The following is a 144,179-nucleotide window of genomic DNA, read 5'->3' as shown; positions in this document are numbered from 1 at the left end:
ATGCAAAATATAATCCAAAAGTAATCTTTGTTACAGCTCAATTAAATTTGTTAGATAGAATACTACTACTTAACTATATCATGTGATTAAAGTGAGCCTCTCTTTCACATGTGTTTTCCACAAATCACCAAATACATAACATTTACATTTTGACTTTCTCTTCTACTCCTGTACTCTATTAGTTTACATGGCCATATAATCTAAAATAGCACTACAATAGCTATGGGAATACTATAATATTTTAAAAGTATACAGGCAAGTCTATTTGCTTTGCTTTAGCAGTGTTTGGGCTATGTTATTAGCCCAATAGTACATATAACCAATCACAGCATTTCTTTCATAAGTGAAATATGTTAAATGGGATGTAATTGAACAATATTGTAGCCCACTACATCAACTTCTTTTGTGGTCTTCAAAGAAGATGGTTCATATGTGGATAACTGGAGACAGAAATATCTATTGCGTTAGGAGTATGCCAAAAAGCATGGAATTAAGCCTAATTTAGGCCTGGCATATGCTAAAATAAAAAGGTTGGCTCAAGCAGGTTTAAGGTAGAGTAACTTCCTACCTCTAAATCTTCATCTCTTACTACTTGTGAGCATCCCCTTTTATAATCATTCATTGTGGAGGCAATGACATCAATCACCTCACTAGTGTTCGACAGCAAATAGAGATTAAAGCTACTTTTAACTCTTTAATTTTGTATTTTCTAATATTTGCCAAAGGATAAAATGACAACACTCATTAGCAAATCCCGGAAACTATGAAGAAACCTGCAGACTAAACAACACAGTATCTGCCTTCCTAACAGATCACAGCATGCTTTCCATATATCACCTAAACATTGTGTTTTAAAAACCTTATCTAGATCACGCAGATGGTGTGCATTTGACCTCAGATGACAATCATGTGTTCATTAATAATATCTGTCAGAGTCACCAAGCATCCTTTTTGTTACTTAGTGTAAATCTAATTGCAATTCTGGAGAAATTTAAAGTAAAAAATATATGGATATCTTGGGACGGGGATCCTCCGTGGATCCAATAGTCCTCTTGCTGATATCTGATTGGCTGCCAACACTTCAACCAGGAAGTGTTGGCAGCCATTTTGGGACTCAGACTCAACCGGGTCCCAAACAAAATGTTAAAAATAAGGAAAAGGAGGCAGGGTAGGAATACCCTGACACCTTAGGCCCAGTGCTGGGATCGCCCAGGGACCCTGCCTGAAACAATTTTTTTTTTTTTTTTTTTATTTTAAATTGCGGAGGATCCATGAATCTCTGTGAAAATGTTTCATGTTAAGCTCCCAGGTGGGCCTTGTCCAGGGGCATGCTGATGGGTAATTCATGCAGAGATGGTGCACCAACCGCCCCTTCTTATGATTTTAAGAGCCCCAGGCACCACACCTTCTCGGGCATTATTTATTAATTGGAGGAGGCTGTGCGTCCTCATCACTCTTCTCAGGCTATTAGAAGCCCCTGCGACCACCACCTCCCTAGGGCTTTAATGGAAAATTGGAGGGGTGGTTACACAGTACCCCCTCTTTGGCCCTGGAGGGCCCAGGGGATCACTACCTCCCCGGGTATAGAAATAAGAAATAAAGGTGGAGAGGGGTAGCTCAGCTCCCCTCCGGACCATTTTCATCGTCGGGGGCCACCACCTCCCCGGGGCTGGTCATAAAGAATAAAGGAGTGGGGCACTCGGCCCCTCACTTGGAGCCAATGATGGCCCTCCCTATGTCCTGAGGTGCCCACGCTTTGGAAATAATAGTTTGCTGTTGTGCCGTAGCCATGCACTGCTACTTACCCTACATATTACATCAGTAATCCCATATTCTATGAAATCATTGATAATATCACTGCAACATATTGATGAGAAAACTGTGCATGACAGGGTCATGACTTATAGTTACCTTACGGCATGAGTTATAGTGTCTTGAGATCAATATCACTATAACTGTTGAATTTCTGTGGTTCTATATATGGAAAATCTGAACCTAACTATAAAGTCCCTCTAACATTTGTTATTTTAGTGAATTTCTAAGGTTTTTTTAAATTCTATTTCATAACTATAACACCCCGTAACCTTTTTCAGCGAGTTTCTACTTTTTTTACTGCTATTTCCTAACTATGCCGTTCTTGTAACCTTTCATTCTTTCAGTGAATTTCTAGTCTTTTTTTAGCATAAAGTAATATTTAATTACCATATGATATTCCAACCACTGCTGCAGCTGGGCCCCCACCCCAAGCAGGTTTGGCCCTGGAGACCCCATCCTTCGTGGTGTGCCTATTTTTAGGGGGTCATGGGCCTATCCTTCCTGGGCCAATTTCGGCCCCAGGGACCCCATTCCCCAAGGCACAGCACATTTTTAATTACTATGGCATGTACAGGTGAATGCTTGACCTATTGGCCATGTTCATCCTCTGTCAGAACTTTGCTGCATGACAATTGCATTACAGTCACAGCACTGCACATAAAGGTGGATGAGACATATGCTGTGTTCACACAGACTACCCTGTGTGTCAAAAGCTAATGTTTTTCGTAGTTTATGACTTTCTCTTTAGGGAATTTCATCAGTATTCCCCAGCATGTTTGCCTTAGTTTCAAAGGTAGATATGCTGGCTCACTTCGAGGAACCAGGGCCTCGGAAAGCATACTTTGACACCCTCAACTTATATCCATAAACTGGAAGGAGTTGGATTTAGCACAGTGCTAAAGGCACATAAAAGACATGTCTTTCTGAGCTTATGTGGCTGTCATGGGAGCCATTAGTAAAGGTTCACTAGGCACCCATTTGGTGATGTTCAGAAAGAAGGAGGCGAATACTTAACAGGCGATAAAATGTAGTCAAACAGATCCCGTCATATGAATGTTATGGGCCCTTGCTTGGTGGCGGTATGTTGATGTGAGTGCACTGATATAGTTGGGTTGGGTCTGTGGCCGACGATATGAAAGTCGTATGTGTGGTGAATGAATGGACCATAAAGTGGTTGGTGCCTTGACGTGACTTTGTGGCTAACCTTCAGAAGTCTTGGTTTCAATATTCAGATACTTTAATAAGTATTTGTGTTTTGAAGCCAACAGTGAAAGTGGTGGATTGACTTTAAAAAAAATAGTGCCAGATGTATATCTCTGGCAGTAAGATGGCTCTTACAAAAAGCTCCTTTTTTCTTACTATAGGTAGCTGTGGATTTTGGGCCCTTGCTGGCACCTATGCAAACCTGCACATTTTAGAAAAATAGACAACCAGAGGAGTCCAAGGGTGCATTACTTACATGGCTCCCACCAAGGCATATTACCCAGAAGCCCTTGCAAATGTCAAACTTCCGTATGAAACATACATTTTCATCCCATTTCTGTGACAGAAAGACATGAAATCTGTGCACACACACAGGTTTCCCACCACCCTGGACACTCACATGTCTCCTGATAAGAACGGAACCCCACTTGTGTGGCTGGCCCATGAGAAAATGGCACCAAAGGCCCTAAATTTCTATGTTAAGAGATTAGCAATAGGGGTAGGTGCAGGGTTGTGCTGTGGCACCACCTACGCAATGCTGCGAATCACAGACATTTTTTAAAAATAGTCAAGCGAGGGACTGCTGGGCGGTATGCCTTGTGTGGATCCCACACGATTTTCTTATCCTCAATGCTCTAAAAAACTTGAACTCTGACTAATATCAGACATTTACCTTCCATTTCTGTGATGGAAAGTTCCAGAATCCACAGGAATCCACAAAATTCCTATCACTCTGCATTACTCCACCTGTGCCAATACAAATGCTGCTCCACTTGTGTAGTTGGGCCTAGTGCCTGCTACAGGAACAGCTCAAACCAAGGTCAATGGGAGCCCTCGCTAGAGAACTTCCATTGACCTTGGTTTGATCCGTTTCTGTCATGGGCATTAAGCCAACCCACACAAGTAAGGCACCTTTTTTACAGGGAGACCTGAGGGAATGTGGAGTGGAAGGACGTTTGTGGCTCCCCACAGATTCCAGAAATTTCCATCACAGAAATGTGAGAAAAATGTTTTTTTTTGTAAGTCAAAACTTGAGGTTTGCAAGGGATTCTGAGTAGGAAAATCATGGTGAGGGCTATGCAAAACAACCCACCCTGGTTACGGCTAGGTGTCTAGTTTGATGTACAGCTTAGCTAGGTTTCCCTAGGTACTCGCTGAGCTTGGGTCCAAAATCTAGAGCTACCCACATTGGAAAAAAGGGTTGTTTCCTGTCCCAGCCACTAGACATAACTACACATGTGAGGCACCATTTTTATCAGAACACTTGTGGGAGCGTAGAATAATAGAACATTTGCTTTGACCAATTGGATTTCATTCCACTTGTGCCTTTCAAATTTCAGTGTCATAAAAATACCCTCTAAATCATACACTAGTACAGGTACTCACAAATATAGAGATGTACAAATAACCACTGCTCATTGACTGCATTCCTTGTTCCCATTTCAGAAATACATAGGTTTACTTGATACCCTATTTCAATATATATGATTTGGTCCATACTCGGTACTCAATGAAAAAACATTGCACATGCTGCTCAGTTGTTGGCTCCTGGTATCTTCGGTTCTCGGACAGCCAACAAGCCCTAAGTATCCCCACAGCCAGAAGGGTCTAGTGGACATAATGGTATATTGCTTTTGTAAAACGGCCATGGTGACAAAAAAGTTACAGATGAAAATGTTGTCACGACTGGCTGTTTTAACCACTCATTTTCAATATTGTTTTCAACAATTATTTTCCTTGGGAATACCTTGAGGGAGCTACACATGTGACCCATGATGAATTCAGAATTTTGTCTACTTTTCAAAAATCTATAGTTTTTCTGGATCACCCATGAGCTTCACACTGGTTTTCACCACAAATTGGAAGTAGGTTGAGAGCACAAAAAATATGGAAAATGGGCTACCTCTCAGAAAAATGCCAAAACTGCATTACAAAATTAGTTTTTTTTTATTCAGCTCTGAACGTTCCTGAAAGCGGGGAAGATGGTACCTTTAATACAGTAAACCGTTTGAGGATGCCATTTTTAGGCACAAAAACAGACACTTTTACCTTGAGGACTGCTTCCCTATTGTTCTAAAAAAAACTCTAATTTTGCTCTATTTTGCCTATTATCTTGTTCCTCTCCAGGGCAACCCACAAACCATGGGTACTTTTAGAATCCCCAGGATGTTGTAAAAGAAGGGTACAAAATTGGCGTGGATACCTTATGTGGAAAAAAGTTATGGAGCCCTAAGAGGGAACTACCCCAAATAGCCAAAATAGTGTTAATCACAGGGAGGCCTAGCAACTACAGGGGATTAGGGTCACTGTGATGGATCACACTTCTTGTAAAGCAATCAGGTTCCACTCAGTCAAAAGTTTTACCTTTCGACTTAAGGCCTCATTACGAGTTTGGTGGTCCGTGGACCCCCATGGGCGCATTGGAGGTCAGACTGCCATCTGGTTGGAGATTGGACCACCATATTAAATGTCATGTGGGCGTATGGAGCAAAAACTGCTGTGGTCCTGCTGGCACCACCAGGCCGCACAGACTGCCACGGTCAAGAGCCTACACAAACAGGCCAGCAGATTCAGCGTTTCTGTTGGGCACATTATGTGGTTTCACACCACCAATGTCGGTGTGGCGGTCTAAGCACCCCATCGCAGCAGGCAGAAACAGGGAGTATAAAGGGAAACACTCACCTGCTGTCAGCCTCAAATGTCTGGTACCATCCTGGAGCCCATCACACACATCCTGCTGCTGTTGTTGATCATCAATGGAGCACAAAATCCATGCTGCCATGGGCATGACTGACCATAAATACACCTACCTACCTGTCATCACGCACAATAATTGTTTGCCACGCCGTCAGCCACATCAAATGGGGGTCACACTATGGGCACCAAGTAAACTTGTCATTATGTCCTGCATCGGAATCAGACACAAAGAAAGTCACAATCACAGTCATAAAACACCCCCTTTCGGCAGGTAACTCACTCTGCACCGCAACTCTACACAAAAACACATGTCTGCTCACTTAAGGCTGAAAATGAAAAGAGTACACTGTTCCAAAGAATCTGTCTTACAGGGACAAAAGGTGTCAGTACTTTGATAGGAGTGCCCTGACAAGACATTTTACTGTCATTCTTTTACATGTAGTGAACTCTCCTTTAGTCTGAGATTTACACGTCCCTATGATGCCTTTTCTCCCCACGGGATGGTAAGCCTTATGTGTCATGTCCCATGTGCCAGACTATGTTTTCAGGGTGATGATGTCTACCACGTTCGTTATGGTTTTTACCTCTTACCTTTTTTCTCAGACACCAATGTATGTCTTTGTTTCTGTCTCTTTTACAGGGCGACCTACCAACCAACTGACAGTGACAATTAGTCCAGGTTTAGTAAGTGACCTTTCAGCACTTACCGTGTGTTTTTTTTAGGAGAAGTTATAATACATGGTCCTGATGAAGCGCCATTGGATCAATTTCTGACCGTGGAGGCGCGAAACATGTCGACCCCTTAGTGTTAGGATTGAGCACATCCCCTTCCTTCCCCTTTTTTTGGAGTAGAGGGGGACATTATTCCCTCCACGTACTCCCCCGCTTGATTTTTAATCTTGGCCTGATCCTCATTTTGAGTAATTAAACTAAGATTTTGGGGGTTCAGAGCTAATTTTAACACACTTTTCACTCTCCTCCTTTTTCCTTGTCAGAACGTACTACAGATCCCACTGGATCAGTAATATCATCTTTGGTTGAGTGCCATCACCACTCGTGTGGTGGCACGTCAGGCATTGCAGTGCCGGTCTGACGAGGAGTTAGCCCAATGATGATGCTCAGCATCTTAATTGATGCTTGAGGGCACTCCTATCAAAGTACTGACACCTTTTGTCCCTGTAAGACAGATTCTTTGGAACAGTGTACTCTTTTCATTTTCAGGTTTATGCTTAGGGAGAGCGTACACTGGACCATAATCCTCCCAGTCCCTCCTTCTTTTTTATGCTCACTTAAGGCACAGGAACATGAAGTGTACAAAACATTGTCTCACACAACACCAGCAACCCACCAACATCACATCTACAAATACAACTTGTACACTCATATTCCCCATGGACTGTCGTCACATTCACCACACATATGTGTGGATGTTGCATGGAACACCAACATCACTCGAAGTAACCAGCTCTGCAAAGAACACACACACACACTTAGCAACCCAATGGAAGGACAATATGATGCACTATAGACAGAGAGGCAAATATATAAGGATCACTATATACACAATACCTGCAAAATAGGTATGGAGCCATGTGGAACACTAAGGGAAGGAGGCTGCATTGAGACACATATAAATTTGCATATATTACTTTAACAACATTTGCACAGGAACTGGCCCTACATGTATCTCAGGGAAAAACAATACTTGACCCAAATGGCATGCCTATCTGCACAATGTGGAAGTGCAAGTCAACAAAGCACATACAACTCCAACTGCATGGGACATACCTCTACATCAGTGGTTCCCAACCTGTGGTCCAGGGGCCACTGGGTGTCTAAGAAACCTCCTCAGGGGGTCTGCGACTGCTTAGAAAATTCAGTAATAATAACAGATTAGGTACCTTGCTTTCAGTAATGACTTGGTGGGAGGTCCTCAGATTCCAATAATGATTCAGAGGGGGTCCAGGGGTTCCAGTATTGATAAGGGGGGGTGGGTCCACAGAGGTCAAAAGGTTGGGAACCACTTCTCTACATGAAATTGCTGCAAAGTACATACAGCAAAATGGACACATGCAAGGTCAAAATCACACAAAGGTACCACAGCCCAACATAGTCCATGTCTGCACAAACAAAACTCAAGCTGCCACACATTAGATGAATCCATAATCCATATCAGGAGGACAAGTCTAACACCATGCATGCTCACATTCGACAACACAAGATGAAATACTTACCATACCACACAGTACACAGTGCCATGACACCACAACTGCATTTGCACCCATATATCCAGAGTCAACATATACTGTTGTCTTGGTGGACACCAGCACTGCCCACAAAGCAAGATACTGAAAGCAACAGCAAATGGATCAGCAAGCAGGCTGAAACTCATACACAACCATAGGTAGACAACACAAGTCACTCAGGAACAACATAAAGATAGGAAAGGAAATGCAGGACAAATGCATACCCCCCCCAAAAAAGTTAGGTTTCATTAATTGGAAATTTTGTAAAGTCCAAGGCCATTGGCCAGTGTATATGTTTCTGCACAGGCATCATGGTGCTGTCACTTGACTTCTAACTGCCAGAGAACCTCTACAGAAAGGAGCATCAAGTGGGTACCTCACTGATCATCTTTTGGGGGTACAGATTTGGGAGGGGTGGGTTTGGTCTTGGGTTTGAGAGGGATGGACTTCTTCGTGGGAGGGGTGGGCTTCTTCTTGGGGGGAGGGATATGGGTGCTTGCAGGAGGAGCAGGTGTGACATGGTTGGACTAGGAGGTGGAATGGAGGGTTTGGGAGGTAGGTCCGGGCCTCTTGGGTTTGGGACAGGGGTGGTGGGAGCAGGGGAAAGGTCAAGGTCAAACAAAAAAACTTTCTTAGGTACCTGGGGACTGTCAGCAGAAGGGGATGTGGATTTGGAGGTTGAGGGAGTGGTTGTCTGCTGTGTCGGTGTGGATGTCATGGGTGCATGCATGTGGGAGATAAGCATGTGTTTGGGGGGTGTCTGTTGCATGGGTGAGTGTGAACATTTGTGTGTCCTGGGGGCTGAGATGTGGAGGTGCTTGGGGATGGAGTGGTGGATGTGTATGTGTCTATTGGGGTGGTGTCTGCGGGGATGGTGGTTTTGGTAGATGTCTGTGTGTTTGTTGAGGTGGTGTCTACGGGTCTGCTGGGTGCGGTAGGTATGTCACTGCTGTTGTGGTGGTACCTGTGGGTATGCTTGATATCATGGGTGGTCAGGGTGGTGGGGGTGTCTGGGGAAGTAGTGACTGATGTTGTGTCTGTTGTTTGCTTGTGTGCCGATGTGTTTTGTGGTGCTTGTGTCTGTGTGTACTGCTTGTGTGTTTTGAGGTGGGTGCGTGCAGATCTGTCTGTGTGCTTTGGTTAGGTAGGGGAATGGGGGATTTGGATTAGGAAGAGGGTGCTGGAGGGGGGCAGAAGGTCAGGGGGGACTGGCTGTGCTCAGTGTGGAGGCCTGAGCCTGAAAAGATCTCTGTAGGCCAGATATTGCCTCACAAATGCCATCCAGGAATGCATTTGTCTGCTGGAGTTGGGTTGCCAATCCCTGGATGGCATTCACAATGGCTGTGTGACCCACAGAGATACTTCTCAGGAGGTCAATAGCCTCCTCACTGAAGCCAGAAGGCATAACAGGGGCTGGAGCGGAGGTGCCTGTGGCAAAGAAGATGCCCACCCTCTTTGGTGAGCAAGCACGGCCAACTGGGTGGGGAGCAACAGGGAGGACAGTGATAGAAGGGAGGGTGGCAGACAAAGATGGTACAGGGGTATGCCACGCTACTAGGGAGCATCAACTGGAGGAATAATCTGATGATGAAGATTATGTTCTGTCTCCACTCTGGCACACCCCTTGCCTCAGGGCCACTGGGTCCCTAGGTGTCTGTGGTGTCTTGACTCAAGGTCCCTTGGGCAGATGCATCCCCACTCGGCTGTGCCCTGTCTCCTTCACTTGCCAGTGCCAATGCTGCAAATACAAAGACAAATAGGGTAATCACATGTCCAAGATCACACTCGAACAGCTTTGAGGTCAAATAGGCCCCAGCAACAATCTCCACCTACGCGGCCCATACATGTGCCATATCATATTTATGCATCCCATCTGAACTGTCAACCGTTGCCCACAGGAAAATCAGGATGTCAGACAACTACAATTCCATGGCTGAAGTTGTGCAATCACAGTAACCATTGAACTAGTAGGATACCTCATCACCCTCAAAGCTTTGCCCCACAGAGCAGACCTCAGTTACCTGTTGTCACACAATAGTAGGCCAAGGCCAACTACATTCTCACAGAACACACACAAGGCCATGCAGACATCTAATTGTCACATACATAATGAACCAACAAAAATAAATGATGCTCCAAAATCCTGCCATGTTCCTGACAAAAGTACAATAGCAATGGAGAAGGTGACATGGAAATACTCATGTCACACTGGAAGAAGTTCCACAATGCACAATTCACCAAGTGATATTTGCCCCAGTAGTGCCATAGAGGTAGTACCAATGTTGCTCAGATAGGCCACACATGTGGCATGGAAACGGAACTGTAGTCATGCAGACCCAGATGTCTGTCTGTGGATGAATACTTGTACCCAAACACATGTGACTTTAACATAACTGCAAGTCACTCCATGATGGATGTCAGCAGTCAGGTTACAAATCCTTACCCATTACACATGTGCAGTGCACTTTGTTACATGCTGACACATCAATGGCACAGGAATGCACTTTGTGGCCCAAAACTCTAGGCCTACCTGTCATGTCCCTCATTGCTACTGCACTTGTACATGGCAAATGACATGCTATGATGCATGAAGGAATGTGTCAGCTTATTAATAATGGTGACACACTCCTGTATTTGGCACAACATGAAATGTATCCCTGTTGTAAATGGCTTATTCCACACACAGGTTGCTATACACATATATGTGAGGGAATACAAACATAGGCCCTCATTACAACCCTGGCAGTCGGTGATAAAGTGTCGGTAATACCGCCAACAGGCTGGAGGTAACTACCTCCAAATTATGACCATGGCGATGAGAACTCAGATAGACAGCCACTTTACCACACTGACCGCCAGGGCGGAAACATCAGCCACCACAGCGGTGGCCTCCAACAGCCAGACAGAAGTCAATGTTCCGGCCACCGTATTATGAGACAGGAAAATGCCACCTTTTCCGGGGCGGTACCACGACATCAAAAGCCTGGTGGAAACACTGCACAGGAGGGAAAGGACTCACCTTTGGAGACACAGGGAAGAACCATGCCGCCATGGAGCCCGAACTGCAAATATTTCCAATGATTTTCTACGTCCTGCTCCACTACAAACACCAATGACGGTGAAGACGAGCACGGTGAGTACAGTCACCTAGCACGCGGGGGGGAGGAAAAAGATAGTAGCACACATACGCAACACACACACCCCCACCCCAACAGCATACACACAATCAGCTGCAGTAATAAAACATATTTACCGCATACCTCTGAGGAATAATGCAAGGACAACAGGAATGGGCAAAAGTGAGTGCAATAATAATAATGCAATGTAATAGTATACACATATGTACAGTTCAAGGAACACTGCCCGGTCCTCAGTGTGCGTGGACCACAGGGCTACAGGTCAAAGTCCAAGGCCCCACTTGTCACCTGCACCAACACGGAGAGAACACTGTAGGGGCATCATTTGAAAAATAGGCAGGCACCTCAGGGGGACGGGGAACGGGGGGGGCACCTCAGCCGGCAAATGGAACAAGACCACTGGTTCTGGATGGGGCAACATACCCTGTCCTTGGTCCTGGTGAGTGCAAGGCCACAGTCTCTCAAGTGGGTGACTTGCCCACATGTTCTGGAGGGGCAACATGCCCTGTGCTTGGTCCTTGGGAGTGCAAGGCCACAGTCTCTCAAGTTGGTGACTTCCCCACTGGTTCTGGAGGGGGCATTGTGCCCTGTGCTTCTGATCCTGGGGATGCTGGGGTTGGTGGGTGTCTTAACCACTGGTTCTGGAGGGGGCATTGTGCCCTGTGCTTCTGATCTGGGGAGGCTGGGGTTGGTGGGTGTCTTACCCATTGGTTCTGGATGGATCATCATGCCCTGTGCTTCTGATCCTGGGGAGGCTGGGTTTGGTGGGTGTTTTACCCACTGGTTCTGGAGGGGGAATCATGCCCTGTGCTTCTGATCCTGGGGATGCTGGGGTTGGTGGGTGTCTTACCCACTGGCTTTGCAGGGGGCAGGCCGCACAGCAGCCCATTGAGGCAGGACTACACACCATCCACCGGCAGTGATGGCTTCTCAGTGGTGGTAGTGGTGCTGCTGCAGCCGCTGGTGGGGGAAAGCCCTAGCCCATCCCCTGAAACCTCGGGTGGCTGCCCATTGGTGGTGGCAGTGCTACTGGTACTAATGGTAGTGGTGGGGGTAGGCTCCAGCCCATCCTCTGCAGCCTCGGATGGCTGCCCACTGGTGGTGGTGGTTGTTCTCCTGCTGGCGGGGGGAAGCTCCAGCCCATCCCTGCAGTCTCGGATGGCTGCCTACTGGTGGTGCTGCTGGTGGTGGTGGGGGAAGCTCCAGCCCATCCCCTGCAGCCTCAGGTGGCTGCCCACTGGTGGTGGTGCTGCTGCTCGGGATGGGGGAAGCTCCAGCCCATCCCCTGCAGCCTCGGATGGCTCCCCACTGGTGGTGGTGGTGCTGCTGGTGGTGGTGGGGGAAGCTCCAGCCCATCCCCTGCAGCCTCAGGTGGCTGCCCACTGGTGGTGGTGCTGCTGCTCGGGATGGGGGAAGCTCCAGCCCATCCCCTGCAGCCTCGGATGGCTCCCCACTGGTGGTGGCGGTGCTGCTGGTGGTAGTGGGGGAAGAATCCAGCCCATCCCCTGCAGCCTCGGACGGCTGCACAACCATGGTTAGCGGTGGGGGCTCTGTCTGAGTCCCTGCACCAGGCCCCTTGTCCTTCCTGCCTTCTGGTGCTGGCTCCTCGCCCTTCCTGGCAGTAGCTGGGTCTGGCTCCTTGGTTTTCCTGGCAGCAGCTGGGGCAGGCTCCTTGCTCTTCTTGGCAGAAGCTGGGGCTAGCTCCTTGGTCTTCCGGGTTGCAGCTGGGGCAGGCACCCTTTCCTTGAGGCTGCCTGGTGCAGGCTCCTCCAACCTCTGGACATGTGCCCTGGATCCTTTCCCACCACGAGTGGGTGTGGAGATTACTGGGCCCGTGGACTGGGTGACTGAGGTGCTTGCCTGGGTTTTTGCCACCCTGGCCAGGCATGAAGGATGGTGGGGGGAGCGGTAGGGAAGAGGTCAATGGTGGAGTGGAAAAACGTCTTAGGGACATGGGGCGGGAAGAGGGAGAAGGTTTGGGAGTGGAGGAAGAGGGAGTGGTTGTAGGAGGTGTCTGTCTGCTGTGTTTGTGAGCAGGTGCATGGGCTGGATGCTGTTGTGAGGTGGATGGCTGTTGGGTGTCTGAGTGCTTGCGTTTGTGTACCTTGGGAGGGGGGGGGCAGACACAGTGGGAGAGGACACAGGGGAGATGTGCATGGCTGTTGTGGAGGTGTCTGCCAGTGAGGTGTATGTTCTGCTAGGTGTGGTGGTGTAGGAAAGTACTATCTTTCTTGGCATGTTACCCCCAATTTTACATGTATGTCATTATGTTTTTACCTGTCTCACTGGGATCCTGCTAGCCAGGACCCCAGTGCTCATAGTTTGTAGTCTAAATGTGCATGCCTGTGTAGTGCCTAACTGTGTCACTGAGGCTCTGTTAATCAGAACCTCATTGCTCATGCTCTCTCTGCCTTTAAATTTGTCACTATATGCTAGTGACTACAATTACCAATTCTAATTGGCACTTTGAAACCCCCATATAAGTCCCTAGTATATGGTACCTAGGTATCCAGGGCATTGGGGTTCCAAGAGATCCTTATGGGCTGCAGGATTACTTTTGCCACCCATAAGGAGCTCAGACAAAACCTTCACAGTACTGCCACTGCAGCCTGAGTAGTGTCCACACTGTTTTACAGCCATTTTAAACCGCAATTAAGTAACTTATAAGTCACCTATATGTCCAGCTCTGGATAGGTACAAAGTTACTAAGTGTGAGGGCACCCTTGCACTAGCAGGGGTGCCCCCACATTGTTCAGGGCCATTTTTCCCAAACTTTGTGAGTGCGGGACACCATTTTACATGTGCACAACATATAGGTCACCACCATGTTAGGTCTCTAAGATCACGGAATTGTCCCCCAATTCCAGATGTAGTTTGGAGGGGCCAATCCCATGCACCCTGGGGGCTCCACTATGGACCCCCAGTACTGCCAAACCAGCTCTGTGGGGTTTTCTCTGCAGCTACAGCTGCTGCCACCCCACAGACAGGGTTCTACCCTCCTGGGGTCTGAGCAGCTCAGTCCCAGGAAGGAAGGACTATGTATTTCCTTTGGGAGGAGGGTGTTACACTCTTTCCCTTTGGAAATAGGTGTTACAGGCTTGGGAGGGGTAGCCTCCTAGAGCCTCTGGAAATGCTTAGAAGAGCACAGATGGTCCCCTCCTTGCATAAGCCAGTCTACACTGGTTTAGGGAACCCCAGTCCCTGCTCTGGTACAAAACTGGATACAGGAGAGTGACCACTCCCCTGTCCATCACCACCCCAGGGGTGGTGCCCAGAGCTCCTCCAGTGTGTCTCAGACCTCTGTCATCTTGTTTTCAGAGGTGTGGGGACACTCTGGGGGCATCTGAGTGGCCAGTGCCAGTAGGTGATGTCAGAGACCCCTCCTGATAGGTGCATACCTGGGTAGGTAGCCAATCCTCATCTCAGGGCTATTTAGGGTCTCTCCTGTGGGCTTTTCTTCAGATTTTCAACTTGAAAGAATCCACCAGGACTCCTCTGCACTTCTCTCTTCGACTTCTGCCAAGGATCGACCGCTGACTGCTCCAGGACGCCTGCAAAACTGCAACAAAGTAGCCAGAAGACCACCAGCGGCATTGTAGCGTCTAATCCTGCCGGCTTTCTCGACTGTTTCCCAGTGGTGCATGCTCTGAGGCTGTCTGCCTTCACCCTGCACTGGACGGCCCAAAGAAACCTCCCGTGGGTTGACGGAGTCTTCCCCCTGCTCCAGCAGGCACCGAACTACAGCCTCACCGGTATTCTGGGTCCCCTCTCATCCTGACGAGTGTTTGTCCCTGGAACACAGGTGGTGGACCCACGTGACACTGGCTGTCCAGAGTTTCAACTGTCTGAATTTGGAGGAGATAAGTCCTTGCCTCCCCTCCCCAGACAGTATCACAGTGCACAGTGTGATCTGCAGCTACAAGGGCTTTTATGCACATTTCCAAAAGATCTTGCATGCACAGCCGAGCCTGGGGCCCCAGCACTCCGTCCTGCGATGCTCAGCTCCCTGAGTTGACCTCCGGCGTCGTGGGACCTCTATGTGCAGTGTTGAGATGCAGTGCAGTGTTGTGCCGTGTTCAGTCTTCTTGAACCCATGTTCAAGGCCTCTTGCGGGTGCTTCCCTCTTTTCAGTGGGCTCTCTACGTTTCTGAGGGCCCCCTCTGTCTCCCCTCCTGAGTGGTTTTGGCCCTTCCTAGGCCCGGGCAGCACCCTTTTTCTTCAACTGCGAATCTTGCGTGTAGCAAGGCTTGTTTGCGGTACTTTGCCAAGGAAACCACGCTGCATCCGCCAGCACGTAGTGGGACATCTCCTGCACAAAGCAGAACCTCTTACCTCACTCCGTTGATGCAGAACCAGCATCTTCTTCCAACCGGAGGCAGACATTTTGCACCTTCATCTGGGGTTTAGTGGGCTCCTGCCCCCCACCCCGGACACTTTAGCAACTCTTGGACATGGTCCCCTTCCTTTACAGGTCTTCAGGTCCAGAAATCCGTCTTCAGTGCTTTGCAGTTATGTGTGGTCCTTGCAAAATCCTTTATCACAACTTTAGTGTGTTTTGGGGGAAACAGTAGTACTTTACTCCTTCTTTCCTGGGTCCTGGGGTGGGGTCTTCTCTATACCCTTGGTGTTTTCTGACACTCCCAGCGACCCTCTACACACTACACTTGTCTAGGTGTGCATTCGTGGTTCGCATTCCATTTACTTAGTATATGGTTTTTGTTGCCCCTAGGCCTATTGCATTCTATTGTGTTCTACAGTGTTTGCACTATTTTCTGACTGTCTTACTTACCTGATTTGGTTATTTGTGTATATTTTGAGTATGTTACTTACCTCCCAAGAGAGTATATCCACTGAGATATTTTTGGCACATTGTCACTAAGATAAAGTACCTTTATGTTTAGTTACTCTGAGTATTATCATTCTTATGATATGGTACCTATTTGATATAGTGGTAGAGCAGGAGCTTTGCATGTCTCCTAGTTCAGCCTAAGCTGCTCTTCTATAGCTATCTCTATCAGCCTAAGCTGCTAGAACACTTCTACATTTCACTAATAAGGGATAACTGGACCTGGTACAAGGTGTAAGTACCCAAGGTACCCACTACAAACCAGGCCAGCCTCCTACAGGTGGTGATGCTGGTAGTGGATGAGGACGTAGTACATGCAGGTGTGAGTGTAGACGGAACTGGGAGGGAGGTGGAGGAGGAGGGGGAGACAGTGGAAATTGTGGATGTTGGTATGTCTGCACCTGGATGGTGTTTGTGTGAGTGCCTGTGGGATGATGTGTGGTGCTTGTGTTTGCTTGTGCCACACTTGTGTGTTGTTTTGTGTGCATGCTCGTCTGCCTGTGTGCTTGGGATGGGTTGGGGTTGAGGGGAATGGGATTGGGAAGAGGAAGTTGGAGGGGGGAGGATGGAAACAGGGACAATGGCTGCCATCAGAGAGGATGCCAGAGCCTGGATTAATCTCTGTTGGGCCGACAAACCAGTGTGAATGCCCTCCAGGAATGCATTAGTCGGTTGCATCTGGGCTGCCAGCCCCTGGATGGCATTCACAATGGATGACTGCCCTACAGAGATGGATCTCAGGAGGTCAATAGCCTCCTCACTCAGAGCAGCAGGGCTAACTGGGGCAGGGCCTGAGGTGCCTGGGGTGAATTTGCCCTGTACTTACCCCCTTGTGGCTGCTGGGCTGTCCTCAAACATCCATCAAGGTCTGGGTAGGCCACTGGCAGAATGCAGACCATTAGGGGGTCATGGCCATCTGGGCACCCAACCCTTGTTGGGAGGACAGCCCCAGCTAGACCTCTGCAATTTTCTGGGCCCAGCGTTTCAGGTCCTCCCACCTTTTCCTGCAGTTGGCACGCTACCAGCTATGGACCCCCAGGATCTGCCCCTTCTTGGTGATGACTCTCCATAGTTTCTTCTTTTGATGGGCGTTAACCTCTTAGGTGCGGGCGTCGGCCAGTGGCCGACGCCCACACACCCTCCCTGGTGCGGGTCACGACCAGTGGCCGACACCAGGAAGGGTATTAATAAATCCTCGGGTGCATAATCTTCCCCCGGGAGACACAGAACCTTCCGTGTCTCTCCCCCACCCCCCACCCGCCCCTTTGTGACGTCAGCGCGCCGCGAGGCGCGCTGACGTTTCAAAGGTGTTTTCCCCATCAAAGCAGGAAGCAGCCTTGCGGCCGCTTCCTGCTTTGATGGGGAAAACGGCCTTTCCCACGTTCGTGAAGGCCTCGTAAGAAAGGGGAGAGTCTCCCCTTTCTTACGAGGCCTTCCTGAAAGTGTTTCCTGGCCCCCGGTGGGGTCACCCGTGGGCAGGGTGGCCCCCTGTGGGGGCAATTTTCTTTTTTTTAGATGTTGTAGGGTTTCCCTGGGGGCCATTTTGGCCCCCAAGGAAACCATACAACAACTAAAAAAAAACAGATGAATATATAGATCTATATATATCTATGTAGATAGATATATCTATGTACATGGATATATCTATAGATATATCTATGTAGATAGATAGATATATATATATATAGAGGTAGATCTATATCAATCAAAGAGATTTATAAAGCGCGCTACTCACCCGTGAGGGTCTCAAGGCGCTGGGGGGGGGGACGGGGGGAGGGAAAGGGGCTGGGAGGTTCACTGTTCGAAAAGCCAGGTTTTGAGGCCCTTCCTGAAAAGAAGTAGGTTTTGGGTCTTGCGAAGGTGGGTTGTGAGGGCGTTCCAGGTTTTGGGTGCAAGGTAGGAGAAGGATCTGCCCCCGGTGGTGGTGTGTTTGATGCGGGGGACAGAGGCGAGAGAGAGGTCAGCTGAGCGGACGTTTCGTGTGGGGGTGTGGAAGGTGACTCTCGTTGAGGTAGGCAGGGCCTGTGTTGTGGAGTGATTTGTGTGCGAGGATGAGGATCTTGAAGGTGATCCTTTTGTCAATGGGGAGCCAGTGGAAGGATTTGAGGTGTGGAGAGATGTGTTCGTGTCGGCGGAGGTCGAGGATGAGTCGTGCTGCTGAGTTCTGGATGCGTGTAGGTTGCGCTTGAGTTTTAGAGTGGTGCCGGCATAGAGGGCGTTTCCGTAATCACTGCTGATGAGTGCGTGAGTGACAGTTTTTCTGGTCTCTGTGGGGATCCATTTGAATGTTTTTCAGTATACGGAGTATGTTGAAGCATGAGGAGGTGAGAGCGTTGATTTGTTGGGTCATCGAGAGGGAGGAGTCTAGGATGATGCTGAGGTTGCGTGCGTGGTTGGCGGGGGTGGGTGAAGGGCCTAGCATGGTGGGCCACCATGAGGGGTCCCAGGTGTTTTTGTGTGGGCCAAAGAGGATTATTTCGGTTTTGCTTGAGTTGAGTTTTAGGTGGTTGGCTGTCATATATATATCACTTTTGTCAATATGTGTGTGGTTTCCCTGGGGGGAAAAGGGTCCGACTTGTCTAGTGGCAGTTTTAGTGCCATAAAGAAGCGCAGAAGGTTTATATGCCTACTGCAAAGAGCAAATCTGTATTTTATGTAAGTAGCTGAGTACATTAGTAAAGTCAGCCATTACCTGCGCTATAATACCAATGAAATGTATGTGCGGGGTGGAGGGCGGCTATGGAGAGATGAAGGGCACTTTTGCTGGGTGGTAATGAGGGAATCCGAGGAGGAGGGAGTGGGAGCACCAATAATGATTGTTGGACTGGGCGCAGGAGCTGCTAAAGACTGTGACGAACGGTATGTGACAAGGTGTTTTTTTTAGTGTCTTGAAAGTACGTGCTGATTGAGGGAAGAAGCGCAGGTAAGGTGGCCTCTACTGTTGCACGTATCTCACACACACCTTCGATTTTGTGACTGTCTACGTAGGCTAGTGTTTTAGAGCAACAGTTTAGCCAATAGCAGAGATGGCATCTTGATGGATGACTGCTGCCTGCACTCGGGTTATAGAGGACCGCTCTGACATAGGATCAGAGACTGAGACATCAGATACTGAGACAGCATCTGAGGGATAGGACAATGGCGCAGACTCTGGGAGTGATTTTTCAGTCAGAGGAGTCCCATTCGATAACTCCTCTTCCAGTACATTATGAGGGAGGTGATGAGGACAGTCCTGCTGTCCCTTCGCAAGCTGTTCGTGCAACTGGGTAATAGTGGGTTAGGTCAACCCAGAGAGCAGGTGAATGCGGCGGCAAGCAGAGAGAGAGAGTGCTCTCTTGGGAGCTCCCTAATTTAGTTCAGCCCCAAATTCCACCACCCAAATCATATTGTGGAGACATCAAAATTATCTATGACAAAACAAACTGGTTTTGTAAGGCAGGCACCTGTGTTTTTGGTCCTGGATTCGGCGACCATATAGAGAAACACACTAAACCCAAACATTTCTGGAAACTAGACATTCGGGGGAGTCCACAGAGGTGTGACTTGTGTGGATTCCCCAAAGTTTTCTTACCCAGAATACCCTGCAAATCTGAAATGTTGAAAAAAAACTCAATTTTTCTCGCATTTCTGTCACACAAACTACAGGAATATGCTGGGATCCACAACATTCCTACCACCCAGTGACTCCTCACCTGTCCTGATAAAAACACTACCCTACTTGAGTGCCTACACCTAGTGCCTGTGTCAGGAATGGATCACCCCAGGGTCAACAGCTGCCTCACGTAAGGACCAACATTGACCGTTGTGTGATCTATTCCTGTCGCAGGCACCAGGCCTAACCATACAAGTGAGGTATCATATTTATCGGGCGACTTGGGGGAACGCTGGGTGGAAGGATATTTGTGGCTCCTCTCAGATTCTAGAACTTTCTGTCACCGAAATGTGAGGAAAACTTGTTTTTTTAGCCACTTTTTGAGGTTTGCAAAGGATTCTGGGTAACAGAACCTGGTCCGAGCCCCGCAAGTCACCTCATCTTGGATTCCCCTGGGTTTCTAGTTTTCAAAAATGTGCTGGTTTGCTAGGTTTCCCCAGGTGCCGGCTGAGCTAGAGGCCAAAATCCACAGGTAGGCACTGTTTTCTATGAAAAAATGTGATGTGTCCACGTTGTGTTTCGGGGCATTTCCTGTCGCGGGCGCTAGGCCTACCCACACAAGTGAGGTATCATTTTTATCGGGAGACTTGGGGGAACGCTGGGTGGAAGGAAATTTGTGGCTCCTCTCAGATTCCAGAACTTTCTGTCACCGAAATGTGAGGAAAACTTGTTTTTGTAGCCACTTTTTGAGGTTTGCAAAGGATTCTGGGTAACAGAACCTGGTCCGAGCCCCGCAAGTCACCCCTCCTTGGATTCCCCTAGGTCTCTAGTTTTCATAAATGCACAGGTTTGGTAGGTTTCCCGAGGTGCCGGCTGAGCTAGAGGCCAAAATCTACAGGTAGGCACTTCGCAAAAAACACCTCTGTTTTCTTCCAAAAATTTGGATGTGTCCACGTTGCGCTTTGGGGCGTTTCCTGGCGCGGGCGCTAGGCCTACCCACACAAGTAATTATCATTTTTATCCGGAGACTTGGGGGAACACTGGGTGGAAGGAAATTTGTGGCTCCTCTCAGATTCCAGAACTTTCTGTCACCGAAATGTGAGGAAAACTTGTTTTTTTAGCCACTTTTTGAGGTTTGCAAAGGATTCTGGGTAACAGAACCTGGTCCGAGCCCCGCAAGTCACCCCTCCTTGGATTCCCCTAGGTCTCTAGTTTTCATAAATGCACAGGTTTGGTAGGTTTCCCTAGGTGCCGGCTGAGCTAGAGGCCAAAATCTACAGGTAGGCATTTCGCAAAAAACACCTCTGTTTTCTTCCAAAAATTTGGATGTGTCCACGTTGCGCTTTGGGGCATTTCCTGTCGCGGGCGCTAGGCCTACCCACACAAGTGAGGTATAATTTTTATCGGGACACTTGGGGGAACGCTGGGTGGAAGGAAATTTGTGGCTCCTCTCAGATTCCAGAACTTTCTGTCACAGAAATGTGAGGAAAACTTGTTTTTTTAGCCACTTTTTGAGGTTTGCAAAGGATTCTGGGTAACAGAACCTGGTCCGAGCCCTGCAAGTCACCCCTCCTTGGATTCCCCTAGGTCTCTAGTTTTCAGAAATGCACAGGTTTGGTAGGTTTCCCTAGGTACCGGCTGAGCTAGAGGCCAAAATCTACAGGTACGCACTTCGCAAAAAACACCTCTGTTTTCTTCCAAAAATTTGGATGTGTCCACGTTGCGCTTTGGGGCGTTTCCTGTCGCGGGCACTAGGCCTACCCACACAAGTGAGGTATCATTTTTATCGGGAGACTTGGGGAAACACTGGGTGGAAGGAAATTTGTGGCTCCTCTCAGATTCCAGAACTTTCTGTCACCGAAATGTGAGGAAAACTTGTTTTTTTAGCCACTTTTTGAGGTTTGCAAAGGATTCTAGGTAACAGAACCTGGTCCGAGCCCCGCAAGTCACCCCTCCTTGGATTCCCCTAGGTCTCTAGTTTTCAGAAATGCACAGGTTTGGTAGGTTTCCCTAGGTGCCGGCTGAGCTAGAGGCCAACATCTACAGGTAGGCATTTCGCAAAAAACACCTCTGTTTTCTTCCAAAAATGTGGATGTGTCCACGTTGCGCTTTGGGGCGTTTCCTGTCGCGGGCGCTAGGCCTACCCACACAAATGAGGTATAATTTTTATCAGGACACTTGGGGGAACACTGGGTGGAAGGAAATTTGTGGCACCTCTCAGATTCCAGAACTTTCTGCCACAGAAATGTGAGGAAAACTTGTTTTTTTAGCCACTTTTTGAGGTTTGCAAAGGATTCTGGGTAACAGAACCTGGTCCGAGCCCCGCAAGTCACCCCTCCTTGGATTCCCCTAGGTTTCTAGTTTTCAGAAATGCCCAGGTTTGGTAGGTTTCCCTAGGTGCCGGCTGAGCTAGAGGCCAAAATCTACAGGTAGGCACTTCGCAAAAAACACCTCTGTTTTCTTCCAAAAATTTGAATGTGTCCACGTTGCGCTTTGGGGCGTTTCCTGGCGCGGGCCCTAGGCCTACCCACACAAGTGAGGTATCATTTTTATCGGGAGACTTTAGGGAACGCTGGGTGGAAGGAAATTTGTGGCTCCTCTCAGATTCCAGAACTTTCTGTCATCGAAATGTGAGAAAAACTTGTTTTTTTAGCCACTTTTTGAGGTTTGCAAAGGATTCTGGGTAATAGAACCTGGTCCGAGCCCCGCAAGTCACCCCTCCTTGGATTCCCCTAGGTCTCTAGTTTTCAAAAATGCACAGGTTTGGTAGGTTTCCCTATGTGCCGGCTGAGCTAGCGGCCAAAATCTACAGGTAAGCACTTTGGAAAAACCAGCTGTGTTTTCTATCAAAAAATAGGATGTGTCCATGTTGTGATTTGGGGCATTTCCTGTCGCGGGCACTAGGCCTACCCACACATGTGAGGTATCATTTTTATCGGGAGACTTGGGGGAACATAGAATAGCAAAACAAGTGTTATTGCCCCTATCTTTCTCTACATTTTTTCCTTCCAAATATAAGAGAGTGTGTAAAAAAGACGTCTATTTGAGAAATGCCCTGCAATTCACATGCTAGTATGGGCACCTCAGAATTCAGCGATGTGCAAATAACCACTGCTCCTCAAAACCTTATCTTGATCCCATTTTGGAAATGCAAAGGTTTTCTTGATACCTCTTTTTCACTCTTCATATTTCAGCAAATGAATTGCTGTATACCCAGTATAGAATGAAAACCAACTGCAGGGTGCAGCTCATTTATTGGCTCTGGGTGCCTAGGGTTCTTGATGAACCTACAAGCCCTTTATATCCCCGCAACCAGAAGAGTCCAGCAGACAAAACGGTATATTGCTTTCAGAAATCTGACATCGCAGGAAAAAGTTACAGAGTAAAACATAAAGAAAAATGGCTGTTGTTTTCAGCTCAATTTCAATATTTTTTTATTTCAGCTGTTATTTTCTGTAGGAAAACCTTGTAGGATCTACACAAATGACCCCTTGCTGAATTCAGAATTTTGTCTAGTTTTCAGAAATGTTTAGCATTCCGGGATCCAGTATTGGTTTCACACCCATTCCTGTCACTAACTGGAAGGAGGCTGAAAGCACCAAATATAGTAAAAATGGGGTATGTCCCAGTAAAATGCCAAATTTGTGTTGAAAAATGTGGTTTTCTGATTCAAGTCTGCCCGTTCCTGAAAGGTGGGAAGATAGTGATTTCAGCACCAGAAACCCTTTGTTGATGGCATTTTCAGGGAAAAAACCACAAGCCTTCTTCGCAGCCCTTTTTTTCCATTTTTTTGGAAAAAACAAAATGTTCACTGTATTTTGGCTATTTTCTTGGTCTCCTCCAGGGGAAACCACAAACTCTGGGTACCATTAGAATCCCTAGGATGTTGGAAAAAAAGGACGCAAATTTGGCGTGGTTAGCTTATGTGGACAAAAAGTTATGAAGCCCTAAGCGCGAACTACCCCAAATAGCCAAAAAAGGGCTCAGCACTGGGGGGGAAAAGGCCCAGCAGCTAAGGGGTTAACCTGCATGGATTCAAAAGACGAATCAAGAGATTATAATCACAATTTGTATCACAAATGGTTGAGTCACATATATGTCAGTAACATCAAGCTAGGACTTTTCTATTTGTCAGTACTCCCTAAGTGTGAAACATACAAACCAACAAGTACAGGAACTTGACTACAGACATTTATATTTCCATCTGCAGACTAACCCACTACCCTGCTCATGGCCTACAATGACTAAGCAAGCTTACTGACATCAGCTAATCCATGCTTGTAGGAGGCTGGCCTGGTGTGTAGTGGGTACCTAAGGTACTTACACCTTATACCAGCTCCATTTATCCCTTAATAGTGAAATGTAGGCAGTGTCTAGAAGCCAGGCTCTTTAGAGGTAGATGTAGCTGAGCAGCCAAGGCTTATCAAGGAAACATGCAAAGCTCATGCAATACCACTGTAGTCACACAGTACTCACACACATAAAAGAATATACTCAGTGTTACAAAAATAAAGGTACTTTGTTTTAGTGACACAAATGCCAAAAATACCATAGAGACTATACTCCCTTAGGAGGTAAGTAATACACAGATTATATACACAAATATGCAGAAATATGCATGAAAACAGTTAGAAAACAGTGCAAATAGTAATATCACAATAGTTAGAAATGGGCCTGGGGGAACACAAACCATATAATAAGAAAGTGGAATGCGAATGTTGGTTTCCCACCTAGGCAAGTGTATTGTGCAGAGGGGCACTGGGAGTATTAGAAAACACCAAAGGTAAGTAATAGAACCCACCCCAGAGCCCAGGAAAGCAGGAGTAAGTCACTGTAGCTTTCCTAGAACACACAAGAACATGTGAAAGAAGATTATGCAAGAACCACAAGAGACTGCAAGACACCAACAGTGGATTCCTGGACCTGAAGACCTGTGGAAGAAGGGAACTAAGTCCAAGAAGCACAGAAGAGTACAGGAAGAACAGGAGCCCCTGCTAACCAGGATGAAGGTGCAAAAGAAGAACCACCAGTGAAGAACAACATTCAGTACTGCACCCAAGAAAACGGATGCGGGTTCCTGGTTGGTGCAGATGATATCCCACGCTGGATGAAAGATTGAAGTCTGGTTTGCATTGTTGGAGTCCACCAACAAGCCTTGGCACACGCAAAGCTCGCGGTTAGCTGAAAATGGCGCTGTCCAGGACTCTACCAAGGAGGGGAGTCAGAGGGCATCTCAGAAACTCAGAGAGCCCACAGAAGACCAAGCAGCATGCACAGGAGTCCCACATGTCCATGGGGACAAAGAGGGTGCAAAAGGAGGCTCACACAGCACTACAACAATGGATCCCACGCTGCCAGAGGACCACTCAGGAAGCTGTGCATTGCAGGATAGAGTGCTGGGGGCCAGAGTGAAAGCTGCGCAAAGAACTTCGTGGAAGGATGCCAACAAGCCTTGGCAACTGCAAAACACACGGTGCACGGGGGTACTGTCTTGCGTGGGGAGGCAAGCTCTTACCTCCACCAAGCAGGACAGCAGGATATCAGGACCATCGGGACCACTTCAGTCCACCACATGTGATGCAGGATTCACGCAACTCATCAGCAGAGGGGACCCAAGCAGCCAGTCATCGTTGCAAAGAGGTGCCTGCTGAAGCAGGGGAGTGACTCCTTCACTCCAAGGGTAATTCCTTTGTTCTTCTGGTGCAAGCTGAAGACAGGCTGTCCTCTGAGGATGCACAATCGGGAAACAGTTGCAGTTGCTTGCAGGAGCTGAAGATACAATGTTGCAGAAGTCGTATTTTCTTCTTAGTTGCAGTTTGTAGAGTTCCTGGTGGGTCCAGATGCAGTTTCATCGGTGAGAAGGTGAAGTAAAGGATCAAGAGGATTCCTGCTGGAGTCTTGCAATCTGAATCTGCAGAACTACCCAAGAGAGAGACCCTAAATAGCCCTGAAAGGAGGATTGGCCAGCTAAACAGGTAAGCACCTATCAGGGGAGGGCTCTGACGTCACCTGCTGGCACTGGCTACTCAGATGCTCCTAGAGTTCTCCCTGCTAACTTGGAATCCAAGATGGCAAAACCCAGGGACCCTCTGGAGGAGCTCTGAGCACCACCCCCTGGAGTGGTGATGGACAGGGGAGTGGTCACTCCCCTTTCCTTTGTCCAGTTTTGAACCAGAGCAGGGACTGGGGGTCCCTGGAACGGCGTAGATTGCATTATGCCAAGAGGGCACGTAATGTTCCCTTCAAAGCATTTCCAATAGGTTGGGCAGGCTACCCCTCCCATGCCTGTAACACTGATTTCCATAGGGAGAGGGTGTAACACCCCTCTCCCAAAGGAAATCCTTTGTTCTGCCTTCCAGGGCTTGAGCTGCTTGAGTAACAGGCAGAAACCTGTCTGAGAGGTGGCACCAGCTGGGGCTGCCTGAAAAGCCTCGGAAGCCTGGAATGGCAATACTGGGGGTCCTCTAAGGAGCCCCCAGAGTGCATGGAATCATACAACCAATGCTTGCAAAAGCATGGGGGCATGATTCCTACACGTTTGATACCAAACATGCCTATGTTCAGAGTTACCATTATGTAGCTGGACATAGGTAGTTCAACAGCTCAGCGTGGATTCATCATTGTCGTGCATCCAGATTTTACATGCATCGTCCCTGGGCATCAAATCTTCAACATCCCTGCACGGACCGAGGCTATCTTGTCAGGAAATCAACGCATCCCTTTCTTGCAAAGAAATAATCGACACACTGGTTACCCAGCAGGGAAATCATCAACACACAGCCTCACTTCTGAGTAAGAAATCAACGCATTGCTTGCTTTTCTGACACACCCTTACCCCAAGGCTTTTTTCCGATGCAAATCAGGTACTTAATGCTAAAACAATACATCCATTGTTTCTTATGGATTAAGACTTTTTTAACTTTAAAAAGTAATATATTTTCTTGTGTATGTTGGAGTTTTTGTTGTTTTGGTCTTGTTTGATTTAGATAAGTATTGGCTATTTTTCTAAACTGGTGTGAAATGTTTTGTGGTGTTTTCACTGTGTTACTCTATGTGGTTGTACAAATACTTTACACACTGCCTCTGAGATAAGCCTGGCTGCTTTCGCCAAGCTACCAAGGAGGTGAGCAGGGATTATCCTAGCTGTGTATCTCCCTTACCCTGACTAGAGTGAGGGTCCCTACTTGGATAGAGTGTAAATTGACTGCCAACCAGAGACCCCATTTCCAACACCTTGTCACATGATTATCATTGACATGCATCATGTATGTTGCTGTGGACACACAGTCTAATGTTAAAAACCATGTCTTGTCATACAAAGGTACCCAGGGAGAGGGAGGATGCAACAACCTCCTGTCTACCGTTCACTGCCAGACCTTCAGACCATGGAAAAACACCACATCATCCTGCCCTACTGTCTGAATAGGCAAACAATAGTGGACTTATGTTGTCAGTTGGAGCCAGATCTGATGCCAGGTATTAGTTGTCCAACCAGCATGCCACCCATTGTACAAGTCATGTCAGTATTGCACTTCCTAGCCACAGGGTCCTTGCAACACACAGTTGCCCTATCTGCTGGTATGTCCCAAACTATGTTCAGTCTGGATGTTCTCTCAGCAATGTTGAAACACCTGGGTGCAGTGTATGTTAAAGGTGGGACGTGTACTTATGTGTTTTACATGTTCTGACAGTGAAATACTGCCAAATTCAGTTTCCACTGTTGCAATGCCTATCCCTCTCATAGGTTACCATGGGGGCTGCCTTTAAATGTTATTAAATTGCAGATTCCATTTGGGAGCAGATAGAAAATTGGAGTTTAGGGTCTCTGACCTCACAATTTAAAAATACATCTTTTAGTAAAGGTTGTTTTTAGATTGTGTGTTTGAAAATGCCACTTTTAGAAAGTAGGCATGTTCTTGCTTAAACCATTCTGTGACTCTGCCTGTTTGTGGATTCCCTGTCTGGGTCAGTTTGACAGTTGGGCTGTTTGCACCTCTCTTCTAGACAGTGACATAAAGGGAGCTGGGGTGTAGCCTGCATATCCTGATAAGCCATATGCGCTGAGAGGGAGGGGAGGAATGGTCACCCACACCTCAAAGGGCTGTGTCTGCCCTCAGACAATATAGTCTCCATTCCGTGGTGTGTGCCTGGGGCCTGGCCTGGGCAAGGCAGGATCTTACAAACAAGAGAGCCTTTTCTTTGAAGTTTACCTACTTCAAAGGCAGAAAGGGGTAAAAGTAGTAGAACCAAAACTCCTGAAATTTAATCACTTCTGGAATCAAAAGGGTCCTCTGCCAAGGAGAAGAGCTGAAGAGCTGAGGAAAAGTGCTGCTCCTGCCTGTGACTGTGCTTTGTTGGCCTATCCTTCAGTTGCTGCTTCTGCTGTGAAAAGGGACAAAGACTGGACTTTGTTGTACATTCCTGCTTGAGAAGAATCTCCAATGGCTTGAATTGAGCTTGCCTCCTGTTGTTGAAGTCTTAGGGCCATCAAAGGCTTCCCCTGCCAGCACCTGGACTCTCTGCTGAGACTCCTACCCTGCCAACTGGTGCCCTATCGAGTCCCTGGGCCCTTGAAAGGTGAAGTTGACAGACAAGAATTGAAAATCCATGCACAGAACGCGTGCGGGTAAATTTTCAACTCACCTTCCGCAACGCTGCTGATAAAAGACACGCCGCCAGCTTCGTGGCTGAAATCGACACGTCACCTGCATCGCGGCTGGGAGATCGACGTATCGCACCTGGAGAAACAACGAGCAACACCCGCTTACGGAAGCCGATAACGATGCAAACCCAACACAGCACGTTTCTTTTTATATTGTGTGACCGGATTTTTCATGGGTGTGAAAGTCAACTCGACTCTATGCGTATCCAAGATGCCCTTCCCAGAAATCAACGCATACCTCTCTTGCAAGGGAGGAAAAGTGACACATTGCTGACCTTATCGGAGAAGGTAACCACGCACTGCCTCATTTGCAAGAAAGGAATCAACGCATCGCTACCCTTTTCCTACGCATGTGCAGCTTTATTTTTTACGCTAACTAGGTACTTTGTGTAACAACAGCATTCTCACTGTTTTCTAAGGATTAAGGTGGTCATTTTGACACTGGCGGTAAAAAAGAGCCTACCGCTGAGGTGATGGGTGCCAAAGCACCGCCACTGCGGCTACCAACCATCTGCCAGATTATGAGCACTGCCGGACTTCCGCCACAAGAAGGGCAGAAATCCGGCAGTGTTCATGGTACCACCAGCACTGCCACACCAGTTGAATGCCGCCAGCCGTATTATGACCAGTAATACAGCCTGATGGTGTTCTGCTGGTGGGGTGCTGCTGGTGGTAGCAGTGCCCCTTCCTGTTCCTTGCTGGACGATCTCCTCGACAAAGGTAAGTCGGGCTTCCCACAGGAGAAGGTGGAGGGGGTAGAGGGTGTTGTGTGTGTATGTCTGAGTGTGTGCATGAATGTGTGAGTGAGTGTGTGAATGCGTCTGTGTGTGTTGTGTTGTTTGCGTGGTTGTATGCATGTGAGTGATTGTGTAAGAATGTGTGCGAGCATGTCTGGAAGTATGCGTGTATGAATGCGTGTATGCCAGTGTGAGTGATTGGGTGTATGCGTGGTGTGTGTCTGCGGGTGTGTGCGTGTATGGTGAGGTGATGATCGGTGGGGTTGGGGGTGTGTGAGTGATGATCAGAGGGGATGGGGTGTGTGTGTGTTTGGATCGGGGTGGGGTGTATTTGGATGTTGGGGTGGGGTTAGTGTGTGTATGGGGGGATTTGGATGGAGGGGGTGGGGTGGGTGTCAGGTGTGTGGTGGGTGGGTGGTGGAGCTGCCTGCTGGTGACAGTGAAGGAATTCCCTGTCACGGTAGGGCCTACCGCCATGGTGGCAGGCAGGCTCATAATGCCACCGGCGGTACTGTGCCGGCCGCCGGGCTGGAGATTGATATCCCCAGCCCGGCGGCTGATACCACCATGGCGGTATGAGTTGAGAAGTGGGGGGGTTGGCTGCAGCCAACCCGCCATTCTCCTAATGTGGTGGTATTTACTGCCAGCCTGTTGGTGGTACTACCGCCACATTAACACTCACCGTTAGGGTCATAATGACCACCTAGACTCTTAGGGGGTGATTCTGACTGTGGCGGGCGGCCGAGGCCGCCCGCCACAGTCCCGCCGACAAATGACCGCACCACGGTCAAAAGACCACGGCGGCCATTCTTACATTTCCGCTGGGCCGGCGGGCGCTCCCCAAAAGAGCGCCCGCCGGCCCAGCGGAAATGCCCCTGCAACGAGGATGCCGGCTCCGAATGGAGCCGGCGGAGTTGCAGGGGTGCGACGGGTGCAGCTGCACCCGTCGCGTATTTCAGTGTCTGCTTTGCAGACACTGAAATACTTTGCGGGGCCCTCTTACGGGGGCCCCTGCAGTGCCCATGGCATTGAGGATTCTCCCGAGCAGCGGAAAGTCGGCGGGAGACCGCCGACTTTCCGTTTCTGACCGAGGGAGCACCGCCAGCCTGTTGGCGGTGCTCCCGTTGTCGGTGACCCTGGCGGTCACCGGCCGCCAGGGTCAGAATGACCCCCTTATTCTTTTGAATATTCATATGTTGACTTGTGTATGTTGGATTTTTGTCATTTTGGTCTTGTTTTGTTTAGATACATATTACCTATTTTTTTAACCTGTGTTGTGTCATTTTGTAGTGGTTCACTGTATTACTGTGTGTGTTGGTACAAATACTTTATACATTGCTTCTGAAGTTAAGCCTGCCTTCTCGTGCCAAGCTACCAAGGGGGTGAGTGGGAGTTAACTGAGGGTGATTCTCCTTTACCCTGGCTAGAGTGAGGGTCCTTGTTTGAACAGGGGGTAACCTGACTGCCAACTAAAGACCCCATTTCTAAAAATGTGAAGGCTGACTTTTATGATTCTGCACACGACCCAGATGTGGGGGGTGCATTGATGGCACACATTTTGGCTTGGTACCACTGCAGGCCAATGAACAAGCATACCACAACAGAACAAACTTCCATTCCATCAACGTGCACGTTGTCTGTTTGGCAGATCTCTACATGTCACATGTCTGTGCCCATTATCCAGGTTCAGCCCATGATTCCTTCATAATGCCGGACCAAACCATACCCCAGCTGATGTCCCAACTATACCCAGAGAGGGCCTGGCTGATTCAAATGAGTAAAAGTAAAAAGTAGTTGCAGCAATGAAAACACAATATATCACAGTACTTCTTAGTTGCAATGTACACAGCAGATTATATTAGCAAAGCATAAAAATTAAATTCATCACCGTTTGAGCAAGGCGGCAGGGCCTAACTCAGCTTCATCTTTCTGGGGTCTGCAAGTTGATGACTCCGGTCAACTGCGAGAAAGAGATTATCTAACCAACGGGAGACTGGCAACTGGCGCCTAGTTCCAGCCTGAAGTCAAGCAGATTCGAATCTAACTCACTGTAGCCCCGAGTCATCCTTACAAAAGCGTGCCCCCTCCTCTCAGACTTGGGAAAACTACGCAAGCTTTTGGAGACTGGCCAAATCTCCCAAATTTTTACTCTTCCCAAGCCTGAGCAGAAAGGAAAACACCAAATGTACTCTCTCTTATCAGGTCTAGTCTGGTGTGAAGAAAACAGCTTGGTTCATCTTGTGGAAAAACACAGCTTGGAAAAATACAGCTTGGATTCTCAACTGCAATGTCTAACTCCATTTTAAAGGCAATTGGCAGCTAACCTAAATATCAAATGTAATGTCTAATATCATGTCAAAGCCAATAGGCAGCTGAGCTGAATACAAAATGTAATGTCTAATATCATATCAAAGTCAATAGGCAGCTAAGCTGTATACAGAATGTAATGTCTAATATCATGTCAAAGCCAATAGGCAGCTAAACTGAATACAGCATGTCAAAGCCAATAGGCAGAATACAGAATGTGATGGCTAATGCAATGTCAAAGCCAATAGGCAGCTAAATTGAATACAGAAAGTAATGGCTAATGCCATGTCAAAGCCAATAGGCGGCTGAACTGAACAAAACATACAATGTGCTACTGGTGAACATTGAGCAACTAATATGCGCAGTGATGAAACACAAAGTCGTTGGTCAAACACAATTAATAGCATCACATTCCACCCTATGACCAATGAATTTTTGTTTCACATATCTCTTGTTTCAAACAAAAACAAAAAAAACATCAGCAAAAAAAAAACATTATCAGCAAGTCAGATTTGAATGATAAAAGCAATCACTGTAAAGCAATGAAAGTGGATTAACATATAGATCTCATAACCTTTCACATCAGAAACATCTACACAGAAAAGACTGGAACTTTTATACTCTGAATGAGATTATAGTGTCTCTAAAATAGCAATTTGATGTAGCATGAGTTCTACTCATGTAAAGGTGTACGGTCCACCTGTAAGGTTTGCTGGAATGTAAGCGAAAGTCAGAGTTCCACACGAAAAAACACAGACAGTTAACTGATAAGGTTGCTTAGTTCCAGTGGAAGAATGCAATCAAACAAGTTGAACTTGAACTGAAGGCGCCATTTGCGCGAAATGGATCCATGGTGCTTGCACTTTACTCAGTCAGGTTCAGGTTGGGGGTTCGGTCCCTTCCCCAACCCCACACGCACACACCCGAAGGGGGACCACACAGCACACTCAGGGACAGTGGCGAAACGTGGTAGGATCTGCAAAAGAAAAAAGTATGACTTTTCTTGAAAATAACATTTGTCATTTGAAATGTACCCTTCCTCTTTTCCCTGTTTTATAATCAGCAGGACGTTTTTGGGGCCCTTTATTATAATTTCTGCAGGTTCTGGAGGGTCACTTGGGGCTTCAACCCACACCTCAGCACTGAGGTTTTTATCTGCTGCGTCACAGCTTCCCTTTTCTTGCACTGTCAGAAGGGCTGGGGCAGACTCATTCTTTACCAAACCTCCATTCACTGCACTTTTGACAAGTTGGGCCATTCTGTCTCCAATTTGTATGAATGAATCAGATTATTTTCTAGTTATCAGCATAATTTTGATTTCTCCTTGGTAATCTGCAGCAATCACTCCCCCCAAAATGTTATCAATTTGCCATATCTGTCCTGGTAACTTTCCTCTTCCCAACTGCTTTGTGACTGTTTGTGGGACAGATTGCTCTTGTGCGTGCTGCACAGTTTTTTTCAAATCTAGGGGAATGTGCATCCCTCTCATCTCTGCCCACCTGTAAGTGGCTTTTTCTCCCAGCTGTTCACATTTCTGGTGCACCCACTTAGCCATCCCCACTAAGTCAGAATTCTGGGTGTACACTTCAGACTCTGAATTTTTCTCTTTAACATCTGCAAGGGAATTGAACCAGTTAGGTACAAGCCATGTGGAAAACCATATTGCCAAACCATTGGCAATAAACCAAGAATCATTGTGATAATGACACATCTCACGCATCTCTTGCTTTAAAATATGACACACATTGTACAACACTGTTCCTTCTCTTGTGCTAGAAAACAACATTTCAGTCAATAAATCATTAGTCAAACAAACATGCTTTTTATCCTCAGAGGACACGAATTCATATGGTGCACTCAATTTCACTGGTGACTCTTTTACCTGTGGTACTCTAGCCCTGTCTTGCAGGTACCAGATCCAGTGTATGATCCTAGCTAGGGGCACTCTTTTCTTCCCCTGTTCCTGATTTACATGTAAATCAGTATTTCCCTCTTGCACTGCACAGAAACCTAAAGTCTGAATTATTTCATTTGCCAAATCACAAGCGCGCAGCTGCATATAATTTTTCCTAGAGACCATATACCAAAGTGTTAGGATTTCACTCAGATGAGGGCTATTCTGTTTCCAAAAATCAAACAAGCTAATGAAACTCGGTGTCTCTTGCTTAGTGAAAACAGTAAGAAACTCTAAAATCTTTCGTTTTACTTGTGCATTTTGCGACGGTACCTCGTAAATCACATTCTGAGCTCTGTTCTCCGTGTTATCAGTTAAGGAATGCACTTCGACTGCCAAAAAACCTGGCTCACACGGAGGCTCAGACTGGCTCACAACTGTCTTAACCCCCTCATTACTGGAATGGGAAAAGACAGATTCTTCTAAAACAGCATTTTTATACATTTCAGCATTATCTTGCATTAATGTGTTCTGGCTAATTTGCTCACGTAAGTTCTTATTTTCATGTTCTAACTGCCTACATTTCTCCTGCATTTTTCTGTAAGCAGATAAAAGTATCCAAACCCTTCTGTCAAAAACAAAATGAACATAATTTCTTTCAAAAGGCACATTTTCTAAATATGCTTTATCACAGCAAGAAAACATGTTTCTCACAGCACCATCAGGCAGTTTAACTACACATGCATTTTCAAACATGGTCTGCCGTGCTTCTGTAATTCTCTAAACAACAAAAAACAATTACACTTTTAAATTGTGCACGTAGAAATCTATAATTCGACCCCACTTCTGGTACCAAAATGTTCTGCCTTCCTACTTATCTCCTACCAGAGTTTACAGAACCTCTCTGGAATGCACTTCTGAGTTCAAAGAAGACCTTTATTGTTGTTAATTCTTCCCCACCCACAAGTTCTTGAGAGACAAATTAATAGACTTCAAGCACACGTTCAAATGAGTAAAAGTAGTCGCAGCAATGAAAACAAAATATATCACAGTACTTCTCAGTTGCAATGTACACAGCAGATTATATTAGCAAAGCATAAAAATTAAATTCATCACCGTTTGAGCAAGGCGGCAGGGCCTAACTCAGCTTCATCTTTCTGGGGTCTGCAAGTTGATGACTCCGGTCAACTGCGAGAAAGAGATTATCTACCCAAACGGGAGACTGGCAACTGGCGCCTAGTTCCAGCCTGAAGTCAAGCAGATTTGAATCTAACTCACTGTAGCCCCGAGTCATCCTTACAAAAGCGTGCCCCCTCCTCTCAAACTTGGGAAAACTACGCAAGCCTTTGGAGACTGGCCAGATCTCCCAGACTTCTCCTCTTCCCAAGCCTGAGCAGGAAGGAAAACACCAAATGTACTCTCTCTTATCAGGTCTAGTCTGGTGTGAAGAAAACAGCTTGGTTCATCTTGTGGAAAAACACATCTTGGAAAAATACAGCTTGGATTCTCAACTGCAATGTCTAACTCTACATTAAAGGCAATAGGCAGCTAACCTAAATATCAAATGTAATGTCTAATATCATGTCAAAGCCAATAGGCAGCTGAGCTGAATACAAAATGTAATGTCTAATATCATATCAAAGCCAATAGGCAGCTAAGCTGAATACAGAATGTAATGTCTAATATCATGTCAAAGCCAATAGGCAGCTAAACTGAATACAGCATGTCAAAGCCAATAGGCAGAATACAGAATGTAATGGCTAATGCAATGTCACAGCCAATAGGCAGCTAAATTGAATACAGAAAGTAATGGCTAATGCCATGTCAAAGCCAATAGGCGGCTGAACTGAACAAAACATACAATGTGCTACTGGTGAACATTGAGCAACTAATATGCGCAGTGGTGAAACACAAAGTCATTGGTCAAACACAATTAATAGCATCACAACACTGGAATAAAATGTTTGTTGTGACCAGACACTTGTACTGATGTGCTTGTGTCTAAAGGTTGTAAGCCTGAGCAGGGCACCGTGTACCTGTGACATATCCCTCCTTTCAGAAGTAAGTCATGTCTTCATCATATCGGTCACACGGTCTTACATCTCTACTTACAAAACTGTTGAAATTAAGGAAGCAAGTAGTTTGTCATAGGTAAATGTATTATAGTGATGATGCAGTAAATACAATTTTAACAGAAAATAAGAAAATTAATAAAGTGAAGTTGTCAGTCATGGTGAATTAAATCATTGGAGTAGATGGCACACCACTGGGAGTCCAAAGTCCAGAATACTCCTCCCATTGGAACTGGCAGATAATTCATGATCAGGCAACAGCGTGAATGTGTGGCACACAAGGGAGTTCATTTAGGAAGAGGTCACTTGCTGGCAGTAGTGTTTGTCATGCCATCCACACTGCCTGTTTTCTTCGCCAGATGTCCTGTGATGGGGTGGATTTGCTGCTGGAGGCAGGGGTGTCTGGGGCTTTTTCTTCTAGCAGGACCTCCCTTCCAATGGATGGCACTGATGAATAAGGGCCTGGTTTTTATGTGCCACAGGAAGGGGTAAAGTGTTGTTGTAGAGCCCTGCTCATGGTGGTGTTAATGTCCCTCATCGCCCATGTTAGGGAGGCCACTGTTCACTCATATCCCAAGGGATGTCCCTTTGTAGCTGCTTGATTTCCTGGAGTTCGGTCAAGAACTGGCCTGTTACACCTTAGGACTCTAAATTGATCCCAAGATGTGACTGATGGTGTCCTGGCAATGAGCAGCCCCAGTGGCCTCACCCCTCTAGGCCACAGCATCCCTCCCACACACCCTAGCCACACAGGCCTGTGCCCTTGGCACAAGGTGCCCTCTCCCACTGTTTCCTTGACCCTCAAAGTTAGAATGCTGTGCTGCAACTCAGGATCCAGGACAGAGGGGCACAAGATGGTAGACAGTGTGCTCGAAACACAGGTTGGGGGAGAATGGTTGCCTGTGATGTAGAGGCAGCCAGGCTGGGAGGTGTTGATGTGGCCACAATGAGACTCTCTGTTGGTGTCCTATCAGGTTGCCCAGATAGGCCAGAACCATTCTCCATGTCAAGGCCAGGAGTGCCTTCTTCACTCAGGGCTTCATCCAGAGGGGTAGTGGCAGTCTGTTCCATGGCCTCTGTGTTTCCAGTGGCAGCTCAACCTGTTGATGTGAAAGATACAATGTTAGTGGTTGGATTGCGACATCTACTACCAACAATCTAGTGTTACATTAGGCATAGACCTTATACAAAGTTATTTTGCAGTTAGTCTTATTGTGGCAAGTAGCAATGATATTGGTTGTACTGAAGCATGCCAATTCCAACTAAGTCAAGCAGCTGTTAAAATGTGCTGATCATTTGCCCTTCGGAGGATGGCCTGAGAATGCTATCTTGCCACCTGTGCAGTAAAAACAGTGGGTCAGCAAGATATGTGTTTGCCCATTTTGAGGCCTGGTTGACTGTTATGCAGGCAGACCTAGTAATTTGTTGTATATGTGACTGTCATGTGGTCAGTGAATTGTGAATGTGTCTGCTGCCAATATCATTCTGGTGATGCATCTTGAGGCCTTTGGGATCGCTGTTTTAAACAATGGGAAAGGTGTCCTTCCTGTTCTCAATAGTTTCATCTTGGGTTAGCTGGTCAGGATCGAGCTAGGTGGTCAGACACATCTCAGAGTTGAGCATGATCTGTATCTTGGTACCTCCCAGGTAAGTAAACTTCAATAGAGAATTGGCAGGTAAGGATATCTGGACAAGTGACCACTGTTCTGGTGTTTGGAATTACTGAAACAGTGCCTCCTGGGAGTTGCACTCATGTCACTCCCCATACTACACAATTTGACAAATGGTATTCTCCCAGGTGAGTGAACCTCAATTGAGAGTTCATAAATAGATAGATTTGGTCAAGTGAACATTGTTTTTGTGGTTGGAGATAGGCACATCGGGACATTCCAGTCACTCCCTCTACTTCCCACCACCATAGAAATGTTATCCTCCCAGCTGAGTAAACATAATTTGAGAGATAAGACATGGAGTTATTTGGGCACGAGAACACTGGGCTTGTGTTTGACATTGGAGAGACAGAGGCTCCTATCCTTAGCAGTCATGCCACTCCCTCTACTTCATACACTTGATAAATGTCATCCCCACAAGTGAGTACACTTTAAGTGTGAGTTACCAAACATGAGTCTTTGGAGAAGAGGACAGTAGACTGGTGGTTGGAGTGACAGTAAGCGAGCCTCCTGGGAATTACAGTTATGTAACTCCCTGTACTACACACACTATACAAATATCCTTGTCCCAGGTGAGTGCACTTCAATAGAGAGTTAAGACAGAGAGTTACGACACAGGGGTTGCTTTTGGAGTGAGAGAGACAGTGCCTCCTGGGAGCTGCATTCCAGTCACTCTCACTACACTCACTACTCCCTAATAATTGACAAATATTATCCACCCAGGTGAGCAAACTTCATTTGGGAATTGACAAACAGTGCTCTGTGGGTGAGAGAACAGTGGGCTGGTGGTTGGAGTTACTGAAACATGGCCTGCTGGGAGTTGCAGTAAGGTTCCTCTCACTACTTCCCAGTACTTGACAAAAGGTATCCCCCTAGGTGAGTAAACTTCAATTGGAAGTGAGTTGCCAAACAGGGGTCAATTGAGAGTCAAGACGCAGGGGTCCTTGGACAAGAAAACAATGTGCTAGTGTTTGTAGTTACAGGACTAGTGCCTGCCGGGGAGTTGTGGTAATGTCAGTGCCTCTACTACACACACTATACAAATGTTATCTCCCCAGGTGTGTACCCTAAAATTGATATATACTATATTTCGAGAAATGACCACTGGTCTGGTGTTTGGAGTTATAAAACAGTGCCTGCTGTTAGATGGAGTCATGTCATTCCCTCTATTACACACTGTTAGAAATGGGGTCTTTGGTTAGCAGTCAGGTTACCCCCTGTCCAACCAAGGACCCTCACTCTAGTCAGGGTAAGTCACACACGGTCCAAATTATCCTGTGCCCACCCTCTGGTAGCTTGGCACTGAGCAGTCAAGCTTAACTTAGAAGGCAATGTTTAAAGTATTTGTACAATAAATCATGCAATAAAACAGTATAACACCTTAAAAATACAACACACTGTGTTTAGAAAAATATGTAATATTTATCTGGTTAAAGTACACTTTGAATTATCACTGTAGGAAATGATAAAAGAAGCCTTTAGTCTTTAAAAAGCAACAAATGTCTCTTGCAAGCACAAAGTACCTGGTTTGCTTTCAATTTCTCTGCAAGGGGCCGCAGAGGAGGAGATGCGTGGAAAACGGGGAGGTGTGCGGGGATTTTCCCGGACAATGTGTCATTGAGTTTTTCATACAGGGCAGGCTTTGCCCACTTTCTGGCGCACAGACTGGGATCCTCTGCGGGTTGCAGGGTTTTTGGATGCCTTGGGGACGATGCGTTTAAATCCTGGGCATGCAGGACGAAGTCACAGGAACTCCGTCGATGCGGTGGGCGATTTGTGTGGAAATTTCTGCCGCATGGCAGGCGCTTGCGTCGATTCCCCTAAGGAAGTCAGGCTGCGTCATTCCGGCTCGGCTTTGCGTCGATTCCTTGGACCGTGCTTCAAAGTTCCGGTCGCATCGCTCTTGATGCGTTGATCTCCACTTCGGGGAGCCGGGCAGTGATGCAGGCTGTGCATTGTTTCTTGCAGGCTGTGCATCGAATTTTCGCCACACAAGGAGTTCTTTTGCAGGATTAAGTCTTTTTGGTCCTGAGACTTCGAGGAACAGGAGGCAAGCTCTATCCAAGCACCCTTGGAGAGCACTTCTCAGCAGAGCCAGAGGTCAGCAAGGCAGCAGGGCAACAGCCGGGCAGCAGTCCTTTACAGAAAAGCATTCAGGTGAGTCCTTTGGGCAGCCAGGCAGTTCCCCTTGGCAGGTTGCAGGTTCTGGTTCACAGATTTTTCTACAGTGGTATCTTATCCAGAAGTGTCTGAGTTGGTAGGGTCAGAGACCCTGCTCAAATACCCAAATGTGCCTTTGAAGTGGGGGAGGATTTAGAGTGTCTTAAAAGTGCACAAGGTCCCTTTTCAGTTCCATCCTGTCTGCCAGGGTCCCAGTAGGGGGTGTGGCAGTCCTTTGTGTGAGGGCATGCTACTGTCCTTTGACATGTAAGTGTCAGGCCCTCTACCCTCCCAGCCCAGGAAGACCCATTCAATATGCAGATGTGTGCAAGTGTGACCGAGCATCCTGTGTTTGAAGTTGTCTGAGTGAATGTACAAGGGAGCTATCAACTAAACCCAGCCAGCCGTGGATTATAAGGCACAGAAGGATTTAAGTGCAGAGAAATGCTCACTTTCTAAAAGTGGCATTTCTAAAATAGTAATATTAAATCCAACTTCAGCAGTCAGCAGAATTTTGTATTACCATTCTGGCCACACTAAATAGGAACTTGTTACTCCTTTCAGATCAAAATCTACCACTCAAACAGTATATGAGGTTAGCCCTAATGTTAGACTATGAGAGGAGCAGTCCTCACAGTAGTGTAAAAACGAATTTAGGAGTTTTACACTTCCAGAACATATAAACTGCACAGGTAAATGGCCTGCCTTTTATCTACAAAGCACCCTGCCCATAGGGTTACCTAGGGCCTACCTTGGGTGTGACATATATATATAGAAAAAGGGGAGTTTAAGGCTTGGCAAGTACTTTTAAGTGCCAAGTTGAAGTGGCAGTGAAACTGCACACACAGGCCTTGCAATGGCAGGCCTGAGGCATGGTTAAGAGGCTACTTATGTGGGTGGTACAATCAGTGCCGCAGGCCCACTAGTAGCATTTAATCTACAGGTCCTAGGCACATGTAGTGCACTTTATTGGGGTCTTACAAGTAGATTAAATATGCCAATTGGGTATAAACCAATGTCAACATGTTTTAAGGGAGAGAGCATATGCACTTTAGCACTGGTTAGCAATGATAAAGTGTGCAAACCAGCAAAAAACAGTGTCCAAAGAGTGGATGGAGGCAGGCAAAAAGTTAGGGGTGACGATCCTAAGGCTGTCAGGTCTACCATGTGTCCCCCCAGCTGAAAATGGGGAGAGCTACCCAACCTCCTGGGAGCCCTCATCGCTAAGGCGGAAGTATCTGGAGAGACCATCAGGTTGGCGTGGTCAATCTCCGGGCGATGCTCCACCATAAAGTCCATCCCCTGTAGCGAAATGGACCACCTCAAGAGTTTAGGATTCTCGCCCTCATCTGCGTGAGCCATCTGAGGGGTCGGTGGTCTGTCTGAACCCGGAAGTGAGTCCCAAACACTACTGATCTACTAATAAATGATAACTGGACCTGGAACAAGGTGTAAGTTCCACAAGGTACCCACTATAAGGCAGGCCAGCCTCCTACACCTATCTAGGGACTGGTCCTCAGGGTAAGAAGTGTGGGATGCTTCTGAAAAAGAAGTAATATTGGAATTGGCAGAGGCTGATCTTTCCCTAACTTGAGCCACCCTTGTGACATGGCCTCTAGGTCTAGCACCCCCAGAAGCACTTGAACAGTGTTCAAGAAATCTGAGCAAGGCCGTCATTTCAACACAACAAAAGAGGGTCCCACGAAGCCAGTGGTCAACTCAGTGAGTTGAGCAATGCAGGATGGAGTACTGGGGACCTGGACTAAGCTGTGCATGAAGGAATCCTTGCAAGAGTGCACAGAAGCCCTAGCAGCTGCAGATCACACAGCACACAGGATTACTACCTGGCGTGGGGAGGCAAGGACTTACCTCCACCAAATTTGGACAGAAGGACCACTGGACTGTCAGGGTCACTTGGATCCAGCTCCTGTGTTCCAGGGACCACGCTCGGCAAGATGAGAGGGGACCCAGAGGACCAGTGATGCAGAAGTTTGGTGCCTGCGTTAGCAGGGGGAAGATTCTGTCGACCCACAGGAGATTTCTTCTTGGCTTCCAGTGCAGGGTGAAGGCAGACAGCCCTCAGAGCATTCACCACCAGGAAACAGTCGAGAAAGCCGGCAAGATAAGGCGCTACAATGTTGCTGGTAGTCGTCTTGCTACTTTGTTACAGTTTTGCAGGCGTCCTGAAGCAGTCAGCAGTCGATCCTTGGCAGAAGTCAAAGAAGGAGATGCAGAGGAACTCTGGTGAGCTCTTGCATTCGGTATCTGAAGAGGAACCCACAGGAGAGACCCTAAATAGCCCTCAGAGGAGGATTGGCCACCTAGTCCGGTAAGCACCTGTCAGGAGGGGTCTCTGACATCACCTGCTGGCACTGGCCACTCAGAGGTCTCCATTGTGCCCTCACACCCCTGCATTCAAGATGGCAGAGGTCTGGGACACACTGGAGGAGCTCTGGGCACCACCCCTGGGTTGGTGATGGACAGGGGAGTAGTCATTCCCCTTTCCATTGTCCAGTTTCGCACCAGAGCAGGAGCTGGGGGATCCCTGAACCGGTGTAGACTGGCTTATGCAAGGAGGGCACCATCTGTGCCCTTCAAAGCATTTCCAGGGGCTGGGGGAGGCTACTCCTCCCCAGCCCTTAACACCTATTTCCAAAGGGAGATGGTGTAACACCCTCTCTCAGAGGAAATCCTTTGTTCTGTCTTCCTGGGACTGGGCTGCCCAGACCCCAGGAGGTAAGAAGCCTGTCTGTGGGTTGGCAGCAGCGGTAGCTGCAGTGAAAACCCCAGAGAGCTAGTTTGGCAGTACCCGGGGTCCATGCTGGAGTCCCGGGGATGCATGGGATTGGCACCCCAATACCAGATTTGGCTTGGGGGGACAATTCCATGATCTTAGACATGTTGCATGGCCATGTTCGGAGTTACCATTGTGAAGCTACATATAGGTATTGACCTATATGTAGTGCACATATGTAATGGTGTCTCCGCACTCACAAAGTCCGGGGAAATTGCCCTGAACAATGTGGGGGCACCTTGGCTAGTGTCAGGGTGCCCTCACACTTAGTAACATTGCACCTAACCTTCACCAAGAGAGGGTTAGACATATAGGTGACTTATAAGTTACTTAAGTGAAGTGTAAAATGGCTGTGAAATAACGTGGATGTTATTTCACTCAGGCTGCAGTGGCAGTCCTGTGTAAGAATTGTCTGAGTTCCCTATGGGTAGCAAAAGAAATGCTGCAGCCCATAGGGATCCCCTGGAACCCCAACACCCTGGTTGCCTAGGTACCATATACTAGGGAATTATAAGGGTGTTCCAGTGTGCCAATTAGAATTGGGGAAAATAGTCACTAGCCTGCAGTGACAATTTACAAAGCAGAGAGAGCATAAACACTGTGGTTCTGGTTAGCAGAGCCTCAGTGATACAGTTAGGCACCACACAGGAAACACATATAGGCCACAACTATGAGCACTGGGTTCCTGGCTAGCAGTATCTCAGTGACACAAGCAAAAACAAACTGACACACAAGTAAAAATGGGGGTAACATGCCAGGCAAGATGGTTCTTTCCTACACAACCATCCCCCCCAAAAAAACGAGGTGCAATATGGCTAACCTTGCCCAGATGAGTCTTCATTGTCTAAGTGGAAATATCTGGAGAGTCCATCTGCATTGGAGTGGGTACTCCCAGGTCTATGTTCCATTGTATAGTCCATTCCCTGTAGAGAGATAGACCACCTCAACAATTTAGGGTTTTCGCCTTTCATTTGTTTTAGCCAAGGTAGAGGTTTGTGGTCTGTCTGAACAATAAAGTGAGTATCAAACAGGTATGGTCTCAACTTTTTCAGTGCCCAGACCACAGCAAAGTCCTCCCTCTCTATGGCAGACCAACACTTTTCTCTAGGGGTCAACCTCCTGCTGATAAAAGCAACAAGTTGATCCTGGCCCTCAGTATTAAGCTGTGATAGCACTGCCCCAACCCCTAATTCAGAAGCATCAGTCTGGACTATGAACCTTTTGGAGTAGCAAGGGCTTTTTAGGACAGGTGCAGAGCACATGGCCTGTTTGAGCTCATCAAAAGCTTTTTGACAGCTAGCTGTCCACAATACCTTTTTAGGCATCTTCTTACTAGTGAGATCATTAAGAGGCGCTGCAATAGAGGCATAATTCTTAATGAACCTCCTATAGTACCCTGTGAGGCCTAGAAAGGCTCTGACCTGGGTTTGAGTTGTAGGGGGAGCCCATTCCATAATGGTCTGGATCTTCCCCTGCAGTGGTGCAATCTGTTCCCCACCTACCAGGTGGCCCAGATAAACCACTTTCCCCTGCCCTATCTGGCGCTTTGTAGCCTTGATAGTGAGGCCTGCCTTTTGCAGGGCCTCCAAAACTTTCCACGGGTGGACCAGGTGATCATCCCAGGTGGAGCTAAAGACAGCTATATCATCCAGATATGCTGCACTAAAAGCTTCCAACACTTGCAGGACTGTGTTCACCAACCTTTGAAAAGTGGCAGGTGCATTCTTCAGACCAAAAGGGCATCACAGTGAATTGATAGTGCCCTCCAATGGTTGAAAATGCAGTTTTGGGTTTAGCATCTTTTGATAATTTAATCTGCCAATATCCTGTAGTTAAATCAAAAGTGCTTAGATACTTGGCAGAAGCCAGTGTATCTATTAGCTCATCTGCCCTGGGTATAGGGTGAGCATCTGTCTTGGTTACTTGGTTGAGCCCTCTATAGTCAACACAAAACCTCATCTCTCTTTTACCATCCTTGCTGTGAGGTTTTGGGACAAGCACCACTGGGCTAGCCCATGGGCTTTCTGAAGGCTCAATCACTCCTAAGTCTAACATTTTCTGTGCCTCTTGTTTTATGCAGTCCCAGACATGGTCAAGCTGCCTGTAAATCTTACTTTTGACAGGTAAACTGTCTCCAGTATTGATTGTGTGCTCACACCAAGTAGTGGTACCTGGTATCAGTGAGAAGAGTTCAGAAAACTGACTTAAGAGATTTAAACAGTTGTCCTTCTGCTCAGCAGTAATGCAATCTGCAAGTACTACTCCCTCCACTAAGCCATCAGCTTCAGTGGTGGAGAAGAGATCAGGGAGAGGGTTACTCTCTTCTTCCTGTCTCTCATCAGTTGCCATGAGCAGGGTGAGATCAGCCCTGTTATAGTTGGGTTTTAGGCGGTTGACATGGAGCACCCTAAGGGGACTCCTGGCAGTGCCCAGGTCTACCAAGTAGGTAACCTCACCCTTTTTCTCAACAATTAGATGGGGTCCACTCCATTTGTCCTGGAGTGCTCTTGTGGCCACAGGCTCCAATACCCATACCTTCTGTCCTGGGTGGTACTGGGTCAGGATAGCCTTCTTGTCATGCCATTGCTTTTGCAGCTCCTGGCTGGCCTGAAGGTTTTTACTGGCTTTTTTCATGTACTCAGCCATTCTTGATCTTAGGCCAAGTACATAGTCCACAATGTCCTGTTTAGGAGCTATGAAAGGTTGTTCCCAACCCTCCTTAACAAGTGCAATGGGACCTCTAACAGGGTGCCCAAAGAGGAGTTCAAAGGGGCTAAAACCCACTCCTTTTTGGGGTACCTCCCTGTAAGTAAAAAGGAGGCAAGGTAACAGGACAACCCATCTCCTTCTGAGTTTTTCAGGGAGTCCCACTATCATACCTTTGAGAGTTTTATTAAACCTCTCAACCAGACCATTTGTTTGTGGATGATAAGGATTAGTGAACTTGTATGTTACACCACACTCCTTCCACATTGCTTTGAGGTATGCAAACATAAAGTTAGTACCTCTGTCTGACACCACTTCCTTAGGAAAGCCCACCTTGGAAATGATTCGTAGAAGGGCCTTTGCCACTGCAGGAGCTGTAGTGATCCTTAAGGGTACCTAGTGGCATGGTCCACTACCACAAGGATAAAACTATTGCCTGAAGCTGTTGGAGGGTCAAGGGGGCCAACTAGGTCAACCCCTACCCTTTCATAGGGCACCCCAACTATAGGAAGTGGAATTAAGGGGGCCTTTGGTGTGCTACCAGTCTTGCCACTGGCTTGGCAGGTCACACAAGAGCGACAGTGACAATTTAAAAAGCAGAGAGAGCATAAACACTGAGGTTCTGGTTAGCAGAACCTCAGTGATACAGTTAGGCACCACACAGGGAACACATATAGGCCACAACTATGAGCACTGGGGTCCTGGCTAGCAGGATCCCAGTGACACATGCAAAAACAAACTGACACACAAAATAAATGGGGGTAACATGCCAGGCAAGATGGTACTATCCTACAATAGGGAACTCAGAAAGCTGAGGTTAGAGGAGTCCAGACTGAGGCTACAGCAGCAACAGTCGGCCTTAGACGGGGAATCCCTGGCTGTGGAAAGGGAAAGACAGAGGTTTGGGTTAGTTCCCCATGGTGGCCACAGCAGTTTCAGGAATTCCAATGTCAGAGAATCTACATTTGATTCAAGAAATCTGCACAAAGTTGTTCCTCCTTACAAGGATGGGGATGATATATGCAAGTGGTTTGCTGCACTTGAGAGGGCCTGCAAAGTTCAGAGGGTCCCTCAAATTCAGTGGGCTGTTATGCTGTGGCTATCTTTCACTGGCAAGGGGGGAGACAGACTCCTTATTGTCAGGGAGGATGATGCACATGACTACCATATACTCAAAAGTGCATGCAGATGGTCTGGGCTTAAACAATACAGGATAAACTTCAGAGAGAGACCAGAAAGGAGTCAACATAGGATTGAACAGAGTTTGTAGACTGTTCAGTGAAGGCCCTAGAAGGTTGGCTTAATTGCAGTAAGGTGACTGACTATGAAAGCCTATATAAGTTGATTCTGAGAGAGCATATATTGAATAATTGTCTGTCTGATTTGTTGCATCAGTATCTTGTGGAGTCAGAACTGACCTCTCCCCAAGTACTGGGAAAGAAGACAGAAAAATGGGTCAGAACAAAGGTGAGCAGAAAAAATGATTACAGGGCGTGTAGGAGGCTGGCCTGGTTTGTAGTGGGTACCTTGGGTACTTACACCTTATACCACATCCAGTTATCCCTTATTAGTAAAGTAATGGTGTTTCAGCAGCTTTGGCTGATAGAGGTAGCTATAGCAGAGCAGCTTACGCTGAACTAGGAGACATGCAAAGCTCATGTAATACCACTTATAGTTACATAGCTTTTATACACAAACAAAGACAATACTCAGTGTTACCAAAAATAAAGGTAGTTTATTTGGGTGATGTCTTATCTAGGTGACTGGTTGACACCTGTTCGGTATAAGTCAATAAGGACGCTCAATGAAGGACCACACGCCAATTATGAATACAATTTAGCTTTACTAGAATTTCAGGTAAATGTAGGCATTTAGCACATTAACAATAGTGGAATAAGAATAGCAATGAAAAGCATCTATTTATATATAAGTACACTACAAAGAGCATCTATGCATATATATAAGCAAAGAGTTCATTGACAGATATAAGCTTTGATTAACTGTATACCAAAATGCATCACACTACGATGTTCAGGAAGCAAAATATAAATGAGTTGAATACTTCAGATAAGCTTTGATTTACTGCACACCAAAATGCATGTTTCAATTACTGCAGCAGGCTCACACTACGATGTTCAGAAAGCAAAATATAAACGAGCTGAATACTTCAGATAAGCTTTGATTTACTGCACACCAAAATGCATGTTTCAATTACTGCAGCAAGCTCACACTACGATGTTCCTATAGCAAAATATAAACGAGCTGAATACTTCAGATTATAAACACAGTGCAAGTATAATAATCAATCATAATAATAGAGCATAGAAACAAAGGCCTTTCATCCCTGTGTGGAACTTAACTTAGTCCACGAAATGCTGGGAAGCCCTCTACCGCCTGCTTGGACCTCTCTCCCCCTCAAGCATCACGGTCTCTGAACAGCAAAACAGGGAGGCAGCGCTGGGCCATGGCAGCTTTCACAACCCCATCTGCGAGCTTCAAATCCCGCACCCGCACTTCAGTGCTTAAATAACTCGAAGCTTGGATTCTATCTCTTTCTGGCATGTTCTAGCTATGTTATCAGCACTTGGCTGCTCTGCCCTTCCCCAGCCTTTGTTTTCATTCCATCTTCTCCCTGTACTCTCGTTCTCAAGGTTGAGACGGAGTCTTCTACACAAACAAGCTTGAAAATAATATCATGAACTTTTCCACATTGTTCGGGGGTTTCAGCAGGCATCATGCTCATCTACACTGCTCAAGCTAATTAACCCTTCGCGTCACAATGTCTTCCGCAACTTTCCCAATACTGATCAGGTGACACAGTACCAAAAATATCTCAGAGGCAATACACCTTCTGCAGGTAAGTATTATACACAATATATACACTAAACACCAAAACAAGACACGTAATTAGACATAGGATAGTGCAAACAATAGGAATGCTATAGAATGCAATGGGAGAAAATAGGTCTGTGGGCAAAACAAACCGTATACTAAGAAAGTGGAATGTGAATCACGAATTCCCCGCTAGACAAGTGTAGTGTGTGCAGAATCGCTGGGAGAGTAAGAATACAGTAAAGGTAAGTAAATTAGCCCACCCCAGAGCCCAGAAAAGCAGGAGTAAAGTACTGCAAGTTTCCTTAAGACACACTACACCTCGTGATATGGATTATTGCAGTAACCAACCAAGTCTGCAAACAACAACTGCTGGATTCCTGGACCTAAAGACCTGCAAAAGAAGGGGACCAAGTCCAGAAGTCAAAAGAAGTTCCAGGAAGGACAGGAGCCCCTGCCAACCCAGAAGAGGGTGCAAAAGAAGAGTCCCTGGTTGGACGAAGACTGCAGGAATGCACCCTAGGGAGATGTCAGCAGGTTCCTGTGTGATGCAAAAGATGTCCCACAATGTGAAGATGGATGGAGACGTGATTTTGTGTTGGAAGTCACCAACAAGCCTTGATTATGACAAATGTGCGTTTTGCATCAAAATGGCACTGGCTGGACCCAGGAGGGACTTGGGGGTCTCAACTCTGTATGAGGAGGAAGAGGGGGCTCTCAGCATTTTAGAGATCCCCCAGGATGCCAGACAGCACCCACGGGAGTCCCAGGACTCAGGGACAAAGGAGGTGCAAAACGCGGTTGATGCAGCACTGCAAAGAAGGTTCCCAAGCAGTCGGAGGTCAACTCAGCGAGTTGAGCATTGCAGGATAGAGTGCTGGGGATCTGGTCCAGGCTGTGCACAAAGCAATTCTGCAAATAGTGCACAGAGGCATCAGGAGGTGAAGAAGACATGGTGAACAGGGGTACTGTCGCTCTCAGGGAAGGCAAGGTCTTACCTCCTCCAAATTGCGTCAGCAGGACCTCAGGACAGTCTGTGTCGTTGGGGTCTGTCCTCTGTGTTTCTAGGAGCACGCTCGTCACTGTGAGAGGAGTCCAGCAGTACCGGCTGTCGACTTCAAAAGTGCCTGCGTGAGCAGGGGAGTGACTCCGTCACCCCACAGGAGATTTCTTCAGTCCTTCTGGTGCAGGATGAAAACAGGGAGTCCTCAGAGCACGCACACCATGGAAACTGTTGCAGTTGCTGGCTGGAGCTGAAGTTGCAGAAGAAAAGTATCCCTTGTGGATACTTTGTTGCTGTTACAGCGGTTCGTGGAGCAGGTTGCGGTTGATCCGAGGTCAGAGGATGAATTAGTAGTTGCTGAGGATTCCTGCTAGAAAACTTGTTAGTAGAAACTGAAGAGAACCTACTGGAGAGACCCTAAATAGCTCTGAAAGGGGGATTCGCTACCTTATCAGGTAAGGACCTATCAGGAAGGGTCTCTGACATCACCTGCTGGCACTGACCACTCAGAGCCCTCCATAGTGCCCCCACACCTTGCAAAGCAAGATGGCTGAAGTCTGGGACTCACTGGAAGAGCCCTGGGCACCACCCATAGGGTGGTAATGGACAGGGGAGTGCTCACTCCCCTTTCGTTTGTCCAGTTTCGCCCCAGAGCAAGGGACAAGGGGACCCTGAGCCGGTGTAGACTGGCTTATGCAAGGAGGGCACCATCTGTGCCCTTCAAAGCATTTCCAGAGGCTGGGGGAGGCTACCCCGACCCAGCCTGTAACACCTACTTCCAAAGGGACAGGGTGTAACACCCTTCTCTCAGAGGAAATGCTTTGTTCTGCCTTCCTGGGACTGAGCTGCTCAGACCCCAAGAGGGCAGAACCCTGCCTGTGAGGTGGCAGCAGCTGTAGCTGTAGTGCAAGCCTCAGAGAGCTAGTTTGGCAGTACTGGGTGTCCATGATGGAGCCCCCAGGATGCATGCAATTGGCTCTCCAGTACCAGATGTGGGATAGGGGGACAATTCCATGATCTTAAACACCTTAAATGGCCATAGTCAGAGTTACCATTGTGAAGCAACATATATGTATTGACCTATATGTAGTGCACACGTGTAATGGCATCCCTGCACTCACAAAGTCCGGGGAAATGGCCCTGAACTATGTGGGGGCACCTTTGTCAGTGCAAGGATGCCCCCACACTTAGTAACATTGCACCTAACCTTCAGCAAGTGAAGGTTAGACATATAGGTGACTTATAATTTACTTAAGTGCAGTGAAAATGGCTGTGAAATAATGTGTGCGTTATTTCACACAGGCTGCAGTGGCAGTCCTGTGAAAGGGTCTGTCTGAGCTCTTTATGGGTGGCAAAAGAAATGCTGCGCCCATAAGGATCTCCTTGAATCACAATGCCCTGGGTACCTAGGTACCATATACCAGGTACTTACAAGGGGGGTCCAGTGTGCCCATTGAAATTGGTAAATGAAGTCAGTATCCTATAGTGACAAATTTAAAAGCAGAGAGAGCATAAGCAGTGAGGTTCTGATTAGCATAGCCTCAGTGACACAGTCAAGCACAATACAGCCATTAGGCCATAAAGTATGAGCACTGGGGTCCTCACCACGAGGATCCCAGTGAGACAGGCAAAAACATTCTGACATACAGGTAAAATTGGGGGTAACATGCTAAGAAAGATGGTACTTTCCTACACAACAGCCCTCAAATGAGGGACAATAAGGCTAACCTTGCCCAGATGAGGCTTCATTGTCTAAGTGGAAATATCTGGAGAGTCCATCTGCATTGGAGTGGGTGCTCCCAGGTCTATGTTCAACTGTAAAGTCCATATCCTGTAGGGACATGGACCACCTCAACAATTTAGGGTTTTCACCTTTCATTTGTTTAAGCCATAATAGAGGTTTGTGGTCTGTCTGAACAATGAAGTGAGTCCCAAACAAGTAGGGTCTCAGCTTCTTCAGTGCCAAGACCACAGCAAATGGCTCCCTCTCTATGGCAGACCAACGCTTTTCTCTAGGGGTCAACCTCTTCCTAATGAAAGCAACAGGTTGATCATGTCCCTCTGAGCTAAGTTGTAATAGTACAGCCCTTACCCCTGATTCAAAAGCATCTGTTTGAACAATTAATGTTTTGGAGTAGCTTGGAGTAGCTTGGGCTCTTTAAGACGGGTGGAGAGCACATTGCCTGCTGAAGCTCCTCAAAAGCTTTCTGACAGCTAGCTATCCACAATACCTTTTTAGGCATTTTCTTACTGGTGAGGTCATTAAGAGGGACTGCAATGGAGCCATAGTTCTTAATGAACCTCCTGTAATGCCCAGCGAGACCTAAGAAGGCTCTGACCTGGGTCTGAGTAGTAGGGAGAGCCCAGTCCATAACGGTCTATATCTTCCCCTGTAGTGGTGCAATCTGTTCTCCACCCACCAGATGACCCAGATAAACCACTTTCCCCTGCCCTATCTGTCACTTTGAAGCCTTGATAGGTAGGCCTGCCTTTTGCAGGGACTCCAAATCTTTTCAGAGGTGGACCAGGTGATCCTCCCAGGTGGAGCTAAATACAGCAATATCATCCAAATATGCTGCACTGAAAACTTCCAAACCTTGGAGGACTGTATTCACCAGCCTCTGAAAAGTGGCAGGTGCATTTTCAAACTAAAGGGTACACTGTGAATTGATAATGCCCTCCTATGGTAGAAAATGTTGTTTTTGCTTTAGCATCTTCTGACATTTTGATCTGCCAATACCCTGCAGTCAAATCAAAAGCGCTTAGATACTTGGCAGATGCCAGTGTATCGATTAGCTCATCTGCACTGGGTATAGGGTGAGCATCAGTTTTGATTACTGTATTGAGACCCCTATAGTCCACACAAAAGCGCATTTCTCTCTTTCCTTCTTTGATATGTGGTTTGGGGACAAGCACCAATGGACTGGCCCAGGGGCTGTCAGAGGGCTCAATAACTCCAAGGTCTAACATTTTCTGAACTTCAGCTTTTATGCAATTTCTGACATGATCAGGTTGCCTGTAAATTTTACTTTTGACCGGTAAACGGTCTCCAGGGTCAATTGTATGTTCACACCAAGAAGTTGTACCAGGTGTGAGGGAGAAGAGTTCAGAAAACTGATCAAGGAGATTTTTACAGTCTTACTCCTGCTCAGCAGTAAGCAGTCTGCCAGAACCACTCCTTCCACTAAGCCATCAGCTTCAGTGTTGGAGAAGAGATCAGGGAGAGGGTCACTCTCGTCTTCCTGTCCCTCATCTGTAGCCATGAGCAGGGTTAAGTCAGCCCTGGCATAAAAAGGTTTTAGGCGATTGACATGAAGCACCCTAAGGGGGCTCCTGGTAGTGCCCAGGTCCACCAGGTAGGTGACCTCACCTTTCTTTTCTACAATTAGATGGGGTCCACTTCATTTGTCCTGGAGTGCTCTTGGGGCCACAGGCTCCAATACCCACACATTCTGTCCTGGGTGGTACTCTATCAGGAGATAGCCTTCTGGTCAAACATTGCTTTTGGAGCTCTTGGCTGGCCTGAAGGTTTGTTTTTAGTGGCCTTTGTCATGTACTCAGCCATTCTGGATCTTAGGCCAAGCACCTAGTCCATAATGTGTTGCTTTGGAGCTAGGGGACCCCTAACAGGGGGACCAAATAGGAGTTCAAAGGGACTGTAGCCCACTCCTTTTTGGGGTACCTCCCTGTAGGCGAAAAGGAGACATGGTAATAGGACATCCCATTTCCTTTTAAGTTTTTCAGAGAGTCCCATAATCATGCCTTTGAGAATTGTATTAAACCTCTCAACCAATCCATTAGTTTGTAGATGATAAAGGGTGGTGAACTTGTAACACCACACTCCTTCCATATTGCTTTTAGGTATGCAGACATGAAGTTATTACCTCAGTCTGACACCACTTCCTTAGGGAAACCCATCCTGGAAAAGATTTCCTGCGGGGCTTTTGCCATTGCAGGTGGTGTAGTGGTCTTTAAAGGGATGGCTTCTGGATACCTTGTGGCATGGTCCACCACCATAAGGATGAATCTATTGCCAGAAGCTGTTGGAGTGTCAAGGGGCCAACAATATCAACCCCCGCCCTCTCATAGGACACCTCAACCACTGGCAGTGGGATCAAAGGGGCCTTTGGGCTACCACTAGTCTTGCCACTGGCTTGGCAGGTGACACAAGAGCGACAAAACTCCTTTGTGTCTTCTGACATATATGGTCAGTGAAAATGTGGAACACGTCTGTCCCATGTTTTAATCTGGCCTAAATGCCCAGCTAAAGGGATGTCATGAGCCAGAGTTAGGATGAATTCCCTGTACTGAAGGGGGATGACCAACCTCCTGGTGGCACCAGGGTTAGGGTCCCTTGCTTCAGTATAGAGGAGATTATTCTCCCAGTAAACTCTATGGGTGTCAGTGACATCACCATGTTGCTGCTTGACAGCTTGCTGTCTGAGGCCTTCCAATGTGGGACAGGTTTGCTGTGCCACACTCAGCTCTTCTCTGGCAGGCCCCCCTGCACCCAAAAGCTCAGCTGTATCAGCTTCCAAATCCTCTGGTGTAGGCTCTGAACAGAGAGAGAATTATTCTTCCTCAAAAGGGGAATCATCTCTGGAGGGAGGGATAGTGGACAAGGGTTTGCCTTTCTTATCCCTAGTTTTTGGGAGCACTTGGTCCATATTCCATGATCCAAGTTTCCCTGTCCTCTTTGTTTCTTGGCCTGAGCCCTGGTAAGAACAAAGATATGCCAAGGAATCCCCAGCATTGCTGCCTGGGCCTCCAACTCCACTTCTACCCAAGCTGAAGTCTCCAAGTCATTGCCTAGCAGACATTCTACAGGTAAATCAGTGGCTACAACAACTTTCTTTGGACCAGTAACCCCCTCCCCTGCAGTTGAGATTCACAACAGCCATGGGGTGGCTTACAGTGTTGCTGTGGGCATCTGTTACTTGGCACTAGTGATCAAGTAGGTGTTCTCAGGGGCAACCAGTTTGTCTATCACCATTGTGACACTGGTACCTGTGTCCCTGTAGGCCTCAATCTGAACATCATTAATCAGGGGTAGCTGCTTGTACTTATCTATATTAAGGAGACAAGCAACTAAAGTGGCTAGATCAATGCCACCATCAGAGACTGAAACAGCCTCAGTGATCTCCCTCACTAGACCGACCCCTGCTACACTACCAATGGTGAGCCCAGCTACACCCTTTAATTGGCTATTAGTAGTGTTTTTCCCACCAACACTGCTATTACTAGGGGCACTAGTGGTTGCAGTTGGGGTTGTGGTGGTGGGAGGTTTGGAGTTTCTTTTTGGACAATGACTACCAGTTGCTCAATGGCCTTTGGCTCTACACAAATAACATCAAGGTTTCTCATCTTTGTGAGATGAGGATTTGGACCCACCCCCCAGAGGATTTTTGTGGACCTGATGAAGACTGATGATTTTTTCTCTTTGTATCCACCCTTGTCATGTGACTTACCATCCTTCTTCTTGCTGCCCTTGTCACTCCCTGTATGAGCTTTTCTGTTCACCCTTGTTCTGACCCATTTGTCTGCCTTCTTTCCCAGTTCTTGGGGAGAAGTCAGATCCGAGTCCACAGAAAGATACTGATGCAACAAGTCAGACTCACATTTGTTCAAAATATGCATTCTCAGAATCAAGTTATACAGTCTTTCATAGTCAGTCACCTTACTGCCATTTAACCAACCTTCTAGGGCCTTCACAGAACAGTCTATAATGTCTGTCCAGTCCTTTAATGACTCCTTTCTGGTCTCTCTGAACTTAAGTCTGTAATGTTCAGTGGTTAAGCCCAGACCATCTAAGAGTGCGTTCGTCAGAATTTGGTAATTATCTGCATCCTCCTCTCTGACAATAAGGAGTCTGTCTCTCCCCTTACCAGAGAAGCATAACCAAAGGATAGCAGCCCACTATACATGAGGGACCCTCTAAACTTTACATGCCCTCTCAAGTCCAGCAAACCGCTTGCAGATGTCATCACCATCCTTGTAAGGCGGGACAACTTTGTGCATTCCTAGATTCAAATGAAGGTTCACTAACATTTGAATTTCTAAAACTGCTGCTGCCACCATGGGAAAGTATTCCCTAAACACGCCTTTCTTTTTCCACAGCCAGGGATTCCCTGTCTAAGGTCAACTCTTGCTGCATTAGCCTCAGTCTAGCCTCCTATAACCTCAGCTCTCTGAGTTTCCTATCTAGGGACTGGTCCTCAGGGTTAGAAGTGTGGGATGCCTCTGAAACAGAGGTAACATGGGAATGTGCAGAGTTAGATCTATCTCTAACAGCGCCCACTCTAGTGACCTGGCCTCTAGGGGTGAAGGGAGCCCTCTTAGTGTGTGAACCCTTCCCACTACCAGTTGTACTAAGTAGCTTGTTAACAGAAAAATCTGTGTAAGTACCCCCCCCAGGATTGTCAGTTTGCTCCTCTGAGCCTTCCTGTTTGGAATCATCCTCCACCTCTTCCCTTGTCTGATCTGGATCAGTGTTGAGTCCCTGTTCATCTTGGAGGAGAAGATTTAAGAGGAACTTCTATTGGGGGTTCTTCCCAATCCCTAAACTTCTTTCAATACAGAGACCCCTCAAACCTTTAAAGTTTAGATTCTCATAGGTAGTCTTGACAACTCTAGGGGTAGCTTCTACAGAGGACATATTGAAAGAGAAAAAGTTTAGGAAAGTGAGTAAAACGTTTGTAGAATAATAGAGCTAATTATTTAGAGAAAAGAAGAAAACTTTTCAGAACTTTGTAAAAACGTTTGCAAAGTTTAAGGAACTTTTTAGAAAGTTAGAAAATTACTTCTAGGTATATATTATATATGCTCTAAGTATTGGAGCAAGCTTGTCTTGTGAATATCACCAGTAACAAAGTGATAAAGCAATTGCAAGTACTTATCCCACAGCTGCACCACCAATGTACGAGGCTGGCCTGGTTTGTAGTGGGTACCTTGGGTACTTACACCTTATACCAGGTCCAGTTATCCCTTATTAGTGAAGTAGTAGTGTCCTAGCAGCTTAGGCTGATAGAGGTAGCTATAGCAGAGCAGCTTACGCTGAACTAGGGGACATGCACAGCTCATGCAATACCACTTATATTTCCATAGTACTTATACACAAAGGCAATACTCAGTGTTACCAAAAATAAAGGTAGTTTATTTGGATGACACAGTACCAAAAATATCTTAGAGCCAATACACCTTCTGCAGATAAGTATTATACACAATATATACACTAGACACCAAAACAAGGCAAGTAATTAGACATAGGATAGCGCAAACAATAGGAAATGCTTTAGTATGTAATGGGAGAAAATAGGTCTAGGGGCAACACAAACTGTATACTAAGAAAGTGGAAAGCGAATCACAAATTCCCCCCGTAGACAACTGTAATGTGTGCAGAATCTCTGGGAGAGTAAGAATACAGTAAAGGTTAGTAAATTACCCCAACCAGAGCCCAGAAAAGCAGGAGTAAAGTACTGCAAGTTTCCTTAGGACACACTACACCTCGTGATATGGATTATTGCAGTAACCAACCAAGTATGCAAACAACAACTGCTGGATTCCTGGACCTAAAGACCTGCAAAAGAAGGGGACCGAGTCCAGAAGTCGAAAGAAGTTCCAGGAAGGGCAGGAGCCCCTGCCAACCCAGAAGAGGGTGCAAAAGAAGAGTCACCGGTTGGACGAAGACTGCAGCCATGCAGCCTAGGGAGATGCCAGCAGGTTCCTGTGTGATGCAAAAGATGTCCCACGATGTGAAGATGGATGGAGACGTGATTTCGTGTTGGAAGTCACCAACAAGCCTTAGTTATGGCAAATGTGTGTTTTGCATCAAAATGGCACTGGCTGGACCCAGAAGGGGCTTGGGGGCCTCAACTCTGTGTGAGGAGCAAGGGGGGCTTTCAGCACTTTAGAGAGCCCTCAGGATGCCAGACAGCACCCACTGGAGTCCCAGGACAGGCGGTCAAAAGAGGTGCGAAACACGGTTGATGCTGCACTGCACAGAAGGGTCCCACGCCGCCGGAGGTCAACTCAGCGTGTTGAGCGTCGCAGGATAGAGTGCTGGGAATATGCACCAGGCTGTGCATGAAGCAATTTTGCAAATAGTGCACAGAGGCCTCAGGAGGTGAAGACGACGTGGTGAACAGGGGTACTGTCGCTCTCAGGGAAGGCAAGGTCTTACCTTCTCCAAATTGTGTCAGCAGGACCTCAGGACAGTCTGTGTCGGTGGGGTCTGCCCTCTGTGTTTCTAGGAGCACGCTCGTCTCTGTGAGAGGAGTCCAGCAGCACCGGTTGTCGACTTGTAAAGTGCCTGCATGAGCAGGGGAGTGACTCCGTCACCCCAGAGGAGATTTCTTCAGGCCTTCTGGTGCAGTATGAAGACAGGGAGTCCTCAGAGCCTGCACACCATGGAAACTGTTGCAGTTGCTGGCTGGAGCTGAAGTTACAGAAGAAAAGTATCGCTTGTGGATACTTTGTTGCTATTACAGCGGTTCCTGGAGCAGGATGCAGTTGATCCGAGGTCAGAGGATGAAGTAGATGTTGCAAAGGATTCCTGCTAGAAAACTTGCAAGTAGAATCTGAAGAGAACCCACAGGAGAGACCCTAAATAGCCCTGAGTGGGGGATTGGCTACCTTATCAGGTAAGGACCTATCAGGAGGGGTCTCTGGCGTCACCTGCTGGCACTGGCCACTCAGAGTCCTCCATAGTGCCCCCATACCTTGCAAAGCAAGATGGCTTAAGTCTGGGAAACACTGGAGGAGCTCTGGGTACCACCCGTAGGGTGGTAATGGACAGGGGAGTGGTCACTCCCCTTTCCTTTGTCCAGTTTCGTGCCAGAGCAAGGGACAAGGGGACCCTGAACCGGTGTAGACTGGCTTATGCAAGAAGGGCAGTATCTGTGCCCTTCAAAGCATTTCCAGAGGCTGGGGGAGGCTACCCCTACCCATCCTGTAACACCTATTTCCAAACAGAGAAGGTGTAACACCCTGCTCTCAGAGGAAATGCTTTATTCTGCCTTTCTGGGACTGAGCTGCTCAGACCCTAAGAGGGCAGAACCCTGCCTGTGAGGTGGCAGCAGCTGTAGCTGCACTGCAAGCCTCAGAGAGCTGGTTTGGCAGTACTGGGGGTCCATGGTGGAGCCCCTAGGATGCATAGAATTGGCTCTTCAACACCAGATGTGGAATAGGGGGCCACTTTAATGATCTTAGACACCTTACATGGCCATAGTCAGAGTTACCATTGTGAAGCTACATATAGGTATTGACCTATATGTCGTGCACGCGTGTAATGGCGTCCCCACACTTACAAAGTCCGGGGAAATGGTCCTGAACTATGTGGGGGCACCTTTGCAAGTGCAAGGGTGCCCTCACAATTAGTAACTTTGCACCTAACCTTCAGCAAGTGAAGGATAGAAATATAGGTGACTTTTAAGTTACTTAAGTGCAGTGAAAATGGCTGTGAATAACATGTGCGTTATTTCACGCAGACTGCAGTGGCCGTTCTGTGAAAGGGTTTGTCCGATCTCCTTATGGGTGGCAAAAGAGATGCTGCAGCCCATAAGGATCTCCTGAAACCCCTAGGTACCATATACTAGGGACTTATATGGGGGGTCCAGTGTGCCAATTGAAATTGGTAAATGAAGTCACTAGCCTACAGTGATAAATTTAAAAGCAGAGAGAGCATAAGCACTGAGGTTCTGATTAGCAGAGCCTCAGTGGCACAGTCAAGGTCATACATTATGAGCACTGGGGTCCTGTCCAGCAGGATCCCAGTGAGACAGGCAAAAACATACTGACATACAGGTAAAACTGGGGGTAACGTGCCAAGAAACATGGTACTTTCCTGCAGGAGGTGACAAAGACAACAAGAAGAAGGATGGTAAGTCTCATGACAAGGGTGGGGACAAAGATAAAAAATCATCATTGTCTTCCTCAGGCCCACAAAAACCCTCTGGGGTGGTGGGTTCAAATCCTCTTCACACTATCAGAAAAAGCCATGGTGTTATCTCTAAAGCCAAAGGTCATTGGGCAAGTGACCCCACTTGTCCAAAAAGAAACACCAAACCTCCCACGACCACAACCCTTACTGCTCCCACTAGTGCCCCTAGTCATAGCAGTGGTGGTGGCAAAAAACACTATAAATACCCAATCAAAGGGTGTAGCTGGGGTCACTTTTGGTAATATAGTGGGGGTTGGTCTACTTAGGGAGACCACTGGAGCTGTTTTACTCTCTGATGGTGGCATTGACCTTGCCACCTTAGTTGCTTGTCCCTTTAATATAGATAAGTACAAGCAACTACCCCTAATAAATGGTGTTCAGGTTGAGGCCTACGGGGACACAGGGTCCAGTATCACTATGGTGATGGAAAAACTGGTAGTCACTGAGCAACACCTACTTGGTCACCAGTACCAAGACACAGATGCCCATAGCAACACTGTTAGCCACCCCATGGCTGTTGTGAATTTCAACTGGGGGGGGGGGTTACCGGTCCACAGAAAGGTGTGGTATCCACTGACTTACCTGTAGAGTGTCTATTAGGAAATTATTTGGAGACTTCAGCTTGGGCTGAAGTGCAGTTGGAGGCCCATGCAGCAATGCTGGGCATTCCAGGGCATATCTATCTTTGTTCTTACTAGGGTTCAGGACAAGAAGCAAAGAGGACAGGGAAATTTGGATCCTGGAACAATGGACCAAGTGCTCTCAAAAACTAAGGGTAGAAAGGGCAAACCCTTGCCACTATCCCTCCCTCTCCAGATGATTCCCCTTTTGATGAGGAGGAGTCTTCTCCCTGTGCAGAACCTACACCAGAGGAAGTTGAAGCTGAAACAGCTGAGCTTTTAGGTGCAGGGAGGCTGCGAGGGAGGAACTGAGTGTGGCACAGCAGACCTGTCCCACACAAGAGGGTCTCAGACAACAAGCTGTCAAACAGCGGATTGGGAATGTCAATGACAGCCTCTGAGTTTACTGGAAGAATAACCTCCTCTCTACTGAAGCAAGGGACCCTAAACCTGGTGCCACCAAGAGACTGGTCATCCCCCTCCAGTATAGGGAATTCCTCCTAACTCTAGCTCATGACATTCCATTGGCTGAACATTTGGGCCAAAATAAAACATGGGACAGGCTTGTTCCACATTTTCACTGGCCTCATATGTCAGAGGACACAAAGGAGTTTTGTCGCTCCACTGTGACGTGCCAAGCCAGTGGCAAGACTGGTGGTACCCCAAAGGCCCCCTTAATCCCACTTCCAGTGGTTGGGGTGCCCTTTGTGAGAATAGGGATTGACATTGTTGGCCCCCTTGATCCTCCAACAGCTTCTGTCAATAGATTCATCCTTGCGGTAGTGGACCATGCCACAAGGTATCCAGAAGCTATCCCCTTAAGGACCACTACAGCACCTGCAGTGGCAAAGGCCCTTCTGGGATTTTTTTCCAGGGTTCGTGTGATGGGCCGATCACGACATTGCGTCCCCAGTGCCCCAGGAGCACTGAGGACTCCGAATAGCTTCACCCGGAAGCACTTGCGGATTTGGCCAATCAGGGACAACTTCCAGAGCGCTCTGGGCTCCATAGTGCAAGTGGGGACGCATTCTGGCGTCCGGGCGAGAAGGAAGAGGAGGAAAGCCCCAAAGCAGAAGAGGACGAAGACAACCGGCGGAAACCCTTCTGGAAATCGGACAACTTCTGTGGATGCAGCCACCAGAAGCGGCCTACGGGAGACAACGCCGGCTGGATCTCCGCGACCCCAGGATCAGAGGACCAGGAGGCGGAGAAATCAACAATCCGGCCACGCTCTGGGTAAGAGCGTGGCCTTCGCAGGTATGGTCCCACAGTGGACAGTTCTGCCATGTAAAAGGGAGGTGGGATGTGGGAGGAGAGAGGTGTGAAGAAGGGAGAAAAGAAAAGGTGAAAATTAACAGACATGAGACCATAACGTATTAAAGGCAGAATTGAGTACTTGTTTGGGCAAAAGAACTATGAAGTCGGTAGAAGGTAGTTTTGTGTTCCTTTTTATTTCTGTTTTATTTCTGGTTTGAGAATATCCACAAATATCTGAAGAAAAGAACAGCAATCAAGGAAGGGACAGGGACAGAGAAAAGGGTCAAACTCAGTAGAAGAGAAAAGAGAGCCAGAACAAAAACAAGGGACAATAGAGAAGGAAGAGCAAGGAGAGAAAAGTCGTATGATAGCTACAGACAAGAACCACATCAGATACGATAAGATCAAGAGCAGGGGAGCAAGGGCCAAAGGACTATAAATAGGAAGAGAGAGAAAAAGAGAAACCAGTAGAGAGAAAAAAACAATTAAAAAAAAGAAAGAGAAAAACATCTTACCATTCCTCCAACAGCTGTGTTTTTCTTCTTTTCCCACATGTTCCTCCTAAGAATCAACCTGGAATGAAGAAAACGAGAAACGAGGAACATCCTGTGAATACCAGATCCCCTACCAAGGAAACACATAAAGACTACATCCTATGCTCCATTGATACCATACAAATAAAGAGACATTTATATAGTACTGCCGCTTACGAGTCATCCTCACGGTACCCCTATCAGTGGGTTTCCCTAAGGAAGTTGTATCAGACAGAGGTAGTAACTTCATGTCTGCATACCTCAAGGCAATGTGGAAGGAGTGTGGTGTAACCTACAAGTTCACCACCCCTTATCATCCACAAACAAATGGATTGGTTGAGAGGTTTAATAAAACTCTGAAAGGCATGATCATGGGACTCTCTGAGAAACTCAGAAGGAGATGGGATGATCTCTTGCCATGCCTCCTTTTCGCTTACAGGGAAGTACCCCAAAAAGGAGTGGGCTACAGCCCCTTTGTGCTCCTCTTTGGTCACCCTGTTAGGGGTACCCTTGCTCTTGTGAAGGAGGGTTGGGAACAACCTTTGAAGCCCCCTAAACAAGACATTGTGGACTATGTACTTGGCCTAATATCAAGAATGGCTGAGCACATGAAAAAGGCCACTAAAAACCTTCAGGCCAGCCAAGAGCTCCATAAGCAATGGCAGGACCAGAATGCTGTCCTGACAGAGTACCAACCAGGACAGATGGTGTGGATATTGGAGCCTGTGGTCCCAGGAGTGGACCCCATCTCATTGTGGATAAGAAAGGTAAGGTCACCTATCTGATGGACCTGGGCACTGCCAGAAGCCCCCTTAGGGTGCTTCATGTTAATCGCCTTAAGTCTTATTATGACAGGGCTGACTTAACCCTGCTCATGGCCACAGATGAGGGGCAGGAAGAAGAGAGTGACCCTCTCCCTGACCTCTTCTCCAACACTGAAGCTGATGGCTTAGTGGAAGGAGTAGTGCTTGCAGACTGCCTCACTGCTGAGAAGAGGGAGGAATGCAAAAATCTAATAGGACAGTTTTCTAACCTCTTTTCACTCATACCTGGTACTACTACCTGGTGTGAACATTAAATTGATACTGGAGACAGTTTACCTGTCAACAGTAAAATTTACATGCAGCCTGACCATGTCAGAGATTGCATTAAAACTAAGGTACAGCAAATGTTGGCTCTAGGAGTTATTGAGCCCTCTGATAGCCCCTGGGCCAGCCCAGTGGTGCATGTCACCAAACCGCATAGCAAAGAAGGAAAGAGAGAAATACGATTCTGTGTGGACTATAGGGGTCTTAATACAGTAACCAAAACTGATACTCACCCTATACCCAGGGCAGATGAGCTAATAGATATACTGGCTTCTGCCAAGTATCTAAGCGCCTTCGATTTGACTGCAGGGTATTGGCAGATCAAGTTATCAGAGGATGCTAAAGCAAAAACTGCATTTGTTACCATAGGAGGGCATTATCAATTCACTGTTATGTCCTTTGGTTTGAAAAATGTACCTGCCACTTTCTAGAGGCTGGTGAATACAGTCCTCCAAGGTTTAGAAGCTTTTAGTGTAGCATACTTAAATGGCATTGCTGTATTTAGCTCTACCTGGGATGACCACTGGGTCTACCTATGGAAAGTTTTGGAGGCTCTGCAAAAGGCAGGCCTAACTATCAAGGCTTCAAAGTGCCAGATGGGTCAGGGGAAAGTGGTTTATCAGGGCCACCTAGTAGGTGGAGAACAGATTGAACCACTACAGGGGAAGATCCAGACCATTGTGGACTGGGATCCCCCTACTACACAGACCAAGGTCAAACAAATTAATTGTCCAAACAGATGCTTCTGAATTAGGGGTAGGGGCAGTATTATCACAACTTAACTCAGAGGGCCAGGATCAACCTGTTGCTTTTATCAGCAGGAGGTTGACCCCTAGAGAAAAGCGTTGGTCTGCCATAGAGAGGGAGGCCTTTGCTGGGTCTGGACCTGTAAGAAGCTGAGACCCTACTTGTTCGGGGCTCACTTCATTGTTCAAACAGACCACAAACCTCTAGTATGGCCTAAACAAATGAAAGGTGAAAACCCTAAATTATTGAGGTAGTCCATTTCCCTACAGGGTATGGACTTTACAGTGGAACATAGACCTGGGAGCACCCACTCCAATGCAGATGGACTCTCCAGATATTTCCACTTAGACAATGAAGACTCACCTGGGCAAGGTTAGCCTTATTGGCCCTCGTTTGGATAGAGAGGGGGTTGTGTAGGAAAGTACTATCTTTCTTGGCATGTTACCCCCATACATACCTGTATGGCAGTATGTTTTTGCCTGTCTCACTAGGATCCTGCTGGTCAGGACCCCAGAGCTCATAGTTTGTGGCCTAATGTGTGTGGCCTAGTGTGTGTGTGAATAGTGCTTAACTGTGTCACTGAGGCTCTGCTAATCAGAACCTCAGTGCTTATTCTCTCTCTGCTTTTAAATTTGTCACTATAGGCCAGTGACTTAAATTACCAATTTCAATTGGCACACTGGACCCCCCCCCCCTTATATGTCCCTAGTATATGGTACCTAGGTACCTAGGGCATTGGGGTTTCAGGAGATCCTTATGGGCTGCAGCATTTCTTTTGCCACCCATAAGGAGCTCAGACAAACCCTTTCACAGGACTGCCACTGTAGCCTGTGTGAAATAGTGCACACACTATTTTGCAGCCATTTTCACTGCACTTAAGTAACTTATAAGTCACCTATATGTCTAACCTTCATTTATGGAAGGTTAGGTGCAAAGTTACTAAGTGTGAGGGCACCCTTGCACTAGCAAAGGTGCTGCCACGCAGTTCAGGGCCAATTTCCCAGACTTTGTGAGTGAGGGGACACCATTACATTAGTGCACTACATATAGGTAAATACCTATATGTAGCTTCATAATGGTAACTCCGAATATGGCCATGTGAGGTGTCTAAGATCATGGAATTGTCCCCCCATTCCAAATGTGGTATTGGGGAGCCAATTCCATGCTCCACCATGGACCTCCAGTACTGCCAAACCAGCTCTCTGAGGCTTGCACTGCAGCTACAGCTGCTGCCACCTCACAGACAGTGTTCTGCCCTCCTGAGGTCTGAGTAGCTCAGTCCCAGGAAGGCAGAACAAAGCATTTCCTTTGGGAGGAGGGTGTTACACCCTCTCCCTTTGGAAATAGGTGTTACGGGCTGGGGAGCGGTAGCCTCCCCCAGCCTCTGGAAATGCTTTGAAGGGCACAGATGCTGCCCTCCTTGCATAAGCCAGTCTACAACAGTTCAGGGTCCCCCAGTCCCTGCTCTGGCATGAAACTGGACAAAAGAAAGGGGAGTGACCACTCCCCTGTCCATCACCACCCCAGGGGTGGTGCCCAGAGCTCCTCCAGTGTGTCCCAGACATCAGCCGTATTCTTTTCCAAGGTGTGGCGACACTCTGGTAACCTCTGAGTGGCCAGTGCCAGCAGGTGACATCAGAGACCCCTCCTGATAGGTCCATACCTGATAAGGTAGCCAATCCCCCTCTCAGGGCTATTTAGGGTCTCTCCTGTGGGTTTCTCTTCAGATTCTGCTTGCAAGTCTCCATCGGGAATCCTCTGCAACTACTACTTCATCCTCTGACCTCGGATCGACCGCAGACTGCTCCAGGAACCGTTGTAACAGCAACAAATTATCCAGAAGGGCTACTTTTCCTCTGAAACTCCAGCCAGTAAGTGCAACAGTTTCCACAATGTGCACGCTCTGGGGACTCACTGTCTACATCCTGCACTCACTGTCTTCATCCTGCACCAGAAGGACCGAAAAATTCTCTTGTGAAGTGACAGAGTCACTTCCCTGCTCCAGCAGGCACCTTCTAAGTTGACGATTGGTTCTCTTGGACTCCTCTCTTGGCGTGCTCCTTGGAACACAGGTGGTGGACCCCTTCAACACAGACTGTCCTAAAGTCCTGCTGTCCAAATTTGGAGGAGGTAAGAGCTTGCCTTCCCGTTTGCGACAGTGCACCGCGTCATCTTCACCTCCTGAGGCCTCTGTGCACTATTCGCAAGAATCCTTGGTGCACAGCCTGGCCCAGATCCCCAGGCCTCTATCCTGTGATGCTCAACTCACTAAGTTGTCCGCCGGTGGCGTGGGACCTTCTTTTATAGTGCTGCAACAACCGCAATTTGCACCTTCTTTGTACCCGTGTCCTGGGACCTCTGTGGGTGCTGCCTGGTCATCTGTGGGTTTGCTCCAGTGTTTGGAACCCCCTCTACCTCCTCAGTCCAAGTTGAGACCCCCAGGTCACTCCTGAGTCCAGGCAGTACCACTTTGACCAATCCGTGACATTGCTTGAACCAAGGCTTGTTGGACGAATCCAGCGCCATAACTCGCCTGCATCCAACATCTCTATTTGGGGCATCCATTGCATCACGCAGGAACCCACACCCATCTTCTCTTGGTGCATTTCTGCAGTCTTCATCCAACCGAAGACTCTTCTTTTGCACCCTCATCTAGGTTGGCAGGGGCTCCTGTCCTTCCTGGAACCTTCTCCGACTTCTGGACTTGGTCTCCTCTCTTTGCAGGCCTTCAGGTCCAAGGATCCACAATTTGTTGTTTGCAGTCTTGCTTGGTTCCTGCAATAACTCTAATCACAACTTGCAGTGTGTCCTAAGGAAACTTGCAGTACTTTACTCCTACTTTCCTGGGCTCTGGGGTGGGGTATTTTACTCACCTTTGTGGTTTTCTTACTCTCCCAGTGATTCTCTACACACTACACTTGTCTAGGGGGGAATTTGTGATTCACATTCCACTTTCTTAGTATATGGTTAGTGGTGCCCCAGACCTATTTTCTCCCTTTGTATTCTATAGCATTTCCTATTGATTGCACTATCCTATGTCTAATTACTTACCTTATTTTGGTGTCTAGTGTATATATTGTGTATAATTCCTACCTCCAGAAGGAGTATTGCCTCTAAGGTATTTTTGGCCTTGTGTAACCCAAATAAACTACCTTTATTTTTGGTAACACTGAGTATTGTCTTTACTTGTGAATAAGTACTGTGTAACAATAGTGGTATTGCAGGAGCTTTGCATGTCTCCTAGTTCAGCCTAAGCTGCTCTGCTACAGCTACCTCTATCAGCCTAAGCTGCTAGAACACTACTACATTTCACTAATAAGGGATAACTGGACCTGGTATAAGGTGTAAGTACCTAAAGTACCCACTACAAACCAGGCTAGCCTCGTACACTGGCTGTTCTCTCAGCTTAGCCTGTTTGGCTTCTCTCTCAGCTTCAGCCTGTTTGGCTTCCCTTTCTGCTCTCCTCTCCTCCTGTTGAGCTTCAATTTTTAAGTTTGCCATTTGTAGTTGAAACTCTCTATCTTCCCTCCTTTCCTCTGCGGTCAGGCCATGGCTAGAGACACTGCTTCCTGGTTTACAATGGGGCAAAATTCCAGGGGTAACACCCCCCAGTACTGGCAAGAAATCCTCTGAGGGGCTATCCTCTTGCTTCTCCTCCTCAACATCCTCTTCTGAATGGGCTTCTGCCCAGGCCCTCAACGCCTTTTGGTACTCCTCCTTCTTGGAGGCACCCTGGGTGGGTATTCCCAACCCCTTGCAGAACCCCTTCAGCTGTTTGACAGTGTATGTCCCCAGCTTAGCTAGGTCAAAATCTTCACCTCCTGCTTGAGACCCAGCCAGAGACATGTTGATTGACGATTTAGCTAAACATCACGCAGAATAAAATTGCAGGAAAAGATAAAAATCAGGTTGACCTTGACCTGTGGGTAGGTAGTGTACACTTAGCTATTGTATGTCACTGCACAAATACAAGTCCTATCCTCACCGCTGATCACCAGTGTTAGAAATTGGGTCTTTGGTTGGCAGTCAGGTTACCCCTGTCCAAGCAAGAACCCTCACTGTAGTCAGGGTAAGTCACACACAATCCAAATTATCCTGTGTCCACCCTCTGGTAGCTTGGCACTGAGCAGTCAGGCTTAACTTAGAAGGCAATGTGTAAAAGTATTTGTACAATAAATCATGCAATAACATAGAATAACACCACAAAAATGCACCACACAGTGTTTAGAAAAATATATAATATTTATCTGGTTAAATGCAGGTCAGAAACGATTAAGATGTGATAAGTACACTTTGAATTATCATTGTAGGAAATGATAAAAGAAGTCTTTAGTCTCTAAAAAGCAACAAATGTCTCTTGCAAGCACAAAGTACCTGGTTTGCTTTCAAATTCTCCTCAAGGGGCCACAGAGGAGGAGATGCATGGAAAATGGGGAGGCCTGAGTCGATTTTTCTGTCACACACAGACGATGGGTGATTGAGTTTTCATGCAGGACAGGCTTTGCGTCGCTTCCCGACATGTAGACTGGAATCCTCTGTGGGTTGCAGTGTTTTTGGACCCCCCGGGGACGATGCGTTGAAGGCCTGGGCATGCAGGACGAAGTCACATGAGCTGCGCCGATGCGGTGGGCGATGTGTGAAAATTTCTGCCACACGGCTGACGCTTGCGTCGATGCCCTCAGGGAGTCTGGCTGCGTCGTTCTGGCTCGGCTTTGCATCAATAGGCCATCCGTCGAAGTTCAGGTAACAACGCTGGCGCTGCATCGATCTCCACTTCGGGGAGCCGGGCTGCGTCATTCCTGTTCGTAGTGCAGTGATTTTCTCACCGTGTTGCAGGCTGTGAGTCATTTCTTGCAGGCTGTACATCTAATTTTCACCACACAAGGAGTTCTTTTGCAGGACGAAGTCTTTTTCTACCCAAGCCCTTGGAGAACACTTCTCAGCAGAGCCAGGTGACCGCAAGGCAGCAGGAAAACAGCAGGGCAGCAGTCCCTTGCAGAAAAGTAGTCAGGTGAGTCCTTTGGACAGCCAGGTAGTTCCTCTTGGCAGGTTGCAGGTTCTGGGTTCAGGTATTCTTCTCCAGTGGTATCTTGTCCAGAAGTGTCTGAGTTGGCAGGGTCAGAGACCCTGCTTAAATACCCAAATGTGCCTTTGAAGTGCAGGAGACTTCAAAGAGTGGCTTAGAAGTGCACAAGGTCCCCTTTCGGTCCATCCTGTCTGTCAGGGTCCCAGTAGGGGGTGTGGCAGTTCTTTGTGTGAGGGCAGGCTACTGTCCTTTGACATGTAAGTGTCAGGCCCTCCACTTTTCCAGCCCAGGAAGACCCATTCAATATGCAGATGTGTGCAAGTGTGACTGAGCATCCTGTGTTTGGGGTTGTCTGAGTGAATACACAAGGGAACTGTCAACTAAACCCAGCCAGACGTGGATTGTAAAGCACAGAAGTATTTAAGTGCAGAGAAATGCTCACTTTCTAAAAGTAGCATTTCTAAAATAGTAATATTAAATTTAACTTCACCAGTCAGCAGAATTATGTATTAACATTCTGGCCTTACTAAATAGGACCTTGTTACTCCTTTCAGATCAGAATCTGCCACTCAAACAGTATATGAGGGTAGCCCTAATGTTAGCCTATGAAAGGAGCAGGCCTCACAGAAGTGTAGAAACGAATTTAGGAGTTTTACACTACCAGGGCATGTAAACTGCACAGGTACATGTCCTGCCTTTTATCTACATAGCACACTGCCCTATGGGTTACCTAGGGCCTACCTTAGGGGTGACTTATATGTAGAAAAAGGGGAGTTTAAGGCTTTGCAAGTAATTTTAAATGCCAAGTCGAAGTGGCAGTGAAACTGCACACACTGACCTTGCAATGGCAGGCCTTAGGCATGGTTAGGAGGCTACTTATGTGGGCGGAAGGCCCACTAGTAGTATTTCGTCTACAAGCCTCAGCAAATGTAGTGCACTTTACCGAGGTCTTACAAGTAGATTAAATAAGCCAGTTGAGTATAAACTAATGTCAACATGTTTTAAGGGAGAGAGCATATGCACTTTAACACTGGTTAGTAGTGGTAAAGTGCGCAGAGTCCTAAAACCAGCAAAAACAGTGTCCAAATAGTGGAGGGAGGCAGGCAAAAAGTTAGGGGTGACCACCCTAAGGCTGTCAGGTCTAATACACACACTATACAAATATCATCTCCCCAAGTGAGTGCACTTCATATGTGAGTTGTCAAATAGAGGTCTTTGGACAGGTGAACTCGGGTTGGGGAGTTGAGTAACAGTAAATGTGGAAGAAGGTGAGCTATGAGTATGCATGACATATCATTTTGGTGACAATTTTAGTGTTGTGACTTCCCAGACTCCACTCTCCCAGGTATTTCTGCCCTCAGGATGCAGGATGGCCAGTCTTCTCAGCCTGCAGCTGGAGGTGATACCGCCTATTTTCATGCCTCTGCTCTGCTGCCGGTCTGCCTTTTTAGTTGATGGTCGGCGGTCCTGCCTCCTGACAGGGTGGTCTGAAAGACCACCAGCATGGTGTCCTTTTCAGTTCTGCCAAACTCGTAATGAGGCCCTTAGTTTCTGAAATGGAGGTTAAAAGACTTCAGTTGTGAAAGGAAGCAGACTGTAGCTATGGAGGGCTCCACATCGTCGGATAGCCACTGGATGAGGTCTTGGTAAAGCCATTGACTTTTGGTATGGAAGCTGCGAGTTGGAGGCACTCACCAGTTGGCTACTTCACATCTCGCCTAGTGAAGATTTCTGCCACTGGATTTACTACTCTTTTTGAAGCCTGGATTCTTCCATCAGGACATGGTTGCAGGCTGTAGCCAGAGAGGGCTCAACGCAGATGGATACCTTCTTTGCGTGGTCCCATGGAAATGGATTTGCTGCTGTGTAAAAGCTCTCAGAGGAAGTGACCTGAATTTTGGCCTGGCAGAAATGTATCTTCCTCAGAGTGGCTTACCAGATTGGTCCTGGTCCTTCTGAGACCTTTTGAGTCAAAAAAGTTTCCAAGTCCCAAGTTTCAGGATTTGTTCGAAGGAGTACACTTTGACACCAACCAAGGGTCCAGGCCTTTGCGGCAGCAGCTGAGAGTCGAGGGTCCCTGTTGCGGTTATATCTGGAGGTTAGTATAAAACTATTACTATAATGGTGTACTAGGCATCAGAGAAATGAGAGTTACCCTACTTCCCAGAATATTCTGCCTCTAGAGTCACTTCCGGCATTCTGAATGGCCCTCAAGACCTGGCTCTTGGAAAAAGCCTCTGGGTCCTGCAAGCACCTGGAGACCCTATCCATTGATTAGCAGCACTTCATAAGTCCTGATTGATTGAGAGTGTTGAAAGTTCTGAAACATTTTTGATAGACAATAGCAACTCACCTGCGATGTTTCTCTCTTGGTCTGTCATGTTCAAGATTGCATAACTGTGCAATAATATGTCAGTATTAGTGGAATCATCCAGTCTTTTGAGCCAAGTCTCAGTATTAAATGGGATCTATGCCATATAAAGATAAAATATTGGCAATTTTTATGGAATGTTTCGGCTTAGAACAAACATTAAAAAGTCCTGATTTGATTTTATGATACCGAGTGTAATTCAGAGGAGAATAGGATATAAAGGGGACGTTCATTGGGTCAGGAGTTATTTGTTTTCAGTTCCAGTATGTTTAATGAGCTAAGCATACTCAAGGTTTTGTTAAAAAGCGCAAGTGATGCTCTTTTAAAAGAGATGAGTTCTGTTATAAAGTAAGATAAGCGGGTAGCAATGTCCTGTGGTGGTTTCATGTTTTGAGCTAATGGATCAGCATAATATCTGGACCCTGCTCCGATTCAGGGTTTGGAGGCCCAGTTGTTTTTGTCTTTGGTGCCCTTTCAGCACGCCGCTGGTGTCCTCGCTGCAAGGGTGTATAAATTACCTGTTTAAATGGACTTGAGTGGTTTGACATGTGAAACTTGAAAAAGAAATAGCATCGCTTGATAAGGAAATTCTAGATGACCAATCAATGGTCAATGCTAAAGAAGCATCAGCTGCATTAGAAAAACTGTTTTCAAGTGCAGAATAGTCACGCAACAGCAAATATTACATGCATTAGCTAGGGACATCAGAAATTACAACAAAAACTAGGCTTAGCCATAGTTCCTAAATTAATATTACCAACAGGCTGACAAAGGGAGATTTATCAATAGAGGATGATATCACCATAAACATATTGTGACATTCTCAGACCCTTCTAACTCAGATGCCTCCGACTCTGAACATTGACATCTACAAACTCCACGCCTAGCGTTTCAGCACTATCTACTTTTTTAGAAACAAGTGGATGAGATCAATGGCCTCCTGGGCAGAGTTATCGAATCCTGAGAGGCAGAGATCTTGTATGGGGCAGACGATGAGGCCGTGGGCAAGGCTTCTTGCAATCAAACACACAAAGGGAGAGGAAGACACATAGACAGAGATATCAAGGGTGAAACCTTGTCTGAACTGACCGATCCATCCATATCTACACCTCCCACCTTAACCTTATCCAGACACACAACATCTTTTCAAAAAATTACTTTATTAAGTAAGGTTTTGAGTTTTGTTACCACAACCAAACTTGGCCCTTTCCAAGTCAAACCTGAGTTACAGAGATCCTCTTGAAAGATTAGATTTAGGGGTTTGACATGAGCTTGAAAGTTCAACTGCCCAGCCTTTAATATGGCTTAGGGGAAACAGCTGCCTCCCCACCGTCATAATACAATGTTTCCGCTAGCCTGACCGGTGGAAACAGTGCAGTGCAGTGGTATTGGCCTTGGCTCCCTCAGGTAGCCGAGGTCAATGCCGTCGCACACAGCACCCTCAGAATGCACACTGTCTGCCATATGAAACAGTGTGCATTCTGAAGGTGCTGACAGGGGAGCCCCTGCACTGCCCATGACATGGCCGTGGGGAGCGCCCTAAAACTGCCTTTCCACCAGCCTTTTCACGGTGGAGACCCCAACATGATAAGGCTGGTGGAAAGGAAAGTCATGATCACCGAACTTTTGGCTGACCATGAACTTTCACCGCCGGCAACCTGTCAGGATCTCTGAGCCCAGCAGTGGAGGTGGCCTCCTGGTATTCTGACCACCAGGATCCTAATCTGGCTGTCAGACTGCATGTTTGTCAGTCTTAGGACCGCCAAACTCATAATGAGGTCCTTAGACATTTCTTTGCTAATAATGAATACGTAGGGGATCAAAGTACCACTGCACTCAGACCCTCCTCTACCTTCATTCCTCTTTCTATCACCAATCCAGCAGAGATCATCACATATGAGGAATTTGTTCTGAGAGACAGCTATAAGATTACCAAAACACTCATAATATATAAAATGCAATATATCCAAAGAGGAAATCCTTGCACTGTCTGTGGCAGCAAATCCTGAAATTATAATCAAACTAGCTCATAAGGGTGTTGGAATTGTGATTATGTATGAAGATTCTTACTGTAAAGAACGTCTTAGACAATTGCCCATTGAGAAACACTACACTGTCCTAAACAACAATCCCACATTAGAGGTACAATCTATGATTCAAGGGGTCACTAACAGGGGAGTGGAAGAAGGTTTTCTTAATAAGAATGAACATTTGGCCTTGAATGTGTAACATCCTAGAATTCCTGAGACATATATTTAACCTAAGATTCATAAAAATCTTACTAACTCCTCTGGCCGACCTATTGTCTCGGGTAGCGGATCATTATTGAAACCGCTTTGCCAGTACATTGACATGTTTCTTAAGACTTTTGATCCTTTCGCTCTTTCTCACAGTCAGGATAGTATGAATCTGATTCAACACATAAAGGATACACCCTTTAACAATGCACAAGCCTTTTTGGTTACCCTAAACATACACGCTCTCTACACCAATATTCCCCAACAGGAGGCACTGCGGGCAATCACTAGACTCTTCATTCAAGGAAGCACCCACATTTGGTCCACACTGTGTTCATAGTCCAAATAAGAGAAATTGCTCTCTCCAAAAACTTTTTTCAATTCCTGAACACTTTCTTCTCCCAAAGTAAAGAAGTAGCAATGGCCGCTGCATTTGCCCCTGACTTAGAGAATTTGATCATGGATGACTATGAGCACACACACATGTAAAACAAGCAAACTCATTTATACAGATTATCATAATGTGATCGTCCTATGTCAACAGCGTCTTTTTAATTAGGAAAGGTAAAAGCGCTCCATTTGAGAGGTTTTTGCAGTGGCTAAATAATAGATCACCAGATATACAATGTACCATGCAATATCGCAGACATTGACATTTGATTCAGGAGACTTTAAATTGTACCAAGCTACCACTCTCCTCTTTCAAAAGAGGGCCTGATTTCAGGGACAAGGTAGTTAGAGCTGCGCTCCCTTCCCCGTACGCCATGTTTATACAATCACAGTAGAGCTTTCCACCTACAAAGTGTCATTTGAAATTTAGCAGATGTAGAGCTTGCACATCCTGCTTTGAAATTAGAAGTTTGGAACATGAACATGTAAAAATGTAATTGAATGCCTTTTCCAAATGCAACACAAGTGGAGTAATCCATGCCAGCTAGTGTCCATGCCAAAAAATCTATGTTGAACAAGCTTCACAGAAGGTTAAGGTACGGATACTCCAGCGCTGCAGCAGAGTTAACTGCGGGACGATTGGATCCTCTCTTGTTTAACATTATAATCAACATGGACACTCACTTGATGACATGAGGTGGCAGATGATTGAGGTGCCCATATGGAACCCAAGAGGGGGACAAACACCAAGGTAAACTACTGCTAAATAAATGCAAATGGATCGAGCATTTGAAAGCAAAGGACAGAGGTCTCAATATGAACGACGAATGGGGCCAACTTTCAACAGTGTTGCAAGTTAATTGATGGATTATATTTATGGTCTCTTCAACTTGATGCATACATGAGAATGTTTGTTCTATGTGCGTCCTACTAGATTTCATTTGTGAACTTCTTTGTCATTTGTGCCAGCTATGTATCTAATCTCTATTTGTTTCCACCCCTTAATCTAATTAGATCTAAATTGCTGCCACTCTTATACTTTTAACATACAGATTGCTTATTGTCAACTTCCCATACTGCTGTCTCTTTCATTTATGAAATTGTTTGTTACTTTTTGAATACCTTTGAAATAGAGCATGGTGACTTCTGTAGAATCCAGATCAATTCTTGCCCTTCCTCATTGTGTCCAGACTATCCAAGGTCAGAGAGATTGGTGCACACTGATCTCTTTGGGTTTTGGCTCAGGTCTTTTTAATTAAGTCATCGGATTATGATTCCACTCAGAATGATAGTGGTGTTCAGGTCTTTTCAATACACTGATTTCCTCAGCGCTTAGCGGTTATCTCTTGAACTATACCAAGACGCAAACCCTGTCTTGTTATTGTGTATCTTTTTATTTGTTTTTTCCCATCACTACTGATTGGCACTATCTCTATCATGAGAGTTCCAACATGGTGCTCAATAAGCCATAGAGCCTGAGATACGCTTTTAATCATTTTTCCATTTTACCTATTTTGTCACCGGTCTGAGCATGTTGTATAACTCGAAAGTATAGGTTGATCATGCAGATCTTTGAGTTGTGACTTCTGTAGACTCGTATGTCCCGAATTTGGAGCCTCTTTTATTAACCTTTCATTTATCTGTTTTTATTGTGCTTGCTGCCTCACTATGGCCTTGCTTTCTGGATTGTTTTGCTAATTGTAGGAAGCAGAACAGTGGTGTATGTGACACTACCCTTATGTTTCTCCTGATTCATCCTCTTTCTCCTGTGGTAAATACTATACAGTTTCCCATAGGCATAGCTGTTTTTTTCTTTAAGAATTTGGCATTGGTATTAGGCTTTGCATGTGGTCTCACAGGCACTATGTACACATTAGAGATTTACATCCTTGGCTAACTGTTGACACAACCATTTTTACACTTCATTATGGATCAAGCCATGCATTCTTGTTCTCTATCATGATCATTTATTATCACAGTCCTATTGCTGTACAATTACCTGGCCTCGTTCACATGGTGTTTTCACATGGGCTCACTAGTATAGACCAGAGTCGGGAACTTCAGTTTGTGAGGCCCTCCATCCCCACTCTGATTTGTGCTTTGTGTTTTTTGTCAGTGAATGTAATTTTAGTTTTCTTTTTTATAGGCAATTTACATAGGACATTGATGGTCCCATACGTTTTAGGCATTATATTATCCTTAGCGCCTTCTGGATTAGGTGTGCTGTATGATGGCTTTTATCCTTGGGACTTTTCCTTCTTTCATACCATCCTTATTCTATTTTGACAATTTCTTTCTATTTCTAGGTTTATACAATTTTGTCCTGAGAAAAATGCTGTCAAATAATCGCTAGGGGTCAAAACGTTAACTGTTTTGTCTTAACTACATTTTCATTGATGATTGGACTATGAGAAACCCATTTTGATTTGTTTTGCATTAGTGTTCTCTTTTCAAATTATTGTCCCTTTTGCACATTTTCTCACTTATTTTCACCTTTTCTGCACTGTCACATGTAGCACCTTTTCACTTTTTGAAACTGTCACTTTATTCATACAATTGATGAAATCACTAAATTGAAGAACTGCCAAATCTTATGTTGTGATACCACAGCCATTGAATTGTGTACCTCTGCAAATATGTTGAATTTTGTCTGAATGATTGCTTTTGGAACATATATTGTGTATGTGGCAGTACAAACCTAGAGCAAGACTCTTCCTACTCCCAAGATGGCAACTGTGAAGGAAAAGGGAGCAGCAAAAGGAACTAAGGAAATGTGCTGGGCAACACACATGGGCTGAAATCTCCTTGTAAATGGGTGCTTCGTAAAACCACAAGAGAAGCTAAAAAAAGAAACTTAAAGTCTCATAAAGTAAAGTATCTGGCCTATGTGAATCTAATATGGCATCAAATATGGGAAGAGGCTTAAAAAATAGATAGAACAGCAAAGATTACAAATTAAGAAAATATAGAGGTACACAAAAAGTGATTCTACATTCATCAGCAATTTATAAATGATAAACCCTTTCTACAATACTACAAAGCACCTGGATTTTGGAGTATTACTAAAAGCCTGGATGATTCCAAATGGGAGCTTCCTCTTTCATTTTGGGGATACCATAGCTAGCAAGCAGTCAACCACATTCTGGTTAGTGAAAAGTATATTACCTCTCCTTATGAGACTCAGGGAAGGGGATAATAGTGTAGAGAGAGATTAAAAGTATCCTTTATTCTCAGTTCCTTTCCTTTCTTGACTGTATTTTGTGTGTACAACACACTGTAGGAGAAAGAGATGCTTGTCCTTTAGCCTTAATATCAGCGGAAGGAGTCCTGTATATGCGGTGATGCAACTATCTTACGACCAGGTGATGCTGTACCTTATTTTAGCCTCCTTCGTTATGCTAGTCCTTACATTTGTTTATCACTAATTTTCAAAGTTATCCATTGAGTCAAATTCACTTGACAAAGGTCCAGTACTGGTGACAAATAGATCTGGGGCATAGGTGAACTGATGGCAGGCCAATAAGAGTTTTGCCTCTTCCTATTCCACACACTGTAAACTAAATGGTCTTTTGGTGCTAGGAGTGTCCCTTTTATGGGTTTATTATATTAACTACCAAGACTTTCACCATAATTTCTTACTCCTTCAAAACGTGGTGGATATTCTGTCCTCCATATTACCAGTGCTATAGGCTATAACGCACTAAAGTACGACTGGCAGGATATCCACAATGTTTGTGATGGAATATCTAATCCTACAAGCTCCAAATAAAGCTCTTAGGTGGTCATTATGACCCTGGCGGTCTACCGACCGCCAGGGTTGATGTGGCGATATCACCACCAACAGGCTGACAACCTGCTGCATCTCCACTCATACCGCCATGGCGGTATGAACCGCCAGGCCGGAGATGTTCATCGCCGACCCGGCGGTCCACAGAGGACCGTCGGCGGGATTAGGAGCCAGCCTACCACCATGGATTCTCTGGCGGTAGCACTGCATGAAAACCATGCCGATAGGGCTACCGGTGACTGGGAATTCCTTCCCTGTCACCGGTAGACAGCTCCCCTACCACTGCCAGCAGGCACCTGACCCACCCACACTCCCTACTGTCCTAGCGCCCCACACCCCATACTCACATAGCACCCCCCTCCCCTGGCGGACGCCAGGCTTACCTTGGTCGGCGAGGAGGTCGTCCGGAAGGTACGCTGCCACAGTCAGCAGTGCCCTGCCAACAGGACTCCGTCAGGCCGTAATAACGGTACTAATACAGCTGGCGGTGCGGTTCAGGTGGTAGCAACGGCAGAACACCACTGACTGTCTGCATGGCTACTGCTGAAATTCCGCCCACAGTGTGGCGGAAATCCGGCAGTACCCATTATATGGTGGGCGGAAGACCACCAGCACTGGTGGTCTTCTGGCGCCCTCTGCTTTGGAGGTCTCGCTCAAAGACCGCCAAAGTCATAATGCAGGCCATAATGTTGTTTACTTATCAGTACATTGCTACTGCCTAGGTGCAGTATACATTTCTGCCATCTTTGCCTATATATGAAATTGTCTTCCTGCTCCAGGTTATAGTCATTTCGTCGGGATGAGGTATAAAATGAACTAGAGAGATAGGTGAAAAATTATGTCAACAATAGGCAACAGCCTCTCAGCAGCGCTTACTGCAAGTAGACAGCCTTCCCCAAGAATCTCTCTTGCATTCTACTGTTGTCATAACTGCCTCTATCTAAGACCAACACCATAAGAGAGAAGATAGCAATGCACCCCAGTGGAAGGTCATCAAAGGACCGGCACTTTACTTTCACTGATCACTAATAGCGTTTTTGGGCACATTCGCTACTGCAATGTTCATTGTTGCTGCTGAATTTGAGTATCAGACCTGCTGGCATGATTGACAACTCACTTTTGGTCACATTTTCCCTACTTATTTGACATAGGGTCTGCGGTGCACATAGGGTGTGATTCTAGGTACCTTGGAATCATCATAGAATCATTTCAGCTCATAGAAAGTCAAATAGAGTATGGTTCATTTTCCGCAGTGAAAGATTACCACCTCATTCTGAACTTTTTTTGATTAAAGTAGGGGTAACCTGTGTTGTCAGAGATTATGCACTCAATCACTGCAGAATTTCCCTCTTAACTATCAGTTTTTCAAATGCAAATTTCCATTGGATTTTTCTACAAAAATATGCATGCGGACAATTTGCAGATGTGCAGTAATTTTGCATACCATTATGTTCAGTTGTGTGTGCAAATACCTCAGACCAGTGCCGGTTTTACAAGTATTAGCTTATAGCACTAATGAAGCTTAGAATATACACATGTAAATCCCAGCACTGCCCTATTATGGGACCTGAATTTATATTTGTAATATTAAAGATCAGACATTAATCCAATTACATCTCTAAATAGAGATGGCATTTGTCGCTGGGTATCCCACTGCTCTTTATTATAATGCCTTAATCACCACAGCTGAGATAATGAGCATGAGGCTGGCACCTGCTGGGGCCCCTGGAGTGAGGTCTCAGTGGAAGGAACATCCATTTAAATACATTGACTAACTGAGAACTGCTGAAGCAGAAGAGATGGTGAGGCGCTATGAAGACCAGGAATCGATTTTCAGATCTAGAATCCTCCTCCTTTCATTCATGCGAAGAAGAAGGGAGAAGAGAAAATAAGAAACCTCCAATCCGAATTAGCCCCCCCTTCTAGTGAGGTATGCTGCATGTATCTATGATAGGTGGTGTTGGAACAAAATATAGAAAACCCAAATATGGTGGGACAGAATATCGTGTCAAAAAATATCAACTACAAGAAGCTGTGAAGAACATTTTCTATGTGTAAGTAAAGTTTTACTATATATAACTCCAAATATTTGTACCTTGACAATATATATGTCTTCAAGGTACGTGGATCTGGTGTTAAGAATAGTAAATGTATACTTACCTTCTCGATATTCTTGTCCTTGGTATTTTTAACATGATATTCTGGCCACACAATATTTGTGTTTCTGATATTGTGTCACTGATCCGTGATGGGATGAGTAAAGTTTAAAGTCCAAGAAAGTGGAAACAAGGCTCATAGGGCCAGATGTAGCAAAGGGTTTTACCCATTCTATGTCTATGGGAAAATGTGTTCGTACATGTGGCCCTATGGGTTATAGACCGAGCGTTAGGAGATGACTAGTGTTAATTTTTTCTTTTTTTTTAAACTAGTACAGAAGTCCACATTTTTGTTAGGAGCCTGCTGCCAGCACTGCGGAACGTCAGGATTGCAAATCCAAGGGCAGTTTAGTGCACCATTGTTCACGGCCATTGGTAAAGCCAATACTGTGAAGTAGTGATGATAAATTAACGTGCCCAGGGCCACTGAAATTGTGCAGTAAGAGAGGACCAAATTATGCGGCAGGGTTTACTAAATTACGTGACAAGAAAGTGCAAATTATGTGGCATAATGCTGCACATTTCGTGATGGTATCAGTTCTTTATTTTTACATATGTTAATACTGTTTGGACAAAGGTTTCTCTTTAACACTGAAAAACAGCAATATGCAACTGAAATATGAACACTCCTTCTTGTGAAGTGCCTTCTGCTACACCGCAGCACACGTCTCTGCTTTTTTAGTAACTTGTGATTTGTTTGGCTATATATAAATTTTGTGTTTGTTAAAATCTGCAAATTATGCAGCAGATGACGGATTATGTGACAAATGTGGCAAATCCATAATTATGCGAAAAAACGCTGCAGCAGCAGAATCGCATAATCCAGGTGGCCTTGGATGTACCTCAAATCCAGCAGGTGCCTGTTCTCGGGGTTGAGAGTGTTGAGGTAATACTGGAAGGAGACAAGGTGAGATCTAAATGCAGGCAGAGCACCCAGGTCAGCAGCGTGTCCTATCTACACCACTGATGCAGTGAAGACCACTGGGCATGTATTTCAGATTACTGAGCGCCTTGTCCACGCTAGTTAATACCTGCTTACTGTGTGCTAAAATGGTGGGTGAAGTATGTACATAGTGCTATGTACCGGTTGAAGATGCACATGTCACAGTGACACATTGCTCATAACAGGTGTGCTCCATGCAGTTTTGTAGCGCATACATGCAGTGCTTTCTACTGGGAGAACCTCACTGCATTTTTTTTCACCAGCCTGCAGGGGAGCAAAAGCTGTATTCCCTCCCTCTATGCACCAAGAAAGATACATCATCTCAGGAACCTGTTTCATCATTGACAGTGCAGCAGTAACTCCTGTTCCCTGGGTTTATACTTTGAATTCAGCATGTTTTACCAATGAGACTGTTCAGCTGTGTACTTGGGAAATGCTGGGCAAACTTAGAGGCTGATTCACAAAGGTAAATTTACGCTTTGGTGTAACTCTACTACTTTTCAGCATTCACAGACTACAAGCAGAGTGCTACAGCTCTGCACTCCCTATTTTTATTTATGTGTGTGGAAAATACATTTTGATCTGCATTTCAGAAGTCATTAAAGGCTAATATCGAATCTGTATATCTAAAATGGCCATCAAGCAATCGACAGACCCTGAATTCATAGCGCTTTGTCCAAAAGTCTAATTTAACTCAACAAGTGTAAATTCAGTACTAACCATACCTGAAAATGTTGAGCAGTAGCTAAGGCTCATTGAACTCACAGGTGTCTATGTGAGTTATTTGGGAGGGTAAGTGCATAGCAAGACAGGTGATTAGTGCTCAGGATTAATGGAATGGGTTCGCTTGAGGGACATTTATACATGTATGTATATATATATATATATATATATATATATATATATATATATATATATATAAATATATCACTGAATGTTTCGTGGTCAGCCGGGGGCTGTACTGCGAGCCAGCTATCATCTGTATCAAGAAAACTGTCCCACCTTTGCATTCACAATTACTAGAGGCGCTCATGTCATAACAGAAGATGAGAAAGTCAAAGCCAAGATGGAAGCGTAGATCCTTGGCTCTAACGACTAATATGTATATCTGTTGTTTGTGTACAGGTATAGTGAAAACATAGCCCAAAAGTAATCTAGTGCTATACAATGGTGGGGAAAGTGGTTAAAATGAATCAAGAGTAGGTGAAAATGGAAATTTGTGTTGGAGGAGGTGGGCTGTGGAGCAAGACTGATCTGGCATGCATGAGGGGATGTGTTCAATGGTGGGGTGAGTTTTGTAGGGGGAACTTTTCAAGTGCTTCTAGTAACCAAGAGCTTACACTGCAAAGAGGTGGTCCTTGAAGAGTGAGGTCTTGAGCTTCTTCTGAGGCTGAGAAGGGGTGGAGCCCGTTAGATTGACACTTGGGTGGATTTCCATTACCTTGGAGCATTGCTGTGCAGGAGGATGTATGTTAGCTGTCTACCTTTCTATGCTAACATTTAGCCCTACCTCTTCCTTCTGGCCCCTCCTGCTTGCCCAGAACATCACCTTATACAAAAGCCCAAAAAACTATTTCAAAGGTGTCAAGAGATGGAGATAAGAGCGGGAGAGGAGACTAGGAGGAGGAAAATTACGACACAGATTAATGAAGATTACTGATAAATATTCTGTGCCTATATGAATAAAGGAATAATGAAAAAGATTGTATTAACACTTTCGGATGATTTTATAATGGGTAATATCACAGCTGACAAGCAGAACTTTACAAAACTGTGGGAGTAAAATACACGTTGTGGACAGGATCAGAAGAAATTGGGAAATCTGTCAAGCAATTTGTTTAGTCAATGGTTTGGAAAAAATATAAAAAAATAAGCAATTGGATAATTTAAAAAAATAATACTCTAAACTCACGGGCCTGCTACCAGCACTAGGAACCTGTGCTTTGCAAAAAACACAACTTAATGATACAAGATGTACAAATAAATGGATAACAACATTGCCAGTAGGGATATTTAATCGCTTCTTTCACCATCGAACTATATTTGTCCATCTAGTACAAAATGTGCTCAACAGGTCAGGTCTAAGCATCGCATTAATGAAATCCCACAATGGTTGTTAGGGGCAGATATGTTTCCAAACACCCATGCACTAACAATGCTGATCGCTATGGCTCATAGATGGTAAAACATGTTCACACACACGTGACACACCACACAGATATCAGTGCTTAATTTGGAGAAAAAAGTACAACAATCTATAAGTTTTGGTGTTGGAGAAGCGTTTTTTAAAAAGCCAAGTGCCAAACGCCAGGTTTTCCTAATTCCAGGGCTGCCCAGTCCTGAATCCACCTCTTGCCTTTTTTGACAGCCACCCCACACTTCCTGCCTCTTTATCACATACTAGCATGTTCCTTTTTTCCAGTCTTTCACTTCTTGTTACTTATTTCCTTTTTTCCTCTTTTTTTCTGCTCTTTCTCCTGGTTAAAATGTGATGATGGAAATTAATTTCAAGTCCGAAAAACTTAGGCACTTATTACAAGTGTGGCAGTCACTAGACATAAATATTATGTCCTAATGTCATGTACAAAAACACTGTCTCATTGGGCGTATTATTACTTAAAGAGAGGCAATGTTTTTGAAACTATATTTTGATACAATCTATTAGTCGGATGATGCTTTGGTACCACACCACTGGAACGCCTTCTGGTTTGTTTTTCCCACCTAATAACACAGAATCAATCAGCATCTGGTACTTGATGACGTGATGACATTCGACAATGCTCCCAGGGTGGCAGTGTGGGTGCCCTTATGCTTTCGCATATTTGATCAGGGATCAGTGTTGTTGCTTGTTCCCCTTGATGGCATGGCCGACAATAAAGAAAAAACATTCTTCTTGTTACCCAATAGTGCATCTCTAACAATCACCAACTATAAGTATTCCCGAATTTTGCTTACTTTGTGAATGTCAGCTGGCACATCGAAACTTATTGTGACATAGTTTATTAGATGCCCCTTCGACCTCCATGCCCACCTGATGTATACGCTTGTCAGATAAATGTACTGACAGTGTTTAGGTTCACTGATGCTATCAGGCTTTGCACTCCTTATGGACCAACACCCAGATTCTAACTTTATAATATTATATGGAAGTCTGACAGTTGTTCCTAACTTGGTGGCATCAAGCTGAGCACTGATTATGGTTGTGGGAGGTACAATCAGCACAAGGAAATCGGATTTTTGGCCAGATACTTCGGCGAGATGACCTACACCCTACCGACTTTTAATATCAGTGTTTGAAATGAAAGCTGACGTGTCCATAGCACTTGTTGGGAATATAGGTGCTAGCTAATATTTTGCTATTTGAACATTTTTATTAAATATGGGCCAGATGTAGGTAGGCTTTTGCACCTCGCAAACGGCGAAAAACGCCGTTTGCGAGGTGCAAAAGCCCTCAAGCGATGCAGAAACACATTTTGCGAGTCGGAACCGACTCGCAAAATGTGTTTCCGACTCGCAAATAGGAAGGGGTGTTCCCTTCCTATTTGCGACTCGCACCGTGATTTAAGTTGATTTGTGACCGCGAAAGCGGTCGCAAATCAACTCGCAGTTACCATCCACTTGAAGTGGATGGTAACTCATTCGCAAACGGGAAGGGATCCCCACGGGACCCCTTCCCCTTTGTGAATGCTCACAAAATTATTTTTTCAGAGCAGGCAGTGGTCCTATGGACCACTGCCTACTCTGAAAAAAACCGAAACAAAGGGTTTCGGTATTTTTTTCTATTTGCAGCTCGTTTTCCTTTAAGGAAAACGGGCTGCAAAGAGAAAAAAAAACAACTGCTTTATTTAAAAGCAGTCACGGAGATGGTGGTCTGCTGTCTCCAGCAGGCCACCATCCCCGTGAGTGCCTAGACTCGCTATGGGGTCGCAAACTGCGACCCACCTCACAAATATTTATGAGGTGGGTCTTTGCGACCCCATAGCGAGTTGCAGAAGGTGTCTGAGACACCTTTCTGCATTCCAAATTGCGACTTGCAATTTGCGAGTCGCAGGGACTCGCAAATCGCAATTTGGAATCTTTCTACATCTGGCCCTATATTCGTAATTTCATATAACGGAATTTCAAAATTAATTTATCAGCACTGGTACATCATTGCATCTTCACTAGAGCAACTGACTGAAGAATGAGCTCCCGTCTCAGTACAAGACTAAGAAGAAAAATCACATTTTGGTATAGTTTAGGCACTTCTTACTGGCTGCAAGTGGGCAGAAAAGAGGAGATTCGAGATTCTCTATGTATTCCTTCGAGGTATCCATGACAGGAGCATGCACCTTAGCAGGAATTGGTGAAAGGTTACATTTCTGAGATCTAAGGATTCTATGCAGGCACTGAATATTCCTTCCAATATTCTAAGAGATCGAAGAAGGATTGAAAGTATTTCTCTTCTCTGAAATTTCTGTGGAATTCAGCCCCCCACAAAGAAATATAATGAGAGTATCTCCCTTCTACTCGACAGGAAATACAGATATGGGGTCTGATTGACATAGGGGCTGATTATGAGTCTGCCGGTCCGACCGCCAACAGGTGGTGGTGCACATAGAAGAACCGAGCGGTCCACTGGCACCGCCAACCAGCGCAGACCACAGCAGTCGTCTGGAGGCACAAACATCCGGTGCAGACCATGTTTCCGCCAGGCCTATTAGCAGTTTGCATACCGCCAATGTGACTACCGCTGTCCAACCATGACGCATCAGGAGGCAGAAAAGGACACAACAAAGGGAGACACTCACCTCCAGGAAGCCAAACACGTCCGGAGCCACCATGTAACCACAACTAGAAGTCATCCCGCTGCTCCTGCTCGCTGAAAGACAAAGAAATCATCACCAACGAGGACGACAACAACCGTGAGTACACACATGCACCTATTTTCTTTGTAAAATGTAGTACTTTGTACTGTTACAAAACATACCATAAGGAGGGGGGTGCGAAGGGCTACACTTACACGTAACAGCATAGTGACACACATGCTCACATACTGCATCAAGGACACCCACACATAGAAATCATGCATACTTCAGCAAGCACACACACCACACGTCAATACCACACATATATGCGCACTGCACCACAGCACAGGCCCAGGGTCACAGAACCTGACACAACATACAAACTCATAACAACAACACAACAACAGCACAGATACATTTCACACACTCATACCCAACACTCGTCAGGGACTGGACACACATACAACATACATGTACATCCAAGTGTAGTGGAACACACACAGCACCAACATCAAACAACCCAGCAATTGACATACACAGACCTACACACACAGTACATCGGACCTATCAAGCCATGCACAATACACGCAGATACAAACAGTCAAAATACTTAAAGGGACACATCACAACAAAACCGGCACAGCAGCGATGGAAGCAGCAAAACCATACATGGAAGTAGGACGTAGTGGGACACATCTCATGTTCACCAAGGCACACCAAAAAATGCCTACACAAACAGGCCCCATTTAAATCTCATGGACAAGCAATATCAACAACAAATGTAATGCACAGACACACATATGGGTGAAAGTCAAGGCTACAAAGCATACACTACTCCAGACACCATCCAAAACACCAGCCAGCTCTGAGGGACAGACATCTAAATAGTCACATGCACACAAAAGCACAGCAAACCTGCACAACTCAACACACTCCAAGTCTGCACTGCCAAAACTCCAGAACACACACCACATGTACACAATAACCACATCAGGGGACAAGGCATACACCATACAGGACACATTGCACATCAATACAACAAACACATATCACTACAAACAACAACACAATACAATGGCACCAACACTTCAGCTACATACACATACCTATCACATAACACACACCCTGCCCCTAGGGGACAACAGCACTGGTCACAAATTCACATACTGCTAATACACAACATGAAGCAGGAAGCAGCACACACACACAAATACTGGCACACAACCAATGTCAGCCAAGAACAACAGAAACCTAGGAAAAGAAATGCAGGACAAAGATGTAACCAAAGAAACAACAGCTGGTTGGCTTTAATAATGTAAAAGTGCAAAAAATATGAAAGTCCAAGGCCATTTGCCAGTCCAAAAGTCTTTTTTTGCATCAAAGGCACAATATGGTGCCCTAACGTAACTCCTGACTGCCATGTTATCTCCAGAAGATAGGGGCATCAAGGGGGCAGGCAGGCACCTCTGGGATCATTGAGAGGTGGTGGAGGAGGTGGGCAGTTTGGGCATGGGCTTGCGAAGGGTGAGTTTTGCTTTTGGTTTGGGAGTGGGGGCACATTCTTGGGAGGGGTGGAATTCTTGGTGGTGGGAGGGACATGGGTGCTAGCAGGGGGCAAGGGAGGCCTGGGAGGTGGAAGGGATGTTCTTTGTGAGGGAAACAGCTCTTTTGGCGGTGTAACGAGGGGGCCAAGTAGCGAAAAGGTCAGTGTTACAAAGGAATACTTTCTTTGACACACTGGGACGGTCATCAGAAAGTGATTTGAATGTGGAGGGTGAGGGAGCGGTTGTTTGACGTTTAGGTGTGGATGTCTTGGGTGTGTGTTTGTGGGAGGTGTGCTTGTGTGTGGAGAGTGTCTGTTGGGTGGGTGAGTCAGGGCATTTATGTATCTTGGGCAGAGGGGGGTTGGATGTGCTGGGGGATGTTATGGTGGGTGGGTGGCTGTCTGTTGGGGTGGTAACTACAGGTATGATAGATGTGCTGCATGTAGGGGTGTCAATGGTTTTGGTGTCTGGAGGTGAGGTGACTGAGGTGGATGTCTCAGGGTCTGCTAGGGTGGTGTCTGCGGGTAGGATAGGTGTGGTGGATGGATCAGTGAAAGATGGCATGGTGTTTGTAGGTGTGTCAGGTGTAGTGTCTGTCAAACTGGGGGTGGTTGGGGTGTCAGGGAAAGTTATGACTTTTGTTTCTTTTGCCTGCCGGTGCTGATGCTGAAAATAGATAGGGGGTCATTCCAACCCTGGCGGTCGGTGTTAAAGCGTCGGCCAACCCGCCAACAGGCAGGCGGTAATAAAAATGGAATTCTGACCCTGGCGGGAACCGCCAACACAGGCCGCCACTTTAACACTCCGACCGCCACGGCGGGACAAACAAACAGCGCGGCGGTCACCGCCAACAGACAGGCGGCAGACATTATACCGCCCACACTATCATGACCCACCAATCCGCCACCTTTTCCGGGGCGGGCGCCCCGCCGATAAAAACACGGCGGAAACAGACTACGAATGGGAAAACGCTCACCTATACACACTCCACGAGGAATCTGGACAGCATGGAACCCGAATTAAACATCCTACCAGCCATTGTCTTCCTGCTCCTCTACCAGGAGCACGAACGCCGGCGCAGAAGACAATGGTGAGTACTGCACCTACGACACAGGGGAGAGGGGAGGAGAAAAGGTTACGGGCACACACATACGCGACACACCCACCCCCCCCCAAATCCCTACACACCAATGCAGAGCAACAAGTCAGAGTGACACCCCCCAAACCCCCCGGAATAATGCAAAGACAAAATAAAATGTTCATTAAAATTGAAGTATATTAAAGCATATTTGAACTTAAGTGAAATACGAAATTTATCAAATAAATATATTACAACATGAACAATATATACATAGTCCAAAAGTCCGGCACATATTGGCTACATTCCATTGTTCGTGGGCCAATGTGCATAAACACATGGGCAAAGCCCACACACGAGACCCGATTCCATTGGAGAGAACACTGCTGGGGCATCAGATAATAAAACCACAGGCACCTCAGGGGGAAGGGAACCTCAGTCACATGAGTCCACGACGCCAGATCCACGAGGGGCCTCCATGCCCAATGTACCATCCTGGGGAGTGCAAAGCCACAGTCTCTCAAGTCTCTACAGTGGGTGGATTGCCCATTGTACCATCCTAGGGAGTGCAAAGCCACAGTTTTCCAAGTCTCTACAGTGGGTGGATTGCCCACTGTACCATCCGGGGGAGTGCAAAGCCACAGTCCATCAGGTGGATTACAGACTCCACTGGTTATGGAGGAGGCATGTTGGCCAGAGTGCTTCGTGAAGCCCTGCCCGACACAGATCCGGCCCTGCCAATGGGCCAGCGGTGCTTGAGATGAAGGGCCCAGCGGAGCAGTTCAGAGACGGCGGTGCCCAGCGGAGCGGTGCTTGACAGGAAGGGCCCAGCGGAGCAGTTCAGAGACGGCGGTGCCCAGCGGAGCGGTGCTTGACAGGAAGGGCCCAGCGGAGCAGTTCAGAGACGGCAGTGCCCAGCGGAGCGGTGCTTGACAGGAAGGGCCCAGCGGAGCAGTTCAGAGACGGCGGTGCCCAGCGGAGCGGTGCTTGAGAGGAAGGGCCCAGCGGAGCAGTTCAGAGACGGCGGTGCCCAGCGGAGCGGTGCTTGAGAGGAAGGGCCCAGCGGAGCAGTTCAGAGACGGCGGTGCCCAGCGGAGCGGTGCTTGACAGGAAGGGCCCAGCGGAGCAGTTCAGAGACGGCGGTGCCCAGCGGAGCGGTGCTTGACAGGAAGGGCCCAGCGGAGCAGTTCAGAGACGGCGGTGCCCAGCGGAGCGGTGCTTGACAGGAAGGGCCCAGCGGAGCAGTTCAGAGACGGCGGTGCCCAGCGGAGCGGTGCTTGAGATGAAGGGCCCAGCGGAGCAGTTCAGAGACGGCGGTGCCCAGCGGAGCGGTGCTTGACAGGAAGGGCCCAGCGGAGCAGTTCAGAGAGCTTGAGATGAAGGCCCCAGCGGAGCAGTTCAGAGACGGCGGTGCCCAGCGGAGCGGTGCTTGAGATGAAGGGCCTAGCGGAGCGGTGCTTCTCACGGCGGGGCCCTGTTCAGCGGTGCTTGTCTTGGCGGGGCCCTGTTCAGCGGTGCTTCTCACGGCAGGGCCCTGTTCAGCGGTGCTTGTCTCGGCGGGGCCCTGTTCAGCGGTGCTTCTCACGGCGGGGCCCAGTTCAGCGGTGCTTGTCACGGCGGGGCCCAGTTCAGCGGTGCTTCTCACGGCGGGGCCCTGTTCAGCGGTGCTTCTCACGGCGGGGCCCAGTTCAGCGGTGCTTGTCACGGCGGGGCCCTGTTCAGCGGTGCTTCTCACGGCGGGCCCAGTTCAGCGGTGCTTCTCACGGCGGGCCCTGTTCAGCGGTGCTTCTCACGGCGGGGCCCTGTTCAGCGGTGCTTGTCTTGGCGGGGCCCTGTTCAGCGGTGCTTCTCACGGCGGGGCCCTGTTCAGCGGTGCTTCTCACGGCGGGGCCCTGTTCAGCTGTGCTTCTCACGGCGGGGCCCTATTCAGCGGTGCTTCTAACGGCGGGGCCCTGTTCAGCGGTGCTTCTCACGGCGGGGCCCAGTTCAGCGGTGCTTCTCACGGCAGGGCCCAGTTCAGCGGTGCTTATCTTGTGTTCCTAGGGAAGCAGATCTGGCCAATAATTCCCGCTCAGTCGCCATCCGACCTTTCGCTTGCGGGGCCCTCCTGTGCTGGAGTCCTGGGCCCCTGGGTGTCCTCCGTCACACCCCAAATGGGGCTGGTGGGGCCCTCATGGGCAGCTCGCCTGCTGCCGGACTTGTCCGCCCTGCTGCCCTTGCCCTCCTTGGCAGAAACTCTGGGGCCCTTGCCTCCCTTTGTGGATGGGCCAGGTGACGGTGCAAAGGTGGTGTCCTTGGGGGCAGCCGTCTCAGGCCTGTCGCGCCGGCCCTTCCCTTTTTTGGTTCTTTTCCCAGGGGGTGGGCTGGCTGTCCCCTTGCTGCTGGCCGATGTTCCTGCCCTAGGAGCTGGTGGACTCCAATAGCCCTGAACGATGGTCCTAGTAGGTGCAGGGCTTGTGGTGGCTGAGGTGCTGATTGGAGTCTTATGAGATGGAGGGGGTGGGTCAGTTGTTGGAAAGAGGTCAAGGTTGGAAAGGAAAATCAATTTAGAAAGACAGGGATGGGTAGTTGTAGTGGGTATGGGAGTGGAGGAAGAGGATGTGGTTGTAGGAGAGTGAAGTCTGGTGTCTTTGGGTGCAGGTGCTTGTGCTGGAGGCTGTCGTGAGGTGGATGGCTGTTGGGTGGGTGGCTGCCTGCGTTTGTGTGGTTTGGAAGAGGGGTGACAGACACACTGGGAGAGGACACAGGGGACGTGTAAATGGCAGTGGGGGTGGTGACTGCACGTGTGCGGACTGTTCTGGTGGGTGTGGTGGTGATGGACGTAGTGGCTGATGGTGGTGTGCATGCAGGTGTGAGTGGAGACGTCACAGGGAGGGAGGAGGGAGACGAGGAGGAGGGGGACACAGAGGAGGCAGTGGCTGTTGGCATGTCTGCATGTGGATGTTGCTTGGGTGAATGCTTGTGTGATCTGAGGTGCTTATGTCTGGATGAGCTGCCCTTGGGTGTTGAGGTGTGTGCAGGCTGGTCTGTAGGTGTGTCTGGGATAGGCAGAGGAACAGGGGAGTAGGACTGGGTTGAGGAAGTTGGAGGGGGGAGGCTAGACATAGGGACAATTGCTGCCGTCAGTGCTGAGGCCAGATCGTTGAACGATCGCTGATGGGCAGCCTGACCCGAATGAATGCCCTCCAGGTATGCATTGCTCCGATGCACCTCCCTTTCTACCCCCTGGATGGCATTCAAAAGGGTAGACTGCCCAACAATGAGCGTCTGGAGGAGGTCAATGATCTCCGCACTGAGGGCAGCAGGGGTAACTGGGGCAGGACCTGAGGTGCCAGGGGCGAAGGAGATGCCCGGCTTCCTGGCCGAGCGGGCACGGGGCGAAAGCTGAGGGGCTGCTGGGAGGGCGGAGCTGGTGCCCTGGGTGGCGGCTGTACCTGTTGTTGCGGTGGGCACGGATGTTGCCGCCACCACAAGGGAGCTCCCTTCCGAGGACGTGTCGGTGTCGCTGACGTCTCCACGGGTCCCCGTTGTGGAGCTCCACTCACCCTCCGTCTCACTGGTGTACTCGGAGTCGGTTGCATGGCCCTCCGGGGCCATGTGAGATGCAGCTCCCTCGTGCGCCGATGCCACTTCTCCTCCGCCTGATGATGCTAATGCACACATGAACAGGAAAACCAAAAAAAAGGGGGGGGAGAAGAAAGAAAGACATGTTGAGTGCATGCATTGGCGGCACCGTTGGTGGAGAGGACAGACACAGAAGCCCCCTGCACTACGCCGCGCACTCGGGGTACACTACTCAATTATTGTGACTTGGCCTACAAGTCTATGGATGACAAATGCACACATAGGTGTGCCCGGACCATGGATAGCTGTACTTAGCACCCTACAGAGGTGGGGGGCGGGGGAACAGGGCCATGCCAAACGGAGGGGCCTAGCCTACAGAAACCGCCCTGGCCTAGAGATAGCCACAGCCCTCCTCCCCCACCCAGACACCTCCACTGTGCGCTAATATAGCAGAATGTGCTGATACTCACCCCCTTGTGTCTGCTGTGATGTCCTCACGCACCCATCCAAATCGGGGTAGGCCACCGCCAGGATCCGGGACATCAGGGGGGTCAATTGCCGTGTGGCACCCCTCCTAGGTTGGGAGGCCATCCCCAGCAGAGCCTCGGCGGTCTTTCTTCTCCCGCGGCGGATGTCCTCCCACCTCTTGCGGAAGTGGGTGCCCCATCTGTTGTGAACCCCCAGGGCCCGGACGTCCTTGGCGATGGCACGCCAAATGTCGATCTTCTGATGGGCGCTGACCTATGTGACATGTACAGGGTGGAAAAAGAAATATCATCACTTTTCTGCATGGTCGATGTGAGTGGCCCCCCCTCCCCAACCTTGCCATGTGGCACATGCTCTCATCTGTCGTGCGTTGCACTCCTCATTCGCTCCCCTCCCCACCATCTTACATCCACCCCACTCAACACAGGCATAGCCCATACTACGTGCTCCCTGTGTACTTACCTGTTGTTCTGGAGGACCGTAGAGTAGCGCATACTGGGGGAGGACCCCATCAACAAGTTTCTCCAATTCCTCAGATGTGAAGGCAGGGGCCCTTTCCCCATTCGCAGCAGCCATTGTATCTTCCAGACCGAGGTCACAGCAGCACATGCAGTATAGGTCCTCTCCTGTGGATGATCAGGTCTCGAGTGATTAAGCAGTTAGAAAATGGCGGTCACGCCCGCGGCGGTGCGTACCGCGACCGCCGGCGCACATCGTCATTGGCTCCTGAGACCCATAGGGTTCAATGTTAACCAATGCTGCTTTGCGCCGCGGTCTTCGACCGCCTACCGCCACGGTGTGCCACGCCAGCGCATTGTCCTCACATCCCATTGTCACACTTTACAGGTCAGGCAGCCGCCATTTCAAGGGCCCACATGGCTTAATTTCTACTGCGTCACACAGGCCTAGGCCTTGCATTGCCACTCATACAAGCCATTCAATGCATAGCGAATCGTGTACTGTGCAAGCTGTGGTTACGTACCTGTGGGTTGCTTGACTCTGTGCTCCATGTTGTCCTTCCTAAGCACCGTCCGATGGGACTTGCGAGGAGATGGAGGAATCCTCCCATGTACAGACCGCTGGTGGACCTGTCGACAATGGAAGAAAGACATGTCATACTGACATACAGACTTGACCGAGCCACTATACAGGAACTGTGTGCCCAGCTGGAGCCAGACCTGATGTCCCCCATTCGCCAACCCACAGGGATTCCCCCTCTGGTGCAGGTTCTGTCAGTACTCCATTTTTTGGCAAGTGGATCATTCCAAACAACAGTGGCCATATCATCTGGGATGTCTCAGCCTATGTTTTCCAAGGTTTTGTCCAGAGTGTTGTCTGCCCTGATGAAATACATGCGGACCTACATTGTTTTCCCTGAGGTGGGCGATTTGGCTACAGTGAAGGGTGATTTCTATGCCCTTGGACATATCCCCAACATCATTGGTGCCATTGATGTGACCCATGTGGCTTTGGTTCCCCCCAGTGGAAGTGAGCAGGTGTACAGGAACAGAAAAAGTTATCATTCGATGAATGTCCAGGTGGTCTGTTTGGCTGACCAGTACATCTCCCATGTAAATGCCAAGTTCCCTGGGTCAGTGCATGACGCGTACATCATGCGAAATAGCAGCATCCCTTATGTGATGGAACAGCTACAGAGACACCGTGTGTGGCTAATAGGTGACTCTGGTTACCCCAACCTGTCGTGGCTACTTACCCCAGTGAGGAATCCCAGGACAAGGGCAGAGGAACGCTACAATGAGGCCCTTATGGGCAAACTAGGAGGATTATAGAAAGAACCTTCGGCCTCCTGAAGGCCAGGTTTAGGTGCCTGCATATGACAGGTGGATCCCTAATGTACTCACCAAAGAAGGTGTGCCATATCATCGTGGCCTGCTGTATGCTTCACAACCTGGCTTTGCGACGCCAGGTGCCTTTCCTGCAGGAGGATGGTCCAGATGGTGGTGTTGTAGCAGCTGTGGAGCCTGTGGAGAGTGAAGAGGAGGAAGACGACGGGGACGACACAGACAACAGGGACACAGTGATACAACAGTATTTTCAGTAGCACACAGGTACGAATCAACCACGCCATTTTACATTCACTTAAAGTCTCCTGCCTCTCTACTGTCTGAGTTCCCCCCCAGTTCCTGTTAACTGAGTTGTGACTTTCCCTTCCGTTTTCAGAGCTGTGGGCCCCACTGCGTGACCTCTGCTTTGTTTGCCCATGGACTACAGCTGTGTGACAGTGGTATGTTGTCATCACAATGTAACTGAACATTTTTGCACCGTTATGTCTAATACATTTGTTCCAAATAAAAGCAGACTCCAGATTTTTTAAGTGCAATAAGTGATTTAATTAAAGTGCTACATTTAGGAACATGATTGTAAAACGGTGATGGGTGATGGTGGAGTAATGTCCATGGCAGAGTCCAGTTCTCAGTCTCACAGGTGCATTGTCCATATGCCTGTGGAAGGATGGAGCAGGGGCAGTTCAAGGTTGGACAGGGTGACAATGTGGGACAGTGGGATGACATCAGAGGGTATCGTTTGCTGGCGGGGGTCTTGGCATCCTACTCTGTCTTCTTGTGAGATCTCAGATTCCGCTTGCGGGGTGGTTCTTCTTCTGCAGGAGGTGGGGTTCTGGTGGCCTGTCGTTGTGTGGGGGCCTCCTGTCCACTAGCGCCGGCGGAGGTGGTAGGCTGTTCCTGGTCCAGGCTAGTGACAGGGGCCCTTTGTGGTGCCACATGGTCCCGCAATGTGGTGACTATCTGGTTAAGGGCCACGACGATGGTCCCCATTGCGGAACTAATGTTCCTCAGTTCCTCTCTGAACCCCATGTACTGTTCCTCCTGCAGTACCTGGATCTCCTGGAACCTGCCCAGTACCATAGCCATCGTCTCCTGGGCGTGGTGGTATGCTCCCATGATGGAGGAGAGGGCCTCTTGGAGAGTCGGTTCCCTGGGCCTGTCCCCCCCCTGTCGCGCAGCTGCCCTCCCAGTTCCCCTGTTTCCCTGGGCCTCTGTCCCCTGGACGGTGTGCCCACTACCACTGCCCCCAGGTCCCTGTTGTTGTTGGGGTGGTGGGTCAACCTGGGTGCCCTGTAGTGGTAGACACACCGCTGATTGACGTGTCCTGGAGACAGAGGCATGGGCCTGCTGGGTGGGAGCTGTGCTGGTGTTCCCAGAGGGGGTTAGGTCAGGTGTAGCCTATGGCTGTCTGTGGGGAACCGACTGTCCCGAGGTCCCCGATGGGCCGGGCTGGTCATCTGGGTCCAGGGAGACAGAGCTGCTGTCGTCACTGGGGGCCTCTTCTGGGGGTGGGATGGACATCTCTGGACCCTCCGTGGCGGTGTGGTGGAGTTCGGGTCCTGCAGGGGTATAAGAGTATGGTTATTGCTTCTGTGTGTGGCATTTCGTGTAATGGGTGGGTGGCCGTGTACCCCAGTGCTGGCATTCCCTTGTGGGGGCTTTTGTGACGGTGGCTTGTGGGGGTGATGGGTGTGTGCAGTGGGCATGCTTTGGGGATGGGTGTCCATGCTTTGGGGACGCATGCAGGGCTAGGTATTGGGATGGGTGGGATGTGATGGTGAGCCATTTGCAAGGAGTTGGTGTGATGGGGGTGGGGGTGAGGGTGGGGGTAGGATTTGGCATGCAGGTGGGGTGGGAGGAATGAAGTAGTGGAGATTTGCCTTACCAGAGTCCATTCCTCCGCCTACTCATGCGAGGCCCTCAGGATGCAGGATGTGCAAGACTTCCTCCTCCCATGCTGTGAATTCTGGGGGAGTAGGTGGGGGTCCGCCGCCAGTCCGCTGTACCGCGATGTTGTGCCTTGATACCATGGAACGCATCTTCACCCGTAGGTCGTTACACCGCTTCCTGATGTTGTCCCGATTGCGTGGATGCTGTCCCACAGCATTGACCCTGTCCACTATTCTTTGCCATAGCTCCATCTTCCTGGCAATGGTGGTGTGCTGCACCTGTGCCCCGAAGAGCTGGGGCTCTACACGAACTATTTCCTCCACCATGACCCTGAGTTCTGCGTCAGAGAACCTGGGGTGTCTTTGGGGTGCCATGGGGTGGTGTGGATGAGGTGAGGGGTGGTGTATGTGTTGTAGAGTGTGGTGAGTGTGGTGGTGTATGGTGTTTTGTGCGTGGAAATTGTGTGCGTGATGTTGTGATTTGCCTCTGTGTGATGGTCTACTCTATGCTGTGCTGTCTCTCTCTGTCCTTCAGTCGCAATTGTGGTCGTAAGGGTTTGTGGGTGATGTGGGTGTGTGTTTTATATTTAATTGGGTGTGTGGGAGTGGTGTGTGTATGTGTCTCATGTGTGTATATTTTGATTTGTCCAATGTGGTAGTGTTTTGTAAAGGTGTGTGTATTTTGAGCGCGGCGGTGTGTACCGCCAATGGAATACCGCCGTTGAAAGACAGCTGCGGGGATTTGTGGGTCGGAATGGTATGGGCGTATTTGTGTTGGCGTGACGGTGGAGGTTTGGTCATCGCCAGTTTCCCGATGACCTTTGGTGTGGCGGACTTTTGTTGGTGTCGGGTTTTTGGCGGATTGCCAGTTGCGGGTCAGAATGACCGTGGCGGTTTACCGCGACCGTGGCGGTGTTATGGCGGTCTTCTGACCGGCGGTAAGCGCCTTTTACCGCCGAGGTCAGAATGACCCCCATAGTGTCATGGGTCATAACGTACACATGATAACACTTCCATCACAAATCAGAAAGAAATTACATAGCATCAACCCTGGTACATACAAGCCATACCCTCATCAAGTGACATTGAATCAACCATATCACTATAGGCACATACCATCATATGACATATCAACATGTGACACCTGCCAAATGTTAGTCAATGAGGCAGTGCACATTACACACATATGCCCCAACTGTGATGCAGCAAGGAGTAATAATGGACTCGGGTCCAAAATATCTAGGAGAAATGTCTCCAGAATACAAACATTAATAGTTATGTGAGGACCAAATAAGCTCACACAAATGTCCCACACACATTTATATGTAAATTTTTTGTGTACGTATCTAATATACTACTTACTGTGCAGGAAGGAAGGAGACAGACCTTGCGATCACTTACTTGAGTGAACCAATGTGTTGCAGAATGAGAAGCAACAACACTACCCACATATCAGACAGACAGATGTTTGTGGAGGAAACCCAGAATCAAAGCATAAGTGATGCTAATATCACTGGTACACCATCCATGATGGAACCCAATAGTTGGGTCACACTTCCCAACCTACACAAAGGTGTACAAAAACTACCACTACAGCACCAAATAAGTTCATCTTCAAACATGAAGTGGCCAAACACCCTGGTCTCATGTGTCAAATCCTTCATAGCTACAGCAGGTACACATGACAAAATACAAATAGTGAGGCATGCATTTTGAATACACATGATGTTGACACAGTACAACCATTGCCTATGTATCATACCTACAAAAGTATCCGATGGACAAAAATGTGATGACTTTCAGCTATCAGGAAATCCGCATGGCTATCACATGCTTACATCTGATACATACATATGTGTCCTCCTAGTGGAAATGTAGCACATGCACACAGGTATCCAACATGCATTTTGTCAACTCTGATGAGACATCACACATGGCAATGTGCATTCTCACTTACCAAGGGGATATCCTTGCAACGGGTGTGAAAGTGTTAGCTATGTAAGTCATGTCACATGTATGATGGGCACCTTGTCCTTGTTGGGACGACAGCCCCAGCTGGGCCTCTCCGATCTTCCGTGCCCAGCATCTCAAGTCCTCCCACCTCTTCCGACAGTTGGTGTTCCACCTGCTGTGGACCCTCAGGGTCCACACCTTCTTGGATTGCCAAATCCCCTTCTACTGATGGGTGTCGACTTGAATAGATGCAAAAGACAAGACAGAAAATCATGTCCACAAGTCCCACACAAGAACAGGCAGAGTTAACTACAAGTCAGTCCAACAAGCTAGTGACAATCTGTCTTGAATACCCTGTCCACATATAGCACTTAGCAGTCATTGGATAGGGGGACATTACTGCAAACACTCCCATTAAGGGTACCCATCACAACCACCAGCTCAGCCTTTGCACTGACCTGTTAGTATAGCAGTGTGTTTTTGAGTGACATGAGCAATCCACATGACATTGACCAGAAACATGCTATAACATATCACACCACATGGCAAGTGACAGGTGCACCAAATAGCAAAGATTGCATTCAAACATTCACAACCCCTGATGATCACAATCTGCATATGGTCCCACAGGTCACAGCCAGGCCACAGACAGGCCCATATTGCTAGGACAACATACAAGGGAGTCACATGTTGTTCACACAAAGACGCAAGCCTTTACATGTGTGCACTTACGCACATACACATGCACCCCCATGCTACTTCAGGGAGTGGGGGTCTTTGTGTCAGTCCAACAAATGTTAAATTTACTTCTAAAACATGCGTGCACACAAAAACTATGTCAAAGTAAGATACACCTGGCCTTGCATTGGACATGTCCCACATCATGTGCAAAACAGAGGCTCATATATCAGGGAATATCAGTACACAACACACTGTTTGCAGATGTTCAATGCCCAAATAATTAGGAACATGCACAGTACGCACCAGAGCTAGATTAAGGAGCCAACAGGGCAGTGTGCTCATGGGACCTGTCAAGGATATGTCATTGAAAGTGGTCAGAGTTGATCCGAGCACATCTATTACAGCTTTCCACTATGCTCACAATGCAATGACAATAGTAATCACTGGGCATAGGCTTGAGTCGATAAACCTTAGTAGTGAGGCATAGTTTTCAACCTTCACATGCTGTTTATGGATACAGGGTGTGGCTACAGGCTCACAATTGCAGTGCAAAAGCTATTCAATAACAGCCCAGATGGCAATATTTACAGAAAGTGGCAATTGAAAAGGAAACATTCTCTGCAGGCAGATCACACAAATAGCACATGCTATAATATATCACACCGAATGGCAAGTGACAGGTACACCAAATAGCAAAGATTGCATACAAACATCCACAACCCCTGATGATCACAAGAGGTTAGATGACCAAAAGGTTAGATGCATCACAATACTTCATACATCCCACAGCCAATTGCCAATGGCTGTCATTGTGCAGAGCTTAGTGCTATTGAGTGTCATTAGCTGGCTTCAGTACATTACAACTAGGCCAGATGTGACCACAAATGCATGTGCAGATACAGAAAGAGCACAGTTATGGGGCAAACCGGCAAACAACATGCATCAACACCTCCTGCTGTCATGTTACCACATATGACCACACATCAAGCACATCTAATGATAAGATTTACCTGGGGATGGCTGTTATGACACCTCAGCTAACTAACCATGTGCGTCAATCACAATGTGGCTCAGGGAACATTCATTACACACTCTTCACAGCACATTCTCCACAATGTCTCAGGACTCTAAACCTGTCACTTCTCATGCCTAGGAACTCAACCATTTAAGCACACTGATAGCACCTTGTCGTAGGTTGGCCGATCAAGTACACCAGACTGCTTGTCTCTTTAGGTAAGTATGATTTATTGTTCTTTTACAGAGTAATTTTTCCTGTTGGGTAAGTCTGAGGTAGTTGGTTTTAGATGTCTTCTCTCGTCTGGGCGCTAATCTCGTCTTCTTCTTTCTTTCCTCTCCATAGGCCTCTCGGGAAGCATGTGGGGACAGAAGAAGAATAGGTACGGTAAGTGATTGTTTAACTTCTCTCTCTCTCTATCTCCTCTCTTCACTCTTAATGTCTCAACACTTATTTTCTCTTTCTTTCTTCTCCTCTTCTGCTGTTATCTCGTCTTTTTGTACTGGTTCTTCCTTAGCCCTGTTTTCCTTGTCTTACTCCTCTTCCCCTGTTTCCTGTCGGGCAGAGGGGGGTTTCTTTTTCTCTTCTCCCTGTCTATTTGCGTATTTCCGCTATCCGCTTTCTCTCTTCTCCTGTATCTTTCTTTCTTCGCCTCCTTCTCTTTAGATTCTTGAGTGGTCTGTTTCTTCATTAATTTTCGCCCTCTTACGTTCCCGCCGGGTCTGTCTCTGTTTCCTCTCCTCTCATTCTCCTAGTCTGTGCTCGTAATATCTTCCCTCGTTTTATCCTTTCTTCCCTCCCCTCCTTTTCTATACTAATTCCCACCCCATCCGTGCTCATTGTGTTGTGCCCATGTGCCCCCTCCTCCTCCCGCTTCCCGCCCCTTTACCCGTGTCGAGCTCCGTACCTGGCTTGGCCACGCTTCTCCTGAAGCGTGGTGGGTCCTAGGCGTGCGCTCCCCTGGGCCAGCGGTCTCTGTCCAAGGGTCGGGACTGTGAGGGTGTCTGCTTCGGATTGCTTTTCTCCCAGGAACTCCGGACGTCTCCCGATTCTGCTCCTCCGTGTTCTCTTCCCATCTTTCCGGTCCTCTAGTCGGCCGGCTCCTTCAGGGTTCTGCCCTGGATGGTTTCCCCTCTGCAGTACTGGGCCTCCCCTTTTACGGACCATCCTTCCCGCAGGCACTGCAGAGAGCCAATAGGGAGGCCGGCTCTTCGGGTTGCTTCCGGGACGCTATGGGCAGAGTCAGCAGTAGTCGCAGTTGTGTGCGGGTCGGCACGGTCCGACCCGTCACAGACACTCCCCCTAGAGAGCGGCTGTCGATGATGCTCGGGAGCTGGGTGGCGGGATAGGTAATCTGCATTCAACATGTGGCGGCCTGGAGAGTGGAGCACCTGGAATGAAAAGGGTTGCAAAGAGAGAAACCATCTCAGAACCCGAACGTTTGTGTCTTTGTTGCGAGCGAGCCAGGTGAGAGGTGCATGATCCGTAAGTAGGGTGAAGGTTCGCCCACTGAGATAATAGCGCAAAGATTCAACAGCCAACTTAACGGCTAAACATTCCTTCTCAATGGTGGGGTAGTGCGTTTCTCTCTGGAGTAGTTTCCTACTGATGTACAATACAGGGTGGATAGATCCGTCCGTTTGAGTTTGTGATAATACTGCCCCCAGACCCACATCAGATGCATCAGTCTGTAAGAAAAAGGGGCTATGGAAGTCTGGACAGCATAATACCGGATCGGTGGTCAAGGCATTTTTGAGAAGGACAAAACTATGAAGGGTTGCTTCGGGAAGGGAGGAGAAGGTTTTAGGAGTAGTATGTTTAAGTAAGTTGGTTAGAGGTTCGGCCACTGTTGAGAATTGTGGAATAAACCTTCTGTAGTATCCCACAAGACCGAGGAAGGCACGTACGTCCTTTATTGACTTAGGTACTGGTATCTGTTGGATTGCTTCTACCTTCTCTATTTGTGGACGGACCAATCCCTGCCCCAAGACATACCCTAAATACCTGATCATTGTAAACCCTAGTCTCCATTTCTCGGGGTTAGCTGTTAAATGGGCTTCCCTCAATGCCTGTAGGACAGCCCTCAAGTGATGGAGATGATCAGTCCATGTCTGGCTGTATATTACTATGTCATCTAGATACGCGGCTGATTATGGCTGGTGGGGACGGAGTACCTTATCCATTAGTCTTTGAAATGTGCCGGGGGCACCATGTAACCCAAAGGGAAGAACAGTAAATTGGTACAACCCGGAGGGAGCCGCGAAAGTGGTCTTTTCCTTGTGTCCTGCTTTTAAGGGGATCTGCCAATACCCCTTCGTCAAGTCCAGGGTAGACATGAACCTAGCTTGTCCTAATCTTTCTAACAGCTCGTCAATACAGGGCAATGGGTATGCGTCAAAATAGGTTAGTTCATTGACCCTCCTGTAATCTACACAAAACCGAGTACTCCCATCCGGTTTTGGGACCAAAACAACGGGAGAACACCATGGGCTGTTGGACGGTTCTATGATTCCCGCTTCCAACATGTTTTGGACCTCTTGTTCTATTAAGGCTTTTTTTGCCACTGGGATACGATAGGGTCTTTGTCTCGATATAGACTCGTTCTTGGTGCGAATGATGTGTTCAGCTAACGGGGTATGTCCGGGTTGTTTGGAAAATACATCTTTATAGGAATTTATGACCTGTAAGAGGGATATTGCTTGTGGATCTGGGAGGGATGTATTAGTCTGGGGTCTGGATTCCTCCTGACCGTGTGGAAGGGAAAGGGTTGGGTACGGGATATCTTCTCCATTGTCAGTAGTGATGTGTTGGACCGATTGGACACTAACGGGTTCCTGCCATTTTTTAAATATGTTTATGCGATATATCTGCTCCCTACCGTGACCATGAGGGAGAGCCAGTTTATAAGTCGTGGGGTTGATCTGTTCCAACACTTCGTACGATCCCTGCCACCGTGCTAATAATTTATTCTCACTACTGGGAAGGAGGACCAGTGCCTTATCTCCTACTTTTAGAGTACGAAGCACACTTCTGGTGTCATACCCCTTCTTCTGTTTTTCTTGGGCTTCTCGAAGACTGGTGTGGGCCTTCTCCCAGACCAATTGTAGGTTCTCCTTCAATTCCTTGGTATACGTAAGGAGATCTTTTGTCTCATCGTCCGTCTCTTCCCATTGTTCGGCTAGCATTTCGAGAAGAGTTCGGGGTGGCCGACCAAATAACAATTCGAATGGATTGTGACCTAGGGAAGATTGAGTATGTGTGCGTATCGTGTACAGTACCAGGGGTAGTTTTTTCTCCCAATCCCTTCCATCCTCAGCAATGCTCTTTCTGAGTAAGGACTTAATAGTCCGGTTGTATCTTTCCACGAGACCGTCGGTTTGTGGATGATACACTGATGTTCTGATTTGTTTTATTCCCAAGGTCTTACTTATTTCCCCCATAAGTCGGGACCTAAAAGGTGTGCCTTGGTCGGTTAAGATCTCTTTAGGAAAACCTACCCTTGAAAAAAACTCAATCAGTGCTTGGGCTATTACTTTCGTGTGCATGCTGGGGAGGGGAATAGCCTTGGGATAGCGGGTGGCGTAATCAACCAATACCAGGACATACTGTCTACCTCTACTGGATGGGTTGAGAGGGCCGATGAAATCCGTGCCTACCCGGGAAAAAGGGGTCTCTATAATTGGGAGCGGCTGTAATGGAGCAGGGGGTTGTGTGATGGAATTATATAATTGGCATTTCGGACAATTTGAACAATATCTACGAATATCCCCGAAGACCCCGGGCCAGTAGAATCGCCGGAGTATTGCCTCCTCAGTCTTCTCCCTACCTAGATGCCCTTCCCCCTGGTCCGCATGAGCCAACTGTAGGACTTGTTGGCGGTGACTACCGGGGACTAGTAATTGTCTCTGCCTGCCGTCAGTAGACTGGGGAAGTCTATATAAGAGATGGTTCTGGATGAGGAATTTCGGTCCCACCCCATGCTCCTCGTTAGGTAAGGCCTTTTGCCATGCGTTCTTTAAGGAGGGCTCATCCCTCTGACTCTGTCTAAAATCTCCTGCCACCGTATATACTTTGCCTATGGCTTCTGGATTCGTCTTGCTGTTTTCATAGTCTTTTATCGAGTATTGTTGTCGTTGGATCCTTTTCTGTCATTTACTTAGACGAATTCTAGGTAGCTGACTAACCATCTTCCCCGCGTCATATGGTACTTCTTTCCGCCACATTTTCATAACATGTTCTTGTCCCACTTTGGTCAATAAAAGGGAAATGGCCGCATAGTCAGTCCCAATGATAATATCCTCTTCAAGGTGAGGTAACACCCCCACCTTGAGAGATTCTTGCTCTCCTCTCCACTGAAAATTGATGACTGCCACCGGATAGTACTTCTGGTCCCCATGGACACAGGCGATCAATACTTGTGCCTGGGTTAACCCTTGTCCAGGTTCAACCAATTCTTGACGTATAACACTCTGGCTGCAACCTGAGTCCACCAGGGCCACCCTTTCCCTTCCATTGAGAAGGATAGGGAGGGTATATGTAGGTTTGGTTTCTCCGGCTCAAAACACCCTTCCCTTTGTGACTCCAATTACCATAGGTTCTTCCATGTCCTTTTTCTGGGGGCAATACCGTGCTATGTGACCCCACTCTGAACAGTGATAACACTGAGGCCCTGTCGTGGGGAAAGTCGATTGTAGAGGATGGGGTATCCGTACTCTGTCGGGATCGTGTGCTCCCAGAGGTCTTAGGGCGGCTCCTTTTCCTATACTGGGACACACAGGGGAGGGAACTGGGGCTCTGCTGGGAGTTGCTCTAAAGTCAGGACTACTGTGAAAAGCGCAAGCTAGGTCAATGGCCGTCTCATTGCTCAACCCAGGGTGTTGGCGAACCCAATTACGGGTAGTGTTGGGCAGGGCGTCTAAAAAGTGTTCCAATACGATCACATCAAACATCTCTTCTCTGGTTTTTTCGGTGGGATGCAACCATCGACCAGCAGCATGTTGTACCCTGTAGTATAGGGTACGCGGGTTCTCCTGTGGTAGCCACTTCATATGGCGGAACTTGGACCGATAACTCTCGCTGTCAAGTCCTACCCTCTCTAGGATGGTCTTCTTCATTTCTTTATACAGGAGATTAACAGTAGGATTGATAGCTTGGTAGGTTGATTGCAGTTGTCCCGTCAATAGCGGGGCGATATACTGCCCCCACTTATCCTCTGGCCAACTAGCTGAGCTTGCCACTCTTTCGAAATTGAGAAAAAAGGAGTCTGGATCTTCCTGGTCCTGATATTTTTGTAAGACACTACTCGGTACGTTGGGGTGCACCTTAGTGTGGGCTATTGTATCGGTTAGCTTTCCAAGGGCTGTGTCATGGACTAGTTGGTTGTTAGCCATGATTGTGGCTTGGCTCTGAAGGACTGTTTGTAGGGCCTCGCGTTCCTCTCGAGCGTCCTTCATCTGTTGTTCCCACATTAATTGGAGATGACATTGTCCTTCCGCTAACTGCGCTAGAACATTCGCCATGGTGGGTTTTTCCTCCATTCTGGGGATTTTACTTGGAAAAATCCCACTTCTCACACCACTTTGTCGTAGGTTGGCCGATCAAGTACACCAGACTGCTTGTCTCTTTAGGTTAGTATGATTTATTGTTCTTTTACAGAGTAATTTTTCCTGTTGGGTAAGTCTGAGGTAGTTGGTTGTAGATGTTTTCTCTCGTCTGGGCGCTAATCTCGTCTTCTTCTTTCTTTCCTCTCCATAGGCCTCTCGGGAAGCCTGTGGGGACAGAAGAAGAATAGGTACGGTAAGTGATTGTTTAACTTCTCTCTCTCTCTCTATCTCCTCTATTCACTCTTAATGTCTCAACACTTATTTTCTCTTTCTTTCTTCTCCTCTTCTGCTCTTATCTCGTCTTTTTGTACTGGTTCTTCCTTAGCCCTGTTTTCCTCGTCTTACTCCTCTTCCCCTATTTCCTGTGGGGAGGGGGGGGGTTCTTTTCCTCTTCTCCCTGTCTATTTGCATATTTCCGCTATCCGCTTTCTCTCTTCTCCTGTATCTTTCTTTCTTCTCCTCCTTCTCTTTAGATTCTTGAGTGGTCTGTTTCTTCATTAATAATTGCCCTCTTTCGTTCCCGCCGGGTATGTCTCTGTTTCCTCTCCTCTTAATCTCCTAGTCTGTGCTCGTAATATCTTCCCTCACTTTTATCCTTTCTTCCCTCCCCTCCTTTTCTATACTAATTCCCACCTCGTCCATGCTCGTTGTGGTGTGCCCTTGTGCCCCCTCCTCCTCCCGCTTCCCACCCCTTTACCTGTGTTGAGCTCCGTACCTGGCTTGGCCACACTTCTCCTGAAGCATGGCGGGTCCTAGGCGTGTGCTCCCCGGGGCCAGCGGTCTCCGTCCAAGGGTCGGGACTGTGAGGGTGTCTGCTCCGGATTGCTTTTCTCCCAGGAACTCCGGACGTCTCCCGATTCTGCACCTCTGTGGTCTCTTCCCGTCTTTCCGGTCCTCTCGCCGGTCGGCTCCTCCAGGGTTCTGCTCCGGATGATTTCCCCTCGGCATTTCTGGGCCTCCCCTTTTACGGCCCATCCTTCCCGCGGGCACAGCAGAGAGCCAATAGAGAGGCCGGCTCTTCGGGTTGCTTCCGGGACACTATGGGCAGAGTCAGCACTAGTCGCAGTTGTGTGCGGGTCGGCACGGTCCGACCCGTCACACACCTACAGGTCTTTAAGGACACATGTTGACATTTTGCACATAAGCCTAAGCTAACTAAAGAAAAGACTAGTAGAGCTACTGAAACATATGTGCACATGGTGATCTTACCTGTTCCTCTGGTGCACCATAGATCTGTTCATACAGGGGTAGGACCTCCTCCACAAGCTTCTCCAGCTCTTCTTGTGAGCAGGCAGGGGCCCTATTACCTGTAGGATGTGTAATGATTGCTTGCAGAGGCAGTACATAGCAGCTCAGGTTGTGGAGGTCTTGCTGGCAGCAGTGCCAGGTGCAAGTGAGAGATTAAGCAGGAGATGGCAGTCAAGTCTACCACGTACGTGACCGTCACTGCTGGCGGACACTGCCACTGGCCAAAGGCCACCACAGGAAACAGTGTTATCCAATGGCAATGTCCGCTGTGATAGCATCTGCCTACCTCCATGATGACTTCCGCCGGCGGTCGCTGTAATTTCCTATAGTCCAGTGAAGTAGATCGGGCAGTCACCATTTTAAAATCTTTTGATGGTCGGAAAAGGTAATTTTTGATGTGTGACAATGTGGAAAACATTTCTACGGCATAATTGTTAGTGCTGGCATTGTCTGAAGATGCATTTTTGTACTGATTGAAGGATCGTGTTGTCATGTTGTTCTGTTAATTTAAAAAAATCATTGGTTGTACAGTCACCACCCTCTCAGCCATGGGCAATCTTGTTTTTTGGGCATTTAATCACAGGCATCATCTGATGTTGGTATCACATAGTCTCGCTAATGTATTAGTTTATATATACATATCTTATTTGAGGCAAAGTGATGATATGTAACTACTGTGCTACTTTTAGCATTAGTACGTGCTGTGTATCATGTTTTTACTGTATCAAATGGCATGTCCCACTTTTTATGTGACATATGTAATGTCACTTACAACTGACACAGTGAGTGATAGACATACCTTCTTATTTTCTCTCACATAGTTACCCTGGAATAAGAAGGGTTATACAGCCTCCTCTGTACGGCACACTAGCAGACTTGCAGACCATGGAGAATAGACATTTACCACCTGGAAGGGAAGACAATCAAGGATCTCTGTCGTCAGTTAGAGCCAGATCAGATGCCTGCCATCAGTCATCCAAATAGCATACCACCCATTTTTCAAGTCATGTCAGTGCTACACTAACTGGCCACAGGCTTCTTACAAAATACAGTGGCCCTAACTGCAGGGATGTCCCAGTCTATGTTCACCCTGGTCTTGAAGGATGTACTCTCTGCAGTGTTGAAAAACCTGGACAGCTACACCGATTTCCACAATATGAGGATTTTGCCCATGTGAAGACAATGTTCTATGGTTTGGCACACATCCCAAATGTAGTGGGAGCCATTGAAGGTACACATGTAGCCTTAGTTCCCCCATAAGGCAATGAACAGGTCTATTGGAACAGGAAGAACTTCCACTCCATAAATCCAAGTAGTTTGTTTGGCGGACCTCTACATTTCCTAAGCAAGTGCACAGTACCCAGGTTCAGTCCATGATGCCTAAATCATGTGGAACAGTGCTATCTCACAGCTGATGACACAACAGTCCCCAGAAAGGGCACGGCTGGCTGATACGTTATATATGTCATGTGTGTTTGTATGCTTTATCTGCTGTCAAATGTGATGATGCCCTGGACTCATGTTTGCACACATGTCACAATTCCTTACAGGGGCCTCTACCTACCCATACCATCCCTGGTTGTTGACACCGGTGAGGAACTCAATAACGCCAGGGGAAGTCTGTTTCAACAAGGCCCATGCAAGGACACAGCGTGTCATGGAGCAGGTTTTTGGGCTCCTGAAGGCAAGATTCTGCAGTATTGATGTCTAGTGGAGCCCTCTTCTACTCATCCGCTAAAGTGTGTCAGATCATTGTGACCTCCTGCATGCTCCACAACCTTGCCCTGAGGTGACACATCCCATAAATACCAGATGAGGGGGAGCTAGCAGTTCCAGCCGGTGAGAATGCAGAAATGCCAAGTGAGGATGACAGTGATGAGGATGAAGGTGGAGTCATGCAGGTAGACCTCATCAATCAGTACTTCACCTGAGTGTAAGTATGTGATGTTCTGTGATTTCACTGACTACTTTGGGTATTGTAGGGGTTAGGATTGATTGAGAGGGGTCTCTGTGTGACCATCAGACAGGTCATTTGATGCTCTGAATCAGGTTTTCAGGCAAATTTAGATTTGGAGTTGTGACTCTCGTGAGGATCTCCTTCATTTGGGGCAGTCAAAATGCACAGTCAAAGAATCAACAATATTTGGAACACAATTTTCTATCTCATGTAAGCCTTTACCTGCCTAAACTCCTTGTTTATCACTTTTTCCTTCCAGGTCTCTTCACAAAGCCATCTTCATGTGGACGTTTCTGAGTTGTGCCATTGGCAGGTGGCTTTAGCTGGTCTGACATGTGAGGTGGACATGGATTGATCCAGGTGCTGTGTTACATTTGTGAGGTGTATGGGTCCCATGCCCAGGCTGCCAGGACAGTGGGATGGCAGGGATCTGTGCAACACAATGGACCTGTTTGCCACGGTATGTGGGTCCAATAGTGTCATGTGTGTGATCATGTGTCTTTGGCACATGTCATCCTGTGTAATCCATTCCCTCAACCTTCACATTGTGTTGACAATGATCCTGTTTGACTTGTATGTAGCTGTCATTGTGTTCCCTCATTACAGGCTACAGTGCATGTCTGTCAGCACTGACATGGATGAGTAACATGCCTACAGAAGCCTGACCATTGTGAGTGGAAGGTTCTCTGACTAGGGACTGTTGTACTGTCCTCTGTGTGTATTATGGGGTATGTTGATTTGGTAGGCATGGTATAGTTATGTGATAAAGGTCAAGCTGGTGACAATGTCCACCAATCTGTTAGCCTATTCTGAGGAATACAGTCTGACATATCGCTTGCTTCAGTGGTCAGTGGGATGTTACTTACTGACACCTAGGCAGAAGCCAAAAAAAGTTTAGACATACTTGACTATGACAGTCCTGGCATGTGGGCAGCCTATGTGCCGCACAGTGTAAGAAAAAGAGTTTGGTGACTGTCCACTTGTGTCATTGTGTTGGTAGTGATCCTCAGCATGACACTACCTGTGACATGTCCCTCCTCACATTTCCTTCTTATGAGTTAATTATGAGCATGAAATAAATTTCACATTCAACAACTCACATTGATGAAAAATGACTACAATACATAGATAGTGTTTTAGTTGTGTTTATTTTCATGCACACAAGCAATTAGGATGAATGTGAGACAAAAATGATGTTCAAACAGTGAAGGGATCAGTCATGATAGATGTATCTTTAGAGTAGTTGACACAACATTTAAAGTCCCAAGTTCAGTGTTCTACTATCCCGAAAAATTGTAAAGGGGTTGTAGAAAAGTCAACAGGGTGCATTTGCGGCACACAAAGGAAATCTATCAGTTAGATATTTTTTTTCCTGGCAGTGGTTGCTGTCTTGACATCTGCAGCTCCTAGTTGTTTGGGTGGATGTTCATGCTTGCGAGAGGGTTCTTCAGCTACAGAGGCAGGGGTGTCTGAGGCAGGTCCTTCCTCTGACATGGCCTCCATTCCACTGGCTGCCACAGATGTTAAAGGGGCTGGTGTAACTAGGCCAATGGAAGGGTTCTGGGGTTCTGGAAGTTCCCTGCTCAGGGTGGTGTTGATGTCTCTCAGCACCCCTGTTAGGGAGACCATGTGGGCATTGTGGGCCTCCCACTGTTGCATGACTTCCTGTTACTCTGCAGCTGCTTGATCTCCCTCAGATGGCAAGTACCTGGCCCATCACACTTTAGGATTGTTGGTAGGCTCCCAAGACTTGGGAGACGGTGCCCTGGCCAGAACTATCCCTAGCAGCCTCATCCTGCTGGCCCACACAATACCTTCAATGAACCCTACCCCCACATGCCTGTGTCCTTGGCACAGTTTGCCCGCTGCCACTGGTGCCAGGTCCATCATTGTCAGGGTTTTCGAGTTGTGACTCCAGTACCTGTACTGGGGGGCACATGATGGTTGTTACTGTCTTTGGGACACAAGTTTGGGAGCAACGGGTTGCCTGGCATGTAGATGCAAAAGGGCTGGGAGGAGTCGATGTGGGCAGGGTGAGTCTGACAGTTGTCATCTGACCAGGTTCCGCAGATGGGCCTGCGCCATCCTCAACGTCCACACATCAGTGTAGGTTGTACACTGAGTAAACCGCCAGGGACAGGCTGGCGGATGGGGACTCGCAGCACTGCCCTGGCGGATTACAAATGCAGGGACCACCAGGCGGCAGGCTGGTGGCAGCTTGGTGGTGTGGGCGGTCGGCTGCCACAGTCAATATGTGGCGGTCGGACTGCCATGACAACGGCGGTCCAGACGCCAGACTCATAATGAGGACCTATGTTTGGGGGAGAAAGTTTACACTTAAGACTGATCATAAACCGTTAGTAAACATCCTTAGTGGAGAAGTTATCAATGAACACCCTCCGAGAATCGCCAGACTGAGTTCAAAACTACTACAGTATGATTTCAAAGTAGAGTATATTCCTGGGGGGAAAAATATCAGAGCTGACTACTTGTCTTGTTCACCAGTCAAATCGGACGACAAAATAGAGTTTGTGGATGAAGAAGATGAAGAGTGTTTGATTGCGGTTGTGGATGTGTGTTATGGGAATATTTTCATGGAGACTGAGTGGACCGAAGAAATTTTAAATTTTAAAAGATGAAGATATGGCATGCATAAGGAACTATCTGGCCCATGGCTGGCCCAAGGAAAGTTCTCTGCCAACAAATTTACAAGCCTATGCTAAAGTTGCAGAAGAACTAACGGTAGAGAACAATGTTATTTTGATGAAGAATCATAAATATCATAAACATCATAAAAAATCATTATGATTGGTCATCAAGGACATCTAGGACAAACTATTACTAAGCGAAACATAAGAGAGTGTTATTGGTGGCCCGGTATGAATCTTGAAATAGATATGTGTGTGAGAAATGGTGTGATCTGTGCAAATAGTAACAAAGTGTGGAAAACTCAGCCAATACCTTTATCTCCAAGTATTTTGCCAGCGGGACCCTGGATTAAACTGGCCATTGATTTTGCTGGCCCTTTTAGCACCGTAGCAAGAAGATCTAGATATGCATTTGTGGTAGTGGACTACTATAGCAAATGGTGGGAAGTAGTGTTCATGGAGGAACCTAATACAAATGCAGTTATTAAAAGTTTGAAGAAATTATCTGCCCAGAAAGGAGTTCCGAAAGAAATGTATCAGACAACATGGTACAATTTGTTGGGAAAGTATGCCATTCAACACAACGGGTAGCCCTTCATCATCCACAAGGAAATGGTTTGGTTGAAAAAATGAATCATACGCTAGTTCAATGGGTACAATGGGCAATTCAAAATAAAATAGAAGTGAATGAAGCAGTAGAGGCCATGTTGTGGTCACATCGCTCTTCTCCAAATGTGCTTACTGGTGTGAGTCCGTATGAAGAGATGAGAGGTTGTGTTTCGGCCTCTAAGCTGTGTCCTGCTTGGTTGAGAGATGTTAAGACCAATGCCGATAAAGTCAAGTCTTTAAATGAGATCATAAGACCTCACACTCAGGAGTTTCAGAAAAGAAAGAAAAATAACTGTGACGCAAAACATAATGTACTGGTAGAAAGAACTGAAATTAATATAGGTGGTTGGGTACGAGTAAAAGATCCCAATCATGTGGCTAAGGGTTGTCTAAATTCAGAAGTCCACAGAGAGTAGATGCAGATTCCAAAAAAGCGGTATGCATCAAAGATCATGAATGGTGGAATAAAGGCAGAATAGTGAAAATTGAGGGAGATTACTATAGTGACATTAGGGGTAAAACTTGCGATGTTATTGAAGAGCCAAGTGGGATTAAAAATCACGGTGAACAAGAATCAAAAAACAAATCTGGTTTGAAAGTAAACAATGAAGAACTATTGAGACACAGAAGTAAGAAGATTGTTAAAAAAAAAACTGCTAGATATTGTGTTTAAGCTTTCACTTATGTATTTTGGAATGCATTTACATTCAGTTGTTATTTTCCTTGTCTTTTTTTTTTTTAAAAAGCCAATATATATTAAAGTGTATCCTAATCTTATGTATCATTTTGTATAGAGAAGGGAGATGTTGTGGTGATCTCAGACATTCTACATTCCTCATGTTACATGGATTGTGGAATGAGAGTTATCTGGGGGATTCCAGAGGGGACAGTTGAAGAGAGCGGTCGATGACTGTAGCCAATAAAGATCTGTCTCCTTTGAACTAATTATCAGTGTTTATGTCTAATTATATTTCACCACATATAGTTCTATAGGTGATGGGAGGTAGAAGAGACAGAGGACACAGTTGTGGCAGTGTGTAAGGAGTACACTAGTAGCAGCTCTCCTTGGCATTCCTGTCAATAGCTGTCCTATGACAAAATACTATACAATTGTTATCCCCCCAGGCGAGTATAGTTCTCTAGGTGATGGGAGGTAAAAGGGACAGATAAGCAGTAGACACAGTTGTAGCTGTGTGTTCGTGGTATTGTACTACCAGCTCTCCGTAGCATAACTGTCATTCCCACATACTATACTACTGTGAACCATTCAGGTAAGTGTACTCCAATGTTTCGTTTACACGCAAGGCTATTTTCAATATAGTACACTGTTCTGGTTTTAGTTATGGTAGAACAGTGCCTGCTGGGAGTTGTAGTGCTGTCAATCCTTGTACTACCCACACCATACACAGATACCGTGCCCCCAGGTGAGTTAACTTCACATGTGAGAAGCCAGACAGGGGTACTCAGACATTTGGACACAGGGGTGGTGACTTGTGTGACAGTGAAGGTGGCAAAAGGTGATCAGTGAGCATGTATGACAATACATTTTGGTGACATTGGTGTTGTGACTTATATGATTCCACTTCCCCATGTATTCCTGTCAAGCCCCCAGAATGCAGGATGGCCATGATATAAACTGTGGGGGAGGAGGTGGGGGACCACCGCAAGTCTTGAGGACTGCCAGCAGGTACCTGGCAGACATGGAATGCACCTTCCCCCTGAGGTCGTTCCACCTCTTCCTGATATCCTCCCTTGTGCGCAGGTAACTACCTACAGAATTCACCCTGTCGACTTTTCTTTGTGACATTTCCATTTTCCTCGCAATTGTAGTCTGCTGGACTTGGGCTACAAATAAATGCAGCTGTACTCTGATAATTTCATCCACCATAACTCTTAACTCGTCATCTGTGAAACGGGGATGTTTTTGTGGTGATGTTGTGGTAGTAGGCAACACAAAAAAGGATGATGGGGTGTAGGTGAGGTATGGTGAGGGTTTGACGGTAAATGATGTGCAGAGGTGCTATTATGTGTGTTGGGTGTGTTGTGTGGGTGTGGGATAAGTGCTTTGTGTAAGCTGGTGGGATGCCTAATCTATGGTACTGCATCTCTGATTCTGGGCTCTGGCTTCTATGTATGGCATTGTAAATACAAAGGATTGTGGTGTGTGAAAGGGTGTATTTTATAGTGAAATTTGTAGGTGTGTCGGGTGTGTGAATGTGTGTCAGTTGTGTCGATTTTAAATCAACAATGTGATGTTGTGTATTACTGTGGGAACTGCCGACCGCCGCAGTTTGTGCTGCCATTGAAAAACTGCCATTGTGATTTGTGAGTCGCAATATGGTCGGTGGTTGGTTGACGGTCTGGCGGTGATGGTGGTTGGACCGCCTATTTCCTGCCCTCCAGTGTCCTGGTGGTGTCAGTTTTTTGGTTGTGTTTTTGCGATCCTTGCTGTTCAACATGTAATACGGCGGTCTCTGAGACCACCAACATGGTGGTCTTTTGCCGGCCGACACCATAGCGGTCTGGCAGTCAGACCGCCAAACTCGTAATGAGGCCCAAAAGATCTTTAAATTTGTGAAACTTGTAAAGGAAGTTCTGAAAGTTAGCACAAACCTTTTTACACAAGTGCAAGGCAACTCTAGAAATACATTTGCGTAACCATCACAAAGAATGTGTACGAAAGTGTAAGTTTCTGATTTTTAGAAAAAAATTGCCAAAGGGTAATAATTTGGTCTGTGCACCACTTTAGGCAAGTGCACATGTGTCTTGATGTTTGATAATATTATAGGAACATTACACAGAGAAGTTGGCTTTGCAGACACATGGACAGATACTCAGAGTGGAGCATCCCCTATCTCATGGGACATATTAGTCAATAGTTGCCAGAAGTGATGGCAAATCACATAGTGCGGCTTTGTGTGCACACCACAAATTCAGTTTTGCAGAGCTGACAATATTCAAGACATACATTCACCTATCAGAAAGTGATGAAAAATTACAAACTGTCAATTAGGACTTATGCACCCTTGCAAATTTCTTAAAGTACCTAGACATACATAGGGGGTCATTTTAACCCTGGCGGTCGGAGACCGCCAGGGCTAAAGTGGCGTCCGTACCGGCAACAGGCTGGCGGTACGGAGACCCATATTTCGACCGCGGCAGCGGTTTCCCGCCGTTTTAGCCCCGGCGGTGATAATCCGCCAGGGCAGCGCTGCAAGCAGCGCTGCCCTGGGGATTATGACTCCCCTACCACCAGCATGTTTCTGGCGGTTTGCACCGCCAGGAAGAGGATGGCGGTAAGGGGAGTCCTGGGGCCCCTGGGGCCCCTGCACTGCCCATGCCACTGGAATGGGCAGTGCAGGGGCCCCCTAACAGGGCCCCGTGCAGCTTTTCACTGTCTGCATAGCAGACAGTGAAAAGCGCGATGGGTGCTACTGCACCCGTCGCACGGCCGCAACACCGCCGGCTCCTATGTTGCGGCCGCATCCCCGCTGGGCCGGAGGGCGTAAACTAGGTTTGCGCCGGCCGGCCAGCGGGGATGTTGTAATGGGGACCGCGGGAGTGCGGCCGCATTGGCGGCCGCACATCGGTTACCGCCGCCCGCCAAGCTTGTAATTACCCCCATAGCCTTTTGTGCCCTAAGGTAACTATTACTCACGCCCCACCATGCCCAGTTTTCTCATCAATAAATTAACAGTAAACGTTGCACTGATATTATCAATGATGTCATAGAAGATGTCATGAGTAATATGTGGGGTAATTAGCAGTGCATGGCGAGGGTGCAAGTTATAGTTATCTTAGGGCACAAGTTATACTTTCTTGAGATCATTCTAACTATAACTGCTGAATTTCTATGTCTATGTGTGTGTAAATTGTGAACCTAATTATAACGTCCCTGTAACCTTTGGGTTTTTTAGTGAATTTCGAAGGTTCTTAAAATTCTATTTCCTAACTATAACATCCCTGTCACCTTTCTTTTTACAGTGAATTGCTATTTTTTTTTTAAATGTAATGTATTTTTTATTACTATGCATTAATCCAATCACTGCCGAGCATGGGGCTGTGCATGGAACCGGTTGGCGGCAGGCCCTATAAGCACCTCACCCCGTGCCACGCACGGCTTTTGGCCGAGTGCAGTGGGGGGTGGCTGCAGGGCCTGCAGCTAGGCCCTGCATCCAACCTCTATAACTACCCAACGCCATGTCGTGCACAGCCTTTGGCCGTGTGTAGCAGGGGCTGGCTACAGGGCCTGGCCGCCTACCTTGCGCCACACACTGCCTTTGGCCGTGCACGATGGGCTGCGGCCAACATCCCTAACCACCCACCACAATGCTTCACACAGACTTTGGCCATGCACAGTGGGAGTTGGCCGTAGGTCCACGTGGCCCCCCTCCCTTAGACTGTTGTAGCCCCGGGGTTCGCCATCCCCCGGGGCATGACCTTCTAAATATTTTTCGAAGGGAGTGAAGTCGGGACACATGGCCCTCCCTCCCCCAGCTAATTTGGGCCCCAGGCACCTGGGCCCCAGACACCCCCATCCCGTGGTGCCCAGCATTAACAGATGTTGGCCACGGGGATCCCATCCCTCAGGGCCTGGCACACTAAAAATAAATTGGGGAGGGGGATACGCGGCCCCCTCCGCTTGCTGATTTGGACCCTGGGGCCTAGCGTTATTTTTTTTATTTTTTTATAGGGAGGGGGGCTGTGTGGCCCCCTCCCTGGGTTGATCTCAGCCCTGGGGACTCCATTCCCCAGGGGCCTGCCTAAACTTTTTTTTGTGAGGGGGGCCGAACTGCTGCCCTCCCTGAGCAGATCTCGATCCTGGGGACCCCATTCCTCAGGGCCCAGCCTAAACACTTAATTTTACTTTTGGGGGAGGGGACCATGCAGCTCCCCTCCCCAGGCCAATCTCGGCCCGGGGACCCTGGACCACCTGGGGACTGCATTTAAAAAAGCGCAGGAGCCAGCGTTTGGTTTTTTTCGGTAATTTTCAGTCGATCTGCAGATCCGCCACATCTCCTGACAAAATGTATTTTTAAAAATACTTTTTCGCTCAGGTGGTGGGACGGCCCTCTGAGACCCCAGCACCAGAGCTAAGGGGTCAGGGCGCGCCCTACCCTGGCCCATTTTCTTATTTTTTATATTTTTGCCTGGGACTTGGCAAAAGAAAAGTCCCAAGATAGTTGTCAACATTTCCTTGTTGATGTGTTGGCAGTCAATCAGTTCTCCGCACAAGATCAGGAGGGTTCCCGGAGCCTTTGCGTCCATATACATACAAATTTGCTTTTTCTTTAATTACTCAAACAATACTGAACGCATTTACACCAAATAACAAAAAAGTTACTTTCTGGACCAAGAGCTACCTGTCTTCCAAATTTGGTGTAATTCCATTCACTGGTTTGGGCGCTATTCCTGTTCAAAATCCCTATTGAAAAATGAACGGGAAAAAGCATTTTGGGCCCCCCTTTTTTTAGGCCCCCACTTGATGGATCACCCGAAACTTGCCTGACAGATGCTGACATGAGGGTGAAATTCTTTTGGAAAATTTTGTGAAGATTCATCAACCAACCCCAACGATATAGGCAAGTAAAAAAACACTTTTTCTACAGAAACTAGGTCCTTACTATAACTAACTAATGGGGACGTATATACTCATATTCATAGATAAATAGATATACAGATATAGAAATAGACACATGTGAACAGATTTACTACTCTTGGTTCTACATCTTCCTGCTCTGACAATATATACCCTCTTCAAAATTTAGGAATAGTAAATCTATAGTTACCTATATACTTTCCTTCAAAATAGTTTGATAGCCAATATTCTGAGTATGATATTATTATGGAAGAACATGTTATTGATAATCTGACATTATAACCATGGAAAGCAGGCTATGCTATAACTGAGATAGAAGCTAAACCCTGTGGCAACACATATGACACTTATTCTGCTAAAGTGCCAGAGAGCAAAGAAGGGCATGGGTGAGAGACTGGTAACGGCTGGCTTTTTGGTTTGGAATGGCTGGTAGTGCCATTAATATATTTTTTTATTTACAGTCACTCAGCGCTACTAACCACCTCATGTAGCGCTAGCACTATGCTGGTTGACGGTGGAGGGCAATTTGAACGGAGAAACAAGGAACACAGAAGTTTAATTACCCCTTACAGCAATATTGATCACAAAGGACCTGATTTAGATTTCGACGGACGGGTTACTCTGTCACAACAGTGACAGATAGCCTGTCTACCAAAATATAAATTACATTATATCCGATGGGATTTAGAGTTTGGCTGACAGGCTATCCATCACCGTGAGTAACCTGTATGCCAAAACCTAAATAAGGCCCAAAATCTGAGATACGGCGTCACTACAGCCCAGCGGGAAGGCCTATACCTACCTTAGGCATTGGACCAGTTGAAATAGTCGAACGTTAGACATTTAGGTGGTCATTATGAACATGGTGGTCTGGACTGCCACGCCGGCGGTGGCGGTCATTACCACCGACGGCCTGGCGGTCCTGACCGCCATATTCTGAACACAGTAGTGAACTGGCACTACCACCCACGGCCAGGCCAGAATCGACCGCCGGGCCAACTGTAGGCACATTTGACCCCACTGTGGAGGCCGGACCGGTGGTGGGATTATGATCCCATTTCCACTAGGGATTTCCTGGCGGGGTACCCCGCCAGGTATTCCCTGGCAGAAAGCATACTGGTGATTGGAATACTCATTCCTGTCACCTGTATGTGACACGCCAGCCCCCCTTTCCACCACACCCACCCCCCAGTCACTAAATCCGCCCCCAAGCACTGAAAACTGACCCCCCCAACCCTCCACCCCCAAAACCCCATGTAGGCCGCCCAGCTCGACCCTCACCATCCCCCACCAACTACCCCTACACACAGGTTCCCCCCCAAACCCCAACCCCCTACATCCTCATGCACCCATTCACCTACATGCACACATGCATACATACACTTAGACACACACATCCCCACACATACACTCACACACACCCACATGCACTTGCACACTCACACACACACACCCCTCCCCTCTACCCTCTCAGGCAGCACTTGCCTCTTCCGTGGCGCTGCTCCAGGAGGGAATGGGCTCCATAGATGCTGCTCTGCCAGCATCGCCTCGCCTCCATAACCCACCATGCCTAGAATTGCATCATTATAGGCATGGCAGTGTCTGGACTGACGTGGTGGTGAGGGTGGAGAAGCATCCACTCCCACCACCGACCGCCAGCATGGCACCTGGCGTCCCTCACCGCCATCAATGGCAGTGATGCTCCAGGTGTCATAATTTGGCGGGATGCCGACCGCCGCCACTGGCGGTCTTTCATTGACCGCCGGCAAGGTTGGCGGCGGAGCATCCCACCATGATCATAATGAGGGCCTTAGCCTCTGACAGCAGGAGTACCCAATTGCCAAGGTGAAGAGGTGTTACTTAAAGGATTTCCTGAATTTGTTGTAGTGAATTTTAAAGTGGCAGATTAGAGTAGCACAGTAAAGAACCGAGATGGTGACTGTTTTAAAGATGTGTGTGGTTACTCAGTGAACAAGCTTTTTTATGCTCACACCCTACTTATGTTCAACCAAAGACAGACAGCAGACGTATAACTCTGCACATAAAAGATGGTAAAAGAGAATACCTTTGAGTTACTAAAGAGTACATTTAGATGCCTTAACAAATGTGTAGGAGAGCTCTAGTTTGACCCTTTGACCTGTGCAAAATCTTAGCTCCATTATGTGCTAAGTTTCACAATCTTGTTTGATGTATCCCAGACGTGAGTGGTGGTACCGAATTGAGGAGCATGGAGACCTCCTGTAGCTTTAGCAGGATGGCAGATTAAACATTCCGTTTGAGGTTATCTGGACCCCTCCACCAGCGGTTACATTTGCCTGTGGAGCACAGAGGTCACCCGCCGCAGTCAAATACAAACGGCGTTAAACGCGCCAGTGGAAGTAGTTTTTTCAACACTGTGGTGATGTGAGAGGTGGACGAGGGTGTCCTAAGGAGACCTCTCAAATATACTGGGGTTGAAGCATTGACAAATGCCCCCTGAATTGCTGAGAGCAGCAATGGATAGGAGGGAGCTGGCTTATTTGTAGAGGCTACCCTTGATACCTGTAAACACTTCACACTTGTATAGCGCACTACTCACCCGTTAGGGTCTCAAGGCACTGTTCACATACCGCTGTGGAACCCCTCCTGGCTTTTCCCTGTGAGGCACCCACTCCTGGACAGCCCCAGGGTGAAGCCAGGCATATAAGCACTGTGAGGGCCATTGTGGAGATTAAGCAAGCTATTGCCCAGAGTTACAGAGTGGGACCCATTAATTAGATGAGGCACCGAGGCGAGAATTATCTGGTCCAAGGAAATTGAGCCCAAGCATCAGGGTCTGCCGCTCTAACCATTGTGCCACACTTCTCCACCTAAAACCTTTAATTGTATGAAACTATTGGGAATTGTACAGTGTGTTGTAAATACTGTGTATTCTTTGTATTATACAAGCACTACGTCATCTGCACTATTGATTCAGTTTTTCACTCGGATTTAGAACTCGTCGAACGGCTTACTCCGTCACAACAGTGACAGATATCCTGTGCGCCAAAATCTAAATCCCATTATATTCTATGGGATTTAGATTTCAGCAGATGGGATATCCTTCACCGTTGTGACGGAGTGACCTGTCTATTGAGTCCTAAATGAGTCCCTAAGTCTTTGTTTATTGTCATATTTAAGAATATATGTATGGCAGAAATTATGCTTGTCTTGCACATTTTTTACTGTTGTTGGTATTGTAGATCTATATGTCAGTATTGATAACCTATCACTAATATATGATTGTTGTTTAAATTAACTTTCAATTGATAATGAATAAGTGAATTTCAGAGCTTGCATACTTATTGGATGGTAGCTCTGATATGAAAATGTCCCATGTGTCGTTCTCTATATAATGATTCATGTTTACCCATGTCCCGTGGGTGTATTGGCTTGTCCTGTTACTGGATTAAAGTTTCACAACCTGACAATTCCTAAACTAGTAGCATTAGAGTTGACCGATGCATAGAACACCAACCAAAAAGTAATTGAAAACTGATGGTGCAATGAAATGAGCCGAATGGAGGATTACAGTGAACCGTTTTTGATATAAGTGAAGTACCAGATGCCCATCACGTGATCATTGACATGTTTCAGGGGTTGACACCTATTTCATTTTTTTTTCACAGATGCTGAATGAAGCGGAGAGAAATACATTTGACTACATATTTACCACCTGATGTTAACATAACAGAGGCAATAAAAATGGAAACATGAAAAATGCACACAACACATCCAATCGTCAGCAGAGTACCGAAAATGTGCACTCTAGCGCCTGGAGATGAGAGATAGGTGAGCGGGAGGGAGCATCCTGACACTGACTTCAGTGTCTGTGTGAGTCCTGTTTCACAGAAGCAGGTGAGAGATGTTAGTTTTTAGAAAGATGACATCTATGCACGGCGAATACGTTCATATGCATATTTTGTCACATGATGTTTAATATTTAATCTAGGAACAGTACTCAAAGTCTTAAAGTTTCTTATTATTTTTCTAAATTGTTGTAGGGATTTACAGTGCTCCACTAAGGTCAATCCCATTTCCACTATTGGTGGTCAACTGTGAACTCGGGCCCTGCTTGGTCCGCTGGGTCAATAACACTTCAGTCTGTACTACCACGTTGTGGGCCAATGTATGTTGTTTGGTACGGTTGGTGGTTACATGAGCACGCCATGTAGGGTGCCTTTAAGGTCAGGATTTTCTTCTTGTCATACACAGTGTGGATGATGCATGACCACATTGTCACATCTGAGGGATTCAATGTGTGAAACTGCATAGCACAATTGTGCTGAGTTGCTACTCAGGATGATTATGTGTAATTTTTGTTCTGCAGACTCTTATGCATTCTAGGTATGCCTCATGATCACTTTAGCATATTATTTTTGTTCTACTTTTGTAGTTTCATGTTTCATTTCATGTAGTATTGCTTTTTGTCTATTTTTGTTGTTGTTGCTGTGTGGAGGTCCTGGAGACATAGGCCCTCATTCTGACCCTGGCGGTCAAAGACCGCCAGGGCGGAGGACCGCGGGAGCACCGCCGACAGGCCGGCGGTGCTCCAATGGGGATTCCGACCGCGGCGGTAAAGCCGCGGTCGGACCGGCACCACTGGCGGGCTCCCGCCAGTGTACCGCCGCCCCATTGAATCCTCCACGGCGGCGCAGCTTGCTGCACCGCCGCGGGGATTCCAACCCCCCCTACCGCCATCCAGATCCCGGCGGTCCGACCGCCGGGATCCGGATGGCGGTAGGGGGGGTCGCGGGGTCCCTGGGGGCCCCTGCAGTGCCCATGCCACTGGCATGGGCATTGCAGGGGCCCCCGTAAGAGGGCCCCTACATGTATTTCACTGTCTGCTGCGCAGACAGTGAAATACGCGACGGGTGCAACTGCACCCGTCGCACAGCTTCCACTCCGCCGGCTCGATTCCGAGCCGGCTTCATCGTGGAAGCCTCTTTCCCGCTGGGCTGGCGGGCGGTCTGAAGGCGACCGCCCGCCAGCCCAGCGGGAAAGTCAGAATTACCGCCGCGGTCTTTCGACCGCGGAACGGTAACCTGACGGCGGGACTTTGGCGGGCGGCCTCCGCCGCCCGCCAAGGTCAGAATGAGGGCCATAATTGGTTGCTCATTGAAGGAAGCATAACTGTTTTCCCTCTTTTTGTATTCACGCACCACCAGTGGTATGGTGTCAGTATACCTTGTATAGCCATGCCTGGAGGTGTGTGGGGACCTGCATATTGATTCAGGTTTACCTGTTTGTGAACACCAGAAGTTAGGCTTGTGTTTGAGTCAATCTGTGATTATTTTGAGTGTTGTCGTGGGCAGGTGTGTTTTTCTGGTGTCAGTGCTCAAAGTCATATTAAGCAACCTGCTTCCATCGCTTTAGGCTGTTTGTGTTTCATGTTCCTACTGTGCTCCTGCATATGGTTTCTACCATGTGGATTTAACTTTCATAGTGGGTGGACATTGTTCTGTCCTGGATGTGCTAGATAAGGTTTTGTTGAATGAGTCATTTGTTTTGTTTTGTTAGCATGGGTGTTTGTGTTCACGGGTTATGAATGTTGTGGTGGATTATGCTTCCAGGTCTTTTATTTAGCAGCTTGTAAAAAAGGGAGATTTGCTTTGTGCTGTTGCCCTTGGTCCTTTGTCTGTGTCTTACATCTTGATGCAAATGACTTGGATAGAGTGGTAAGAATGTGTGTGCTGAGTATTTCTAGTGCAAATGCTTCATGTGTTCAAACGAGGATGGGCTAAGCAGATGTGGCACCCCAAACTTGATTTGTAGTGGGTACCAGAGGTACTTACACCTTATACCAGGACCTTTTATCCCTTATTAGTGTATGTAGTCAGTGTCTAAAAGCCAGGCTCTCTAGTGGTAGTGTGGATGAGCAGCCAAGGCCTAACTAGGAGACATGCAAAGCTCATGCAATATCACTACAGTCATACAGTACTCACACAGATGATATAAAATACTCAGTGGTACAAAAATAAAGGTACTTTATTTTGTGGCACACTTGCCAAATATACCTTAGAGACTATACTCCCTTAGGAGGTAAGTAATATACACAATATATACACTAGTATCCAAAAACAGGTAAGCAAACACTCAGAAAACAGTGCAAATAGTGAAAATCATAATAGTTAGAAATGGGCCTAGGGGGAACACAGACCATATACTAAAAGAATGGAATGTGACTGTCGATTTCCCACCTAGGCAAGTGTAGTGTGCTGGGAGTGTTAGAAAACCCCAAAGGTAAGTAATAGAACCCACCCCAGAGCCCAGGAAAGTAGGAGTAAATCATAGGAACTTTCCTAGAACACACAAGGAAACGAAAAAGAAGATAGTGCAAGAACCAGAAGAGACTGCAAGACACCAATGATAGATTCCGGGATCTGAAGACCTGTGGAAGAAGGAGACCAAGTCCAAGGTGCACAGAAGAGTCCAGGAAGAACAGGAGCTCCTGCTAACCCGGATGAAGGTGCTAAAGAACCACCGGTGAAGTAAAAAAGTCAGTACTGCACCCAAGAAGACGGATGCAGGTTCCTGGTTGGTGCAGAAGGTGTCCCATGCCAGATGGATGATTGGAGTCGGGTTTGCGCTGCTGGAGCCTGCCAACAAGCCTTGGTAAACACAAAGCTTGTGGTTAGCGGTAAATGGTGCTGCCCGGGCCCAGGAAGGACCGGGCAGACTCTACCCAGGAGGGGTAGACAGAGGGGGCTCTCAGCAGTTTAGAGAGGCCACGGACGACGAGGCACACAGGAACAAAAAAGGTGCAAATGGAGGGCCACGCAGCATGACACAAAGGGATCCCAGGCCTCCGGAGAACCACTCAGGAAGCTGTGCGCTGCATGATGGAGTGCTGGGGATGGAGCTGTGCTGTGCATGAAGAACTTTGTGAAAGGTCGTACACAAGCCTTGGCAACTGCAAGTCACGCGGTGCATGTGGGTACTGCCATGCGTGGGGAGGCAAGCCCTTACCCCCACCAAAGGGTGGACCACTTCAGTCCATCACCCGTGTTGCTGGATCCATGCACTTCTTCAGTAGAGGGGACCAAATCCGCCGGTCGTCACTGCAGAGGGGTGCCTGCTGAAGCAAGGAAGTGACTCTGTCACTCGACGGGAGATTCCTTCACTCTTCAGGTGCAGGCTGAAGTCAGGCTGTCCTCAGAGGATGCACAACCGGGAAACAGTTGCAATTTCTGGCAGGAGCTGAAGATACAATGTTGCAAAAGTCATCTTAGCTTCTTTGTTGCAGTTTGTAGAGTTCCTGGAGGGTCCAGATGTAGCTCCTTCGGTAAGAAGGTGAAGTAAAGGATACAGAGGATTCCTGCTGGAGTCTTGCAATCCAAATCTAAAGAACGACCCAAAGGAGAGTCCCTAAATAGCCCTGAATTGGGATTGGTCACCTAACCAGGTAAGCACCTATCAGGGGAGGTCTCTTATGTCACCTACTGGGACTAGCCACTCAGATGCTGCCAGAGTTCCCTCCCCATCCTGAAAACAAGATGGCAGAACACAGGGACCCTCTGGAGGAGCTCTGAGCACCACCCCTGGGGTAGTGATGGACAGAGGAGTGGTCACTTCCCTTTCATTTGTCCAGTTTCAACACCAGAGCAGGGACTGGGGGTCCTGAGCCGGTGTTAACTGGATTATGCAAGGTGGGCACCATCTGTGCCCTTCAAAGCATTTCCAGAGGCTCTGGGAGGCTACCCCTCCCATGCCTGCAACACCTGTTTCCAAAGGGAAAGGGTGTAATACCCCTCTCCCAAAGGAAATCCTTTGTTTCTGCCTTCCTGCGCTCAAGCTGTACAAGCAGCAGTGGGGAAGAAACCTCTCTGTGAGGTGGCAGCAGTTGGGGCTGCTGGAAAACCTCAGAAGGCTGGTATGGCAGTACTGGAGGTCCACTGTGGAGCCCCCAGTGTGCATGGAATTATACAACCAATGTTAGATTCAGCATTGGGGTATAATTCCAAGATGTTAGACACCTTACATGGCCAAATTCGGAGTTACCATTGTGAAGCTAGACATAGGTATTGACCTGTGACTAGTGCACTCATAAAATGGCATCCCTGCACTCACACAGTCTGGGAAAATGGTCCTTGACTATGTGGGAGCAGCTCTGCTAGTGCAGGGGTGCCTGCACACAGGTACTTTGCACATAGCCTTCAGGGCTGGAAGGCCAGACATATAGGTGACTTATAAGTGACCTAGTGCAGTGTAAATGCCAGTGAAAGGGTGCATGCACCATTTCACACAGGTTGCAGTGGCAGTCCTGTAGAAGCTTTTGCCTGGGCTCCCTATGGGTGGCAAAATAAATGCTGCAGCCCATAGTGATCCCCAGGAGCCCCAATGCCGTGGGTACCTAGGTACCATATACTAGGGACTTATAAGAGGGGTCCAGTGTGCTAATTTGGGATTACATACAGGGTTACCAGTATGTAGTGACAAGTTTGGGAGGAGGGAGTCCACAAACATGTTGAATGCACTTAAGACAGATTTGGGAATACCTAACTTTAAGTTAAACATAAAGAGTTAAAAAAATAGGTAAATTGTGCAAATCTATTATAAAGTCATAGGATAGACGTAGGAAGGAATGACATATATTGGTTCTTTTCTTTCCTTCAAGACAAAAATAATTCAACAGAAATTAAAGTAAAGTGTTTCAAGTGTCTAACTCTACCAATCAATAAGTCTTTTATGGGTGGGGGTATATATACTGTACTATATGTTATGGTAGTTGCATTTGTACACTGCTAATACCCCCAAATAGTTATTGTAGTGCTCTATGATAAGGAGGTCAGTACTCCGGAACCCCAAGGTTAGTACTTAATCCCATAATTAACTGGTTATTAGTTTTAGTTTTGTGCTCTCAGGAAAAGTGATAGTGGAAAAGGAGAGGGGGCATTTGATAGTTATTTAATGGATGCTTAGATTAGGTGTCATGGCATGGGGCAGGGCGGCTCCTCCATTATATCGGAGGAGTGTCGACCCCCTTCTTAAAAATGCCCCAAGACACTGCCCAGAGATGACAAATAAAATGGTAATAAAGTTTATTACCATTTTATTTTTCATCTCACATCCCGAACCGATTGTGAGGATGGGCTGGGGCTAGCTGAGTTTCAGTAGCAGTGAGGAGTGGCGGGCTGCCTGTGCACTCGTTTAAAGTGTGCTTGCGATGGCCAGTCAGACATGCACATTATAAACCTTTCAACCTAGCTGCCCAAGACAGCTGGGTTGAGAGCAAGCAAAGGGCTCCAGTGCCCTTGGGAGCACCGAGAGAGGTCACTGCCTTCAATCCTGGCACTTCTCTCATGCTCATTAAGAGCATGTAAGCAGTGTCAGGATTGGTGAAGGGTGTTGGAGTCTGGAGCGAAGACAGAAACTGGAGCGAGAAGGACACCACCTTGCAAGCAAGGTAAGTTATTTTTTGTTTTATTTATTTTATTTACCCCCTCCTTGCACCCACCCCCACTCATTTGCCTGACCCACCACTCTCAGTAGTTGTCAGCCACCCCTGGCATGGGGAGGTGTACTGGACATAGTTTTCTACATTTTATTTTTAGGCTTCAGTGTAAGACTTATTGGTCAAAGGCTTGGATTGTATAGGCACCAGGGCTTTCAAGGGGAATGTTCCAAGGGTCCTGGGGATTGTGGAAATCCACCTCAGGTTTACTACTCTGGCTCCACAAACTATTATAGTTTGTAGAGCCCAAGTTCTTTCACAAGGTCAATTTGATTTTTAATTGAATACATTATGCCTGGAGCCAATACCATTCCTTACATTACCCACCACCTTAGATGCCGCATCAGGAGTCTAAACTTACCTGTCATTCAGTACAAAGTAGTGATTGCCTTGCAGACTTAAGTCCATTACCCTTTCTTACTGGTGTACTGATGTCACAGCTAAGGACCCGATTTTGTGGACCGAATGTGGTTTACATTTATTATCTATGCCACCAGCCTTTCTGGATGCTCATTCCTGAGTGACATAACTTTTATCGTACTGAAATGGTGAGGCTGCACCTAAACCATTCTGCTCCCCAATAAGAATGACCAGTGTCAATTGTCTGTGAAAGTTTTAAGACAATTTTTCAAAGAGTGTTTTGGCACCTGCAGGTGATGCCACCTCTTGAGTATTAACTTTTGGACTTCCGAAAGTGGTAAATGTGTGTCATCTTGCAAAGGGTGGGGGTGAATAGTAATGTAAGAAAACAGAAACTCAAAACACAGTTAATGCCTTCATTACCCGGACCTCATAAGCTATGATTGACTTGATGGCCTATTCCTTAGATTCTGGACAAGAGGCAGTACAGACAGAAGTAACCCTTGACAAAAGAGGAATCAGATAAAATAAATAAAAATAATGTGTGTTTCTTTTAAGTTTCTAACAACCATTTCCAAAATACATCTATAGGATATCTAAAAATATTTTATGAGAAACAGAGAAGCTCAACTATAAGAGATATATCCATTCTCTCCTACTTGTTGCCATCCAGAACCCTACAGGTAGCCAGTCCTCATCTTAGCTTAACTGTAACATTAATGTTTCAAAGAACTGTAGTCTTCCACACTTCACTTGTGATACATTCCAGCAATAATGAGCATAACAGTTAAAAACAGTTTTCTATAATTCTGCTCCTCCTAGACCAACTGAACGCAATATAATGGAATACAAATTTGGGTATCCTACTGCTGGGGAATGACTAAAACAAATGGAAGACTCTACTTAGGACCAAATTTGCATTGTGTAAATATCAGGGCCTGCATTCAGTCTTTGTAACAGACTCAGGAACAGATTTAGATCTTGGTGGAGGGAAATACTCAGTCACAAAAGTGACGAACATCCCATATGTCTTATTACGATCCCATTATATCCTATGGAGATCGTAATAAGCCAGACAGGATATCAGTCACATTTGTGTATTCCCTCCACGAAGATCTAAATCAGTCTCATAGTTCCTTCCAGTACTTCAAAGTCGAACCGGAATTCTGCTCCACTTTGACCTAAACAAAAGTTTTACTGGAGTCAGTGGATTACTAATACAATTACTTGATAGCATGATAGTTTCAGAGCAAAGTGTTTAAAATATGGAGTGGATGTGCTGCATTACAAAAACTTAAAGGATGAAAAACAAGACAACTGTTAATCAGAGTCAGATATTAGATGTTGAACTGGTCACCACCAAGCACCAATGTTGACAGTTTAGATATGATTCAGGGCTTCTTCAACTAACATGCCCAGGTTGGAAAGCAATGGCCCCGGCTTACGAAGAACATGAGCAGTAGCATAGCTTCAGCAAAACACAAAATCAGGATTCTCCCCAAAACATACAAGAAAGGACTCCGAAAAGATTGTAAATATATAGTTTCACAGGCAATCCTTAACCTGGGTCACTGTGAGTTTGGTCTGGCTAGAACAGAGGTCTCCAACCTTTTCTGTAATAAGAGCTACTTCTGATCTTTGAAAATCATTGTGAGCTACTGAAGGCTAAACAACTCAAGCATTATTACTAGACATGCCAATGCCCGGTTTCCTTGACTTTAAGCTTAATATCCATAGAACCAGGTACAATGGTTTGAACAAAATACTTTAACTATGGGCACTATGACAGGGCTGTCATGTGTGTCAGTGAGAGTGTGGTCTTTGGAGATGTATGAACATGTGTGCATGTGAATGGGATATATTTGTATGGTTAACGAAGAGCCTGTGTCATGTACTTGTGGCACAGGACATACCATTCATCACATGTGTCAACATTACATGTATAACACAAACATACAACTATTTTTGTAAAAGGGAGGAATTTAAAGTGCAAAAGTGTTCATAATGTGGTACATTGTTCTGCACTTTAAATTTCTCCCATTTAAAAAATGACTATTTTTCAGTTATAAACATGGCACAGTGGTCTACTGGCCACTGATAGCAAGAGGCCTGTTGTTTGTAAATGCGACACTTTGAAAACAAAATTGAGAACATTACAATGAAAAGTTAACTTAATCATAGGGTAACTTCATTTTAATTTTCTTTGATTTAAAAACATTGAGAAACATCATTTAGGGCCAGATGTAGCAACAGAAAATTTTGCGAGTTGCAAATTGCGAGTCTGACCGACTCGCAATTTGCAACTCGCAAAATTGTATGCAGAAAGGTGTCTCAGACACCTTCTGCGACTCGCTATGGGGTCGCAAAGACCCACCTCATGAATATTAATGAGGTGGGTCGCATTTTGCGACCCCATAGCGAGTCCATGCATTCACAGGGATGGTGGCCTGCTGAAGACTGCAGACCTCCATGTCTGTGACTGCTTTTTTAATAAAGCAGTTTTTTTTTTTTTGAATTGCAGCCCATTTTCCTTAAAGGAAAACGAGTTGCAATACAAAAAAATAATGAAACCATTTGGTTTAATTTTTTCAGAGTAGGCAGTGGTCCATCGCAAAATGTGAATCAGCATCGCAAAGGCCGGTTCCTACATCTGGCCCTATGTTCTCACATTCAATATTGATTTGACAAGGACTTTTATTTAAGAGTTAAATACCTTAGTGCTTCAATTCTTCACCTCTGTGCACTGAGTCATAAATCTGACTACAGCACTGCTCCTTATCAGGCCCTTCTTTCTGCTGCCTGATGATGACAATTTAAAATAAACATAGCCTTCTGTTAACTTTAAAAGGAACAATGTGACCCTGCACTTATTTAAAAATTAACTTCAGGGTTTGAGCTACTCTGAAGAGGTCTGGGAGCTAACGGTAGCTCACAATCGATTGGTTGGAGACACCTGAGCTAGACCCTACAAGTGTTCTTTGCAAAGATATGCAATAGCTTGAATGGGATGGTTACCTCTCAATTGTCTACAGACATTGCAACAAAGACACATGTCTGTTTTCTATTGAGAACCTAAAATATAATATATTTGTGTCTTTCCTAAGAGTACTTATATCAATTTGGATAGTAAAGTGCAAACATTCCTAGGCACTTTTTACACCTTCCTGACAGCAAATACAACTTTACTTCCAGGGACAACTATTGATGCACTAAAGGACTTGTGACTAATAACTAGCATATCAAGTGCAAGACTTAAGATGCCACTTCTGCTTAAATATTCCAACATCATTTCTAATCCTTCTGGGTAGAACATAGGCAGGGACTCGAGGTATCAAGATGGAAGACAACCCAGCCACGATTGTATCACTCACTAGCTGCTCTTTCACAACATAACGTTATCCGTAATGCTTTCAAAATGAGGTTCATGTGTTTCATCTGATTCATACATATATCTAGTGGTATTTTCTTTTTCATGTACAATGCCCTGATGCACTTGAGATTTGTTAATGCCACATAGGCAACAAAAGAAGCACTCCACACTATATGCAATGCTACTATCAGCTGAAGCTTGATTAACACAAACTTCAGACAAGTTTTAAATTCTAAGTACAGTTATGTTGTCCAAACTGGTCTTAACTTTTAGAAATCTTGAAGAATTGGGGTGGAAGGGTGTCTTTGAAGGTGCAGACCTGGCTGACAGATTTCTCATACTGCTAGGAACAGGTGAAGACCTACTGGACTGTGAAACCGGTTACTTTGAGACTTAAAGACATTTGGGCCCTCTTTCTGCATATATATGGTCATGCGTCTGAGAACTGACTAATCTGAAAAGTCACCATGGCGCTCACTAACAAGACATATGGAAGCTGTCCAGTTCCCACAGTCACCATGGTCATGCACTGTATGCCATACTGATTAATGTGCCCTCTCTTCCAGTGATCTAGCCCCAGGGTAGACACCTCTTTATGCCTCAGTATTATTTTCTATCCATGCTGTCTTTGTAATATGCATCATTGTGTTTTACATTGGCAAATATGCCTTCACAGACCTCATTCACGACCATTGCCAAGTATTTAAACTGTGCTCTGGGTACCCACTATTTGTGCTGAATGTAATCTGGAAAAATCATACTGGTTGCTGTTTTATTGTCATTGTGTTCTGTGCTTACTTAAAGTAAAACCATTTAATTAAAATAAATCTTGAGGAATAGCTTTTGAAAATGGCACAGTTTTCCTTTGCTATAATCAATGGTAGCTTACGGGTCTGAGCTGTGATATTTAGCTAAGATACTGTACCAAATATCGACTCCAATTATTGATTGACAATTACTTTTAAAATTAAACAGTCATACAAATCAAGATTCCCTGTCCTACCTCATCTCTATCTAGACCTTTGCTTAGGATCATGGGCCTGATTACGAGGCTGGCGGTCTTGAGACCGCCAGACTTGCGGTGGCAGTCGGGATCACCACTGCTGTGGTGGTCTGACGGCCACATTACAACCCTGGTGTTCAAACTGCCAGGGTAGCACCATCACCGCCAGGATCGGTGATCCTGACCGACTGATGGTGGCGGAGGTCGTAATCAGCCAGAGCAACGCTGCATACAGTGCCACCCTGTTGATTAAGACCTGGTTCTCCACCAGCCTTTTCATAGCAGTATCACCATGAGCTGTGAACTAGAGGACTTCCCCATGACGAAACACGTGTTGGCTCGGAGTGTTGGCTTTTTCCATGGATGATGCTGTAAAGTAGAAGATGTGATCTAATAAATCTCTGGACTAGATTGGACTTTTTATTTGATTGATGTGAAACTTTGGACTGCATTCCTTTGAACTTAACTCACTTGAATTTGACTTACTTGTGTTGCAACATTACTCACTTGATTTTTGACCTATTTTACTTGTGAATATATAACTTGGGCTAGGGGGGCCTCACATTGTGTCAATTATTGTTGGGTTTATTTAAAACCTCTGAGGGATGGGTGTTTTCCCTTGTGTAGGCAACCCCTAATGATACACTTGGCCGAGTGATTTCCTGAGCGCCACTAATCCCCTGTTATTACACCCCATTTTTCCATCACCATGAGCTGTGCTTTGCCCCCCTGCCCGGCACCCTTGCAATGCTCACTGTCTGCTGTGCATAGAGTGAGCATTGCAAGGGTGCTGGTGCTCCCTGCAGCGGTACTATTGCCGCCGGCTTGATTACAAGCCGGTGATAATGATAATGCCACTTTCTGGCTGCACTGACAGGTGGAAACCTTCGTTTCCGTTCCTCAGCCCAGCAGTAAAGTCATAATGTGCCCAGTGTGGAGGTAGCCAGAATGGCGGCAACCTCCCCATCGGAAGTTCCTGTCTGCCAAACTCGTAATGAGGCCCTAAGTTCAAACAGCCAAGTGAATCTTTTTCACACCCCCACCAGGCTTTTGATTGTCCTCAACAAAGTTATTTGAATTTCATAAAATAAACTCTCCCTGTTGCTGCCTTTACAGTAAATGCTTGTATGGATCTTTTCCTGATTCTCTAAGCTCCTGATTCTCTAAGCACTAAATTGCCTTCATACATTCTTTTACACAAAGTCTCAATTTTTAAGAATTGTTATACATTTTGAAGATGTTTTCCACCTTAGCCCTCCAGACTATGGAACAATCTGCCTTCTGTCCTTAAATCAATCTGCTCTCATTCCCCTTTTTGATAAAAGCTTAAAATGTCAGTGATTACCAGTCACTCTATCTTTCTGTTAGTGCAAGAGACCTTCAAGTCTACAAGTGCGCTTTATAAATATAATTCATAGTTTATTTTTTTTTCTGAATTTGTAAAAATAGTTACAACTGTTGGTGCTCATTTTAATTTAAAGCTTTTCTTATTGTTTAAGTGGTTTAAGGTTACTTTTATTTTAAACATTTCCTTTCTTAAAAACATTGACTTTGTAACTATAATTTGAAATTAAATTATAAAAATGGGATTTGTTTTCTGTTGTGTACATTTTAAAATGTAAATATGACATTTAAAAAAAAGTATGTTACAGTTTTTTTAAAATGTTTTGCCAACATTTTTTACATTATTAGTTCAATGGGATGTACATTTGTAAACCTTAATAGTTTTCTAACAAAATACCACAAGCAAACAAATCGGTGACAAAAATATCACCAAGAAATATTGAGAACACAAATATCAATATTTATACACTTTGCATTTGCAACAAAAATAAAGACAAATACAATATCACCAAAAATAGGTAAGCATGTTAACTTTTACCTGTCATACACTATATTAACTTTATAACATAGATGACCTTCAAATATAATATTATTATATTTAAAAATATGTATATATTTATAATATGAAAAATACATAAGCAAAATTACAACCTACAAACATAAAATACAAATATATATAGTTAGAATAACTGCAATGAATAATTAACACAATATTTGTGAAAAATATTATTTAAACATAAAACAAAATAGTAATACATTTAATTATAATATCAAACTCTAAATATTACAAAATAGAAAATATATACAATAACACCACAAAAAAATTAACAAAGAGTAATAGAAAATGAATAAAAAATAGTACAAAATTTTATACATTTAAAGTAACTTTTACATTTAAATATATATATATATATATATATATATATATATATATATATATATTTTCAACATAATTTAAAATGATTAAATTACAAATTACTTGAAAGTTAGATATGCTATTCCACCTTCAATCTGACCAACAGTAAGGAAAGTGTTGTTCTATGGTGGGGTGAAATTTGCTATTCCCGCTCAAACTTAACCAAAAGTAGGTGAAGTATTGGACTTTGGAGGGGGGAGAGTTACAATTCCCACTCCACTCTAAGCCACAGTAAGGAAAGTGTAGGACTTTGGAAGGGTTAGATTTAATATTCTCACTCCTAAATTTTTAAAATAATAATATATTTTTTTGTACCCCGAAAAACTTAAAAGAAATAAAAGAATATGTTTATGAATTAAATAAAATACAAATAAAAGTATAATTTGTTATTACAAATGTTTTAAAAAAAAGAAATCTATCCTAAAAAACATTTCCCCCAATAAAAATACAGACAAACTATTAGGATGAATAAATAAAATAAACTTATAAAAATAACAAATATTCATATCAAATTAATTTAACAGAATTAAAATAAAATAATTATTAAATATAAAATTAATTAACAACATTTAATAAATAAATAAACTGATTACTCAAGTAACAGTTTATTCAAATTCAACAAATAGTTAAATAACAAACAAAACATTCATTTGCCTAAGTAGTAATTAATAAAAAATTAATTTAATAAGTTAACAATCAAATCAAATCTTATAAAGCGCAACTAATCACCCGTAAGCGTCTCAAGGTGCTGTGGGGGGTTGAGTCCTCTGTGGTTCAGTCGAAGAGCCAGGTCTTAAGGTCCTTCCTGAATTTGTGACACCGCACACTACCTGCATGTTTCAGCGGTGCAGCCCAGGAGGCACATTACATGCTCTGGGTCGTGCCACAGCACCTGCCAGCCTCCCTGAATCTGCCTATACTTACCTCCTTGTTTTTTTTCCTCTTCCTTCCTTCCTCCTTTTCTTCTTCTTTTTCTTCCATCTTCGTTTCTTCTTTTTTTCTTGGTGTCCATGTTGTCTTCCTCCTTGGTGTTCTTCTTCCCAGGATGCCTTTTTCCTTTTCTACTTGGTCTTTTTTCCTATTCTTTTCTATATGGTCTTTCCCAATCCAAGATGGTGTCACACTTTCTTCCTGTTGTGTCACTTCCTGTTTTCTGCTATACAAGCACTTCAGTTCTTTTCTTCCTTGCGTTGCAAACACTACCGCTCTGGTGGTGATCCTCGCTCCTGTTTTTCCGTGTTTTCCACGTTCCTGCTTTTTCCTGTGAGATTTATTCTATTTTTCCTTTTTTCATTGTTTCTTTTTTCTCTTTTTCAGGAGTTCCTGTGATAGAGGTTTTTTCCCAAATTTTGGGGTTTTTCCTCTGAGACTCCTTCTGCAGGGTACAGTCTGCCTTGGCGTCTTTTCCAGTCAGCAGCACCGTGGCTACTAGAAAGGATCACCCCTATCTTGGCCAGTCCGGGTGTTCCTTCAAATTATTCAGCCAACGGTGGTAAGAGACGTGCAAACTGTGACAGATTGTGATGTCAAAAGAATCTGCTTTGCGTGTCGACCATGGAAGGATTACAGGATGATGTTGTAGAAAATGCACAATCCATGCTCCATAAAGTGCAACAACAAGCTCAAGAATTACAACTGCGGGCAGAGAATACTGCACTACGACAAGCCTTGTCTTCCCGACCTGTGGACATACCTCCTGTTTCTTCCTCAACACCTCGACATTCCAGAGATCCGCATAAGATAAAGGAATGTCTGGACTCTTTGACAGTCTTCTTTGCCTTTCAACCCTTACAATTCTCATCTGACAAAGCCAAGGTGGGTTTTTTGATGAGTGCCTTATCTGGCCCCGCACTAGCTTGGGTGATCCCCTTGGTCTCTGCTGAAGATCCTGTCTTAGATAATTCTCCTACCTTTCTTGAACTCTTTAAACAAATGTTCGAGCGACCCGGGTTGAAGGCAGCTGCTGAAGAAGCATTATGTGATTTACAGCAAGGCAAACAGGTTGTATTACAATATTTAACCTGGTTTAAACAGCTAGCAGCTGAGACCACTTGGGTAGGATGCACTTTTGTAACCCTGTTTAGCCGAGGACTTCGAGAAGGCATAAAAGATGAATTGGTGCATTCCACTCAATTTAGATCTCTGAAAGAACTGATAGATCAAGCACTGAATATAGAGTTTAGATTGCGAGAACGTAAGATGGAAAGGCGAAAGACTCGCTTACAGTACCAGTCCGGAGTACCCCATACTACAAACCAGCGTTCTGACAAAGTCCATCTTGAAGCAACTAAGTCTGCAGAAGAATAACCCATGCAGATTGATCTAGTCCGTGGTCTTTATCTGTCTCAGAAAGAGAGGTTAGGCGGCGAAAGGGTCTTTGTTTATATTGTGGCCACGCTGGTCATTTGTTCCGGATGTGTCCTGTCCGTCCTTCCAGACCCTTGGGAAATGCCAGCTCCCACCCCCTGTGAGGAGGAAGGGGACGGGAGGAGTAGACTTACCTTCAGTATGTTCCTCCAGAGAGAATATATCCACCCTCTTCATTCTATCTGTTACTGTACAGTGTTCCCAAAGTCAAGAAGAACAAGTTTTTGCTTTGTTGGATTATGGAGCCAGCGGTAAATATTTGAATGAGACCTGGGCCAAAGAAAGAGGTATCCCACAAGTTCCTAAAGAAACGCTGGAACAAGTTCACACAGTTGATGGTTTTCCTTTACCATCAGGACCAGTGGTGGATTCTACACCTACTCTCTGTCTATGTTTTGGAAGGAACCAGAAACACATTACCTTTGATTTCATATCCTCTCCAAATCATACCATGATATTAGGAATTCCCTGCTTAACTCGGCATAACCCTTATATAACTTGGGAGAAAAGAACAATGGGGGTCATTCTAACCCTGGCGGTCCGCGACCGCCAGGGCTAAAATGACGGAAGCACCGCCAACAGGCTGGCGGTGCTTCCCTGCCCATTCTGACCGCGGCGGTAAAGCTGCGGTCAGAAAAGGGGATCTGGCGGTTTACCGCTGGATTTCCCCTGTCTGGGCTGAATCTCCATGGCGGCACTGCAAGCAGCGCCACCATGGAGATTCCGACCCCCTTCCCGCCACCCTGTTTCTGGCGGTTTTTACCGCCAGGAACAGGATGGCGGGAACGGGTGTCATGGGGCCCCTGGGGGCCCCTGCACTGCCCATGCCACTGGCATGGGCAGTGCAGGGGCCCCCTAACAGGGCCCCAGCATGATTTTCACTGTCTGCTTAGCAGACAGTGAAAATCAAAACGGGTGCAACTGCGCCCGTCGCACCCCTGCAACACCGCCGGCTCCATTCGGAGCTGGCTTCTGGGTTGCAGGGCCTTTCCCGCTGGGCGCTCCCTTGGCGGGCGCCCGCCGGCCCAGCGGGAAAGCCAGAATGGCCTCCGCGGTCTTTTGACCTCGGAGCGGCCAAGTGGCGGTTCCCGCTTGGCGGGCAGCGACCACCGCCCGCCAATGTAGGAATGACCCCCAATATCTTTATCATCACAGTTTTGTCAACAGAACTGCTACTCCACGAACTCTTATTGGTCTCCAAAAGGGTTAAGTATTTCTCCCAACTGCTCTATCAACATGATACAGGGAATAACAAGTTGTTACTGTCGTGTAGACTCTCATTATTCTAATGAGACTACTGAATTTTGAGCGGCAGAATCGCCTGCAGTGTAGGAAACTGAGTCTTACCCACTACAGGTGACACCTGTCGCCCCAATCCGGGTTTTGCTCTGGCTAACTAGCAGTGCCTCATCTCTACCCAAGGTCAGGGATGATTGGGCAGCCGAGTGCATGACATAATTGATTTCTCAGGGAAACCGTGGTCACTCATGTCTCATCCGTTTCTCTCAGTTACATTAGTCTCACATACACAATGACAAACAGAGGCAGTATATGTCTCAATAAGGTTTTAATGAAGCGAATGCATCTTGGATAGCAAAGCATGTACTGCAATAACCAGGATGATACAGCATGATAAGATTAGAATTGTGACAAGGAGAGTGAAGCATAGAAATAACACTACCATATTGTCACGAGTCAATAGACTAATTCCTACCTAGGCTATTATAGAGCACAGCATGTTGAGCTCTCATTCTGCCCTTCAGGTTCCCCTGGGAAGACATCATCCCTCATACCTGAGCAAAGGCCTGAAGTCTGCATAAGCAGCTGTAGCGAAGCGTTCAGCAATCAGCATATAGTCATGGTTCTCTGGCTGGAATCTCCCTCTAACGTGTAAGGGACAGGGAAGTGTTTTTATAATAAAACAGCTGATGTTCTGAGAAAATGTCCCTACGTAAGGATGTGTGTTTTCTATGAATATCAGAGACAAAACTTTTACCACGTTCACGGGCAACCTACCTTACTACAGCCTTGAACGAAGCACAGAGTGAACAAGAATGTCTTATTTGAGAACATAGTGCTGTCCTAGGCAAAAACAGCTAGATAGAGAGAAATAAAACAAGACCGCAAAGGTGGCTATTGGAAGAATAATAAAAGGAAGCTGAATAAAATATATCTAGGTTAAATTGCACAGCGGCAAGCCTAGTATGCTAAAATAACGTGCATGGATCTACAACTAAAATGGCTACACAACACCCTCCCCTTGTCGGTCAAAGCCTAAATATATATAAAAGCTACTAAAACTCAACCTAAGATATATATGTAAAAAATGTCAACAATGACAATTTAAAAGGACACATGAGCATGTATAAAAGGACAATTTAAAATGTTAAAATGTGGCTTAAAAAGGGACCGAATTTCAAGAGTCAGAGTCATTTTGGAAGTTGCCAATTTAATCCGGGACAATGGAGGACAGGAAATCTTCCACTTCAGCAGGTGTTAAAATTGGAAAGGCATCGCCGAGAAGGACTAAGGAGCAGTTGTGTTCCATAGCCTGAGCCTCAGCCAAGGCAGCAGCGTTCCGTGGAGTGCCCAATAATGAGTTGAGAGCCGCATCCTCCAGGAAGGGTAACTCATAAGCAGCTTCCCGTAGCAAACACACCCTCAACGCGCATGTCCAGTAATGAACCCTCAGCGAGAACATCAACAGATCAGCATCCAATGAAAGCAAGCGCAGCGTAGAAAGACAAACTTCCAGTGCATGTTCGAAAGAGCACCAAAGGCACCGAAACATGGGCTGCACACAATGCAAAACCGGTCTAAATGACAGAGACCAGCTACATTCCAATTCCTACAGGATTGTTGCTCCAAAGTTCTGCATCATGTGTTCACGACACAGCTGCGCTGATGGGAGAGCTCTCATTCCTCCTTGTGGCAGTTGGACAGCCATTGCGCATAAAAAGTAGCAACAGCAAAATGCCAACTATTATAGCCAAAGTTATTGGAAATCCCCCGCAAATACTGGAGAATATTGAGTGGATGGCTGATGGTATCAAACCGAATGTGGAGGAGAAGGTGTGAACAAAACCAGAACCAACAGCCTTAAAGAAATGTGTAATTCCAGTAGTACTGGACGCATTAAATAGTCATCCCACAAGTTCACCAAAGTGTCTTGGAAAGTTGGTACTTAAAAGGATCTGTATCTCTGCTGACGACCTTGCCACCTGAAGTGCGTAGGTCTCGCGTGCAGATGTGAGGGCCACATGTTTTTGAAACAGTAAAGCTTTGTGTCTGCTCAACTTGTCAAAATTCACATTAGAAGTAGCAATATGGTGCCAGATGTCAGCTACCTCTTTTATACTAGTCGGTGGAAAAAGTACATTACCGCAGCATGTAACCATCTTAGAGACCGAAACAACATAAAATATTCCGGCTCCCATCCCACAACAGTCTTCACCATTGAGGAGAAGATATCTGGAATGTAGGTCTAATCAAGAGGACTGGAACTCCCTTCAGATAACAAGCCAAGATCGTAGCAGACGCGTTACACGCCCCATACAAGGACAGCTGTTTACAAACCATTGAATGGCTGACAGGAGTCTTGTATTCACTACTGCTGAGAAAGACCTCTTTCATGCCACAGAGACATTTGTATGAGAAGGGTAGCTCCCACACCTCATGGATGTAACTATCGTCCAGCCTTTCATATCTGCCTATCGGAATGTGTTTTAAAAAGGACGTGAATTGCAGTGTGGAAATAGGCAGATTAATGACCCCCTGTATTAGCCACTTAGCAGATGGTATTTCAGCCACAGTAAAAGGCAACTTTTCTAACTTCTCGATGTTTAGCATGACATAAGTCGCTTCTTTCTTAGCCATTAGTTGTTGTTGTCGCGTTAAATTAAATGTAGAAAATATGTCCCTTGCGCTGGCATGTTGCCAGGGAACGCGACCTGCTTTCAATGTTTGAAGTGTCAAACCCAACTGCATAATGGACCTTAGTTGACTCTGTCCATGGTGTAAGGAAGACATATCTGTTTGTATGATGTCTATAGCAGAAGAGACGATGTTATTTAAGGTTTATATCTGGTCGGACAGGATATTAATCCCATTCTCTACAACAGCTAATGCCTTCTGTAAGTTTTCTTGGTCTGTTTGCCTTACCCTGGTAGCAGCTTCCTGTTGGGAAAGCTTCCAAATTTCATTATATACATCATATAAGAAGCACTTTCTGCGTTGTTTTCTGGGGCCGAACAGAAAGTCCTGTAAGTCGGTATCATCGGACAGGAGACTGAGGTGTTCTCTAACCACATCGGGAGAGGAACTCTTTAGCCTTTGCTGGCATAGTTTTCCTACACTGTATGTTGTTACTATACCCGCATGTTCGGATGATATATAGCGAGAGTCCAGCCAACTAGTTCTAAAAACCCCCGTCGAGTTTACAAAACGTTTATAACACTCATTGGTATCTATTGGCCACAATAACCACCTGCCAGGACGTGACAGTGAAGCATTAAACATGCCATTCTGGACCCATTCATCGAGTTGCATTTATATATTTTTGCCATTTATGAAATTTTGCAGATGCAGGAATAATGGGCGTGTTCTATTCCTTAATCTTTACTAAGCCTAAACAACTTGTTTGTTGTACACTTTCATTTAAAAAAATCATTTGTACAGGTATCAGGCATGCTGTAAACAAAGCTTCCTTCCCCCGTATTTGCCAATGTCTAGTTCCCCTCACACTTTTTAAGTCAATGGACTTTAGCCAATATTCATAGCCTTCTATAGTCAACTGGGAAACTAAGGAATCTGAATAAATACATTTCGTATTTGTCAATAGTATGTGTACATTTTCTGTCGATGGCAATTTAAAATAATATGACTCTGCATTTTTAACATCGTGCCCAGAAAAATATGAAAACTTTTCAGAATATGTTTTAGAACTCCCTTGTTGTGAAGTTGGACAATGTTCCCATTGTGTGTAATTAGAAACAGTCTTTGGGGTACTTGCTCTGTGGATGAATTGGTGCCCATATTAATTACAGCAAAACATATCACCATCAATTTCTTTAGATTGATAAACATCTTTGTTTTCAAATACAGTATAATACTGCAATTCAGTCATCACAGAATCAACTGTTTTTACATCCCAGTCATCAGAAACAACTTCGGGTATTATTATATCGTTCATCAAAATTTTAAGCACATATGGTATTTGAATGACCTCTGTGGGGCCATATGTCTGAAATGTTACTTTATCCCAAACAATCCCATCAGGAATTGGTATAGCAGAAATATTCACAAAAGACAAGTCTCTGTGGACCTTGTGAGAAGAAAAATGTGGTTTTAGGACATCATCCACAAGTTCAACAGTTGATCTTTCAGGAAGAAAATGATCATGTATTAGTAAAAAGAATGTTATGACAAACCCAATCCAAAGCAGGACAGCTAGTACAGTCAGGAAAAGCCACAGATAGTTCCATACTTTACGCCAATTTATCAGCTTACATGTTTTTGACAGTTCAAGTTTCGCAGAGGCGAGTGAGTCTAAACGTTGTCGTTGATGTCGGTAAAATATCCAGAAGCAGTTTGTGCAAAAGCTGGAGCCGTGTTTGTAGGCGGAGTGGGTGTTTCCCATGGTGGCTCAGAATAGATGACGCCATCCATCTGTGTTGAAGTTATGCCAAATACATCAGTAATTTCTGTATTGTTTGTTGTCAGTGGAACCAATGCAAGATTATTTTCCACCCTCTCCAAGCTCGGAGAGCTATCAGTGTTGCTGCTTACAACTTGTAAAGGAACGTCTTGACCAGCAGTGAGAGGGATTCAGGAACTACTGGCTGTTCCTTTTGGTCGGCTGTGCAGGATCGGCCACATGGTGTAACTTGACATTGCCGATAGATACAAAGCGTTTTTCTTTGGCACCTGCCAATGGTAATAGTATGACAGTTCTGGTGCCGTGTATTCCCAAGACTGGGACTGGTGCACAATAAGAAGGGCCAAACTCCTTTTTTACAGCAACCTTTTCACATACTAGATCCCCAACTTTAGGAATCCAGTCTGTAGGCGTTACAGGTACATCCTTAATTCCTGTGGATGCAGCACTGGCAGAAGCGTTGTCATCACGGAACTGTTGCAATTCCTGTAAGACAGTGACACGTTCATTTATTTCAAAGGGTGTTTCTGCCGCCTCCACACCAGAACCATCAAGATCTGGAACACACATTTGAGTACTAAACAGGCACTCATATGAAGTACGACACTCCACAGAACATCTAGGCAGATTGTTAGGTGCTCTCTGGACTCTATACCAGTGATTAAGCCAACTACGACCCGCACCTAAGACTCTGGCTGTTAAGGACTGCTTTAAATCACGGTTTAGTCGCTCCATGACACTAATTCCCTTGGAATGAAATGGAGACGAGTACTGGAGTCGGACCCCTAACGAAGCCATGGTGTCCCTGAATGTCCCGAGGCGAAAGTAGGGCACTGGTCCAAGTGGAAAGCCGCAACTGCATGTGTACCGATAAAGACTCGCAAATCTTTAATAACAGTCCGAGCGTCAGCCGAGCGTTGTGGCCACACCCATAGAGATCTGGAGCAGGAGTCAACAGCAACTAAAATGTATTTGTGTGCACTGTCCAGGGTTAGGGGACCACAATGGTCCAAGTACACACATTGAAAAGGTTTGTTGGAAATTAGGAGGGGTGTATGCGATGGGTGCTTAGCAGTGGAAACTTTAATTTGTTGGCAGATGTCACAACAAAGGACATACTACTTGGCCTCTTTGTTTAGGCCTGGCCATCAATAAAGGGCTTGTAACAATGATATTGTAGCCGCAACACCAGCATGGGCAGATGCTACCCCCTCATGCGCTGCTTTAATTAACTCTGGTCTTATATCTTTGTTGGGAATATCTTGAACCCCTCTGCCTGGTATCTTAACCTCAGCATTTAGGCAGCCTCCCATTCGGTAGGAATATTTAGCAGGAAATGCTTTTGGATAGGGTGTACCATCAGCCGTAGCATTCACAGCCGCCCATATGTCTTCGTCCGGTTTCGCACCTAAGCGGGTTACTGCAGCAACAGTGGCCGTAGCAACTGCTGACTTTGCGGCTTAATCAGCCAGTGTATTCCAAGCAACGTGTATTCCAAACGCGCTGGTGTCCAAGTGTATGTACAACATGGGCATTTGGTAGCGTTTCCTTAAGATCCAATACTTTCCCACACAGAAGTCTGTGTTTAATGGTGTTGCCTTTATAATCTCTGAACCCATTCTGGAGTCGGTAATGCAGGTATTCATTGAAGGACTGGACACAATAGTACGAATCGCAAACAATCAGTGTTAACTGTGCAGGATCCGTATGTTCCAGTGCCATCACCCGAGCCTTTAGGTCTGCTAGCTGTGCTGTGCAATCCCCTAGGGTTTGCGTGTATGTATGTTGGGGACAAAATTTATTATCCTCCTTGTAGCCACTTACGACTGCGCAAGCAGCGGAGTATTGATGCTTTGTGCCAATTGCAGGTTGCGCTGAGCCATCGGTGTACATGACTCTTTGATACTGATCAATAGGCAGTGTATTTGCTGGAACTGGGTATTCTAGTTTATATTGCAAAAATTCTTGAGTTTGTAATTTTGGGTTGAAAATGTAGTCTACATCAGTGGCTGTCAAAGATGTGGCCAATTGTATCCAATGTGGATGTAATGCTTTAGCGTTTGGAACACTGGCTTTGGTGACAGCCTCAAGGGCTGGAATTGGAGAGAAAACAATAATGCGTTTGCCCTGGGCTAGAGGTCTTTCTTTAATGACAGCCATCTGTACAGCAGTGAGAATTTTCTCAGTGGGAGCAAAGCATTGTTCTGTTGCTGAGTACAAATGTGATTTGTATGCAATTGGGACGGTCTCACCCTCGTTAAAGGTAACATAGGTGAAACCAATGGCACCAGCTATTACCTTGATGACCAAGTGTGTTTTGTTGGCCCTTGTATGTAAATGTTGTGCTGCAAGCATGTCTGTCTGCAGGTCACTGAGAATGCATGTATGTTCGACTGTCCAGAATTTACTCAAAAAATTATGATGTATTAAGTCATATAAAGGTGTGATGCGTGTTGCATATTCAGGAATGTAAGTTCTGCCAACATTTAGGAAATCCAATAGAGATTGGAGTTTTTTAATGGTGTTTGGAGGCTGTAATTGTGTGCATTGCTAAGAATTGTGGTGCTAGGCTCTTTCCTTCACTACATAGCTCATATCCCAGAAAGAGGGCGCTGAGGAAGGCTTTTGGCTATTTCTTTTTTTTTATTAAACCTGTAGCCAAATTCAGCAAATCCCACAACAATGCGGGCTACCCGTCTTAAATGTTGTAGCAATTAATCATCCGTGAAACAGATCGCATCTACATAGGGCAATGCTTCAAGATCAATGTAGTACCAAATTGAAGTCACACGCGCCACGAACAGTCCTGGACTGCTCTTGTACTCCTGGGGTAAACAGATTTTTTTCTGGGAGCCTAGTGCGCTGCAACTTGTTAAGTCTCTATTCTCAGGCGCTATATTTTAGCAGAAGAAGCCATTGGAAATATCCAGTGTTGTTTGGTATTTTTTACGCACTATGTTGTTCATCAGTGCTGTGCTATGTGAGTTTTGTATAGCATATGTGCATGTATGACTGTTTAAATGTCTGTAGTCTAAGACTATTCTCTATGAATGGTCGAGTTTAGCTACTGGGAATAAAGGATTATTCATTGGGGAGACAAAGGGTTCAATTAAGCCCTGGTACTCCAGTTGTGTGAGAATTTCTCTCACAGGTGCTTTAGCATCATGTTTTATTGGATATTGAGGTTGAGGTTGGGGTTCATTTTTAATAGGAATTACGTGGTAGTGGGGTTCTTTGTCCCAACCTACGTGGTTGCAACATAATGCGGGTGCATGCGCCAATGCCTAATCAATGGCGTAGGATTCTGCGAGCTCTTCGAGAAGAAGATGCGAAAAAGAAGGTTTAATGATATCCTCTCCATATGGGCAGGTATGGACAAATTCAGGTGGCCAGTCTTGATCGGCCAGCAAGATATCGTATATATTTACCACACGATCCCAAATGATTGCGTCTATTGTGCATTCAATGTCTCCTTATAACTGTAACATTACTTTGTACACCCTATCAGGCGTGGAGACACACATGTCCGCAGTTTCTACTTGTAGAAAGTCATCAGTTGCTTTCGACTCCAGATGCTCTAGAAGACTCCGGCGAACTGTTGTGACCTCTGCCACTCTGTCTAATAGCACTAGTGCCCACTTTGTTTCCTTCAAGAGAGCCCTCTTCTTGAGTGGCATGTCGGATTGCAACTGCTGCCACTTTTTTCTTTTTAAATTGGGGTTTTTGTTGGGGAGGTTTCTCTTCCCTTTTAACAGAAACC

The 144,179-nt window shown here is 46.4% G+C and overlaps 1 long non-coding RNA gene across 1 annotated transcript; it reads right to left on the bottom strand.

Moving 5' to 3' along the window:
• Positions 1–34,055: 34,055 nt before the first annotated feature.
• LOC138267951 (uncharacterized) lies at positions 34,056–84,379 on the bottom strand. The gene is made up of 3 exons (XR_011199896.1): positions 84,256–84,379; positions 60,703–60,760; positions 34,056–36,308 (listed from the first exon to the last, which is right to left on the bottom strand). It is a non-coding gene; the product is annotated as an uncharacterized lncRNA (long non-coding RNA).
• Between the last annotated feature and the right edge of the window lie 59,800 nt (positions 84,380–144,179).

The sequence above is a fragment of the Pleurodeles waltl genome, chromosome 12 (assembly GCF_031143425.1).
Source record: "Pleurodeles waltl isolate 20211129_DDA chromosome 12, aPleWal1.hap1.20221129, whole genome shotgun sequence".
Classification (NCBI taxonomy): Eukaryota; Metazoa; Chordata; class Amphibia; order Caudata; family Salamandridae; genus Pleurodeles; species Pleurodeles waltl.
Note: the sequence above shows the minus strand (reverse complement) of the source record. Positions and strands in the feature narration are given on the sequence as shown.